The sequence below is a fragment of the Lissotriton vulgaris genome, chromosome 6, assembly GCF_964263255.1.
Source record: "Lissotriton vulgaris chromosome 6, aLisVul1.2, whole genome shotgun sequence".
NCBI classification, from domain to species: domain Eukaryota; kingdom Metazoa; phylum Chordata; class Amphibia; order Caudata; family Salamandridae; genus Lissotriton; species Lissotriton vulgaris.
This window is the reverse complement of record NC_141694.1, coordinates 1,623,893,305-1,624,037,483: the sequence shown is the minus strand read 5'-3', so window position 1 is coordinate 1,624,037,483 and position 144,179 is coordinate 1,623,893,305.

The window sequence follows — 144,179 nt, the reverse complement described above, 5'->3', positions numbered from 1 at the left end:
GCCATAAATATTACACTGCACATATATTTCTGTTACCTTTTTTTCCCCAGAAGTAAAAGTAAGGTGCTTTGACACATCACTTTCTTTCCTGCGAGATGGTATGTTATTATTATTATAAACATTTATAGAGCGCACTATAACCCTGCGGGCATCCTGGCACTATGAGAACTTTGTCTTACTCTTCATCCTCAAAAGGTTGTGAATGCTCATCTTGGATGGACAAGGTAGCTGCAGCAATTCTGTAAAAGCAGAGTATCACTGGTTCTCAAACCTCCTTATAGAGACTTCAGTGGAGAAGTTACTGGTTTTGGGTGTGGTTTTCCTTGTGCATAGGTGGAGTCCTAGTATATCCAATCAAAAGACAAGGCTCTCGAATCCGGTCTGTAAATTTGCAGATTTGCAAAACTCATGGATCTGTTCCAATCGTGATCGAGATTAAAAGTCATAGAGTAGTAGTCGGTCTATGTTTAGAGAGACGCGAAGGTATCGCAGTAGCCCCCAAAAAAATCTTTTTTTACATTTAAAAAAACTTCATAGACTTTACATTAAGTACATATTTGATTTTTATGTTTTTAAACTTATATAAAGTATTTTTATAAAAAAGAACATCTACAGTTCAAAAAAACTAGATTAAAAATCTAAATAAATTGTATTATGCTTAGTATTAAAAATCAACCCTAGAAATTAACTAAAAAGTTAAACATTAGAGTGACATAATACTATATAAATGGAATTAAAAAAACATAGAAATTCATTTAAAAACATAAGTTACAGGGATACTATATTTTGGAAATAGAATTAAAAATCCATTGAAATACCCATGTCTGGTTGCGGTACTTTGGCAACATGATTGTAATTCTTTTGATGTTTTCTTGCCGCTATCATCTCTGTTATGATTAATAAATAAAATATGATTTGAAATCAAAAAAAAAAAAAATCCATTGAAATGTACTGAAAAAACAAAGGTTACAGGGATGTTATAGTTAGGATCAGATTACACTCATACAAAACCAGTGAAATTCAGCAGTTATAATTATCTGAGCTAACTAAAACGTACGCCCGCACTGCTTATGACCTTGCATATTACATTACTCATGATATGGTCAGTGATATCACTGATGGTATCGCTGATGACACTGATGCCTAGGATAGGTATATCCTTATTTCAATATCCAAGCATTGCTTTACATGTTGCGAGGCTACATTTTTCAAAAATAAATTAAAGCAGCTAAATGCAATTCCCATCACCTGCATAGTGCGCAGCATTCAGGGACTTTTTCCATGTGGCATACAGATCGAAAGCCGGGTCACATTCAAAACTACAGCCCCAGTAGTCAGAGTTGATCCAACACACCCGTCATCATACAGAAGAGCAATCATATCAAATGCCCAAATGGACAAAAAAAAACAAGAGCAAAAAGCAGTGTAAAAAGTACCTAATACACATATAAAACTATAGATCTATTTTTAAAGAATGTTCAAGGGCCTGACAATATCCCTACGAAGAAGTGTAAGCAAATCTTTTTCTGAGAACATTATCCCATACAGGTGTACAAACAAATGTGTATTTAAAAATCATCAAAAAAGATGTCAACTTTTAACTGAGCATGTAAAATGGCGGTGTTCTGTCCCCAGGGCCTATGTAACCACACAACACCTCCAGGGTTGAAATTATCAAAAAAGGTGCCCATTCCCTGGGGCTGAAAACATAAGTAAATGGAGAGAGAGGCCACGTGACCCCCTTCCCTGAGCCATTAATTACCCGGGGGACCTCATTCCCCAGGGCCGATTCAGAATCTTTGTCCCGGGGAACCCACCAACGGGACATAGAAGGTTCCGCTGCCCAAAGTGGCGTGGGCAGAGAAACCTGTGCTTGCTTTTGCTTGACAGGAGTATTTTCAAGTCACTCGACAAACAAGAGCAAATGCCGAGACTGGTCCCACTAGGCGAGAACTTCGGAAATATAAGTAGTTCACACTGTATGCAGGGAGCTGACTGAGGCCACGGGGGCCTTGTGGCTCCCTCGTAGACCCCAACAAGAGCATTGGGGGTGCCCTGGGTAGGCGCAAAGGCACCCACCTTTTACTGTGGAGGGTCATGGGGTTGGGGTCCCCTGGGCCGAAATCGGTTTAGAAAGGGGGGCTGTATGCTCCCTCCCCTAAGAATGAAGATATCTTCCAGGGGAGGTGTGCCACATGCACCTCTCATGAAAAAGGTTGCAGGCCCAAGGATGGGGCCTGGGGCCAAAATCGGATCGGAAGGGGGACCTTGTGCCCTATCCCCCTAAAAATGATGTATGGGGACTCAAGGGAGGGGGTTCGCACATGCCACTCTCCCATTTATTTAAAAGAGTGGGCCTGGGGGATTGGCCCCCCCCGGGTCGATAACGGCTCGGGAGGGGGGTCATGCGACCTCTTTCCCTTGGGGAAAATACACAATCCTGCCTGATGGATGGGGTTCCCATAGCCGTACAAGGCTTGGTGAGGGGAGTCATGCGACACCCTCCCCTTTAATTAACCCCCCCCCCCTCGGGGTGGGATCCCAGGGCCAGGGCCCAAGGCCAACCCACCACTATGCATGGCTGAAAGGGGTTGCATTAATGTATGATAGTTTAATATAAGTTTATATTAGAAAAAACTAGAAATTCACAGAAAAAACAAAGGTTAAAGTAATGCTATAGTTAGGTGTCGATAAAAGCAGCGATAATGTATCGCCCTTTCTTGATAATATGGCCCTAGGTTTTTAGCTACTTGTAAAACTCAAAAAGTAAAGAGGAGGCTCTGATGTGGAGGGAGAGGTTGTTCCATACTTAAGGGGAGAGATTGGCGAGGGCACGGCCACCCGTTGTTGCTTTACGGATTCCGGTTATGATTGATATGTCATATAGTGTACTCTGTATTTCATTTGCTTGATTGGCAGTAGATTTTTGTGTCAATGTTAACTCTTCTGGAACCTCATGCCGGGAACAATGGCCCTTATATGTCAATGTATTTCTCTTAGACTTAGTAAGGGTAAAATCCGTTCATACAGCAGGACCCGAAAGTCCCAATATCAGTCGTACAATCTGGCAAGTAATAACCGTTGGATTTGTTCATGAGGGTTTTAATGTGCAATTATCAAGAATTATGTGTTAGTATTCCATAGTGTGTTCTTTTCTTTTGTGTATATTCCTTTCTGTAACTATGCCTCACCATTCTTGTGATGTGTTTTGTCAATGCTCCTTTATTGAGGGGCTCCATGTTCTGGAAGTCTCAGCCACGATTTGCCTGATGAGGCTAATTTTCGATGAAACCAGTTTCACTGCACTCTGATTCTTTACTGAAGAATCAACTATATATCCAGAATACCATTTGCCTTCTAAGAGGTCTTAATTTGATTTGATCTAAATTTCACAGTGAAGGGCAAATCTATTTTTCTTCTTATTTTTGTGATCTGAAACCCATGCCTCCCTCTGGCAGAGCTAATGGATACTTTGCTTTTACTAAAAGGAAGCTCATGACAAGGAGGATGGCCTGTATACCTTTCATGGGGATTAAATGAAAGGGAGGAGACTTGAACTCCATGACCTGTGAAGTCAGCTAAATTGCTCGATCATGGACTGAGAATCGCATTTCAAGCTCTGCATACCATTAAAAGTGTATCATGGTGGGAACATTTTAAATTCAGAAAGATATCTCATAAAAGTTCTGTGAAGTTATATTAGGTCAAGATATAACTTGTTTCAAGGGATCTGATCAAATTAACATATGTGAAATGTTGGATTTGAGGCACAACATTTGATTAAACTTTTTCGCATGGGAACAACTTGACCAGTTTTCTATTCTGAAGTAATTTTTTTATTAAATCTTTGTTTAATCTTTATTTCTCCTTGTTACTTCCTTTTTCTATGTGTGCGGCATTAGCACACATGGATTAAGGAAAATGCCTCTCAGGATTGTTTTCGTACAGGAAAGTATTTTGGTGCCGGAAGGTGTCCCTTTCTGTACAAAACCAATACTGCTTACACTGCGGGTACCGTTGCCCATGGTGCATGGGTACCTGCGTTGGCACTAGGCAGCACATAGTGTGCCAGAGCTGGGTAATGACAGGAATACACTGTATATTGTTACATATGTCCTACCCTCTCCTTATCAGCCAGCTCAACGCAGCAATGTGATGTGTTGGGCTGCACTGTGTGATAATTTCATAAATATGCCCCCTAGCAACGAGGAGAAAGAATAATATTTCTCCTCATTACACCTCATCTCGGTAGGCATAGCAGTTTGACACATTCCCAGGTTTACCAGTGTTGGTAAATTCTGGAATGTGTCAAAATCCAAGGGTGGATGCGTGGGAACACCCACGCTCCACCCATGGAATGCCTTTCCTGGGCAGAGTAACGCAATGCAGCGATTTACGCTGCATTACTCTGGATGTATCAAGCCATGGAGGGCCATGCAAGGTGGTCTTGCGTGGCTGCATAAATCCAACTTGGGTTTTGTGTAGCCCTTGCTCCTCTTTATGTGGGGCACAGGGCAATGCAATACCTACATAAATATACCTCTAAGTTGCATGATTGAGTGTACAAAATGCGGTTTGGTTACTTTTTGCCAATAATGCTGAGAGCTAGGTGCTACCAAATGAGTGCATTGCCGGCAATAAGTTTGTTTGTGCAAATGGTGCTCGCTCTGCTATAAGGGCAGAAATATGGGACAACATCTGTTGTTTCTAGGCAATTAGCAGGTGGGATTTCACTATTACACTGTCTTTTACTTAAAAACAAACAAACAGGGGATAAATCTCCGAATTAGAGCTATTTGGGACACCTCTCCTTTGTGGCATTTATTTATTTCTTTCTGAGAGGTAACAGGTGAGTGATCGTTGAGTTATTTTCTTTGGCCACCGTCAGTTATCATAAGCCTCCCTTGTCTCCACTTCTACCTTTCTATAATTCATTGATTGGCAGAAGACATGGCATTAGTTCTAATGCTGAAGGAGCAAAGATACTTAGTGCTAATGTCAGCTCTTGCTCTGTATGACAACGGTAACCAGGGGGTTACTAGGAAAAGCTAAAAGCTTCAGGGACAATTATCGATAAGTATAAAAAATACGAAGCACAAGGATTATGAACCATTCCTTCTCCAACAGGCATATATATTTGTCTCTTCCGCAACTTGGTACCACGAGTGGCAAATAGGGGATTTTCTGAATTCTAAAAATAAGGTACTTAACAGATTATATCCTTGCCAGTAGCCATATTTAAGCGATAACCTAAGAATTATAAAGCACTTTAGGACAGACAGAGAAAATGGACATCACACATCACATCTACTTATCTGAACTGAGGCGAGTGCATACACTGTGCCATCAGAGAATTCAGAGTGCGCTGAGATCACCTGCTGGCATACAGGTGAAAACAACCATTGCGGATATAAACCAATAAGATAAAACCAGAAGCGCGACAGGATCCGGAGTAATAGAAGCAGATATACCCAGGGCCGGACTGGCCATAGCGGGCACCGGGCAATCCCCTGGTGCGCTGAACGGGTGGGGGGCAGTTTTGGGCCCCTGGGGGGCGTTTTTGTTACAGGGCCGTTTTTGTAGCATAGCTGCAAAATCGGCCCTGTACCAAAATCGGCCGAAAACCGGCACCGGCAAACTGCTTGGCGGCACCTCCGACCCCCCCCCCACCCCTCCCCCCTTCCCCGAATGGGGAGGGGGGCTGGCCGAGCACTTTACCAGGGCCGGTTGTGGTTCCCAGTCCGGGCCTGGATATACTAAGAGTACATACGTGGCCCACGTGCACAAATCTGAACCAATATAGGCAATTCAAACATATCTCTTTAAGTATCAAGGATTGGGAGGATTTGCACTATCCACCCCTTTTTAATATTTCAATAACGATCAGTGTAAGAAGGGCTCCACAAACAATGAAAGTATCTTATACAGAATGCTGCGTACCATGTTTACTGAGATTTCATGCAACACAGTGGAGCAAGGGAAGTTGCTCTGCTGTGTGAAAGGGAGAGAGCTGAACTATATTCACAAATATATGGAACACTTCAGATCTCTCCTAGTGCTGGCACACTTTTGGCTGCTTGAGCCAAAGCCGGTACTCTTGCACCATGGCACATGGGTGACTGTGTTACTGGTAGGATTGCTTTTTGTGCAGGAAGAGATGCTTCCTCGCACAAAAACAATCCTTAGAGGCACATTCCTTTATGTGTGCTGAAAAGTACAGCACGCATGGAAAGAGGGAATAAAGATGAGAAATCTCGTTACACCTCTCTCATATAGGTGCTCCATGGCTTAAACCAGGTTTAGTGACTTTAGTAAATCTGGGTTTACATCAAAATCCATAGGTGTATGCCCAGGAACACCCATGCTCCACCTATGGAACGCCTCCCTGATGTAAAGTATTATAAGTCATTGCTATGTGCTTCATTACTTTTCTTTTTTACTAAGCCGGGGTTTGCGTGACATAACAAATCCCAAAAAACATTTTGCATTGGGACTACATCTACAAAGTGATGCAACCTCAACGTAAATTGTTAGTAACTCTGGGCCCCAGTTTTTAACCCATGAGGTGCAGCAGACAAGACATTCACATCCTCCACAGTACTTCCCCTACGTGGAGAATATGAAGGTCTCACCCTCCTGGGGATCACAATGGAATCCTGGATCTGAATCCGAATCTGGAAGTACTTTTTCCGTTGGTGAAATTCCATCAGATACTGACTCTTCTTCCAGTGAATCTGAATAACATAGGCATGCCGCACATCAAGGCAGTCTTCATGTAGCCTTTACAAGCGTAACCTTTGCCGCTGAGAGACAGTGGCAGTCTAATCCAATCCAAAGTGCAAATAGGTAAAACATAGACCACAGGAAGAGCGCATTCTTGACAGCCCCTAATAGATACCTCCTTCCACTTGAGATGCTGGGTGTAAGGTCAATATTGCAATTTTCTTTCCCACTGTCTGCTTCTAGCTGTTTGTGGAAGATGTGTTAAGTGGGGAAATTAGGCAGTAAATCATGTTGCATGTCAAACAGTTTTTGGGGGAGCAAGTGGGCAATTTGACACCTCATTTAAGGGTACATCTGTGCCCTTCCATTCAGTTGGAAAGTTGAAAAATAGGGAATATTGCACAAATCATCAGTATAGCCTTACTGATCTTCTCTTATGGTCTGGTCAACACCCAGCTTCCAATCTGTTATGAGCAGAGATGGCTTTTTTATTTTGAATTTTTTGTTGGATTTTAATAATAACTTTGCAGTATTGCAATGGGACCCTCTGGGGCCATGGGAGATTGTTTAGAATTTGGCTTGTTGTGCAACATTGCTCATCCAAATTTCCCGAGATTTATACTGCAGGGAAAGATATACTGTTTGATGCGTCTTTGATCCTTTACAAAGGGTAGCTGCTGCTCAGGCAATAGATACCAAGTAAGACAGCACAGTATGGCATCAAGCTTGAGAGTGTATACTGTGAAGGTCTTCAGTATAAATCATATAGGTTTCCCTTCTACATCTGAAATTAGTGAAGGATTATGTAGGATTATGCTCAATTACTCTTTATGTGGATAATTCCACACAGGAGTGGAAGTGATCAGCATGTTGCACAATGTTGGCACTGTAGCTTGTAGTACAATTCGAGGTTGCTGTAGAATATCCTGCCAGGGCCCTGTTTTTAAATCTCTAAATAGTTAAATGCAGTGTGTTGCAAAGAACGTCTAGTTGTGAAATTCTGTGACAGGTATGAATTGCACATACTCACTGCAATTCATGATGAGACCATATCCCTGAACAATTATTTGGGGTGAATTTGAACCGGGTACAATAAGTAGGCTATCCACCTGCTCCATTTGGCAATGTGCAATGCACATATATTGTCTATCGTCACACTACCATGGGAATATATATGCCCTTTCTTGCCTTTGATTTGGCTGTTACTGTTAGCTTCACTCCGTTAGAAGCAATAGCCTGTACTTTATCTGTTGAAGAGGACATTGCAAGGCTGCAGGATTGACCCTTTGCAGACCTCCTTTCTGAAACAGAGAAGAGTAAACTATACTGCAGATGCTGGGCTTAGACTCTGTAAGCAGAGAGGCAGAAGAGTCGAACATATACTTTCCACAGTGCCCATTTCAGCCAAGCCAGTGCATTCCAATTTACAAATTCTGGGAAACTGACTGAAGTTGAGCAGTTAGTTTACAGCTTTTTAAATGGCTTGAAATAGCCATGCATGGATACATACCTTCCATTCCATATCAGTAGACTTGCCTATGCAGCCTTTTAAATCGTTCCCTATAAGTTGTAATCTCGTTCTAATAGTTATCACCCAAAGAATTACTACAATTTATACCAGATAGATACATGCCAGTCATACTTGGAACCTGCTTGCCACCTTCATCCTCCATCAAAACATGGTGGATGTTCCATCTACCGTGTTACACATGCATTGTAGTCAATGTATTGCTCTGAGCCTCAAACCCTAAGGTCCTCAGTCATTCTGTAAATGCGTTTTAGGGAACGTGGGAGAGTCTGCACCCGGATTTATACCACAGTTTTCATATGTAGTCATATTCAAACTCTCTGAGGTATGGGTCAACAGACATCCTCAAAGTTGCCACCCGGCAGTGGAAGAATTGGATTTAGTTTAGTGAGTGCACTAAGGTTGTAAGAAAGGCAAGTCCTCTTGAGCCTAAGGAGGCTGCCATGAGGAGGTGTCGGTAAAGGTTCCCCTGGCTACCGCACCATATTGCTCATGACTCGGACTGAGCGACATGAAGATATAGTCAAACCTTAGCCTAAACTTGTTTTCATAGTGATCTTGTGAAGATAGTAGGCAGATGATTAAGATAGGAGTGACACGGGGATCATTGCACATATTTTCATAGGACAAGCACACACCTCTCTAACCATGCATGCTAGTCCATCTCTCTAAATGTTCCGTGTTCATGGCACCTGTGAACTGTTCAAATTGCAGATAACACAAAAGGAAGTCAGTTTCCCAGTGCTGAACGAGAGGTTCTGACGATAAAGCATGCCTCAGTATGTGGGTGAGTCAACATTTCCACACAATTTTTAGCCATAGACAAGTGATTAAAGCAAAACAAAACAATCATGCGGGGAAATGCCAAGAGTACACTGCTAGTTTAATGTAATGTATTGATGTAAGTCTCACATTGCCTGTTAACTAGGATTATTACATCATTCATCCTTCTGGCATTTCTCCTGACTACGACTGTAGTGATAGGCATGTGTGTGCTTTCTCTGTAGGAAAGGAAATGTTTCACACTGTACCTGAATGAGGTCAATGGTAACTTCATGTTGGGTGTGTCGAAGCATTTGGGCCCGTGATCAGCTGGCACAGAGGGAAACCTACCAACACCATATATTTATGAAAAATACACACTCAGGGTTGTCTGTGGTGGTGTGCCTTTCATAGGCCTCTGTAGTTTTCCTCCCCAGATTGCCTACAAACATGAAACCTTGGCTAAAACCACAGATTTTCCTCACATTTCTGTAAGGAAGGATCTGGTATCTTTGTGATCCACGGAATGCCTACCATCCATCATGCCCACTCTTCTACCGCTTCTTGAAACCTCAAAAGTGAGAAAAATTAGCTACCACTTACAAAATAGCAAAAGAGTTGGTATAAGCAATTTTTTATTTCCTGTTCCTGAAAAGCAGCTGAGCAGAGGGTGATAGTGGCACAGCAAACCATTTGTTGATGTCATTCTTATGACACATATTTTCATGCACAGCACAATTTCCCATTTTATTCAGAAAGAAAACAAACCTTTGCTACATTTTGAATATTTTCTTGCTTCTCGCCAGGGGAATCCACAAACAATAAGAATTACCCGTGCGGGAAAAAAGGATGCAAAAATGTCTCATTTGTGCAAAACAAAGCTTTGAAGCCATACACACAAACAGCTCCAAACTTAACAATAAGTACCTTGAAGATGTAAATCAGCAAGGTACATAAACCTATATATACTTACCTTGTCAATGTTTTGATTGTTAATATTTTTTGTGATATTCTTGTACCACGTTATTAAAGTCTCAATAGGAGAATTTACAGACCATTTTTAATTATTCATCCTGTCTGCATAAATGAAGGCAACATATCTAAACAATATATATATATATATATATATATATATATATATATATATATATATATATGTTCAAATTAGTATTCACTTGCGAATTCAATCACTTATTCATTCAGAGAATTCTCTTAGGGATAATATTGCTGTTTAGGGTTCGACGTTAACACGTGTGATGCAAAGAAGATGGAACTAGCTAATATTCTTTATTTGTTAAAATACTTTAAAATACTTTAAACCTGTCAATAATGCATCATTAAAACCAAATGTGCATCCATCAGAACTGTGTTCTTGTCATCAATAAAATAATTGAAGTGATCTGTTAACTCAAGTCAAAATATATTCAATGCATTATCAATCTAAGTAAATCCTGCTCATTCTGCTGCAGAAGGCAGTAAAGTATCTATGTATATTTTCTCTTCTTTGTACATATTTAAAAAATATGTAATTATTACTAAGGCAGGAGTAAGAACATTTACTCCCCATGAAAGCTTTGAGACTCTGCCCGAGTATTTAGCTCTCATTTTATTGATCCTGCCTATAAAACTGTGAACGGATTTCTATGTTTCTCACACATCTTTCACAGTAAATGTAATCCCCTGTTGATTGTATGACAGAATATCATTTACAACAAGCATTGGCAAAACCAATAAGTTTTGCACATGGGCGCGATATTGGCTTTGGTAAATCGTGGGGTTAGCTAAAGGGGTGGTGGAGGGTTGGATAACGGGATGATTTTAAAAAGCTCTTCATATGACTTTTTAGGTCCAGATTGCAGACCCGTGGGGCTGGTTGGAAGCATGAGAAGAACCAGGGATGGGATGAGACAAAATAGGGAGAGGGTGGGCATAAGTTAAAAAGAAATATGGGGCGGATTAGAGGAGGGGGATAAGAAACAGGGAGAGAAGGGAGTGGAGAAAAAACAGGGCGGGAGTAGGGATACATTTGAAGTTTTATTTTAAAAAGAGCTTTGATACGTCCAGCATTGACCTCGTCATAGCTCAGAAATACTAATTGTAAATATATAGCACAGAGTATCCCTGAAGAGGCATTGAAGCACTTTATGGTGAGTAGTACATTACTCCAGAACCCAATGTTAGTTATAAATCAAGTGATTGCTATGATTAATAGTGTGCTCTTAAGAAATATTTGCATTGAGTTACTCCAGTTACTCTGTATTAGAATATATAATACCAGTTAGGTGCGTGTACATGAAGTACATGAAGTACATAAAGAATCCAGCCCTTGCTGACTCCACAAGATCAGGCAGAGAGGATAGATAGATGGATGGTTATAGTTGTTTTCCTCAGCAGCCCTCCAGTGTCCCCATCACAGACAGAGAGTGTGCACAACATTTCAATACACAAAATAATTTGAACCTCTACAGCCACGCCAGCCTTGTGTTGAAACCCTTAACGAGACACAACATAACATTACATGTGGAAATAAAATAAATACTATAAGCAAATTGAAAAAGTGAAAATTGCTAATATAAAATCTGTGATGGTCAGATGTAGGCACCTTTTTACTATTAAGATGCCAACTCACCCTCACTTCATCCCTGCACTCCTGCCTTCGTGACAGTCTTGCCACTGACCTGATGTCATTGTGCCACATGCTCTGCCTTTACAACTGCCCTAAATGTAACTGCAAGCAAACCCCTTTGATGACATCACCACCCCTTTGTCTTACCTCATTGTGCACTTATTAAATACTTAAAACTGTAAATATAAGAACAAGCAATTTAACATGTGTTCCAGATCCGCATGGATGATCCCTGACTGATAATTAAAGTAAAGAGAGAGGCCATGATAAAAATTAAATACAGGAAGTTTTCCATAAAGTTCTGTTTACATTTCCTGTCTGAGTCTTTGCAGAATTGAAAAAGCTAACAAAGGGCATGTATTTCTCTTTGAGAAAGATGACAACTGTTAGAAACTGGGTTTCTGGTTGGCATAGGTATGCACCTTGCCCAAGCAGAAGCCACAATCCTAGTCAGGGTAAGCTAGATACACACTAAAAGATAACCTGTGCTCACCCTTTGGTAGCTTGGCACAGAGCAGTCAGGTTTATCTAAAGAGGCAATGTGTAAAGTATTTTTTGCAACACACGCACACATTAAAACAATGAATGCACCACAAAAAGACTCCACACAGGTTTATAAAAATAGGTTATTATATTATAAACGAAACAAGACCAAAATAACAAAAACCCAATATACTAAGGTTAAGATATTGAATTTTAAAGTAATAAATGCAGTAAATCACTTAGAAGCAAGTAGAGCTAAAAGGTTATTTTAGGTGTTCCTGGACTGGGGCAGAGACAAAGTTCGAGGTGCAGGCTGGCTACAGGACCCATGCAGGCCCCAGTGAATAAAGTACCTTTCCTGGTCACAAGCAAAGTGATGGGTCTATCTTCTCCACGCAGTGAAGGCGATGTGTTGGTTCTGAAGTGAAGTGTCGGAGTCTAGAGGAGTTGAGCAATGCACTGTATTCTGACATGCAGTCGAGGGGAGGCGTTGATCTCACCAAGCTGCAGCAGCGGTGATACATTGTCCTATGCATTGATCCAATGTGATCCGCCGATTTTACTCCTTCAACCGGGTCAATACGCCGGTTTTGTTATATACAGACAGGCGATATGTCAAAATCCATTTTGCAAGTATCTGGGCCACTTCCAGTGAGCCAGGCACAGGGGCAAAGGTAGAGACTTTGATTTCACTGAGTCTCAAGCAAAAGGACGCAAGCCAACAAGTCCTTGGAGATTACTTGGAGGGAAGGCAGAGTCCAACTTTCCTTCAGCTGAGTCAGAGAGCAGCAGGCCGAAGAGCAACACAAGAGAAAAGCAGGCCTTCCAAGTATGCAGTCCAAAGATGAGCCCTTTATGCAGATATGGAGAAAAAAGGGTGTATATCATAGACAGCCATTTGATTAATTAGCCGATATATGAACAGAAAGTAAAGAAATTCATTGCTTATATAAACAAGTTGTTCTTGGTGTGATATAGAAATGTATGATTAATACATACGTCTTCCCCTTATGGATTAAAGACTGCGTGCAAACCAGTTGCATACACCCGACAGAACCACCCTTTTATCTTCAGTGTACTTACCCAGGTTCTGAGGGTTACTGGGTTACCCCATTATCATTAATGGCCTTTATGCAGCACAGCAGTCCTCCTGACAGAGGTTTAGTTTAAGGTTCAGAAGTGTCGGGTTTTAGAGGGTCGGAGACCCAGTACTTATACCAAAAAGTGCCTTTGATGTAGGGGGCGAATTCCAAACAGCCCTCTTAAGTGCACAGATTCCTCTTTCAGCTCGGTCTTGTCTGCCAGGCTATCTATGGGGGGTAAATAACCCATGTCAGGAACACTGATCAGTACGTGAGGAAATGTCCACTTTCTAAAAGTCAACGAAATGTTACGCGATGTTAGAATCAGCTTTTACTGCGGTATCACTGGGAGCAGCACCTAAGTCATTTTTAATCTTTGTACCAAAGAATATGGGGCACTTAATAGTAGGTGGTGGTAGTAAAGGAGTTAGCTTAGGGGCTGATCGTTGGATTATGTTAATTTGAGTTAACACTGACACTGTTTTTGCATTGGTGTAAATTGTGGTTTTGAGGGGTTGGAAAGGAAACGTCTAGCACAGATTTGTTTGACTGATGTATACTTTTAATATATTGATACCCCTGAAGAAGGTCATATGACTGAAATGCAGTGGGTGAAATTTGAACTTTATGGAGGATTCGATTTTTTTTACATGCCTGTGTTTAGGCCCGGATGGGCAATTCCTGTGCAATTAAAAAGCATGAAATAAAGAAACCTCGTACCTTTGACGTGATGCACTAAGGAAAGCAAAGTGATTTGAAATAAAATGGATGACATTTTGAAAAACATTTCTGATTACGTGAATAATTGGAATCACATATGTGTATAAGGCTGTGCAGCTCTTTGACTCGCAAACAGCGCGTCACATTTTGTTGATGAATTTACATGTGCACTTGAGATGGGGCACAATAAGAGTGCATACATGCCAAATTTGAGGAACACAAGTACAAATGAACAGAATATTCTAAAAAGTAGGGTGTGCTTCAGAATACCTGCATGATGGACACTTTCTAAAAGTGGCATTTATAAAATAGTCATGTTAAATCCAAGTTCACCAGTAAGGAGGATTTAGCATTACAATTCCAAACATATGGAACATGAAAAAGCTACTCCTCACTGAACAGGAGTTACAGCTTTAAAGCGTATTGAGGAATTCCAGTTGCTACCGATGAGAGGAGTAGGCCTCACAGTAGGGAAAACCAAAATAAGCTGTTTGTTATTACCAGGACATGCAAAACATACACAAACATGTCCTACCTTTTACTTATCTAGCACTCTGCCCTTAGGGCTACCTAGGGCCTCCCTTAGGGGTGACTTATATGTAATAAAAGGTGAGCTTAAGGTACAGCAAGTAGTTTTAAATTCCAAGTTGAAGTGACAGTAAACTGCACACCCAGGCACTATAGTGGCAGACCTGAGATAGGTTTGAAAGGCTACTTTTGTGGGTGGCACAATCAGTGATGCATGCAGCCTACTAGTAGCATTTAACTTACAAGCCGTGGGTATATGGTATACCACCTTACAAGGGACTAGCAAGTAAATTAAATAGGTCAATCAGGTATACACCAATTACACACATGTTTAGGGAAGAAGCATATGCACTTTAGCACTGATTATCAGTGGTAAAGTACTCAGAGTCCTAATCCCAACAAAAAGATTCGGCAAACATGGGGACAAAAAATAAAACGATTGGGGGAAGACCACTCTAAGGCTGTCAGTTGTAACAGCAACCCTATAATGAACTACCTTTCAAAGATCGTGGCTAACCATTGTGAAGACTTCTACTTCATACAAAATATATGAAAAGCACACAATCAAAGATGCTCTAAATATAGCAAGATAGCCTGGTGGGTTAAAGAAACTGCTAGAGAGACATATCATTGTCACACATCTGGTAGTCAATAGAAAGAGCAGCGTTTATTTGAGCAAAAGAATTGAGAGTTACAACTCTGTGAGGCACAACTCTCTCAGCATGGGCTATGATTAGTGGTCCTATACAGTCTCTGAGATAGGGAAACTCTGGTAACATAACTCAGTGTGCAGAGCTCTAGCTCTGGTGCTGCCCGGTGCAACAGTTTTTTTTGGTGCCCCGATGACCTTCTTCTAAATGAATTCCCTCACTACCACTCTCCAACAGTGTTCCTCATTTCTCCATAGCCTCTCATTTTTTTATAGTGCTACTCATAGTTCACTCACACTCAGTTCCTTTTTTTGGGGGGGGAGTTTTATATAGCACGAACTAGACCCAAAGTTATCAGAGTGCTGTACATGAGCACCAGTTGTGTTACAGACTGACACATTCATTTTCTTTTGTTAGGCATGGGAAGAGTAAGTGATTTGCCCAGAATCATAGGCTGTTGAGCGTCCCTGCCCGAGACTCGAACCTGGGGCATATTATCAAGACAGGCGATAGAATTATCGCCGCTTTAGCAGCAGAAAACTGCCGCTAAAACGGAGATAATGGGCTTGATAATATTCTCTATGGAATTGCTATTGAAGCCCATGTTAAATGTAAAGGACATCTAACATGGGCTTCAATTGGAATGCCATAGAGCATATTATCAAGCCCAATATCGCCATTTAAGCTACAGTTTTCTGCGACTAAAGCGGCGATAATTTTATCGCCTGTCATGATAATATGCCCCATGGTCCCTCTGCTTTGAGGTCAACCGCTCTAGCTGTTAGACCACATCCTTCACGCTTCTGTGATCTGCAAGGTACATGTTCTGTGCAGCAGGCACATTAACCCTCTGTGCTACTTTATAATGCCTAAAATTGCCACTAGACAAAATATTGATCTCTCACCAGTAGGAAAATTAATAGCCAGAGTTATCTTGACATTTTTATTTTTGCCTAAAAAACACTGGATGCACAAGGACATTACGTGCTTTTAAACCAAAAGCTATATTTTAAACACAGCGCCCCACCTACCAAAGTCAGCGCCTGGTGTGGCTGCATCCGACGCACCGCCCTAAAGCTGGCCCTATTAGTTTGGCAGTGCACCTGCTGTGAATACCTCCATGTAGCCCGAAGTCACTGTTCACATTTCACCTACTTGAATTATCTTTCTATATTTCCTGAAACAATAATTGAGCCACGGCTGCAGCTCTACTAGGATATTGCAAGACAATTGGGGAAAGATGTGCATTAATGCACATTCTTTGTGTTTTGATACTAGGTGATCCAAAAAGCAGAATGACTTCTTATGAGGTGAGGTAGATTGGTCTCAGCAGCACAAATCGTCCCCTTTTGATAAGCGATGTCCCATGAATTTCTGAAAGCTGACTATTCCATTCATGGACAGATGACACAGGACATGGGAAAGAAGAACTAAAGCGCAGAGATTATGGGCCCGATTTAGAACCCTTTTTTGCTGCCGCCAACGGGAGATCGGCGCTCCGCAAAAAAGACTCCAGGTATGTAGAAATCCTATTTTGCGAGTCACTGACTCACAAAATAGCATTTGCAAATCTTGTAATTAAGATGGGGCATCCCTTCCTAATAGAGAGTCCTCATGCCCTGTACTGTTGTTTTGCAACCGCATTTCCGGTCACAAAACACTCGTAGTTTACCACCTACTTCAGGTAGGTGGTAAACCACTCACAAACGGGAAGAAGTCCCCAGAGGACCCCTTCCCCTTTGCGCGTGTGTGAGTAAATATTTTTTAAGACCAGGCTATGGTCACAGGGACCACTGTCTGGCCTTAAAAAAATAAACTGAAAAGTTTCATTTATGTTTTTTAAATTCATCCCGTTTTCCTTTATGGAAAACAGACTGCATTTGAAAAAAAGACCTGCTTTATCTGAAAAGCAGTCCCCGAAATGGTGGTTGGCTGACTCCAGCAGGCCACCACCCTTAAGAGTGCTAGCCATTCCCAATGGGGTCACAAATTACACCTACCTCATGAATATTGATGAGACATGCAATTTGAGACCCCATTGGGAATCGCAAACAGTGTCTGAAACACTGTTGTACATTGCATTTTGCAAGTCGCAAAATGCAATTGTCGTACATCTGGCCCTATATCACTTCATCTCTAAGGGCTACAGTGGCATGGGCATCTTCTATCCAAACTGCTTCTTTTACCAATGAATTGTCTGTCCACATACTTTCTGTTCTTTGTCATGTTCTTGAATTTTATTTGTGTTATTTGAAATCGTGGTGCTGGAGCACCAAATATTACTTGAATTCCAGTGCAGGCAGCAGATGGCCAGTGCAGGGGCACTTTATCAAAGCTAATTAATCTGTACTTGGTCCATGCTCCATTGCAAGAAAAGGAAGTGACATGGTAAGTGCTGCTCAATTAGAAGGCAGCAAAAAAGAGTGATAATGATGCCAACTAATGGTAAGCTATATGCAGGTTCGTAGCCCAATACTGAACACAAGAATCTTGCAAGTGAGAGCGCATGCTCAAGTGCATGCTCTCACAGGCTGGCACAGCATGGACTGTCATTAGTGTCTTATGCTAATGACACCCAATTGGTTATCTATTTTTCTAAGAAATGCAAAAACAGCCTTGTTAAATTTAAGGGGGACATCCTGGCCATTTCTGATTGGATGACAGCAAACTGCTTGCAGTTAAATGCCAGCAAATCTGAAATACTACTATTTGAGAGAGACAGTAATTTGTTGTCTGAGCAATAGTGGCCAGATGAGCTGAAGCTTGCACCCCGCCCCAAGGAGGTAGTGAAAAACTTGGGAATGTGGATGGACAGAGGGCTCTCCTTTGAAACCCAAAAAAGGCGGTCGAGGGGATTTGTTTCGGGCTTTTGGACCAAAGCCCCTTTCTTGGTTTCTTTGACTCACAAACTCATCAGACTATCCGTGCTATGATCCAGCCTGGACTACGGCAATTCGCAATACCTAAGCGCTAATAAATCTGGTATTTAGCGCCTTCAAAGCAGGGGCGTAACTAAGGCCCCCGCAGCCCACGCAGTGCGGGGGGGGGGGCCTCGAGGTCCAGGGGCCCCCCTCAGCTAATTCCATACTGGCTCAGAATATATCAGCAGTGTCACCGCACGAATCCGCTGGACACAGTCTCCGATGCAGAGGAAACATTTAAATAATGATAATAGCCTGCCGCCCATGCACTGCAAAGGCTGGCTCTGTGCACAGGCATCAGGCCATTAATAATACAGGCCCTCGACCTCAGAGACAGAGGCTGAGATCACGCAGCTGCACGGCAGCACGTTAACATTTGGTGCGCAATCAGTGCGCCATCACGCAGGGTGGGTGGGGCAGAGTGGGTCATGAGTACAGTGTACACTGTACGTGCGATAGCACCAGCAGTCTGTGCCTGCCTCCATGGACATACAGAAGCCTGCAAGAAACTAGGGTGCTCATTAGCATGGTGGACGGACCTGCGTCCATCCGCCACCCCAGAGTAGGAGGCACCGTCCGCAGGGGCAGCGGCGGTCCCTCCGTGCAGATTAGGATGTGACTGCCACCCTGGCGGTCACATCCTCAATATTTAACATTGCGGCGGGTGCTGCTTGAAGCAGCACCCGCCGCAAGGTTAAATATGTATGCATCACATTTGCATGCACAAAGCGGCAGGCACCGCGCGGTGCTGCTGCTTCGTGCACGCGAATGCAGGGGGGGTACCCCCCATGTGTACCCCTCACCCCCCGTCACCCTGGGAGCCCGCAACGGGCCCCCAAAGATATCTCTGTATGCCTTTCCATGGTGGAGAAGCCGCCGCGGAAAGGCATCAGTGTTCCCCCATCCTAATATGGCTGGCGGTGTCTGTTAGACACCGCCTCCAAATTAGAGCTTTTTCGCCGCAGTCATAAGGCGACCATGGCGGAAAAGTGGCGGACGGTCTTCCTGACCCCCCCAGCCATCCTAATCTGGCGGGGGGGTCGTTGAAGTCTCCGCAGTGGTTTTTCCGCATCCTCTGGCCCGGCGGACACTTCCGCCGGCCCGGAGGATGCGGAAAAAACACAATCCTAATGAGGGCCTAAGTTAGGTACGTGTTTTTTAATGTGGGGATGGAGCTGTTTGACTTTACGAACCATATTCAGTAAAGAAATATAAGCAAAAACAGCAGTCAGGAACTGTTCAGCCATATCTGCCAAGGTTTCAGAATACTGTCTGACATTTTCATAATTTCAATAGAATTATGAGTGACATTTCAACGAGCATGAGTGACACTTTCTTGGGAACAAATCAAGTAATGAAGATGAGGGAAACATACAAATGTCAGAAATTAGACCCATTTGAGCAACTAGAAACTGTAAGTGTATTTTAAACTTGTGCAAAGGACTGCTGGCTGACTCATAATTACAATGACATTATGAAAATGTTACACATAGCAACCTGAAACCTTGCAGCTATGGGCAGGCTGGCTTGAACCCTCACCTGGGAGAATGGCTGACCAAGAGTTACTGAACGTCTTTGCCTCACTTATCATTAATGCTTCAGTACTTCTAAAACATAGGTAATTTGTGGAGTATACTCAGAATGATGAATACTGGACCAAATGTCCCAACCTCACCTATCCTGGGCCATAGTTCAAGATGCTGACTGCAATGTGTTGTTGTTGCAATTCCGTATAGGCCTTGATATGAGGGTGTGAGGTACCAATAGGTCATTTGTCTTTGTTAATTAAAACAAGCACATTCCTGTGCAGTGTACAGAGGCAATGATTGATTGTTGGATATACATTTAAACATGTCCAGGCTAGTTCCCAGCCCAGAGTGGAGGCAGTGTTCACCCTTTTATGTCCCTCTCTTTTCCCACCATTATCCCGCTCCCGATGATGGATTTTGACACTAACCTGGCCGGTGAGTGACGGATTTTGATAACTGGAGTCCTCTTATTGTGCCCCGCTTTAGTGTACACATTTCGTGCTAACGCTTGCTTAGGCAGACCATAGACCCATGGCCTCTGCAGAACTTGGGGGCTATCGCTGGAGATCTGCGAGCGGCTGTTGCAAATGTTCGTGGTCTGCAGGAAATATGGGTCTGGGAGGTGACTGACGGTAGTTCTATCCCCCTTCCAACAGCTGGGTAAGGCCACCCCAGGACCCATGCGAGGGAGAAAAGGATTTTGCAGAGGTGGGAGAGAAGGGAGACTCTGAAGAGTACACGGTCCGGGGAGTGTCGCCCATGGTAAAAAGCGGTCACCATTGTGCTGTCTTTGCTGCAACTCCAACTGGGCAGGCCTGTGGAGGTAAGGAGAGGCTGCCCCCCCTCTCCCCTTACCTTGTCACAAAGCAGCCCTCAGCCCTGCATTATTTTCAGGTTGAATTAGCGCTATTGAACTATTTAAGATGTGCTAGTGAGCCAACACCGCACAGCAGGATATTGGAACTGTTAGACTTTAAGGTACTCACTCACAGAGGCGGGCTCGGCTTGATGTGCATGATAATTAATAACTGTGTTTGCATACAGCCTATTCACAGACATGCATGTCTGACCTTTAAATCGTAAGTTCGATTCAATCAAGACAGGCTCCACCCTTTAACCGTCTAGCACTGATAGCAGAGTATTGCATTAATTTTAAAACGCAGAAGGCGAGTATTCTCTTTATGTTCTGCTGCAGCCCTGACTTTACGTGCATGGCTGAATTCAACTCTGGTTAGACTTGCTGCGTGCAGAGCTGCTGTCTATAACTGAAGCACCCCTAAAAGTAAATTACATTAGGAAGACAAGAACAAATAGCTGCTTGACACTTCACTTACTATGTCAGCTGCGAGCACGGTCATTAAAGATACAGGCCTGCTCTGCGACATTTGCCCTGGTACAGTCCCGGGCAGCCGGGCGGCCCAGACCAGATTGGACACTCCACTCCGAATCTCGTGGCATTGGCAGAACTGGCTGCACTGGACTGTAGGCAGCAGCTGAGCAGTCATGCTGATGCATCACCATGACCAAATCATTACGCCGACCCGGCACGTGTGGCAAGCTGAAGGGGAAGGCCCAAAGTGCGCAGGCTGCCAAAGAACGGAAATTGTACCGCACAGGCGCGCCCGCCCACAGCGTCTATGGTGATTGGGCAAATTAAAACTCATGAGGTGACCTCAGTAAATGCGCGGTATTGGGTGAAACATTGTAGCCAGCAGTGAGATAAGCCAGCCCCCACGCCTGCCGTAAGAGCTGAGCCATCCCCCAAGCTAAGAGCTTTGGCAGTCAGTGGAGGTGCGGAATAGCAGTGTTACTGCAGATAGCTGAGGTGCTATAAATGCGTGACAATGCATTTCAGTGGGGTGATGAGGACCACCACACTGAAATGCGTTAGTCTAACGTCTGATGCGTGATACTTGGCAGGGCTGTTCAGCTGGAAGTCAAGCCTTGACAGTGAGTCTGCAGGTGATTGTGAAAAAGCTGCATCACCTTGGCTTCTAAAGCTATGCATTCTCCGTCTTCCTCTCAATGACTTCTCAATGCAGGAGTATTTTTTTATTTTTATAAACTCTGTGCTTCTATCTTTCAAATTAGGTCTGCACCAAAGAAATAAAGTTAGTGGTGCAATGCGAAATTAAACTATGCATGTGAGAATAATAGGTACGATCCTGCACAAAGCAATCGTACTTGATGTGAGAGTGTAGTGCGTGTGGAATTTAGCTATTTCAGAGGGGCTTGCTCTTAGACATCAGCTAATTCATTGCCCTCATTTGCATGCAGAAATATACGCCAAGCACCGCACCAATGATTAAGGACCAGAGACATCTTAAGGATTTTGGGGTCCTCTGTTCACAGCAGCTTTGAATTTTTGATTCAATATCAGGGCTTTCATGCCACGGGCAGTGTACAGGCACACTGGTTCAAATTCTAAATGTTATTCAGGGATCGTGATGTGTGTTTTCAATACTGATACACAGCCGCAGCTCACTAATATTACTGCAAATAATCCGTGTGACGTCCTCCCATTTCTCCTCTGTGAGGACCTAGTGTGATCTAAAAGAAATTATTTTTTATGGATTTTGCATAAAACATCCCATGCAAAATGTGTGTAATAGACTCTCATACGTTTCCTAGTTCAGATCATGTAGGTGTACCATGACATAGGCCTGTCTCACGGAATGCGATCTTGTTGGACCAGAAGAGGCACCCAAGTGTTACCCTAATAGTGGAAGAAGGCTACCGCCTTCACCAGGAGTTAAGCAGCAACTGGTGGATGGTGACAGCATCCTGTGTAGTGATCAGTAGTAGTGAACTGGTTCTTTTTGCCCTGTGTCACTGCAGTGAGGCCTACAGGCTCACTCAGTTTTTTAAAAGCTCAGCTGCTGTGTGCTTGACTCACCCTTGGCCAACTTCAGGTAGATGTGCTGTGCTGTGCAGGAGTAGTGATTGTGCTAGATGTCTATGTGCCTTGGAAAGGCACAGCACATGGATCTTTGTATGCAGATGCTTGCTGTACTTGTTATTGTTTAAAACGTCACTGTGGCATATTTACACCTTCATGCACAAACCAAAGGGCCATAGTTTGATTAATCCGGTTTGATTTTTGTATTTCGCTGTGCATGTTATTGTTTGACCAATCGCTTTGAAATATTTGCGCCTTCATGCACAAACCAAAGGGGGAATTGTTTGACCAACCTGGCTTCATTTCTGCATACTGCTGGACTTGTTTTTATCATCATGGACTTTGAAAGTGGTTTCACCTTGATGCAAGAAGAAAGATTGTTTTACAAAACACACTTTGATTGTGTATATTACTTGATTGCTGATTGTTTTATTATGCACTTTGGTAGTATTTGCATGTTTTGCTTTGCTTCATCGGCTACAGATAGTCTAGATTCTGTCAGTAGGTTCTTGCGGATATGGTTTGGTTTACAACCAGATGTGTTATTTGTGGTGATGTTTGCACTTGTCTATAATATGTGGACCTTAAATCATGTACTTAGCATTGTTAACACTACAGAAATCATAAATACAGACATCTGCATCAATGTTCTGAAGCATCCAATCAGTTTCCATCTTCAGCCTTGTTTACCTGCCTGCATTTGTCATGCTAACTAATAAGCCATGATGGTAGAAATTGAAATTGATTCCTCAGTTCATTTTAAATACTATTGAGTGGTTATTATCATACACACTCCCTGGCAGACGCAAGTGTGTGTCATGCAGATAATTCACACCAGTTTATTACTCTTGGAGCTGGCAGGTTATTGAGTTATATCTTGTGTACTACTCATGAATATTGTTAGTTGAGTCAGTGAACTTGCAGGGTTGGGATTGTCTTTCAAAGTTCCAAGTTATTTTCCATCCATGTCAATGCTAATCCAGACCCTATGTAGTGGTTCGTTGTTCTTCAGCGATGCGCAGTTCCTATCCTGAGGCAATTGGTCAGCTCCTTTGCATTGTTCTGATTGCTGTCTCAGAAAAAAAATCTGCTCTTGACAATAATGTTACTAATGGCGTAACTAATATGTAAAGAGTTTTTCTCACTTTCTCATTCAAACTTTGAGCTAGGCAATATAAAGGCATTTCATTAAATGTTGGAGGTTTCACTTAAAAATATACCAGATTTTTTGGCAGTGGGGCAAAGTAGTAAGTCGTGGGTAATGGGGGCCCCCTCCATATACTTTGCAGGGGGGCCCACTCAGGTTTCGTTACGCCACTGCTTCAAAGGGTACAAAACTCAGTGGCACACACTCTTTTGCTCTCCCTAAATCTTGCTCAGTGTCAAAGCTCTCACCTAAGCTACACTGGTTGGCTGTGGATAAAAGAATTTGAGACGTTGTGCTTTGCCCCCAACATTCTGACCCAGCAGGCGCCCCCTGTCCTAGCGGATATGCTAGTGCTGTATTTTCCGAGACGCACCCTGCATCAGCGGATCATTTTTTAGCCTGTTCCCTGGAGTACTACGAGCAAGACCCGAGGGACACTACTTTAAGGTTTTTGCATCTGGACTCTGGAACTCCCTCTCTGTGCATCAGTTAGAGGTATTCAGACTATCTAACCTGCCGAAAGGCCATAAAAACCTGGTTATTCCCAGTCTAACCTCTCTCCCTCTGCTTGTCTTTCTGCAATCGTGTACCTGGGTAGCGCTGGGACGCCCTGTCGCCGGGGCAGCCATGCGCTGTAATAATGCTTTAACTTTAACACAAGGAGAGAGAGAGGGAGAGGGAGAGAGGGAGAGAGGGAGGGAGAGAGAGAGAGAGAGAGAGAGAGAGAGATATGAGTGGTTTGGACATTTTTACTAAGGCTGATTTTGCATGACCTGATAGTGTCGAATAGATCACAAGATCATTCTCTAGATGCTTGGCAATACTGCATTACTACTAGAATAATAATTCGCCATACCTATACATCTAAAATTATACAAACATGTGCTCACTCCCACACACACACACACACCCACACTTACTGCACATTTCAGTTGCTTTCCATCATATGTTTCTTTAAGATTCACGAAGTAGATGATTCACAAAAAGAATGTTAATGCCACAGGTGTACTGACAACCTGTTTCTTAACAAAGAGGTCCCAGACCAAAGGCTTTTTGTTTGAGTGAGTGTACTTTAGTCTAGGTATTCAGACATAAGCCGGGCCTTTGTCATGAAGATGCAGCTACTTGAAGATAAACCTCGGTGAATAAAATGCAGCAAGCCTTAGGAATGTGCATGGAATTCTACATGCAATGACAACCGTTTTCTGAAATTATCTGTGTCTTAGAACACGCTTTGGTGTCATTTACTCATGAATGACCAGGAGTAAGACTGTTAACTCATAAAAAGGTTTTGTGATGCACAACGTTATTTTCCATGAGTAGGCATGCCTTTTTTTCTGAAAAAAGAAGAGTACGATTGGCCCAAAATCGATTAATTCCTGCTCGACTGCAAGCACAGTATTATAAGACTTGTTTCTTCCTCATTATGGCCCTTTTGAGATCGTTAAATGGGGGATTGGTAGAGGAACATACTGCCCTCCATGTGCATTTCACGGAGCAGATGTCGTTCGTATTTTTGCTTCTTTTAGGGTACTTACAATCATGAAACAAGAAATTACTTAATTCCTCAGGGAGGTTTTGGATTTGGAATGTACTCTTTCTCCTGCCACAATCTTGCTAGAAGGTAAATATTGCTGGGCGAGGTTTAATTTGTATCGCCGTGGCCGTCCTGAGGCTGTGTACCTTCGCAGCACGGGGGTTCAGCAGTGGATGTCCCGGCTTATGGAGGTGTATAACTTAGAGAAAGCTGTCTAAGCAAAAAAGGGGTTCACCCCCTGCATAAAGGCTTAAGAATCTGGGCACCTCTTACAGAAGGATCACAACAGATTGGCCCACTAATAGATTGCTGCTACTGCACAGGGCACTTTAGGGTAATATGGTGGGGCTTTTTCTCTTCCTTTTTTTTCCATAGGGCAAACGTTCACTGCTTTTTCCTGTTTTCCAGTTGGGAAGGTTTTATTGACTATATATAATGTATTGCACTGTATAAGAGTCTAATCCGGCTTTTTTCTCTCTGTGGGCCAGATGTTGGTGGCCCATTACCGGTCGGTAAACCCAAATTCTGTAAATTTCAAGTTTACCGACCGGTATTGAGGCATTTGCTATGTAGGGGAGATTCGGTAAATACCGAATCGGTATTGAATCGGTATTTACATATTCTGGGGCAGATTTATGTTAACTGGCGCATCCCGAGGGATGCGCCAGTTAACATGCGCCATAGTGCGCTACAGCTGCGCCACCCATGGTGCGCCGCATTTATAATGCGGCGCACCATGGTGCAAAAACGGCACAGATGCGTGACGCATCTGTGCCGGAAATGTGTCGCATTGCTGGAGTTGCGTCGCAAGCGCGACGCAGCTCCAGCAAGGCTCGGGGGTGCTCCATTTTAACAATGCTGCGTCAAGACCTACGCCTGCTTCAAGCAGGCGCAGGCTTTTGACGCAGCATTGGCTTAAAAGTGACTGAGTGAAATCTCATAGATTTCACCCAGCCACTTTTGCGAGGCGCACCTGCCCCGGAACGCCCACCCTGCGCCGGAATGCCCACAAGCGGCGCAGGGCTTTACAACGTGACGCATCTGCCTAGATGCGTCACGTTGTAAATCGTTCGTAGGGATGCGCCACGTTTACGCCACCTTGCGTGACGCAACAGCAGCGTAAACGTGGCGCAAGGGCCTCATAAATCTGCCCCTCTGTATTTACCGAATCATCATTTACCAATTCGGTATTTACCGAATCGGTAAATGACATGTAGGAAGCACTTTGAAGAGTGCTTCTGTGCTTTCAGGATTCGTTATTTACCACCAACTATTAGTTGGTGGTAAATAACGAATACCTCTGTAAATGCAAATCTGTGCATTTACACCAGTGCCATGTGGCAGACATTCATGCCCTTAGGGCATGTATGTGTGCCACATGTGCACACAAGCACTATTCAGAGGTGCAACAGGGTGTCAATGTGACACCCTGCCATCCTTGACTCTTTCCTTATTTTACCAAATCGGTATTTACCGATTCGGTAATTCAAACTCATTCCTATTGGCCTTCATGCCCATAGGAATGAATGTGAATTACCGAATCGGTAAATACCGATTCGGTAAATACCGAATCTTAACGATTCGGTAATACTTACTGAATTTTTCCCCACATAGCATTTACCGATTCTAGAATACCGAATCGGTAAAATTCAGTATTTTAGAATCGGTAAATGTACTTTACCTATGTCTAGCCCTTTGTCTTTTATGAATAAAATATAGATTTGTAACTGTGATATCACACTTACTCATTTTGGTATTCGCAGAAGGCACTTACTCATCAATGAGTAAGTGCCCTCTGTGAATACCAAAATGAGTAAGTGCCTTTTGTGAAAACCAAAATTGTAGTAAGTTTAGGACTTTGTCCTAAGTTAGTTCTGTGAATCAGGGCCATTGTATATATTTGTCCAGGTGCTCTAGAAATCCCTTCCTCGCCACTGTATTGAAATATTGGTTTGTTGGCGTGTTTTCCATGAACAATTTTCACATCATTTTTTATATTAAGGCATCATTTAAAGGAGGGAAGTAAAGGAGGATCTGCCAGGCTCTGTCTACACCTCCTATGACGGGTCTGCTGTTTTAGGAATTGCCTCCTTCCTGAAGGTCTTCTCGGCGTTGGGACAGCAATGGAGAAGGACTCCCGCTAATAGAACTGTAGGCCACATCTACAGAGGCAGGTCTGCTACAACATCTGGTAGAATTCGCCTTGTGGAATTTTGCTCTAGAAAGTGTAGTGTACTTCCAAGGAAAGGTGAATTTTGTGTCTCTTACGTGTTGGGATATACCCAGCATTTCAGAGAGTCGAAATATGTGGAAAACAACAAAATACCCCCATTGAGGGGTACCCATCTAGTGTCACTTTTTGAAGTGGAATTTCCGCCTTCAAGCATAGGCATTAGTGGAATTTCTATTAATATTTCTCAGAAAGTTTGAAGGAGATTTATCTGCCAAGCAAAACTCCAAATCAAGACGTAAATATAAGAGCAGACAGTAAGTCTAAACCATTGGGAAGATTAATGAATGGCCTTCTTGTGGATCAGTGCCTCCCCAACATTTACCATAAATACCCCTTTGGGAAAATGCACTACTCGGGCACCGTGGCGTAACACAAAATCAAGAAGCCGCCTTCAGAATGTGAGGAGGGTCCAGAGTCTCCTATATTGTACATATATCCATTGGTCTTGGGCTGAATAGGGCTTCACTTGAAGGTTTGGGGGCTCCTGGAGGGTTGCCCCTCCCCGTGTGGCAGGGGCTCTCAGTGCCAGCGTTACACCCCTGCACCGGCCTTCACTAGTAATAGAAATGTTGTGAAAAGTCCTCAAGCCTGCTCATATAGATCTATAATTGCAAATCCCAACTACAAATTGGAAGTTTCTTGAAACGACCCTCATGAGCATAGACATCTTTTTGTCTTGTACAAATGTGATGTTTAAAAGCTTGCAGAGACTATGAGAGGAACAGCAGTGCTGCAGCTGTGAACTGCAGACTATGTTAAAAACATTGCTCACGAGACCCTGTCAATGAATCAGAGTGATGGCTTAATCAAGAAAGTATTATTGTCATATCGTTGAAGTCAGATGTGCATACATGTCAGTAAGTGTTCAGAGATTCCTGTGGAGATTGCCAGAGGTACAAATGGGTAAATCAATAGACCTTAGGCTAATTTTTCAAACAAACTGAACAGCATTCCTTCCTACTTGCAAAAGTTATTAAAGCTGTAGTTAAGAGGTTGGGTGTTTCAGTCATGCAAAAAACCTTCAATGTCTTGGAGCCGCAGGCCAGTTGTAACAAAACTGATGTCATAATTGTGTTATATATATTTGACGGCTGTATGACAAAATATTGTTCACAAAAATATATTGCCAAAATATCAACAAACATGAAGTTTACATATTTGTATGTAAAATGCTAAACTATTGTGCCATCATAACATATCATTTATTTAAAATATGCAAATACTAAATAATATGATTACAAATTAATTGTAAACATTAATACACATTAAATATATGACAATAGATATCTCTCTCTCTCTATATATATGAATATATATACACACTTTAAAAAATATAAAACAATAAGAAATAAAAACAATTATAATAAACACATTAATAATATCCTCAAAATTACAATTAGCAAGCATACATATTAAAGTATATCAAACATAATTAAATAAGGCAAATCAATATACAATAGATCTGATTATTATTGCATTCATAATGTATAAATACAAAAAAATTAAAGAATATAGGGGCATATTACCAAGCAATAGCGATAATTATCGCTATTGCTTGGTTAGCGTGAAATATTTACAGCTGAGCTGCGGCGATTTTTACCGCAAATAAACCTTGGTATTACCAAGGTTTATCGCAAATGCGATAAAAATCGCCGCAATGCATGAATATCGCTGAAAAGTCAGCGATATTCATGCATTACCGAGCAAATGCTCTTAGCCATGTTATCCACCTCCCATTGGATAACATGGCTAAGAACTGCTCAGGGCAGGTGTTAGCTTTTGGAGATATTCGCGCTTAGCGCGAATATCCCCAAAAGTTGGTAATAGGAGATAGCGATGTTAGCGACTGTTTTCAGTCGCTAACATCTTGGCACGCCCACTTTGCATGTCATTAGTGATAAATATCACTGACATGCAAAGTGGGGCCCAAGATGGTCGCTATCTCCTACTAGCTGTCGCTAACTGGTGTTAACGACAGCTAGGTAATAGGGAGATAATTTTATCTCCGCTTTCTTGGCTTTTAAAGCCAAAAAAGAGGAGATAAACCCCCTTGATAATATGCCCCATATACATTAGCAAAACTGTGTGTATGAAAACTAGCTTTTTGCAGGTTTCTCCCAACTTTTTGCCCGCATTTGGACTATTAGCTGCTGGGTTTTCGACTCTGAGAGTCCACTGAGGCCTGCTAACAAGACTTCAGTGCTAGTGTTCTAATCCCTAACAAAAAATATGTCGAATTGGCAATACCCAATAATCAAGGATTTACTTACTTATAAGTCCCAATAATATTGTACCGACGGCACTGAGGGCATGTAAGGCAGAGTGTCCACAAAGGGCTGCAGTACTAATTGTGCTTCCCTAAGAGTGACAAAGGACAAAATGGCTTCCAGCCTGCCACTGCAGACCAGAAGAGCAGTGTGTACACTGCAATTTTGAATTCAGCATTAAAACCAATAGAAAAGTCACCACATTACTTCCTAAACAGAGGTAGCTCCAGTCCCGCTTCTATCTGAGGAGGGTGAAAGACTTGTGGAAAGACAAGGACCCATTACTTGACATGAAATTTATGTGTTGAATGAATTTGATTGAATGTCTCATAAGGAACCAGACTGTTCCTTCTTTTTAGCCCTGATGAAATCAGAGGCTAATTTGCCATGCGACAAAACATGTGTTGGCTTTGTAAAATGCATTACCAGTGTATTTATATTGATGTACAGAAACTAAAGTGTCAAGAAAATAATTTTTAAGTTCGAATTAAAGACTACGGACACATCACAACTCTGTGGTGGATGTCTAATTCTTCTTGAACTTTGAGTGTTCATGACAATTGTTTTGTATTATTTTAACTCATGGGCTGTCGGTTATATTTGGGGTTACCTTTTAGCCAAACCTTGTTCTTGAGCACCATTAATTTGCAACTTTCCTTTCACCTTACCCCGGATTAGTTTAGTGAGCCATCTGCTTTTGGCCTGGCTACCGTGTTCCCTCAATTTGCAACTTTTGTACCACTCTAAGTGTGACAAAGGAAAAAATGGCTCCCAGTCTGCCACTGCAGACTGGAGAGGCAGCGTGTACACTGCTAGTTCGAATTTGGCATTAAAACTAATAGAAAATCTACCACATCACTTAACTATATATGTAAGTCTCCCTTAAGGAAGACCTATAGAGTCCAACAGCAAGGAGCTGTATTCTGTTAAATTGGACATATATTTTCATATTTCTTAACAGCAAAAGTTGTCATTTTGCTGTGGATAAAGTTAGTCACCCCATTGGCTAGTACAGGGTTTCCCGGTTGGCACTGCAACCCGGTTAACTCCTGAATGGGACTACCTAACTGTGTCACGTAAGCTAACAAATTAATGGTGACATTAAATGCGACTTATTGGTCAATTCGACATGTATGTCACTTTTAAAGATTGGCAACTGTAGATAGTTGCCTTTTTTGTGCTCAATTAGTCCAGTAGCTTCACGGATGCTTTAGCACACAGACAAAGTTCTGCCTGCCCAAGGAGTCATGTAAAAGACTCACATGGTCAAGAGCAAAGGCTGTTACTGCGGAGAGTGTTGTCACCTCCTCCCACAGGATGGCCACTCAGAAGGATTAGCCAAAAGGCAAGCTTCAAAGGTGAAGCCACCTTTGGAAGGGAAGCTGTACGGGCACCCCTGAGCAGGATGCCTTTAGTTCCTGTTGACAAAGTGGAGACAGGGTTGAAGAGGGAAAACTCGTCCCAAAACGAGTTCTCCCATGGGCGTGTAGCCCTCTGGTGTCCACACCCCTATGGTGGACTGCCGAACACCTCACGACGAAAGAAGGGTTGTGCCATCTTGAAAAGGGCTACAATATGGCAATCTGGGATAGCCAGATGCCACTCATCACAGGAACTGCATCTCTTGGTAGAAGGGTAATTAGTAGCTCATTAGCTAGTGATCACGTGGTTCCCTTGAGGCACTTTCCTAGGTTAAAGAAGGTACCATGTCACCATGCACATTAGTACTCTTTGGACTTGGACTTGCCATAGCCAACACCAATGACAAAGGTCACACAGCAGCTCTCATCCTCCTAGACCTCTCATCAGACTTCAACGCTGTCGCCCACAGCACACTCGCCACTAGCCACTAGATTCCACGATACTGGCATCCAGGAACTGCCTTAGACTTTTCTCTCAGGCAAAACACAAAGAATAAGTCTCCCACCCTTCCTCTCCGAACCTACAGAGATCAGCTGCGGGGTACCCCAAGAATCCTCCCTCAGCCCCACACTCTTCAACGTCTACATGGCCCCCCTCGCAACCATCTTCAGGAAACACAAACTCAACATATTCTGATATGCGAGGACACCCAGCTCATCCTCTCCCTCACCAAGGAACCCAACATCACCAGGCACAGTTTCTAAGAAGGTAGGAAGGATGCTGCAACCTGGATGAGCAGAAGCTGCCTGAAGCTCAACTCTGAAAAAGTCCTCATCCTCGGCTCCACCCCTCCGCATGGAAAAACACCTGGTGGCTCCATGCCCTCGGAAACCAACCCACCCCTATGGACCACGTTTGCAACCTCGGCATCATACTCGACTCTTCACTCACCATGAACAGCCAGATCAATGACATGCCTTCCACATGCTTCTACACCCTCCACATACTCCGCAAGGCCTTTAAATGGATCCCCTCCCCCGACTCCAGGAAGACCATCACCCATGCACTCATCACCATCAAACTGGACTACAGAAAAGCACTCTATGCTGGAATCAACAAAACACTCCTCCACAAACTCCAGACCGTCCACAACGCCGCAGCCAGACTCGTGCTCGACATCCCACGACATGACCACATCACCCAAAACCTCTGCGACCTCCACTGGCTCCCTGTGGAAAAAAGAATAACCTTCAAACTGCTCACCCACGCCTACAAAGCCCTCCGCAACACCGGACCCCAATACCTCAACGAAAGAATCTCCTTCCACGCCCCCAAGAGAAAACTGTGCTCTGCCGACCTAGCCCTGGCCACGATCCCCAAAATCAACTTGGCCCGGGCGGGTGGCAGATGCTTCTCCTACATGGCAGGCGAGACCTAGAAGGAACCCCCCCCTCCGCATCAGACGAAGCCCGACACTGGACCTGCTCTTCTGATGACCACAGTGCTGCTTGAACCAGTCCCCCAGCACCTTGAGACCCTCACGGGTGAGTAGTGCACTTCGAAAACCCTGACTAATTGCTTGATTGATTGATTGCTGTAGTTTTGCTATTTGCAATGGTGTTTATTAAGTGTACAAGTAAAGTTGTTTTTATTTTTTGCCTAACCCTTAGGCTTATTTATAATTTGGTGGAAGAAAACAACACACTTCTGTCATGAGCTGAAACAGAAACTCTAAAACCAACCTTCCTCTTTATTTTATAAAAACTAGATGCATGAGTGGCTGACCATGAGGATTATATGGAAGCTCAAATAATTCAGTGGGCACTAGAAAATTGGTTAAATATAACAGATTGACTTCTTGCAACCTTTTCTTTTTGCCAGAGAAGATCTGGTTTATTCCAGCCATACAGTGAACATGTTTCGCAAACAGATCATACTTTTTTGCAATTAAAATCTTCTCCATCTTAGGTTATGTTTTCTTTGCCACGGATAATTGATCATACTTTGAGGACACTGACATCAAGTGGTGGATCGAAAGTGATAGGATAGGAGCTATTGATAGCCAGGAAATTAATCCATACTGTACATATTCTCTGGATATTTGGAATAGAAGAAGGCCAATAATCCCTCCTTTTTCTCAGGTTTAAAGGCTTGAAAAAGATGTATCATTCCTCTATGTTATGATCAAAGACATTTTACACAAAAAAACATTTAATCAGTTTGAAAAAGTGGTGGGCCCCATAACCAAATGATTTCTGATTTTACATGGTGCCCACTGCCAGCTCTGAGGTAATAATACCTATTCACAACCAGCAAGGAACATGAAAAACAATAGAGGACAGTAAAATAAGAAGAGAAATAGAAGGAAAGGAGGAGGCAGGCGTGGGGTCAAAAGAACTGGTGTATAAGATGCCAAAGGGTGATGGAGATCCCTGTAGACTGCCGAGTGGAGATTCAGCAGCATATCATTGACCATCTATATGCTGTGCTGACCCTGAATTGACAGGAGGCCTCACAGATAGAGGATTTTGTTTAAGAGTGGGGAATGGGCAACCGCCGTAATGAACAGTGCAGTGGAAATTACAATACATTTGAAACTGAAACCTTTCCTGAATATGGAAAAGATTAATGGCTATATTCAGACAAAAACACCTGATGTGAATTTTAGCAAACTGGATTTGTTTTATTAAGCACAGATCTGTTTTAAAAGAGATATTGAGTGAATGATCTCAATCATGTTTATGGGCTCAACTAACAGATTCAAATGATATAATACTAGAAGAGGAGAACTTGACCAACTCGGAGAGGAGGCTCTAAAGGGAGCTTTTTATTTGCTAGTACCAAAGCCACTTAAAGATTATAATGCCAACAAATGGCTACCACAGATGACTCCATAATTACATTAGAACCAACATTGTTGTCATAAAAGTCACCTCGGGGATGGCTACGGAGTGCCACGCCTCCGTGTAGCCACAGGTGCCCTACAATCCCGCCCCCCCCTCAGTAATGGCGGCAGCTACCTGGAGCTGAATCCAGCCGAGCGTATGTCTGAATGCAGAGGGACTGGTGCAGTGCTTTCTCGGCAGTGATCAACACGCTGTAGCTGGCGGTGGTCTCTGGAGCAGGATTGCTGGCTCTGGCTCCAGCAGTTCAGATGGCAGGCTCTGACCTCAGTGCCGCATTCGACACGGTGGACCACCGTGTACTGCTCCACCGCCTGACCAAGGCAGGAGTTGTGGGAGCCGCACATGCTTGGATCAAATCCTTCCTCACGGGACGCTCATTTCAGGTGTGGGACGGTAACTCCCGATCAGACCCCCTCCCGCTCACGCGTGGTGTGCCCCAGGGGTCCTCGCTCAGTCCCACCCTGTTTAATGTCTATATGGCCCCGCTGGAGGACGTGGTTACCCGCTATGGGATAAAAATAGTCAATTATGCCGACGACACACAACTCGTCGTCTCCCTGTCCCAGTTGGACAAGAACCCTGAAATCTTACTTAACTGCCTGCAAGACATACATACCTGGATGTGTGAATCCGCGCTGAAACTGAACGGGACAAAAACAGAAATCATGCTGCTGGGCAACAAATGGTCTTCTGTCCCTCCCTCAGCCTGGCCAGACTCCTTCAGTGATATCCCCACGCTCAAGACTGAAATTAAAACACTGGGCTTCTGGTTGGAGCAGGACCTTTCCTTGAAGACCCAGGCAGTTAAAACCGCGGGCACATGCTTTGGTCTTCTCCGCTCAATCCGGAAGATCCTCCCCCTCCTGCCCCCCCTGTCCAGGAAACTTCTGGTGCAAGGGCTCATATTATCACGCCTGGACTACGGCAACGCCGCATACCTCGGTGCTCCTGAAACCACCCTGACCAAACTTCAGCGCGTACAAAATGCCGCGGCGAGACTTATTCTCAAACTTCCCCCCAGAGCCCACACCACACCGGTCCTCAAATCTCTGCACTGGCTGCCGGTCCGCCAGCGAGTGGAGTTTAAGGCCTTGTGCATCACGCACAAACTCATTAATGGGGTTGGACCTGCCACCCTCAAAGATATGATCACACCTTACAAAGCCCACAGAAACCTCCGCTCGGACAACGAACATCTGGCCACAGTCCCAAGATTCAAGAAGGCGCGCACCGGTGGACGCCGCTTCTCGGTCAAGGCCTCCTCCACATGGAACGCTCTCCCTCGTCTGCTGCGTCTCGAACCTAGCCACACGGTGTTCCGCAAAAGACTCAAAACCCTCCTCTTCCCCAAATAGTTCCTGGTCCTCGCCTGTCCTGGATTTTACAGTATTATAGCGCAGGGATGCCTCCAGGTCACCAGGCGCTTTACAAATCTCAAAATAATAATAATAATAATGTCTTTTGGATGTGACGCTGGTTTTGGCGGGGGAGCCCGAGGAGACGAGGAGATCAGCCGAGGAGTCCGCGGGCAGGCAGGCAGGATAGTTGGATCCCTGCCTAGCCTTCACCTGCTTCCTTGGCGACCCCCTAAAATGCAGGAAAAGCCTCGAAATAGAAGTACATTGCATGGTGAAGTCAAGAAGGACTTGAACGGAACCCTGAATCAGAAGTAAGAGTTCTAGTTGACAAAGGAGGCGAGGTGAGGAGGAAAGGGGGGAAGGAGGAAAGAAGGAAAGGAGGACTGAGGATTGAAGATTCATTTTGGGGAAAAAAGGGAAAAACACATTCTGGAGGGATAAGCTGCCCAAAATGTATTAATACGCATTTTGCTGCATAAAAAAGAGTGAAGTGTGGTGGGAGAAGGAGAAAGGAGAAAGGCGAAAGGAAGTGAAATGGGTAAGCCGTAGAAGGACGATAATGCTGTCAGTAAGCTCAATAAAGTAGAGATTGCAGCCCACCTTAAAACAAAAATTCGCCAGGCTTTGGCAAAGAAAGCTGCACTTAGGGCTGCTAAGGAAAAGGGGGGGGGAGCAATTCTGCCTCTCCTGTTCTTGATACCACCATGGAGTGCTCAGAAGATGAGCGTCCTCCCGCCTGTGTCCCTTCAGTACCCTTGCAATGCGGGGGCTTGTTTTAGCAGAGTCAGAGATCGTCCAGGACCAGGCTAAGGCAATATCAAAACTATCAGAAGTGGCAGTGGCCGCTGTATCAACAAGTCCGGCGTAAGATGGTTTAAGAAAAGATGTAAAAGAAATGAAAAAATTCCCATTGTTCATAAAGAGAACTACCCTGAAATCTTTACATCTGCCACTCTCCTCTCTGACTTCAGAATCTGTCTCAAAGCCAACCAATGCTCCATCATGAATGTAGAAGCAGAAGAAGGAGGAGAAGTGGCTCCAACTGGAAGTAGAGAGCCTATTGACTCGGGGGCAACACAACAAACTTCCAAAATGAGCTGTTCGGGGATTTTGCAACAGCAATTGACCAAATTTCATTACAAGTGCAAGCTCAAATAGAAGTTCAAGCTTTGTCAGCATCCCGTGCACTTCCAACTTTCTTGAGCTCAGTAGGGAATGAAGAATTAAGGATAGATCCCTCTTCTTTTCAGGATGTACTCAATAAAAGCTGTGAGATCGCAATCGAAACTTCGGAAAATTCAGTGTGAATACAGCCTCATCTATCATCCACTGCTACAGCTACAATTTCAAGTATAAGCATAAGAGAAGGAGTATCTAAGATTCCATCGGTACTCTTGACTCCTTTTGTTCAGATAGATCCTAAGGAGGGAGGCTTGAGTATGGACACTGGTATTTTGTCTACTAATGCTAGTCAAAGTTCATAGACCAATGTGACGTATCAGATAGACATTAGAGACATGCTGAACCTAATCTTAGAGGAAATACGAGAAATGAAAAATGCACAACAAATAGAGACTGCTGCCCTGCATCTGAGATTGGGAAAAATTTAAGAAACAATGGCTGGGTTCCCGAATAGACTACAGGAGGCTGAAGCAAGAATCTCGGTACTGGACGATCAAATAACTGTGGTTATGGAAGAAGTTAAGGAGACGGCAAAAAAGAGGAATTTTCTTGAGGCCAAATTGGAGGAACTTGAGAATCACTCTTGCAGGTCAAACCTCAGGATCGTAGGAGTTCCTGAAGGAATAGAAGGTACCCAACCTAACCAGTGGGTGAACTCCTTCATCAAGCAGACTGTACTTCCGGAATTCGAGGGCGACCTTACAATTACAAGAGTTCATCGAGTGCCTGCTCAACGTTTCCCCAACTCTACCTTTCCTAGAACCATCTTGCTGAACTTTGCAGATTTTAGGATCAAGGAAAGAATTCTTTCAAAGGCATTTCAGCAGAGACAATTCCCGGTGACGGAGACTAGTAAATGCCGTATTTTCTCGGATATGACTGCCGCTGCTGCCCGCAGGAGAAAGGAGTTTGTCAAGATCCGGCATCTATTTAAGGCTCACGGTGCACAAGCATCAATTGCACAGCAGTCAAAGCTCAGAGTACTAGTGAAAGGATTTTTAAAAAATGTTTTCAGCACTAGAAGAAGCACAGATCCTTCTGAACGATATCTCAACAGGGGCTAATAGTTGAATAATCATATGGGGGCAGATAGAGATGTTATAAATGGCAATATTTTTTTCTCTAAACAGACTAGTGTGTTCTGAGCACACCGAGTTTTTCAAAACTTAAACGTGTTAAACTAATTTTTTTGATCTGTGTGCTGCACCTAATAGAGTATACCCAGATACTCAAGGTTAAACAATGAAAATATGGCTGGTCAACACAACTGTTAACTCAGGCTTAGCTGCGCACAACTTAAGTAAGTTTTAATGATCTAGCACTTTTTTCTCTTTTCACTAATACAATTTATTCATGTTGATTCACAATGAATACCATCAAAAACAATGAACTGCGATTTTTTCAAATTTACATTCATAAGAACATTTTTGCAAAAATACAACAATCAATACATAAAGAAAACAGTCAACCCTGGTTTAAGTTGTCTATCGCCCAATGCATTTCGGGACAACTGGGAGGCCCCTTCGTCAGGGGAAACACTGCAAATGAAACATAATATACAAGCACATAAGTGTATTTTTTAACAGCAGTTACATTCTACATAAAAATGTTTTTGTTAGACAATCCTTCACCAAGAAAACCACCCTGAGTGTAATCAGTGACAAAATAAAAATAATGATCATATGAACACTCACACCAAAAATAGAGGGCCACTCCCTCTATATATTCATGATGTTTCTTCCAAAAACCGTAAACGAAATTCCGTATCCTACAACGGTGACGCATGTATAAATTACACTGCTCAGATTTATAAACCAAGTGCATTGCGATACAACTCAATGTATTCTACTTAATTCATACCTGTTGGCTTTCAGACAACGAGAAGCGATCATCCAGTGCTACTCCCAACTTTTTGTACAGCTCCTGACTCCCCGATCCTGCCAGGTGTTAAAGAATAACACCGGTCACTAACAGTCAAACGATGCATGCGACAAAATCCAAGAAGTGCCCTAGTTACTAAACTCTTACCTCCTACACAGCTACGCTGTCTCCTGCAATAAAGCTCGCTCTTCCTCTTTACTTCGTTATCGGCAATACAGTAACGCGCAACGGTGAATCAAACACGTCCGGATTTAACCAAACTTACGAGCCTCCCTATTGGTTCCACACCCGATACGTCAACCTATCAGGCCAACCCTTGCTATGTCCTCTCACTACACGATGTTTCAACGAGAATAACTTTATCAACCATATGATGTAAACACAAGCATTCATGATCATTATTATTATTTTCTCACTGATTACACTCAGGGTGGTTTTCTTGGTGAAGGATTGTCTAACAAAATTTTTTTTTATGTAGAATGTTACTGCTGTAAAAAAATACACTCATGTGCCTGTATATTATGTTTCATTTGCAGTGTTGCCCCTGACAAAGGGACCTCCCAGTTGTCCCGAAATGCATTGGGCGATAGACAACTTAAACCAGGGTTGACTGTTTTCTTTATGTATTGATTGTTGTATTTTTGCAAAAATGTTCTTATGAATGTAAATTTGAAAAAATCGCAGTTCATTGTTTTTGATGGTATTCATTGTGAATCAACATGAATAAATTGAATTAGTGAAAATAGAAAAAAGTGATAGATCATTAAAACTTACTTAAGTTGTGCACAGCTAAGCCTGAGTTAACAGTTGTGTTGACCAGCCATATTTTCAATATTTTTTTCTCTACCTATGCAGATTTGATACAGGATGGAACAGATGTCCTTTAGATAGATTGGGAAGCACAGCCTTGCGGGAATGTTAATTTGGATTATTTTTTGTTTAGGTAGATCTAATTTTGTGATGAGGAATCAACTGTTAGATTTACATTTGCTACATTTGCTAAATATGCTAGATTTTCATTGGTTAAAATATGTGCTTTCTCTATTCTTAAATATAGGCTGAGTGGATCAGGTAGCTAACTTGATTAACGGTGATAAGCTTATTGGGGACTCTGGGATCAGTGGGGACACTGAGGGTGTAATTTCATGATACCCAGTAGGCTAGTTGGGAGGGCCGGAATGTGGATAGCGTGGTCGCTAGGGGTTTTTTCACATTCTGGACAAAAAGAAGTATGGCGCTCTTATAAGATGGTTGTCCTCTTTAAATCCCCAAGTCTTGTTTTTACAGGAGACACATCTGAAATCTAACTCTACGAAACATTTTCTACCCAAAATATTTTCTAAAGTATTTTTTGCATCTTCAGGTCTGGCAGTAAGAGGGGTAGCAATTTACTTCTCAAACAAACTTCCCTAGGCATTCTTAGAGGTTCATAGGGATATACATGGGAGGTGGATAAGGGTAGTAGCTAAGCTGCAGGGAAAAACATTAAATTTTATAAATTACTATGGACCAATTCCAGATGATATAGGACCCTTGACAGAGATTTATGATTTATTGGTAGGAGTTTCTGGGCAGGTGATATTAGGTGGGTATTTTAACTTTATACAGGATATTAATAAAGATACATCGAACAGAAATAGAAAATAATTAAAACCAAATACAAAAAGAATATTGGAAGCTATTATACAAGTGTATCAATTAGTAGATTCATGGAGAGAATTGAATGAAGATAAGGAATTGTATACTTGTTACTCGTGCCGGTTTCGGATGGCTTCGCAAATAGATTTTTTTCTTAATTCCAGATCCCTTCAACTTCAAGATGCCAGTATAGTTGGCAATCCCTTTTCAGATCACGCATATGCTGGGATGGAAATTATACTTGGGGGAGAAAGTAGGGAATGCCCTAGGTGGCAGCTAGATCGGCTTCTTCTGCAAAATGAGGAGAGGGTAGAGGGATTCAGAGAATGGATTCAAGAATACTTCTAGATTAATGAAAACACTGCCACTCCATTCTCTGTGTGGGGAGGGTTTAAAGTCACAATTAAAGGGTTGACCCAAAGGTACTGGGACCTGGTTATTAAGTAGTACAGAGAAAGGGGTCCCAGACTAAATAGAATTTATATACACAGGAGAATTTCCAAACTTTAGATACATATTACCCGTACCCTGAGTTCAAAGAGGAATGTTATTTATTCACATCCTCTTAAACGTACATTTCATGTGCAATGCATAATAAACATTTATATTAGTGCCCATGAAAAAGGAAAAAGAGTGGAAGGGTCGTGGGAAAGAAGGTTTGTGAGGGTAAGGTAGTGAGTGGACAGTCGTAGAATTTGCATGTGATATATCAACAGTCCGTAAGTTTAAATCACAAGGGTGCTGTAATTAGTCACCCGATACATGGGTTCAATCACATTCCATCTTATCCTATTTGTTTAGTAACACAGTAGTAATACATTGTTGTAAGCTGGGTAGCCGACTGAGCCGCTGGATGATCTTCCTTGCGATTGAATCAGCAACCCTGCAGGGATCACCGAGTTTTACCCTTCATACACTGCCACTGACAGACAGTGATTAGGTATTACCCCACGCTCACCTCTAAGAGGAGCCTGCCAGCCCTTTCAGAACTCCCCCCATTTTTTTGTGCCCCTCCTCACTTCACGTCCTGATGAAGACCCCACTGTAAGGTGCAAATAACCTACACACAACAGGGGTCGAAACGTCGACTGTTACACCTACGCCCTACCCAGCTTACAACGATGTATTACTACTGTGTTACTAAACAAATGGGATAGGATGGAATGTGATTGAACCTATGTATCGGGTGACTAATTACAGCACCCTTGTGATTTAAACTTGCGGACTGTTATATCACATGCAACTTCTACGACTGTCCACTCACTACCTTACCCTCACAAACCTTCTTTCCCACGACCCTTCCTCCCTTTTTCCTTTTTCATGGGCACTAATATAAATGTTTATTATGCATTGCACATGAAATGTACGTTTAAGAGGATGTGAATAAATAACTTTCCTCTCTGAACTCATGGGGAGGGTTTAAGGCAGCAGCCCGAGGGCGGTAAATAGCTTATACGGCGGGTCAGACCCGTGCCCGAAAGGTCCAATTGTAATTAGAAGTTGATCAGGATTAAGCTTTTACACTCCAGTTCCTCCAAAATAAATATGAACAGACAAGAGCCGCGTTGAAGGATTTTTTTTATCTTAGAAGAAGTTTGTAACTCGCAATTATTTCAGCAGAGGGTCTATGAGGAGAGCTAGCTAATTGGCAAACTCTTGGTGAATTCTACCAGAAAGAAGCAAGAGTCAGCTGTAAAATTGAAAATCTTGGATCCTCTATCCGGTTTAGAAGTAGTTGACAGTAGCACAATCTCTCAAACCTTCATGGACCATTTTCACTGGTTGTATTCTACTGAATATTTAGTGGAGGATGAGTTAATTAAGGAATATTTTATAAATATGAATATCCCAAAACTTTTGGAGAATCAGATTGGTGAATTGGAAAAGGAAGTGGAGACTTGTGAAATTTTAGCAGCTATTAAAACAACACCGGGGCAAAAGCCTGCGGACAGGATGGTTTCCCCATTGAGTTTTTAAAAGTTTTTGCAAAATAACTTTTTACTCCTTTGCGAAATGTATTTAATTTTGTTAGAGAGGGGAGAACGGTTCCGGTGGCTTTTAAAGAAGCAATAATCGTTTCTTTTGTTAAGATGGATAAAAATCCGGAGGACGTGAACTTATATAGGCCCATCAGTCTTTTGAATTCTGATTATAAACTTCTGATGAAAGTATGGGCAGAACATTTGTTACCGGCTGCCCAGGAAGTCATACATAAAGATCAAACAGGCTTCATAGCGGGTAGATCAATGGCTGCTAATACCCAGTTCCTAATACATGCCCTAGATTATATTAACACAAATTGTATTCCGGCTAGCACTGTAATGGTCGACGTGGAAAAAGCTTTCGATCTAGTGAATTGGAGCACCTTGTTTGCCACCCTTGGAAGGTTTGGGTTTCCTGCACAAGTAGTGGATATGCTGTGGAATATCTATCTGGGTGCTACAGCTAAGATTATTATTAATGCGAACGGTGCGGGAACCATTAAAATAAACCATTGCACCAGACGGGGGGCCCACTTTCGCCCCTACTTTTTACTTTTGTTATTGAACCTTTGGTTTTAAAGATATGAAATAATGCTGCTATCCAATCCCCAATTCCTGACATGGCCAAACTTAAGTTATTTGTGGATGACATCATTTTGTACCCGACTCCAGAAAGGGAGAATTTTGAAACAGTCCTGTAGGAATTTTCTGAGTTTGAAAAAATAAGCGGGTACAAAATTAATGCACAAAAAACTGAGGTTCTAGCCCTTAATGCTGATCTGAATTCTTTTCCACCTTGTTTGAAATTTCAAGTGACCAAAACTGACTCGATATGATATCTCGGGATATATGTATCTGCACAGTTTAATCACCTATTTGAGTTAAACTATTTGAGGATGAAGAGTAAGATTAAGAAGTTACTGGAACAATGGACATTACTCCCCTTATCGATAGTGGGTCGAATATCACTAATTAAAATGTCCATATTACCGCTGCTAGTCTTCCTATTCTCTAATATCCCAATAAAAATAAACCAGTCATATTTTTGGGAAATAGATACCTTATTTAGACAATTCATTTGAGGCAAGAAAGCTCCATGGGTCAAACTAAATATCTTGCAATTGCCTATATAGGCAGGGGGTTTGGCCCTGCCGCATTTAAGAACATATTATGAAGCTGCCTTTTTAGAGCTGGTGTCGGGTGTGATAGGATCAAATTTTGCTAGAGACAGCTTTTTTATAGATAAAATGACACATGAAATTGGATCACTAACCCCAGTATTTTTAAAAAACTTCCCAAAAAAACACGTTACAAAACATTAAAAGATAATCTTTTTAGACTTCAGTCCTTTTATAAAAAGACGAGCTCGTCGGGTCTCCAGTACTTAAAAATAAGAGAATGCGCTAGTCTTGGTCTCCAGCTACAATTGAGACACATAACTATTTGGGAAGGTTGTGGATTGTCTGAGCTAAGGCATTTTATATTACAAAACAGACCGATCTGCTGGCAAGAGGTATTGCCAAGGGCAGAGAGCCTTCAGAAGCCGACCTTTCTTGAATATCTACGAATTGTTTCCTTTCTAAAAAATACTAGTGGTATGCTGAATTCCCCCTACCCCTTGGTGACTGCTCTTTATGTGGCTAAAATAAGAGAGGTAGGAAATTGGTATAGGCTGTTGCACAAACCAGGACAAGCCCCTGTGCTAAATATTCATTTGGAGAAAATAAATCGGGAAACCGAATGTGAGCTGTCCAGGAAGGAGTGGGAGTCTGTTTGCCTCCTGGGAAGTAAATCATTAAGTGCTGCAAATTATAAAAGGATGGCCTTTTTATCCCGATGGCTCTCCTACCTAACTCCGGCTACCTTAAGTAAAAAATTCCCGGGATTGAAAACAAATGCTTCAGATGTCAAGCTGAGGGGCAAGGTGGGTGGCACCACACCTTTTTTACCTGTCCAGGCCCAAAGATTTTCTGGGAGACAGTTTTTTTAGATATCAAGCAAGCAATCGAGAAAAGAATTCCGATCGAGGCTGAAACTGCCCTATTCAGAATTTGTAAAGAGGGAATAAGGCAATCTGATTCCGAAACAACTTTTATATTCATTTCAAGCTCAGCAGCCCGATCCCTGATTTTACAAAATTGGAGATCTAGGGAAGCTCCTTCCCATCTGAAATGGTTCAATAAAATGAAAAGGACTCGAAAATTTGTAGAAGCCTACGCCAGGAGGTTAGGAGCTACTAAAAGATTTGAAAATAATTTGAAGTTTTTTAATGAGTTGGAAAATATCAAAGAGAGATCATAATACTGGAAGAATTTACCAATTATAGCAGCTCTTTTCTTTTTTCAGGAGACATTTACATTTTCAGGTGATTGTCTTAAAGGCGTATTAGCGGGAATGTATTGTTAAGAACACACTAGCACTTGCACTTTATTGATATTGCACTTTAGGCCTAGCAGGGTTTCTTGATATTATTGTTATGTAATTTGGTTAAACTGTATTTTGCACTTTGTCTTATGAATAGTCATAGGATTAGCTGCTTTAACTCTTTATAAATTGGCACTTTGCACTTTCAAGGCCGAATGATCATAAGTTTTGCTCGGTGAATAACTATAGGACTATTGGCTATAGCTTTTTACAGATCTGCACTTGGCACTTTATAGGATGAATTATTGTAGTCAGTCTTTGCACTTTAGGCGTATTTGGAAATTTTTCTCTTGTATTACTGCTATGTCTAAAGCGTAACATCTTCACTTTGCAGGTTGTCTTCTAAATGATCATGAGATTAACTGCTTGTGTCAAAAGCTGTCATATTGTTATTGTTATTGTTTTTAAGTATATAACCTATCATGAACCATATGCTCTGCTCAAATAAATATATATATTTTTTTTAAAGTCAACTCCACATGTAATTCCTTGTGTGATGAACCACAAGTTCGAACGGGATATTCCATGAAATCGGACCCTGAAAGGGACTCAAAAATAATTAAAATGCCATGGTATAATTCCTCCAGGTTGAAACGGAATGAACATCTCTTTATTTCTGGTGTTAAAACCAAATTAATCTTGGACATTGGTTTTAGACTATTGGAAACTGAAGCAACAATGTGCAACCTAAGCGCTTCATACTGCTCCAAGCACAGGATTAAGGACTCAACTCAGATGCAGCAATAGAAAGGTTTAATAAATGTGGCTAATTGAATCTTTATTCTAAATATTGCTCCTGAATCATATTATTTGCCCGTGTTCACATTTTAAGGGACAAAATATGGATTCACTTGATTTCCCTAGATTAATAAAAATGAGACAAGAGGTCTTCTCAGCAATTATCGTGGAAAAGTCTCATGACAACAAGAGTGTATTATATTGAGGCCATTTATACTACAGGTGATGAAATAGAAAAGCACTTTCAGCATTTGGGGGTCTGGTTCGGTAAGAACCTTAAGTTTGAAGACCATATAAATAAAGTCACTGGAGTCTGCTTTTTTACCTTAAAAACTGTGCGCAGGTTTTCCCCCTATTACCGAAAGAAGCTAAAGAGACTGTCATTCGGGCACTGGTACTCTCTCGGTTAGATTACGCTAATGGACTGTTCTCTGGCCTTCCGGCTTACCTGATTCATCGCCTTCAGGTTATTCAGAACGCCGCCGCCAGACTTCTGTTCAATGTCCCAAGGCGTTCCAGTGCCCGACCTCTTCTCCGCGCGTTGCACTGGCTCCCTGTTGCCCACAGGATTTTGTTTAAAATCCTAGTGCTGGCGTATCGGGCCATCCATCACACTGGTCCTGTCTACTTGAGAAATAGGTTCTCCCTGTACATTCCCAATCGCCCTTTGCGCTCGGCCAATCTGTGCCAAATGGTTGTCCCCAAATTCAAATATTGCAGACTTGGCGGTCAATCGATTTCAGTGAGAGCAGCGAAATCTTGGAATACTTTACCTCTCTATCTAAAAACTGCACCGACTCTCTGCTCCTTTAAGAAGAATCTAAAAACCCATCTTTTTAATATTATAGCCTAAACCTCCCCTCTCCCTGTAATCCTAGATATTTATGCCCACCTAGTCTGCTCTGCCTTCAACGCGCCAGGATACTATTTTTTTAGTAATAGAGCGCGATATAAAAGCCTTTAATAATAATAATAATAATAATAATAATAATGTAGATAGAACAGTCAAAATACTTACAGATGCCAGTTACAACAAAACTTCAGAAAATCTAAAATTTGTTTCCTGAATGTGATTTTCCTAGGACAAGTTATCCAGGGCCACAAAGGTAATTACACCTGAGAGTTTAGAAAACATTTTCTCCAATGTCAAGCGGTAATCCCAAAATATCTATCAGTGATTTCATTAAATAATTACTAAACTGTGTTTTATGCAGACGGGTCGGCACAACCTTCAGTGGGCACAAAACTGCTGTTTGTCCAGAGTTGAAAGGAATATTTGAGGACATAGCATTTAAATTAAAAAAATGCATTTGTGAAACGCTTAGGAGACTCAACTGCACAAATTGGAGAGCTGACTGCAAAAACAAATCCTTACATTACCACATTAAATCTTACTGACTCTACACGTTGTGTCTAGGGTTACAATGTATATTTAACACATTGGTAAACCAGTGATTGCAAGGATTCATCAGGGAAGATAAAAAAAAAAAAACAGCTCTTGGTACAGATAGTTGCTTTTAAAAGACAGCTTCTGTTAGTGGATATACAATACATGCTAACCAACCAAAGAGACAAAAAACACTGAGAAGGTAATTCTAAGGCAGACCAAGCTGTGAAATCTGTAGCAAAGACAAACAAAGTAGATGCTATGACCAGGTCACAAGCCAAAATCAACCCGGAAATAAACTCAGAGATCCATCATCTCACCATAGACTAGATCCTTCTACAGTTAAAAGACTTCTTAGGACAGGATGGGCTTCCTTAAGATAAGATACTTGGGGGCATATTATCAAGGGGGTTTATCTCCACTTTTTTGGCTTTAAAAGCCAAGAAAGCAGAGATACAATTATCTCCCTATTACCTAGCTGTTGCTAACACCAGGAGATAGCGACCATCTTGGGCCCCGCTTTGCATGTCAGTGATATTTATCACTAATGACATGCAAAGTGGGCGTGCCAAGATGTTAGCGACTGGAAACAGTCGCTAACATCGCTATCTCCTATTACCAACTTTTGGAGATATTTGCGCTAAGCGCGAATATCTCCAAAAGCTAACACCTGCCCCTGAGCAGTTCTTAGCCATGTTATCCAATGGTAGGTGGATAACATGGCTAAGAGCATTAGCTCGGTAATGCATGAATATCGCTGACTTTTCAGCAATATTCATGCATTTCGGCCGATTTTTATCGCTTAGGAGATAAACCTTGATAATACAAAGGTTCCTAAGTGATAAAAATCGCCGCAGCTCGGCGATAAAAATATTGCCACTAAGCCAAGATAGCGATAATTATCGCTAGTTGTTGGTAATATGCCCCTTGGATATTAAGATATACCAAATAAGTGAGCTGGATAGGATTGATCAGAGTAGCCAATAGGGGGATGTTTATTTTATGTAGGGGTTTCATCAACTTTATGGCAACTACATTAGTGTTATTGGCGGCAATTGCTACAGAAGATGAGAAGACTGTATGCACTGCAGTGCAAGAACTGCCAGGTAATAACTAGCCCACTACAAAAGCCTCCAAATAAAGTAGCTTAATAATTTGAGATAATTTAAATTGATCACTTTGGTACACTACCACCAATAATTGGATATCAATACTTACTTGTAGCAGAAGTGTTCTGTAGTCTCTTTATATAGGTGTGGCCTCAATGCCAAACCCCCTGCTTATGGAGTCATAAAATACCTGCTGTGCCTATGAACAATGGATGGGTGGAGTGCGTACCTTTCACTTGGCTTGGGGTCAGCTTTAACTTCTAAAGTAATTAACAGAGGCACTTACTGAACTACGAGTCCACTTTAAATTCTCCTACTTCCGCAGGCAACATTTAAAATGATTGGTACCAGGAAGCAACATCAAGCTTGAAATGCTTTGATACTGTAGGTCTTAGGTGACACACTGGCTAGTGTAACCAGGCGCTGTATAAGCTCAGTTATTGTTATTATTATTATTATTATTATTAATAACCTCATAGGAGCGTTGAACGTTCAGCGCCCAGTGCTGAACGTTCGAAGAACGAATGCTGGCCGTCGGCCAACAGTCGTGCGCAGCACTGGCAAGGTAGTGCTCGCGACGACCGTTGGCCGACGGCAGCATTTAAGGGGTTTTTATTATTATTATTATTATTATTATTATTATTAATAATATAAAATGGTGCATCATAGCTAAATTACCAGTATGGAACAAGGGCAGCTTTGAATAAAAGGTTGAGGCATGTATTTCTAAACTGTTCACCTTACGAGATCTTATTTTGCTTGAGAATGTAGAATCTTCTTCAATTGAAGGTAAACTTATCATGAACAATAATGTCTTGATCTGGTACACGTTTTGTAGCAAACCTGTCAAAATGTGAGTGTACCACAAGCTGCAGCTCCTTACATGCCTGCTGCTATTGGCACGTTACTTAGGGCAAGTGAGACAGTGGGTGAAAAGGTGAGAGAAACAGAAGAGTTTGGAACAGTCTATTAAGAAACCATACAAGACAGAACAATTGAAGGAACAAAAACTGTGATATTACCAAAACTATCCAGAACATATAAGAGAGAGGTGTTAATCAACTTGATGAGGCCTTAACACCTGGCCCATCATGATGTGCAGTTTTTTACTGCTGTTAATAAGAAAACACTACAAGCTGCCCTTCGTTTGGAGATCTATACTAAAGAAATGCAACCAGGCCCATGTACAAATTAACAAGCCGGAAACACTGTGGTGGTTGAGAAAGATAAAGAACATAATGCAAACTTTGTAGCAGTACCAGCTGTATACTCAGGTACAATTGTGTCAAAAAATATTGAAGATTTGATTAATCAATGCAGATGAAACTACCCAGCCTCTGGCACAGAACTGTCGAAGTGAGACACATTTGTTTAAATAAACCAAGTGCAGAGGACACCTAGGCCCTTTCTGGGGTACAGAGGCACCATTCTGTGCTCCAGCAAGGAACCGAAGTTTGCTTTGATTTTTCGTTTGGCTAAGAAATAAATCCAAGGAGCATCACAAACCAGCACAAAGTGTGGATATAGTATCTATTTTCCAGTGAAAAGTAGCCTGAAAAAAACTCAAGTAGATCTTGGTGTAACTTTCTGGACCTTTAAATCAAGGGGGAGTGCATGGGCATTCTAAAGCTATCACCCATGGTTTTTCAGACACAGAGCTCTATCTGCTAACAATGGTACACAAAGCTTGGCACCATACAAGAAAACCTCCTCCATGTATAATATGGGGTAGGTTTTAAATGTCTATGCATGGAATTTTATTGGCAAGGTATCCTTCCAGTACAGACCCAATGTTAGACATCAAGCATACACATTTGCAATATGGTGCAAAGATATTTATATGGCACTAGGCACATGCAATGACAACAGCGGCACCATCTATGTTAGGTATGGCCCTACTCTGTGTTTTCTCCCTTGTACAATGCAGTGCTATAACTTTGTTTGCTGTGATGCGGTACTTGACTTTCGAATAAATCTGCCCCTCAGTTATTTGCCCCCACAGGGAGCCAGATGCCATTTGGATTTGTTCTTTGCCTAAGAAAAAATCGAGAAGCATGTGGCTTCCTTCTGGGTTATGTGCCCCAACAAGGAGCCAGATGCAGTTTGAATTGTTTTAGCCTAAGCAAAATAAAAAATAATGTCTAACTTCTTTTGGGGCACATGAACACAATTCTGGGCCTGTTCCAATGCTTTGGTTTGCCTTTGGTAAATAATTTAGATATGGATGTTTATTTGTCAACTAGAGCCTTAGATGAATAGACAGATAGCGGATATTGACAAGGAAATGGTGCAGTACAGCGCTGCAAACAATTTAGCAGTGCCGAGTCATTTAAAGAATCCAGGGATCTGCCGTATTTACAATTTCCTGTGTTTTGCATGGCACTGGTGCTAAAAAATGCTACCTCACGCCAACACAGACACCCTCGCGCCATTTTGCAAGGGTGCCTGAATTGCAGGATGACATTTAGATAAACACTATCAAATTCAGAAGACAGGACAAGAAAAAGGCCAAATGAGAATATTTACCTGTGCAGAGGTCCACCAGCCGTCCACCAGCCGTGAGGGAAACGGCCGCACCGGGGGAGTCCACAACGCCGTGAGGGGAACGGCAGGCAGGACTACAGCCCCCAGGTGCCCCGGCGGCGCACACCTGACGCCACCAACACCGCGCCCGGAGGCGCTTGAAAAGGAAGGAGCGCCGAGCGCTCAGGGGGGAAATATTTACCTGTGCAGAGGTCCACCAGCCGTCCACCAGCCGTGAGGGAAACGGCCGCACCGGGGGAGTCCACAACGCCGTGAGGGGAATGGCAGGCAGGACTACAGCCCCCAGGTGCCCAGGCGGCGCACACCTGACGCCACCAACACCGCGCCCGGAGGCGCTTGAAAAGGAAGGAGCGCCGAGCGCTCAGGGGGGAAATATTTACCTGTGCAGAGGTCCACCAGCCGTCCACCAGCCGTGAGGGAAACGGCCGCACTGGGGGAGTCCACAACGCCGTGAGGGGAACGGCAGGCAGGACTACAGCCCCCAGGTGCACCGGCGGCGCACACCTGACGCCACCAACACCGCGCCCGGAGGCGCTTGAAAAGGAAGGACGTGGCGGAGCCCGGGCAGAGGGCGGGCCGTCTGTGGCCGTCTAGGGACGACGAGGGACGGGTCGGGCCACCCCCCTAATTTTCCACTTGTGAGTACATCTAAGCGGTATATAGTGACACTTTTTACTGACTCTTATTTTAAACATTCTCTGTTGACTGTCTCCTGATCTACCGCCATCATGTCCATACAATCAACCCTACCTGATAACTATCTGCTGAAGGTAGTCAACAGAATAAATTCGGACAGGAGGAAATCTCTTGGGAAAAGTAATAGTAATATGGAAGTCTCCCCTCTAATCGAGCCACAAGTCATTAATATTATGGATACCAATTCGCTTACTGTAATTGATACATCAACTGTGGACACGAACAGTTCACCCGTAGTAACCAATGAGGTTATCAGTAATGGGACCATAGCGGACAACGATCTGAGCGATACTTGTGTAGGCACTCCCCAACAGTCACTGAGGGGCACAAGATTAATGAGAGCTTGTAGGAAAACAGTACCTAAAAGGGGAAACTATCATTCAGGTAGAAAACACAAAAAGGATTTAACCCATAAGGATATACCAGAAGATATAGGGACATTAATTAAAGATAGCTGTGTCTCTATCGATCCTGACCAATTAGACTTGCTGATGGGTTCTATTGATAAGAAACTTAAAATGATTATCGATCCACTGCTTGTCAAAATTGAGGGCCTGTGTGGGGAAGTTTTAAGATTAAGGGACGCAGTTGACCAACAAACTGCTACTTTGGATAAAACTGTATTAAGGTCCAAAGACATAACTGTGCCAACTGCACCAATTGTGGTCTCAACTCAGGAAAGGGCCCCACCAGGAAATATAAATAGCCCCCCTGCTGTAGTTAATATTGGGATACAATCACGCAAAGAACGACCTGCTTTGACTACCTCTGCTGTGCAGGATAAGGGCAGACCGTCTCAGCAGCAGAGAGCTGGGTCTTCAAGTCAATCAAGCCAAGGACAGGTTACCTCAATTCAGGATGTTAGAGTACTACCTATGTCAAATGGGGAACGGTCTGGCAATAAACCAGCCGCGTTAACAATTACAGCGACAGCAGCCGCTACAGGGGGAACTAGTAAGGGTGCAGTTAGAGCAAGTAAGCGCCCTGTAGACCTCCCACCCGAATGTGTACCATTTGTTGTAGTTTTAACGAATGTCCCACCTACTACACAGGCCCTTAATTCCGAAGAGTCGGCAGATTCACTTAAAAACAAAGCTATATTTTGGCTTAGTCGACACTGTGGTTATCCAGTTGGCTACTCTGATCAGATTATTTCTGTCAGAAGAGTCAACTGGATAGGTAATACCAGTAAAACATGTGGTGGTGACTGCGTGATTATAAATTTTAAACATCCGCAACATGTTGCGACGGTCCTCCTTAGAGCGGCCTCAATCACGCAGTCTGAGACAGATGTTGTTGCAAGGCCATTGGGATATTTCTACAACCATTTAAACAGGTTACACTCAGTCAATAGTCGGGAAGGTCTTTCTAACAATAATAATTACCATACTAATGTAAACAGACCAGGACCACAAACCCTCTGTTTTCCCCATCAGGATGGTTGTTTTGTTTCGCCAATGCATATGATGAATTTGCCCCATGGCGGGAATAGATTTTTAGCTCATGCATCTAATTTCCCATCAGCAAGTGATAGTTTAATGTCACCCGTTAATGGGATGTTTTATCAAGTCCCAATTCAGAATAGGTTCCAGTCATTGAGTTTCCTGGACCAAAATGATTGACATAAGAGTAACTTAGCCCGGGTGATGGAAAATGCGGGAGAGTTACAAAAGTCCTTAACTGAAGAGATTAATACTGTGAACATTGATTGTATGATAACTGGGGGCGTTGAGGAGCACTCAGAGTTTAATATAGAGCATTTTAATGTAAATAATATCGTGTCCGTATCTATTGATGAGATGCCAAATGTCACCCCAGCAAGGGTCAAGACAACATGTCATATTGCTAGCTGGAACATTGCTGGTTTGATGGCCAAAGAGGTTATGCTGGGCTGGAAAGATTTCACTGGTTTATTTGATATTATTTGTTTACAGGAAACATGGTGTAAAGAATATAAGGGGAGCGATGGCCTCACCACATGGGAGACCTAAAGGAGGTCTGCTAGTTATGATTTCAGTGAAGTTGCCTGTATTAGTTAAAAAGTATGTAAAAGTGGGGGTTCATTCTCAAATCCTCTGGCTTGCGCAAGGTGAATGTAGAAATGTTTTGCTGATTAATTTCTACAATAATATATTTGACGGCACTAGGCACACAGTGATAAATGACTTACATAAAGTAGTGTGTAACCTTGTAGAGAATTTTAATGGTGTTTTCGAATTTATTTTTGTGGGGGATTTTAACGTTTCCATTTGCCCCTTATCATCCCAGAATCTATGTGGTGTATATAATCATTCAGGGGAAGCTGAAGCTCATTTTCCTCACCATCAATATGGTGAGACCCTGAATAACTTTTTGTTAGATTATAACATGGAAATCTTGGAAAATACAAAAAATGATTTGGGAGAAAGTGTCCCAACATTCACAGGGAGGGGGGCCAATACGGTTATCGATTTTATATGCATGTCTACCAACCTAACCCAAATGTGTTCTGATGTCAAGGTGGTTGACGTAATGCTGAGTGATCATAATTGCTTAACCATCGAAGTTAAGCTCTGGTATACTACCACCTCCCCCAACACGGGTACAATTGTTAATATTGAACCACATAGAATTAATGGAGTTAGGCTGAGGTGGAAGGGAGACAATGCAGATGAAACATCTGACTCCATTATTATTAGTTGTATAACGGAAATCTCGGCAATTCTTGAACAGGAGAAACCAGATATTGCCAATATCGACCACTTTGACAGAATTAATTATAATATCAGGAAAAAGTTCACTAAAGAGGAGGGACACGTAAATAGACAAAATAGGGGTTGGTTTGACCATGCATGTTCAAATGCCCGGAGAGATCTTAAAAAAGCTTTATCTGCCAAACCACGAGATAAGTGTTTAGTGATCCAACTAAGGCAGGACTTTAAATTGGTCCTCAAACGGCGAAAGTCTGAGTTGCAGCAGGTAGCTTGGGACAACCTAAGCCAAGCAGCAGAACAAAGGAACTGCAACTTATTTTGGTCCACTGTAAACAGCCCCTTCCTCAAAGATGAGGAGGCCCCAGTGTTAACATCTAATGTGAGCATAGACTCATGGATCCAACATTTCTCGATCATATTTGATTCTGGCAATAGTAACGCCATTGTAGGAAAAAGTTGGCCCATAGTTGCTCTAGATATAACAGTAGAGGAAGTTATGGTTAGCATAAGAACTAGTAAGGGAGGTAAGGCCCAAGGACCCGATGGGGTTCCTATAGATGTCTATAGGACCACCCCGGAGATTTGGGGCCCCCTATTAGCTAAAATTTTTAATGCAGCAGTATGCTCCAAAATACCATCTACTTGGGCAGAATCCATTATAATCCCTATATACAAGAAAGGAGAGCGGGACAAAGCAAAAAATTACCGACCAATATCCCTACTGGATTCTTCAGTAAAAATTATGAGCCGTGTTCTTTTAGCCAGACTAGAGGAATGGGCAGAGTCGAATGAGATTTTAACTAATAGTCAGTTTGGGTTTAGAAAGGGGCGTGGAACTATAGAGCAGTGCTTAAATCTACAGCTTCTGGTTGGGAAGTATACCCAGGCAAAAAATGGGTCCCTGTATTTATGCTTCGCCGACTTAAGCAGTGCCTTTGATATGGTTGACCACGCCCTACTCTGGGCTAAACTGCTTGATATGGGAGCTCCAGACAGTATAGTGTATTTTCTAGCTCGCCTGTATGAAAAACTTAGTTCCAGTGTATGATTTGGGCCTAATGGGGAATGCACTAATAAGTTTAGGATAGGGAGAGGAATCAGGCAGGGGTGTGTTTTAGCACCCCTACTGTTCACCCTCTTCATTAATGAGGTGGATGCTGTCTTACAAACAGTATCGGCCGACACCCCAAGAGTCAAAGGTCTTGACATCCCTGTGTTGCTCTATGCGGACGACGCAGTGTTGTTGTCTAGGACCCCCCTGGGCCTTCAACGGTTGATGGACAGGTTTGTCCTGTTCATCAAAGACAGGAAACTTGTGATCAATAGGTCTAAGACCTATGTGATGGAATGTTCAGGACGAGCCTCGACTAAAATGAAAGTTAACTCCCGTTATTTTATAGAAGGAGAACAGGTCTTAAAAGTAGACCATTTTTGCTATCTGGGGATCAATTTCTCAAAAAATGGTAGCTGGGACATTGAACACAGAGCGGTTAAAACTAAGATGATCAGAAGTGCCAATGGGGTTTTCGTTTTCGCAAAGAAATTGGGAAATAGACGTATAGCAGATATGCTAAAAATATATCAATCGAAATGCCTATCTGCGGCCCTTTACGGGGCAGGAGTCTGGGGTGTGACACATGCTGGGAGCCTTCAGATAGAGGAGAACAACTTCTTGAAAAGGCTCCTTTGTCTACCCAAATCTACATCTAATACCCTGGTCCACAAGGAAACGGGGATGCACTTCCTGAACGATTTAATCATGCTAAGACCCTTATTGTTGTGGCGATCTGTTTGGTTAAATGAAGGCACCTCATTAAATAGAGCTATTATTGAGGATTGCCTCACCTTGGACCAGCACTTAAGGATCCCCTGGCTTAAATATAATATCGAAAATTTTCAAAATGTTTTTGGATATAATGTGATCATTGATCGGTGTTGTGTATCTGATAACTCCAAATCAAATATGAAAATCATGTTTTTGAATTACTGTAAAGAGAGGCGTGCCCTAGAAGATTTAAAACTCTCTTCTTGTAAATTGTACAATGGCCTGAATGAGTATAGTGGACTTCACCCTTATCTGACTCAGGTGTCTAGAGTCTCACATCAGTTTGTTCTCACTAGATTAAGGATGGGAACAGCTCATCATCTGGTCGCGTGCCCTGATGTAAAAACACGCCCGGTGGGACCATGTCCATGTGATTGTAAGATCGAACAGAGTACTACGCACTTTCTTTTTTCTTGTCCCTTGTACAGTGAATTACGGAAAATTTATTTAAAACCTATTTTGAAAAGATTTGGAGTAAGAACAATCACTGAATCCATGAAATTGCTTTTTAATATGCACCATCCAGACATTTGCTTTTTTACAGCTACTTTCCTACTCAAGGCTATTGGTGCTAGGAAAAGTATGTATTTTTAAGTTTGGTTTTAACTATTTATTCCATCTCACATTGGATAATTATTGTAATATGTGTATTCTTTTCATGTTTTGTATCTTTTAATAATGAAATGTTTGTTATGTAACTGTTGTGCTTTTATGGACATGTTTTTATGCTCCGAATAAAGCTCTATGAAATGAAATGAGTTATACACTCCAGGTAAATTTGAAAAAAAATTCCAGCATCGATAGTGGGTGAAAAAGTATGGTTCCTTTTTATGAATGTGTATTTGAATTCTGATCCTGAATCTCACAGGTAACTTAACTTTTGAGTGTAAGTCACTACTGAAAAAATAGTAGAAGGCCAGCACCATAAATGGCCAACCACTGGCATTACAACATATTTCCATAGAAAATATTGGAGGGGAAAAAAGAAAAACCCACAGGAAATAATGTTAAAATAAATTACATTATTTTAAATATTTAAACATACAACTCAATTTTAAAATAGTAGATGATTTCTGCTTAAATATAACATATTTGTATACCCTATTTTAAATTACAAAATGAATGTAACAACAAACAATCAAAAAAGTGTAAATTTCTAAAGAGTGGACATTTTAGAATCAGGCTTGATTTACAAAGATAACTTACACTTTTGAGTAATTCGCACTTTGAGTAAGTTTAGTACTTTTTGCTTATTCACAAAATCTGAGAGTAGGTTACTACAAAGAAAATAAACTGTAGTAAGTCCAGCACCACACATGACAAACCACAGGTACTGCAACATTCTCCCAAATAGGTAGGAAATTAACACCCCTTAGGGTATATTGTTAAATTGAGTTATTTAGAACGGTTACAAATGTATAATTTAATGTTTAAAATACATAGAAATCTTACATAATTATAAAAACATTTGAAACCCTTATTTTGAATCCAAAAATGAATGCAACAATGTTTTTCTTAAAATATAACTGAAGTAAGTTTAAACAACTATATCCATCTCTTTTTAATAATTATTAATCCACATTAAAAACATTTTTTTTTTCTTTAGGTGGTGTTGGGACGGAAAGTCCCTCACATGGTTATGGATGAGTATCACTGCCCGGAGTGCCCCAACTATTGTGCTATCTGGATCAATGGAGGGAATTTGGCTCATGAGCAAACACAAATTATGCATTTGCGCTATGACCTATGCCTGTCTCATGGAGTGTTGTCTGGGAAGGGCACCCAAAGCTCTACCCTCAAGTGGTGTAAGGCGACTGCCTTCAATGGAAGTTAAGTAGCACAAATGGCATGGTGGCAAAATACTGTGTTTTTAGTGACAATTTATGTGAACAAACCTTTTTACCTGTGTCACTGGAGAGATGCCTCTTTGCCCACTCTTGTAAAGTTCCATTGCTGTGTGCCACATAACACCATTTGTCTGCATTGGACTTGATGCAGCACTGGTATGTATGTGTGCCTGTGGGAGGGTACAGTATATCAGAAATAGTGTCCATGGTTGTGTGTGCATGCTGGGACACATGTGCCTACGAGAAGGCACATTGCATCTGAAAACTGCGCTATGGTTGCATAGGCACGCTGGGACACATGTGTGCCTGCCAGAAGGTACAGTGCGGTACAAAAGGGGGTGGTGATGGACAGAGCATCTGAATCAATTAAACACTCACACCCAGTCAAAAGATCGGGGTTTAATCCATCACCGTTCTTTAGCCCACTCTGCCACCCCAGTTCAGACATGGCTATATGCAAATCAGTCTGACCCTGTGCCTCATGGGAACAGTCCAGCCCGAACTGCCAAGCCATGTCTTCCCTGGACTGGAAACAAGCTTCCGAGGACCGGTTTCTGGCATTCCAGCCGTCTTCAGCCCAGCTTGCTTGAATCCAGTGGCAAAGTATGTCTGAACTGGGGTGGCAGAGTGGGCTAAGGAACGGTGATGGATTAAACCCAGATCTTTTGACTGGGTGTGAGTGTTTGATTGATTCAGATGCTACGTCCATCACCACCCCCTTTTGTACCTCAGAAGGTACAGTGCATCAGAAAATAATGTGCATGGTTGCGTGTGCGCACGGTTTAACATGTGCGCCTCTGAGAAAGTACAGTGCATCAGGAGATAATGTGTACACATTGAACTATACAGTGTTGTGTGAGGAGGCTGGAATGTTTGGATGGTACTGCAAAGGTACATAACGTGTTTGTGTGCGCATTGGTGTGTTTTTGTGCTTGCAATGGCTACAACACATTGTAAGAGGCCCAGGGCTGGCTGAAGGAGCAGGGAGAGGTAGATGGTTTCCCAAAGAGATGTGTGGACTGCTTTGGACTGCTGAATTCCTGAGAGCTGGGTGGGACACACATTGGAGTAAGAAAGAGCAAGGCTCTTGATTCTGAAAGGAGATCACTGGTCAAAGGGGCCTGAGCAGAAGATGGGGTTGAGAAGAGGAATATTAAGAGCAGGGCTGGGGCCCTTCAGTAACCTAAGAGCTCAACAGAGGATTGGACACTTCAAAATGGGCAACCCCGAGAACACAAACTTTAAAGCCAGAAAAAAAAGAGTATAAAAAGAGGAATTTGAGACTCCCACAATGACAAACTAACTGAAGCTGTACTTCAGTGTGGAGAAGCTCAGCACAAGCTATGATTGTTGTGACCAGGACTGAAGACCAAGGGTCTGCCAGTCACCCATGCTGGGTGAGGGGACATCATCCAAAAGAATCAAGAACTCTCACCTGGAGCACCAGTTTCTGCCGGACTCAAAACCAATGGGCGCTGTGCAGTGTGTGAGATTCTGTTCCATTGACAACAGCATACTGATTGGGTTGTCTGCCCGTGTGTGCATATCCCAGGTCGGGGAAGTGTAGACTGAACCACTGCACCCATTGAGCAAATAGCTTGTGTGAATTGTGTGACCCTCGGATGCCAGGAGGAAGCTACTGCTGAGATATAGGGTCACCGCTCTGGTGCCAAACTGCCACAAAAAGAGGGCTATTGCCCTAGGTAGTGCTGGGAACCGAAAAGGGCTGTCTTACTATTGATGCTACTATGTGATTCCTGTGTGCCAGGAGGAGATTGTGGAGAAGACTAAGGGCCATGGTCCTGTGTGTTCTGTGAAGACCCTGCAGTCATGAGGGGGCCATATTCCGGGAAGAGGGCCATCGCTCTAGGACAGTGTGCAATAATTGTATCCTAGCTGGTTGTGATTTGCAAAGCTGGAACCAAGTTCCACTTGCTTGAGTCCAGGAGCAGCTAGCATCCCCCCCCGAACAAAGAAGAAGATTTAAGATTTACCACTGGATCAAAGGAGCACTATGGACTTCTGTCATCAAAGCCCCAGATTCCAATTTTCTGCTCACTGCCTGGCCGGGGATGCACACCCAGACACCCTAGACCACCATCCTAGTGAGTGAAGGTAAGACTGATACTGGGTCATCAGCCCTGGGTGTGCTTGCTCTAAGTGACATGCTCAGGCACGGGGGACATGTGGACTCTTTCTAAAAGCCCTCATAGAGCTTCCAAGACTTGAACTCATTACCAAGGCCTACATTGCATGCAGCCAAATGTGCATGGGGAATTGCGATCATACATAGATGGAGAATTCGGACTGGAAACCTGTCCTGGATAACGCTAGCAGGCCTACTTTAAGAAGACTATGTAAATTATATGCAGTGCGTTGTAACTGGTGAACATAAAAGCAAGTATTTAAGTAAATCATTATTTATTGGCGTCACTGGGCATATTTTTAAAATTCTGAGTCTCCTTACAGCAACCTCTCCCCTAAGAAGCCTTGGACTGGTCGACTTCGACTACCACTGAGAGTCTGGTGCTGAAGGGGTAATTGGCCCATTTGCAGAGTTCATAGTAGACTGGGCCATGGGACATCTGGAGTAAAAGGCCTCAACCACCAAGGTTAGGCCCAGTAGCTTCTTCTTGCCCTGTGACCCACTGATGGGTGTTCTGACAGTGGGATTATATTTTTATTTATACTTCAGAAAAATAATTTGAATACATTTTCATTAATTAGTAATTTCAAAATTAAATTAACAGTGCTGTAAAACATAATTTTGTTCTACATTTAAAATAAATGAATATACATTAATAAAAGGAATTTTATTAACAGAAACATATTTGTAATATTTATTTTTGAGTTAAATATATACTTTTTTATTTTTCCCTATGCTTTACAATGTGGAGCTCTCTGCTCTGACTACAGAGTCTCCCTAAGATAAAGTATAGGAAACATTGGTTTAGTAGCAACTTACACTTGGATTTTGCAAATAAGCAAAAAGTAGTAATCTTACTCAAAAGTGTATTACCATATGTCAATTACGTTATAAATTATGTAATGTATAAATTCTTATATAGCGCACGGCTGCCCCAGCGAAGGGGCGTCCCGGCGCTCATCAAGAAGGAGGAAGAAGACAGACGCAGTAATTGAACAGTAAGGAACAATATAGCACCGCAATCAACAGAAGAGATGTGTTTTAATTGTTTTTCTGAAGGCCAGGAGGTCATTCAGTCCACGTATCTGGGGCGGTAAGGCGTTCCAGAGTTTTGCGGCCATATATCGGAAGGAACGTCCTCCCATCTGGGCACGCTTAATTCGAGGAACTGTTGCCAGGTTCTGACCTTCCGATCTGAGGGTTCAGCGAGGAGTGTACTTGGTCAGAAGGGGGCAAAGCATAGGAGGGGACAAACTTTTCAGGATTTTAAAAGCAAGGCATAGGGTCTTGAATTGAATCCTCCTCTCCACCGGGAGCAAGTGGAGTTTGGAGAGGGTGCTGGCCACTGACTGGGACTGGGAATTAGAATGATCAACAAACTTAGGTTGCGACTTAGAAACTTTAGGCCTGATTCACAAAGGTATCTTAAACTGTCTGTTTAAAGTTGCCCTGGTCTATGAAGACTATTCATGTTTCATGCATCCTTGTCAAAACCCTGTCCTGCAAAAACATGCATTGCTCCAAATTTGGCAGCAATTCCAATTAATGCTGAGAAGAGTGTTAGGTTCATGAGGTCCTCAATGCACCAGTTGTTGGGAGACAGAAGCAGCTTTAGTGGACTGGAAGGTGGTTGGCCCAAAGAGAAAAAATGGGAGCCAGCTTCCAAACTTCCTGTGACTCACTTATTACAATATTCACCCAAATAAACTAGGATCTCAGCAGCTGGGACGTGGCCCCTTGGATGGACACTGTCAGAATACTATGTGAATGCGCTTACCCTGCAGGCAGGTTTTGGCATACCTTGGGATGTGTCTAGGGTAATGAGCAGTCCCCTCCCACTCAAACACACCAAACTGGTTCAGTGGCAAGACCCCCCTTCTCCTCCACAGAGACTTAAGCCAGGAGGGCTAAATGTATCTTTGTAGTGCTAAAGACACTTTTGTGGTCTGACACCACGTGATGACCTTTGACTACCATCATTTTAATTGACTTTGGTGTTTTACTTTACCCTAGCATGAATGTACATCGTCCTGCATATGCCTTTTATCTCTTGAAAGTTTCTTTCTTGTAATCTTGCAGTATTATAGTGTGGGTGCTGTCACAGCCTTGCCAAGAACAGAATGTTTGGGATGTGCAATTGAAAGTATGAGAGAGAGAGGTATGGAATGTACTTTTTGGTCTCGAAGTGCAGAGTTATGAGCAGTGGTGCTCAAATGTGCATTATGTTGTACATTGAGAGATGAAGTATGTGATAATATAGGCAGTGGTGCATAAATGTGCATTGTGTTGTACATTGGGAAGTATTATGAAGTACTTACTATTGGCTTTGACATGGCCTCATGTCATCCTGAATTCTGACTCTGCCTTGCTTGAGCTTTTCTGCTCACTCTGACAGGCCCCCCTGAGTGTTTGCAAGTCTTTTGGGTTAATCAAATTCAAGGTTCTTTTGTGAGAGATTGTTTAATGTACCCTGGAAGGCTTTCGTAAGCTTTGTTAAGATAAAGGCTGGAACATATGAGAATGTTGAGGAAACGTGGGAACTCCTTTTGCCCTGGAATGCTTGCATGGAAGGTGGCCAATTCCAGTAAGTTTCCTTGGTGCAGAGAGAAAGAGTCTCGAACCGTCTAGTGTGTTTTGAGACTATAAAGCACTTGTGGAGTAGACGTTCAGTCACAAGACAAACTGAATTTGAGTCCCGGTCTAGAGTCTATTGCATGGCTGTTAACAGGCTCTTCCAGCTTCTGTTCGCAAGGAAGTCGAGTGAACGATCTGGTGATGTGATTTGTTTCTGACTAGTGCCATTGTGATGCGTAGTCCTAGTGGTTGTGGTCATTTGAGGTGTTTTCTTTGTGATGTGTGAGTGAGTCAGAGTGCGCATCCAAAGTAATCATATGATGTATTTAGTATATATATCTTTCCAATTTCTTGCAGGACGTCCAGTATTATTTTCTGCTTGTTTATTCATTACTCATGTTCATGCATTTAACTGTTACATTTGCCAAGTGTCTTATTATTGCTTGCATAGAAATATATATATATCTCTCTCTCTCTCTCTCTCTCTCTCTCATATATATATATATATATATATATATATATATATATATATATATATATATATATATATATATATATATATATATATATATATATATATATATATATATATATATATATATATTCCAACGTAACCCAGTTTAGGAAAATAAATAAATCCACTGGTGCCGTGGCCACATTTCATGAACGGTTTTATTTTTGGCTTTCGGGTAGACCCGACGCGTTTCGCAGTTACCTCACTGCTTTGTCAAGGGTGATTCAATAAAGTGCAACACACACATTTAAAGGTGCAGGGTTCAAACCTAATAAACATAGTAAAAATACTTCCGTTTTTAGTGTCAAGCAAAGTAAACATACTTAGTTTCCCTTGTTGCCCGTTGATACATTGTAGCTATTCATTAGCTATGGTTCTTCCAACATGTCTCGCCCAAGTGGGCTGGTGTAATACTGTTGTTGATAACACATCAAAGAAAAATTATAACATGCAAATAATACATTTCGACATTAAAGCTGCCGTGGTTTTCAAAATAGTCTCTTAGTAATGTAGCTCAAGTGAGCTAATACACCGTTCAGGGCAAATCATCTTTGGAAATGACGTCTTTTGTCTGCAAAGAAACAAATGGAAAACTGACTTTAAAACTAGTTTGAACCCATGGTGTCCAAAACATACAAAGTTTCAAACTTTAAAATCAAACAAAGATATGCAGCAAGAACGAGGTAAGGATACAGAACATGATTCATCTCAGGTGTATAGAAATCTCATTATCCACATTCAGACCATAAGGAATCACGGTGTTGTCTTTGACTCAAGTTTTCTTAATTCAAGTGTGCGATTCCCTCCTCTCTCCCTCAGGGGTATTGTGTCTAGCACACAGAATTTAAGCATATTGGGATTTTGGTTGTGTTTTTCAAAAAAGTGTTGAGCAACCGGGTATTGCCTATCATTCATAGTGATTGCCCGCATATGCTCCAAGATGCGCATTTTTGCCTTTTTGATCGTACTGCCTATATAAAATAGGTCGCAAGGGCATCTTAGAGCATAAATGGCAAATTCTATTTCACAGGATAGGTGTTTCCATATTTGAAATGCAGCAAGGTCTTTGTTTAGTTTCACAGTTTTACAGTTCTGGCTAAAACGACAAGCTTTACACTTAGAACATGTAAAGAATCCTTGTACTGGGTTTCTTTTCTTGGTTTCTCTAATCTCACTTGTCATCAGTATATCCTTCAATGATTTATTTTGTCTGAACGTTATAGATGGTTGATCAGACAGGTTTTCTTTCAAATCTCCATCAGTTCTAAGAACCTCCCAGAACTTTCTCAAACTCCTACGTACCTCCCATGCCTGATTATGGTATGTAGTGATGAATCTCATCTTATTGTCACTTGTCAGTTCCTTCCCTTTGTGAATGAGCAGATCCTCTCTTTTCACTAAGGCAACTTTGTCAACACCAGTTTGAATAGTTACAGAGCTATATCCCGTCTCTCTAAATCTAGATAGCATCACTTGTTGTTCTGCTTCAAAATCCCCGGAAGAGCTGCAATTGCGTTTAGCACGCAGCAATTCCCCATAGGGGATGCTATTGATAAGATTTCTCGGGTGGCAGCTCTGAGCTAGCATTAAACTGTTGCCAGCTGTCTTTTTTCTGTACAATTTACTACAAATCGTGTTGTTGACAATAGTGAGTTCTAAATCAAGAAATTCAATTTTCTTCCTGCTCATTTCACAAGTAAATTGCAAATTACAATTGTTTTGATTCAGTTTGATAACAAACTCTTCTGCCTGTTGTTGCTCACCATCCCAGATGCAGAATACATCGTCAATGTACCTTACCCAGAGGACGACATGATCTTGGTACTGATCGATCTTCCGGGCAACCTGCTCCTCCCACCAGCCGAGGTAAAGACCTGCAAAGCTGGGGGCGAAGCAGGTTCCCATTGCCGTCCCCTGGGTCTGTTTGTACAAAACTTTATTGAAAATGAAGAAGTTATTCTTCAAACACAGTGCGATCATTTCAAGCACCATGTCTGAATGTAACAGAAACGATAGTGACCTTTCTCTTAGAAAGTATCTGCATGCATCTACACCAGCCGCCTGAGGGATGCTGGTGTAGAGACTGCACACATCCAGACTCATAAGAAGATAACTCTCCTTCCATTCGATTCCGTTGATTTTTTTCAAAAAATCTCCCGTGTCTTTGACATATGCCGGTAGACCTTGTACGTACGGTTGAAGGAAATAATCTACGTACTTCGATACATTCTCCAATGCACTACCCCTTGAAGATACTATAGGTCTCCCTGGTGGTATAGTGGCATGTTTATGGATTTTCGGCAAGAGATACAGAATTGGGATTTTGGGGTCTTTACATTGCAAAAACAGATATTCATTTTGTTCTAAAATACCATCATCCCTCCAACTCATCAATTTTTTAGACACTTCATCAATGGTGTTATCATATTCTTTTCTAGTAGCTACATTGTATTTAGTACAATCTGATAGTTGCTTCAAACCTTCATCCAAATACATTTGTAACGGCCAGACAACCACATTTCCCCCCTTGTCCGCCTTTTTGATTACTATGTCTCTGCGATCTAAAGCTTAGACGGCTTGAGTCCAGATTCATAATAGATTTGCAGAGTAAACATCCCAATGGCCTTAATATGCATGAAGAGCTATCGGTTCATTTGGGATAAGTAATCTGCACATGTCGCTATGTCTGGATATCCTTGACAATTATGTACATCTTATGTTGGCTTATCATACTGTATTCTCCTTTTTTGTATCTTCCTATGTTTTGATTAATTGTGATGAATTCTGGTAATTATGTATTGTAACTTATGAAATGATAGAAGTGTTCTAACATCCAACTTAATTTTGAATACCTCCGTTCAGGTGATATATCCATGCCCATTCGGGGCGAGATCTGGGTATTTACCAATGTAATTTTGATTAATGGTGCGCTTATGACACTACAGAATAAGTAATCGTGCTTTATTTTTAGACCATTCATGCACCTTTGGAGTTCAGCTAAGGGAATTCAATATGACATTATTGTGGTTGACAATGTTATATATGTTGCATAGTGTCTAGTATTATATTTGTTGCACCTTGTAATTGGATAAAGCAGGCCTGTTCGGTGATGTGCCCAACCAGGGCTAAATACTTGTGAGAGAGAAAGTCGGACTATTGCTGCCCATCATGGGCAGAATTATTAGTGTAGTATCTTTACGTTATTATTTGTGGGGGCATGTAACATTTGGGTATTTTACCAACAGTTACAAATGTTTAACTGGATATACGGTTAAATTTATATTGACATACACCATCTTAAGATGGCGGACCCTCCCGACAACAATTGTATAGTCCTACTTTGTTCTCTATTTTCAATGTGGATGCATGACATCTTTTAAATGAGTCGAGCGTCTCCGCTCTTTGCATATCTTGACGAAGTCCTACGGCGAAACGCGTCGTATGCTGTAAGTTCCTGAATAAAATCTTATTGTGGAACTACCCCCTGTGTGTGCTGCTTTCCTTACGGACAGATTGTCCGTGGATGTTTGGAGCCGTCATATATATATATACATACACATTTGAACACTATTTATTTGCCATCTGGGAAAGCCTTTCTGTTAGAGGTTATTGCATAAATAAAAGCCCATGCCTCAACCCCTTTTCTAGGTGTTGTTGAGTTTTATGTCTCCTGCTGTCTCGAGTTTGGGCCATAGTGAGGGAGTTGTATTTTGAGGGCGAGGCAAGACAATCTTGAGATCAAAAGACACCACTTGTCCAGGCTTTTCCTATCACCAAATTATAAAAATAAAGGTCAACCTCTGGGCCTCTTTGAAGTTAATTATGTACCTAGACACTCCTTTACTGCCCTTCCTGGGTTAAGCTGTGTCACATACCCCACCCAAGCCATCCTGCCAGGCACTAGTCAGTGTTTCTGCTTTGAGAACCGCATTTCACACCTCATCAAACATAGCACTGACAGGCTTTTCAAAGCCAGGCTAATGTTGATTAGATGGCTAGTGCTGCAGGCAGGGGCAGTATGGCATTCTAAAAGTGCAATTTTCTGTAAAGTATTAAAACTCCAACTTCATCATTTTGATTTTTAATAAATATCAAAAAGAGTGTTGGAATGGTTTACATGCTTATTCTAAACCAAAGTTACAGGATTAGTATTTGAAGTATACTTTATCTCGTCTTTCAGAAAAAGCCACATCAACTAGGCAGAGAAAATATCTTTTGGGGCCAGTTGCTGCCAACCTTGCCAGCCTCACTTTCAAAATTAAACACCCTTCATTATGGGCTCAAAGGTCTACTGAGGGGTGACTTACCTAATACTTAAAAGCAAGTTTCCTACCTGTCAAAAAGGTTTATTTTTGGCAGGACTGTCTGCATATTCAAAGCTGAAGCAACCAGGCTACTCAAGTAGGCCTAACGCCATGTTTTCCTTGCCAGCCTTACCATACACTTGGGGCTCATACGAAAGTTAAATGTTCTATTTGGGGATTAACCATTTTTATCAAGTCTTAAGAGTTGGAGCACCTGCACTGGGGCCTAGACAGAAGTGCCCTGGTGCAAAAGCTTAAAAGAACAACTTTATTAGGTAGATGGTGATAATGCAAAAAGAGGCATTTTCTAATATGCATATTGTGAATGCAAGCTTCAGATGTACAGGGCACAATCAAAAAATGTCCAGCAAGACCTTCTCCTCAAAGATGCAGAACGTAATGGATGAAAAGAAAGTTTTAGGATTTCCTTTGTGCCCTATCAGGTGAAATGCTTTCTGTTGTGGCAAATGAAGATATAAAGTAGATGATAGCCAGGTAATTAATCCAAGTAAGATGTTTATTAGTTGGTTTCAATAAGATAAGTATTAGGTCCCACCAGGAGCTTGATGGATGTTGCTCAGCCCTCACTCACCAATTGACATTCTCCACACACACCAGGCACACACACGTTCCATTCACTCTGACATCACGCACACCAACATTCCACGCAGACATCTCACTCATTCTGGCTGAGCAACCTAACAGGAGATAAATCTAGTTACAACATATCTCCTTTTCTTCACAGGAATTAAACAGAATTGCTTGCAATATAAAGCAATAAAAATGTTGAAAGATACAGAAGCAATAAAGCGGACAGTTCATATTAGAAAAGAAAAGAAGAATAAGTAAAGCAAAGAAACAATGTAAAAGGATAAACCATAGAACACATCCCCTTCCCTTGGGGAATTTTGAGAGAAAAAGAAGCACAGGAAAAAATAAACAACTTTTGACATTAATAGATACACCCTGAAAAATCCTATAGTAACATAAAACATACGCCATGAATAAAGAAATATACTAACGCATCTTAACAACAGAGCTTTCTCAAAAGCTAAACTAACACATCTGAGTAAACGAATATACGAACGCATCTAAAATCCTTGCTTGCTAAACAAGCCATTTAAAATTAATCTAACACGCCTTACAACCTGCGCCATTTAATAATTAATCTTACGCGTCTTACTACCTGCGCCATTTAATAATTAATCTAACGCGTCTTACTACCTGCGCCATATAATACTTAGTCTAACGCGTCTTACTACTCGCGCTTTAACAATAATACTAATGCGTCCTACTAGTTGCGCTTTAATAATCAATGTAATGCGTCTTACTAATTGCGCTTTAATAATCAATGTAATGCGTCTTACTAGTTGTGCTTTAATAATCAATGTAATGCGTCTTACTATTAGCGCACTTCTAAACAAAATTTAACCTACAAGTTACACTAACGCGTCTTACACCACGCGCACTTACAGTTACAAGGCCAATACTACCCCATAAATACTTAACTCTCCACCACTCCAAAGACACCAAAATGACGTCACTTATCACTAACCAGCTACAATACTCTAAATTACACACAGGGAACTCTTCACCCCACAACACACACCCACAGGAACACTAGACAACATTATATTGACCAGCAATAAAATGTTATCAACAGTCTCGTGGTCTGATGAGCGGTCTCTCACCCGAGGTCTTCAAAGAAGTAGAGAAGTCTGTCCTTAATCTGCCGGTATCTGTCACAATCCAAAGACTATAGAATCCATTGACAAGCCTGCTGAGAAACATACCCTCCATCGATAATAACATCTTCTCCAGATCGACTTGCCCGTGCACATGGTATAATTGTGGCAGATGTAAACAAAACAGTACCTTTTCCTGTAGTGTCCCAGTCGAAGCACGAAGCATTTGACACTTTAAAACTCTCACATCACGTTCATGTTGACACTGCTCACTTATAGTGCTATCACTTCCTTGCTGTCTCCCAGAAAAGCGCTGCAGCTCTGCTCCACAATGCAGGCGTAAACTGAACGGTGTAACCTCCATGGCCCCGACTTCAAAATACAAAACGTAGCGTTTCCAAAACACTATTGACGAACTATGCGTGGTTTCAAACAGCTGCACCAGACCCAGAAAATGGAGGCACGCAGTTTACTTTGTGCCGGGTGGCTACCAGCATATTGATGCTTCAGTGTCACTTCAACCTCCCACGACGTCATAAGGAGAGAGTTCTTCGCGGTATACACACGGTAAGTTCCATGCTACATTGCTCGTGCACTTCTTTTAAAACATAAGCATGACAGTTGAAAATGTTTGAGCATTGCGCAGTGAAAATAAAATGATTCAAGTAATTTAAAACCAGAATGAAATACCCCAACACAGGAACGTGTGCAGCTTCTTTTAAAATGACACTTTTAAACAAAATTACTTAGTCATGCTTTTGCCTTACGATCATATGCCAAAATATATTTTCTTAAAATAAAAACTGTGCTCGGAATGGCTCAAAAAATTAAATAACATTTCTCCAATCATGCTCCGTGTTATCTGCTTTCAAAACAAAGAAACATGAAGTGGTTTGCCAGCGCTGTGCTCTAATCTCTCTCTCCACGGGGTCAGAAGCAGTAGAGCACGACTTGGTTAACGTGTGCAACTGCTGAAAGAAATGTCTTTATGCACAACAAAACGTAAAGCTCACCAAGGATGCCAATATTTCCATAACAAACATCTCAAATCAGTCTCATGTTTCAAAGGGTGTCCAATTCAGAGCGCTCGATTTAAATGTCTCAAAAACAGTAGTTCAGAAGTCAAACTCTCATGCCACATAATACAGTACACTATCTGTTAATGTTAAACTTAAACTTGCACTTTTAAATCTTTGGGCGACCGATTTCGAGGTCACTGGTGGGGTGTCCTAGTGCCAGTAAGCTTAAACACGCATACATAGAGAGTTTTTTACCTTTTAAATCTTCCTTTTCTGTTCATTTCTCTTGAGTTTTCTTAAATGTTCGTTCTCTGTTCTGTTCTCTTAGATTTTCTTTTTTTTTTATAAGATCAACACTCTTTTCTCCGTCCAGTTTCAAAAGTTCCAGTTTCTTTACTTCTTTATCAACCTTGCACGCTGTACGTTTCTGATACTTCTCCAAAACGTCGCCAAAATGTTGTGGTAAATGAAGATATAAAGTAGATGGTAGCCAGGTAATTATTCCAAGTAAGATGTTTATTAGTTGGTTTCAATAAGATAAGTATTATGGTCCCACCAGGAGCTTGATGGATGTTGCTCAGCCCTCACTCACCAACTGACATTCTCCACACACACCAAGCACACCAGCACGTTCCATTCACTCTGACATCACTCACACCAACATTCCACGCAGACATCTCACTCATTCTGGCAGAGCAACCTAAAAGGAGATCAATCTAGTTACAACATATTCCCTGCCAAACCTTTATTTAAATAGCCATATCTTAACTCATAGTCATAAAGCAGGGTACCTTGTAGAAAGGCTGTTTTGTCCATCATGGAAGAATACTTTTAAAACGGCATTCATCTTATTTGGCCTCCAGGTCAAATCCCTGAGAAAAACGTTAAGTACATTTAAAAGATTCTCTCAGTGTCCTTTTGCATAATATCAGAAGTCATTTGACATTCAGAGCTATTCAATAGAACTTTAAGTGTGAAAACAGAAGACGGTACTTAAAGACTTGGGGGCATATTATCAAGGGGGCCGATAGAGAATTATCGCCGCTTTAGCAGCCGTTTTCGGCCGCTAAGCAGCAATAATTCTATCACCCTATTAGCAAGCTGTCGCTAACAGCAGTTAGCGACAGTTTGTAGACGATAGCGAGTGGTTTGGGACCCACTTTGCATGTCACCGATATTTATCGCTAATGACATGCAAAGTGGGCGTACCCAACCTGTTAGCGACTGAAAGCAGTTGCTAACATTGCTATCGCCTATTACCAACACAGGCGTAGCGATGGAAATAATCACGCTAAGCGCGAATATCTCCAAAAAGTAACGCCTGCTCAGACCAGTTCTTAGCCATTATATCCAATGGGAGGTGGATATAATGGCTAAGACCCTGTTAGCAAAAATGCATGAATATCGCTGTATTCTCAGCGATATTCAACGCATTTTGCCGCTATCGCCGGGAATTTTATCGCTTTTGAGATAAACGTTGCTAATAGCACGTTATCTCAGCGATAAAATCTGGTAATGCGCGGCGATAAAAAAATTGCCGCTAAGCCTACGTAGCGATAAATATCGCTATTTGTTGGTAATATGCCCCTTGATTGGGCTATACTTTGCTGTCCTGGTAGTATGAAATCTGCTGCAAATCTAAAAGTAGTACTCATTTGAAAACTATCCAACAGCAATATACACATGGCTAGGTCACTGTTGATAAAATTACAGCCTGTCGTAAATAAAAGATTGCCAACTTTAAGTGCATTACTGGCAATAATCCATATTGCAGGAAACAATACTGCCAAAAAAGATGGAATTCACTGCTCAAATTGAGATCAGCGCTGAGTTACTCTCAAATGAGTAGAAATAACCAGCTCCTGTTATGTACCACATTAACTATATATTTTTTACCACCCAAAGGTATTTACCTACAGCAATATTTACCCAGTCAACAAGTTTAGGGGCTAATTTTGGCAGAGCGTTAATTACAACAGTGCTATGATTTATCACCCACAGAGAGTCTTACTTGATAGGGACATATGGCCATATACCAATGCGCACTGTAGCTAGCCATCAGGTTTATAGTAATTATCTTTAGATTAGAAATTTTGAATGTATTCAGTCCGATTCATAATAAACATACTTTATACCTCAATGTGTTGATGGCTAACTGCCAAAATCAGATTTCAGAAGCTGTGAATGGACTATCCCCTAATTACCTCGCTTACAGTTTTGTTAGATTTTCAAACTCCCTTCTGTCTGAATCTTTACTTGCCTAAGCATAAACCTTCAGCCACATTCAAATCTCCATGATTGACATTGTTAGAAATTGGGTTTCTGGGTTTCTGGTTGGCAGAGGTCCCCGTTCAAGCAGAAACTACAATCCTTGCAGGGTAAGTCACCACACACCCTAAGTTATCATGTGCTCACCCTCTGGTAGCTTAGCATAAAGCAGTCAGACTTAACTTAAGAGTCAATGTGTAAAGTATCTTTGCAACACTCGGTAATACAGTGAAAACACCACCTAACGACTCCACAAAGGTTGGAAAAATTATTAATATCTATATGAACAAAACAAGATCAAAACGACAGAAGTCTAATAAGTACAACTGGAGTTATGCACAAAAATTAAATGAAATTGTAGAGCTTAAAAATGTTTAAAGCACCAACTGAGGCTATATAGTCTCGCAAGACCAGACTAAGGGCCATATGTATGAAGAATCTGATTTGCGATTCGGAATCTGCGATTTTTACCGAATCGCAGATTCAGAATCGCAAATCGGAATGTATCAAGACATTCGCTAATATTTAGCGATTCGGCCAAAATCGCTAAATATTAGCTAGGAAATCAATAGTGATTCCTTAAAGTCAAAATCTCGCAAAATAGCGATTTATTCGGCTGAGAAATCGCAACTTTGTGATTTTCCACTGGGAAAACAAAATCGCAAAATTTCGATTTTCTAGAATCATCCAATCGCAATCCTGATGTAGTTTGATGACATCACCATACAGGAAGTGACTGATTACCCATGGTGCTTCAGCATACATTGTGAGGGAGAGTGAGAGTGAGGATTGCTACTGAGGAGCCATGGCTGAGAGTGGGAAGAAGGATTTGCCTACAACCCAGCAGGAGCAGCAAGAAGGTGAAACATCCAGGAAGAGAAAGCTTAAGGTCTCAGAAGCAGAACTGGAAACTTTAATAACAGAGATGGTTCCAAACCATGATTTGCTATTTGGGAGGAGCTCACACAGGGTGCCTGAAGCCAGAAAGTGACGCAATCTGGGAAGGCATACAGGCAAAAGTAAATGCCGTTGGAGTGACACACAGGAGTGTTGAAGTGCTGCGCAAGCGCTGGTACGACCTGCACCAGCGCTCCAAATAAAAACTGGCAGCCAGGCTGGAGCAGTCTCAACTCACCGATGGGGGAACCTCTGATTTGCCTGAATCCACACCGCTGGAGGAACTGGTGAAGGGCACACTGGCTCCAGAGAGTGTTGCGGGCCTGTCCGTGCTAGACAGCTCAGACCAACCAGCTGCAAGACCAGGTAAGAAGCATGCCTTTCCACCCCAACCCCCCCCTCACCCCCCTGCAACAACCTAGGGATTAGGAGAGCCACATGTCACGCTGGAGCAAGTACACAGGCAGTCACAGCAATGCATTGTGGGAGATGTAGTCAGAATCGACAGAAATGTTTGAAGTAGCATCCATCTCATGCAATTTCACATGTGCAGGTCAGGAAAGGGGAATGACCAAAGTAAAGTAAGGGAAAACTGAAATAATTTATTTTTCACATCATACTTTAGCAAACAAAAAATAATTATGTGTGCTGTTCTATCCACAGCACCTGCGCCTCATAAGCCCACAGGCAGTGGAAGAGACACAGGGCCCCAAGCCTCTGGAGATGCTAGCCCGGTTCATGACACAGATGGGGAGGACAGTCCTGGCATTCCAACAAGGGGACACAGGAGGAGGATGGTCAGGCCATTACCAGTCCTGGAGGACGAAGATGATGAGAACAATTCCATTGTGCAGTCTGATGCCCCAGGTTCCCAGCAGCAGGAGTCAAGGCCACAACATAGCCTGGGTCCACAGGTCACAGGCAGGCGTAGACCCCGCACGGCCCACAGCTCCACTGATCCACAGGAGGAATCGGTTTTTGCTGGGCTGGAAATGCACATGCTCCAAGTACACCGCATACAGGCAAAACATATGAAGGGAATTCAGTGTGAGATGAGGGCAGGGTTCAGGGGTGTGCGAGAGGAAATCAGGGGCATACGTCAAGAATTCAGGGGTGCAATGCAAGAGCTAACTGCTGAGTTACCAGAAGAACGCGCAGCCAGGCGCAAAGAGCTAGCCCGCATGGACCGCTACACGTGGGCAATAAACCGCCTGGCCTCCTCTACAAATATACTGTCCAGGCGTACCATAGAAACCCAGCGGGAGTTCTCTCACGGCATTCAGTACATTGCCACAGTTGTCGTGCAGTCCACTTCTGCCCTGGATGACCTGCTAGCCCTACGCACCGCAGGACCTGGAGTGCTGACTCCTAGTGAGGAGGACTCCCAGTCTGTGCAGAGCTCCATCACCCCACCACCCACTGTTGAGAGGCGCAGTAGTGGCAGAAGCAACAGGCCTGCTACACACCAGTAGGATGTGCAGCCAAATTGCAATGACTAATAAGGGCAAAATATGGCCCACAACAGAGTTGATCGTGCAGTCATTCCAGTCCAATTGTTGCACTGTGATTTCAACATGTGCATCACATTGAGAGTATTTGCAGTTGCCAATTTGAATGTGTGATATTGTTGCTGTTGCAATTAAAACACATTTGCTAAGATAGACGTTGTCACTGTGTCATTATTACTCACCTAGAAGTAGTTGCGCATGATCTCATCACGCCTCTGTCGCCCAGCTGCAGCACCAGCTACGCCAGCTTCCATGCCTACAGGTCCAGGCCCCTCCACGTCAGAGGACTCAGACTCACTCAACTCCATTGGTGTCCCTTTCCTGGTAGTGATGTTGTGCAGCATGGCACAAGCTACAACAATTTTGCAGCAGGTTTCGGGGCTGTATTGGAGTGCTCCTCCACTTTTATGAATGCACCTGAATCTGCTCTTCAAAATGCCAAATGTTCTCTCGATGGTGCCTCTTGTTGAAATGTGTTCCCGGTTGTAGCGCCGCTCCCCAGCAGTAGCAGGATTGAGGTACGGTGTCAGGATGAAATCCCGGACTGCATAAGCACTGTCACCTGTGATTGGAAATGTTAACAGTTAGTCACTGTAATGCACATGCTAGTCAGTGGAAATGCGGCCTATGTCTGTGAGCATTTACCTAGTAGGTATCCCTTGCCAAAATCACCTCTTGAGAGTCTACGGTATAGCCCACTGTGACGGAGGATAAAGCCATCATGTGTGCTTCCCGGATACTTTGCCACTATATCTGTGATGATGTTTTTAGCATCACACACCACCTGTATGTTTAGTGAGTGGTAGCATTTCCTGTTCCTGAATACGTACTCGATGTTTGAGGGGGGGGATATGGCAACATGTGTCCCATCGATGCATCCTATGACGTGGGGGAATTGGGCAATGTTGTAAAACTCCTGCTTGGTGTGTGCTAGTTCCTGTGGGGTGCTGGGGAAGTGTATGTGGTGTTGCATCCTATCTGTCAAGACATTAAAGAAGCGCGACAGGGCACTTTGTGACACCCCCTCCTGCTGAGGCTATGACCCCCTGAAAACTACCTGAGGCCAGCAGGTGTAGTGAACACAGGACCTGGATGTATGTGGGTATGGCTTGTGTCCTGCGGGTGGGGTGTTCTAGGTAGGGTCTGAGTTCCTCCATTAAATCAAGTATGCTCTCTTCCTCCAGTCTGTAGTGGGTGTAGATGTCCTCCTCAGTGCGCTGGAAGATGGTGGTGCACCCACGGAAAATCCTCTCCTGCCTCCTCATCCTCTGCGCCACAGCTCTCAGTCTTCGCCTCCTCACTATCATGTAGAGCCCCTACATTGTGGAAAGGAAGTGTTGCATTATGGGATTCCTAATATACTTTGCACCTATTTACCACCTGCTCCCACTTGGTGATAATTGCGAATCCCTAAAGTGCGATTTTCATTAATTCGCAATTTGCGAATGTTTGATACATATCATTGCGAATTCCTTAATTGCGATTTCTAGATTTGCAATTTTCGCTAAGCGGTTTCATCGCAAATTTGGGAATCGCAATGGTATTCGCAGTTTTCGGGTTCTCGTAGTTTTTGGGACTCGCTAAATAGCGATTCTTTATTTTGATACATCGGAAATTGCTATTTTTCTGTCGCAAACGCTATTTTTTACCGATTCGCATCGTTTGCGACAGAAAAATAGCTTCATACATATGGCCCTAAATCCAAAAGATATCTCTCTCTTTCTCTCTCTCTCTCTCTCTCTCTCCCCATATATATATATATATTACTACTAAATATGTAACTGTGACTTTAAAAAATGTGGAATTTTGCACTGGTCACATGACCACCCATACTATATATGTCACCTCCTACTCTCCTTGCATGACATGTGATCAAGCCCCGGCTGAGGCGAAACGCGTCATGACGACTGGTGGGCTGTTTATTCACGAATAAATGCACTGAAAATTGGAACGCGCTTACTTGGTGGCTTTATTCCCTTTTCCATGTTTGCTTCGTATGCTGTGGTTGAACGTTGGAAACTCGAAGGAATACTTTGTGCCTGGTGGCCTCCAAGGCACGAATAGAGCCCCTCCTCCAAAAGTGGCGAGAAGCGGCAGGAAGCAGAAGGTTCTGTAACCCGGAACCGGACATCGTACTCCGGTGTGGAGGATGCCGCGAGAAGCCCCTGCGAGCCAGCACACGCCCGAATTCATTGAAGGAGCCGAGTGTCTGAACGAGATTGGGACACGCCGGCAACCGAGTCAAGGTAGGGCTGCGTATGATTGTCGCAGTGAGGAGTGCGCAAGGTATCACTCTCAGGAACTGTCCATTTGAGAGTTGTGATCCAATCCAATTCAGTGCGGACCAACTAGCCTAATTCACCATGTCGGCTGCCGTGATAAGGAGTAGGGAGCAGGCAGCCGAATCGGTATTTGTCACCCCGGCTGGGGGGGCAACAGCATCGACATCTGCAAATGCCAATACGGGTAACATTAACCCAAATGCACGAGATCTCTTCCGGAAAATTGAAAAGTTATCTAAAAAAGAAATGTCCAAGTGGTGGGAAAACAAATCCCTCTCGATGTATTTGGAGGTCGGACGAGTTCCACGCGGCCTCCGGATAACACTCGCACCCAGCTATGAAACGCCTGATCCCCGCATGCTAGAAGAGTGGGCTACAACGAACTTGGAGTCATCGGCAAAATTGATGGCTATCCTAATCAAATACGCGGAAAGTGATAGGATCAAAATTCAGGCTGAAATAGAAAACGTTGAAGCTGAACTGATAACTTTGGGAGAAGATGAGACAATAATTAAAAAAATGAGAGAGGAGATGGAAGTACGACTGAACAAAGAGGAGGAAATAATAAAAAAACGAAAAGCTTTCAAATTCGAGAGGGATAGGCTTGATTATTTAAATGGACATATTTTTACATTTGCTCGGAGGTTCGAAAAAACTAAGAACCAGCAGAAAACCACCAATGAAACTACAACAACTATGAGGGGAGCTGCAAGCTCGGCTTCCTCAGTTAGCTTGAGCTCGACAGAAGGCAGCGATATGGATCAAAGGAGCACTCCATTGGGGTTTACAGCACTCACGCCGGCCCAGGAAGTAAGCCGCCTGTGCGAGGCTCGACGAGACACATTAAGGCCAAGAGTCAAATTCTCACAAACAAGCAATATTCAAACCGAAAACGCCTTGAGCGGCGCCGCTGTCACAAAATCAACTGGCGCCAACAGAACAAAGCCAAAGAAATGGAACAAGAAACGGGGACAACAATAGGGGCCCCCTCTGTGATTAATTTGACTAATACCCCTTTGACTGCCAATGAAACGAAAATACTAAGCCTAGGCCTCTCATTTTGCCCACCGAGAAACTTTGATTATGCGGGCACACGTATGGATACTTACCGCTTTGTAAGAAAGCTGAAACTGACAAAGCATTTTCGCCTGCAGCCCCGTCGAAAAGATGTGGAACCCATCGCAGCAAGTCCCTCTCTTCTAACACCCTCCTTTGATGAAATTTGGGCATTACAAAATGAAGTACAAACCTTGGCTGACAATGAGATTTCTGGAACAACCAAGATGACACCCTTCAAACCCAAATCAACATTTAATCCTGTCTCTCTTCATGACAACTTGGACATTTACCAAGAACTTATTGTAGAAGATCTCAAGAAACTATATACCAAAACCAACAAAAAGAGCCAAGTCATTGCACGCCAAAACCAACGCTACAACATACTGATCAAAAAACTTAAATCAGATGAGAAATTAGTAGTGAAGCAGGCGGATAAGGGTGGGAATATTGTTCTGTGGAAACGTGAACAATATATTGCAGAAGCAGAAAAACAACTGGGAGACAAAGCCTGCTATCGCAAATCTAACATTGTGACAATCAAACTGGCTTGGAAAAACTTGAATGAGAAACTTATGGCCTGGTGAAGCAGTGGATTAATAACAATGGATGAATTTAAATTCCTTAAAACAGATTTCCCAGTCATTCCTACGTTTTATCTGCTACCAAAAGTTCATAAGGACCCACTTAATCCTCCTGGGAGACCCATTATCTCTGCGATTGGTAGCTCCACAGAAAATGTGTCACGCTATATAGATTTCTTTTTACAAGAATGGGTCAAGGGTTTGGACTCATATATCAGAGATACAACTGATTTTATTTGTAAATTGTCCCAACTGGAATGGAAAAGTGAGTACCTGTTGATGACATTAGATATCTGCTCCCTGTACACCTCGATTAGACACTCAGATGGCTTAAAAGCGGCACAATTCTATCTTGACAAGCGCCCTCCACAACATGTACACCATACTAGAATGCTCATGGGAATGCTGCTCATCTGCCTAGAGCAGAATTTCTTCACATTTGATGGCCAGGCTTACCAGCAGTTAAGGGGTGTTGCCATGGGATCCTGCTTCTCCCCCAGCTTTGCGTGTCTTCACATGGGGCTGTGGGAGGAGCAGGTTCTCATGGGGCAGCACAGAACCATTGCTGAGCAACACATTGTACTATATCTGAGATACATCGACGATCTCTTCCTGATATGGAGGGGTTCGCATGACAGTGCCAGGGCCTTTATTGAAAATTTAAATGTGAATGAATTGAATTTACAATTTACTTCAACCATAAGTGGCGTATCTGTGAACTTTCTAGATGTTGAAGTATACGTTGAGCACGGACATATTCAGACAAAACTGCACAGAAAATTAACAGCAGGCAATACCGTGCTACACGCATCTAGTCACCACCTCTGCCACCTCATTCGTAGCATCCCCTATGGGGAAATGCTACGCCTCAAGCGGATCTGTAGCACAGAAAAGGAGTGCACCCTTGCGCAAAATCTTAGCAAGAAACGGTTCCTAGAGAGGGGATATGGTAACAAAATTATTGATGAAGCAATCAAGAAAACTGCTAAATTCACAAGACAGCAAACACTAGAGCACCAACCAGCTTCAATTAAAGAGAAGGGAGAAACACAATGCAGGGCAATCATTACCTATAGTCAACAGCACGCTGAAATTCGCAAAATATTCACAAAAAATTGGAACTTGGTACAGGGGGATCCTGTTATAGGCGGGTTGGTACAAGGGAGACCTGAAATAACCTTCAGAAAATCGCCCTCACTAGGCAGTGCCCTGGTAAGTAACACTCTTGAGGTCCCGAAAAAGTGGTGGGAAAGAATTACAGGCTTCAAAAAATGTCAAACATGCAAAGCCTGTAAACATGCAATTAATAAAACCCACTACCAGAGCCCCTTTCAGGACAAGCCAACAGCCATCAAACAGAAATTAGGATGTAAAACTGAATTCGTAGTCTACATTTTGTTATGTCCATGTGGTCTGCTGTATGTCGGCAGCACTCGGCTGCCGGCACACAAACGCATCCTGCAACACCTAAGAGCCATCACAGGGAAGGACCAATCCTATCCAGTTGCTAGACATTTCGAGAGCTCACATAACAGCAATCCAGACCTATTACAATACTATCTGGTAGACTCAGTCCTGCCCCTTAAAAGAGGAGGGGACAGAGATGGCAAGTTGCGCCTTCTGGAAACACGCTATATATTGGAGCTTAATAGCAAACAACCGGGAGGGCTCAACAGTAGTGAAGATCTTTATACTTGTCTGTGATACAATACACAAAGACCACTACTAGTTGTGACGATTAGATGCATATTAAACATATACCGATTCGGCAGCCTGAAATCTTAATTTTCTTCAATTATGATTCTTATTGTTTATAGCACTATCACTTTAACATATACTTTCTTAAATACAACCCTTTAGGAGTTTACATACATTGTGCAATATTCACACAACAATCTATAGATGATTTTTAAACATTGTTTACCCACTTTGGGTATGATGGTGAATCACAGTACAGCACATACATTCCATTTTTGAATCCCTGATAATTGTGCAAAACTAACAAAATAATGAATTCCATATTGATTTTTAGACAAATAATGCAATTGTTTTGAAATGAAATGGTTTTTATGATGGTTTTCCTTTTCTAATTTTTTAAGGAAATTTATAATATTTATACTGTGTACATATATTAATTTTGTACAATGACATGTGTATATATATATATTTATGCTTTTTTAGAGAATGATTTTTTCTAAACATAAGTTATATTGTACTGTATTTAGCTGCTTGCGTATTTGCACATCTACATATTTCTCACACTGTCATTTTAGTGTGGGGAACAGGGATTTTTCTATATATGGAAATAGGGCACTATGCCCAGTATTACTACTAAATATGTAACTGTGACTTTAAAAAATGTGGTATTTTGCACTGGTCACATGACCACCCATACTATATATGTCACCTCCTACTCTCCTTGCATGACATGTGATCAAGCCTCGGCTGAGGCGAAACGCGTCATGACGACTGGTGGGCTGTTTATTCACGAATAAATGCACTGAAAATTGGAACGCGCTTACTTGGTGGCTTTATTCCCTTTTCCATGTTTGCTTCGTATGCTGTGGTCGAACGTTGGAAACTCGAAGGAATATATATATATATATATATATATATATATATATATATCTATATATATATATTAATACCACACCAAACTTCACCATCCAAGAAGGCGCTGACTCCGTGTATCTTAGTTCAAGGGTTTTATTTCATATCAACTTCTGCTCAGACGCGTTTCGGCGGCAACCTCCGCCTTGCTCACTAACATCTGACTAAACAAAATGACGCTTTTATACATGTTTAAACTCTCACATGTGTCATAATGGTCATTCTTAATTGGCATTCATTAGTTTCCATAGTAATCACATGTTACACCCCATCAATTGTACATGTTCACTCGTTATTAGGCATTTTAAAATACATTTCTTTGTTTCTTATTTTGTTTGCATAGGCACACATTAGATATATATTCATATTCCTGAATGGTACAGTTTCAACATTCTGTCTTTTATATATCACATTGATTGGTATTTAAATAATACTGGCGGGAGAAAGGCTCCGTTTTAGGTGCTTACTTGCATGTTTAGCGGTGTCATGGTAACACTGGCCTATCATTGAGGAGGTGTGTTCCCCTGAGGCCCCTGATTGGTAACCCGGACCATGTCAAGTCTCAAATGGGCTCTGCCGTTTCAGACATCGGTTTGTTTGTCTGATTGGCAGGGGCAGAACAAGTTCGCAGGTGACAGAAGGCGCTCGTGAATCGAGTGAGTAATGAACTGTTCGTTGCGTGTCAGTCTGCCCGGGGTTTTTTACTGCTACTGTGAAAACCTCTAATTGCGCTATTGAGCCTTTGTTCTACGTGTATGGGACAGCTGTTTCTCTCGATTACAGATCACAGCGTCCCGAGTGTCTTGCAAGCCAGCATTTACAGTTTTCCCGCTTTTGGAAAATTTGCCGTTTTGCGCTAGTGCGCGTTATTTCTCCCACTCAATGGTAATTCCTCTTAAGAATGGAGTTGCCTGCGTGCCATATGTGCCATTCGGGAGTGGTTTGGTGCCAACTAGTCAAGGGTTTTACTATGACTATGTGATGAGATAAGTGAATATTTTCATATTATCGCGTGTGCTGTTTACCAATGTTAAAGGGTACTTGGGAAAGAGGAATCGGACGCTGCTTTAGATGTGTACATTTAAGGCTTCATCTGCATTGAGCCCTACAGGGATTTTGGAATTAAGTAAGATTATGTATCGTGATTCCAAACGACGCAATGCAAGTTTGCGATTGCCTCCCCTCAGATTTTTTGGGACATTATCCAGTACGCAGTAAGTTAAGCCTTTTGCATCTCCACCATGTACTTCGTGGATATGTATACTACCAAAGATTCTCCCATATGAAGAAACGTACAACGACATGCCAGGAGTTGCTGTGCTTCAAGAATTTAATCAGCAGCAAAAAACAAACAACGCGTTTCACCTCACGGCTTGTTCACGTTTGTTGTGAACTAAAAACAATAGTCCTTTTACATTCTCCATGAATAATATAAAAAAGGACTTCCTGTGCACACCCCCAAGTGAAATAAGTGCAGCGGACATATTGGAAAAGAAATTTTGACGATGTAAATAAGTCCATTACTAGAAAATGATACTTCTAATCATACTGTGGCAACAATTCACAACATCTGTCGTACTCCAATGTTATGACTGTTAGAATAACATATAAAATGCACTTTCTGCATAAACATTATCTCATAGTGTTATGGAGAGAACCAAACATATTATGCTCGATGTCACCTTAGCTCTATTCAGTTCATGGAGCCTAGCAATGTATTTATATTATCAACCATTTTCTTACCATCCTGCCCAAGTGGGCGTTGATACAATAAGAATACAATACAATAAAATAAAAAAAAATGAAATAACAAGTCAGACTAGTTGGTATTGCCGAGATAAGCAAAGCAAATAGGTACTATAAAAAGGTGATATCTCTTCATTTCTTTGAAATTAAGCCCGAGTAGGCATAAAGTATTTTCACTATCCAATACGTAAATGCATGATTACACACAAATTGAGTTTATAATTACAACAACATGGGATCTCGTCCCAAGAAGTCCCAAAATGTTAGCATGATAGGCTCTTATCATCAAAGAGTTTTTGGCATGGATGTTATATGGTTGGTTATAGTCTCAATCTCTCTTATTTTTACCGTGGTTGATAAGTATCTCCCGTGCCACGTGACCTCATTAGTTTAACGGACTTTCTTGTTTATTACTGTTCCACTGTCCCAAAGTGCAAAATCAATTCTGTGAATTAAAACATAAGTATACAGTTTAAAAAAGACGACTTTAAGTGAGACAGCTGCTCAATTTAAGAATCATTCTACAAATATTCATTTTTCAAGCGTAAGAAATCAATAATCATTTTTCATTTTTCATTTTTCATTTTTCAAGATGCACAGAAAGCTCTTCATGATTATTCAAACCCTGAGGGAACTTGCATTCAAAATCTATAATGAATCTGGGTTCCATTTTCCGGAGGCATGTTGTTCTATTCCCCCCACGTATCCCCAGATCCACCTTGTCTAATACTACCATTCTTAGCAGGTTTTCATTTTGAAAGTGATGTTCGAAAAAATGTCTGGCCACAGGATATTTGCATTGTTGTTTTTAATGGCTCTGAGGTGTTGTAACACTCTTTCCTTTGCTTTCAGAGTGGTGCTTCCTATATACCACTTATTGCAAGGGCAAATAAGTAAGAATACACAGTACATGGTATTGCATGTCATAGTTTTCTGTATAGTAAAGACTTTTCCCGTATTGGGTACAATTACTTCATTACAATTAATGCTGTTACGACATGCCTTGCATGACCTACAACACCTGAAGCCAGGTATATCTTTGGGTTTGGTAGTGCTGGTTACAGAGTTTGGACTGAGCTCGTCTCTCAGGGATTTACTTTTTCTGAAAGTAATTTCTGGTTTGTGGTTCAAATGAGGTTTCAGGTGTTGATCAGTTAACAGCACATGCCAGTGCTTGTTAAGGATCCTTCTTACTTCAGTTGCCTGGCCTGAAAAAGTTGTGATGAATCTGATGTTGGATTCCATATTACTATCTTTGTTGGTATCCAGAAGATCCTTCCTGTCTTTAGTGTTTGCTCTAGCAACAGCCCCTTGTATGGTTTTGGTTTTATATCCACGTTCTTTGAAACATTTGATCATTGTCTCTTTCTAATTCAAACGCTTCTTTTGTACTACAATTACGTTTAGCACGTAGCAGTTCCCCATAGGGGATGCTGTCTATGAGATTTCTTGGATGTGCGCTTCTTGCATTCAGGAGACTGTTGCCAGCTGTGGCCTTTCTGTAGAGACTAGTAGTCATCATAGTCCCTTGTATCTCGATAGTAACATCTAAGAACTCAATCTTAGATCTGTGTATATGTTCAGTAAATCTAAGATTTAGTGTGTTGTTGTTAAGCTGGCACACAAATCTATTTACCGATTCCTCATTGCCGTCCCAGATCAGAAAGATGTCGTCGATATACCTAAGCCACAGGACAACCTGTTTGTTAAATTCGGCGACCTCGTTGGACACCTGCTCCTCCCACCAACCCATGAAAAGGTTGGCATAACTGGGGGCGAAGCAGGTGCCCATCGCCGTGCCCTGTGACTGTGGGTATACCAACTCATCAAAGATTAAAAAATTGTGATGTAGACAGAACTCAATCAACTCTAGCAACATACCAGAATGTTCCAAGGGACTATGATGACTACTAGTCTCTACAGAGATGCAATTTACAGCAAGAAAATGGAAGCACAGCAAAAAGAAAATACAATTTCATTTGAAATTAAGATTGAAAGCAATACAAACCAAGAAAAAGAAGAACTAGACTTTATGGATGAATCAGAAGACCAAGAATTATTAAAATGTGATGAAGAATGTGAATGTGATTCTTGGAATGAAAAGGAGGACATTCCTGATGATTTAATGTTACAAATTCTTAGATTTTGAAAAATCAGAACAATAAATTTAAATTCTAAAAGTTAAAATTGTTTGAGACATTATTCTTTTTAATATGAAAATTATGAAATAGTACCCAAAAAGATAAAATATAAACTGAGACTTAAAATATACTGTGCAACTTTTTTGTGTTACATAGTAAGTTTGCTCATAGTTACTTCCTTTCTCCCACTATATTATCTCCAATGTGTATTTAACATCTCTTTATCATCTCCTGCCTCCATGTTCTTTCTGCTTTCCTCACAGACTATGCTATGAATTCCATATACCACAATAACTTCTGAAACAACATGCAAGATATCTACAAAGGAAACGGTGTATATTTATTTTTAGACTCTGCATTGGTACCTACATGTTGGTACTTAAATAAAAAAATTAAAAAAAATACAACAAAAAGAACAATCAATAAACATACAATATTTGAACATTCTTTCATTCTTTTTTCCATATATTACGCTCCCCGGACCGCTTCCTGGTGCGCGTACCGGGCGCTCCCCCCGCAAAAAAAACAATAATAAATTTATTTATTTTTTGCCCCGCTGGGCCCTTTTAAAGTCCCCTCATCAAACTTAGGGGGTCAGGGAGGATGTACTCTGCCCCCTTATGCTCATTTCCCCCTTTGTTTTTGCCACCTCTTGTGTCTCGATCCTACCGAGACACAAGATGGCGGCCGCTCCGGACTGTTTAGAATGTTGACAGTCACCGGGGAGCCAATCCGCTTCTCCTCGCGAAGTTCCGTTACGCGTCAGGTTCGCGAACCGGGGCGCTAACCGGGACGCTGTCACAGATATATATATTTTTTTAAACGTTAATTTCTCAAAATCCACTGGAGCACATATATTGAGACATAGCAAAGGCACGTCGGGTAAACCATATCTACAATTTTGCCAAGTTTCGTGTAAATCCATTCAGCCGTTCGAGCTAAAAGTGATTCCAACCGCCCTATGGAAAAATGAATGGGAAAAACGCGTTTTGGGACCCCCCTTTTTTCTCGGCCCCCCCTTGACGAAACCCCCCCCCCAAATTTTCAGGGGCTGCTCAGAAACAAAATGTGCCATTTTCCTGAAAATTTCAGCCAATTCCGTCCACAAACGCCAAAGTTATTCGACATAGAATTTTCAGAAATCCCATAGGAAAAAAAATCCTAACTATATATACCTACTGGCGACCGCCACTAGGTAATATATATATAGGTGGTGTGTGAACAAGACTACATCGTTAGTCGAAACGTTGCATTTTTTGGAAGGCACAAGAACTAAATAAAACATCTTGCCTGGAAAGCGTGGGGTCAGTCTCTTCTCTCGCCACTGTGCAGTGGAGGTTAGAAGATTTGTGCTGATATATATATATATATATATATATATATATATATATATGTATATCCCATTCAACTTTCATTTTCATTTATGTGTTTAGATTTTTCTGTTACCTCCAATGTGAAAGCGACACAGGCACATTCTGGAGATGAGGCAGATTATTATCAGAGTTTGTTGCATTAGTATTTGCAAACCCCTGACAGTTTGCCAGTGTCACGCCACACTGGCATGAGGTTTGTTTTCAGTCTGCTGTAGGTCATGGAACAAGCCATTACTGAGACCCAAGATGATTTAAAGATTTGCAGTGAGCTGGTTTATTATGTAAATCATCTAAATCAATTTTCCCATCACTCTGGAGAAATGAATAATGCCTTTCTGGCTCACACTTCAGCAAATCTGGGTGTGATCCCACCAGCTCCTGCTATATTGTGTAATATTGTTTTGGTGGTAATGTCTCCCCAATATTTTCAAACATTCCTAGCACAGTAATGCTTGCATTTCTTGTCTCGACCCACACAGTTTGCATTAGACTTGACGAAGACTGCTTCCATCCTGTCATACTCGACAAAAGGATTGTTTCATCTAGGCCACACCATTGATATTGAACCACAGTGATAATGAACAGTTTAAAGCTGCCTTCGGATGAATAAAAATTGCTCAGATTACGCATGCAGGATTGTTGTCCCTACAACAGGAACCTAAATATATGAAATTGCATACATTAGACAACTAAAGGTGAAAACAGGGTGGATGGATAAAGCCTCTGCATCCACATTTTATCACGAACTGAGAGATGACTTAAAGGATTTGCTTGCATTAGTAGTAATCATCCAATTACTGCTAACACTCTGAATGATTTGGTGCTTCAAACTGATCATCAACAAAAAGAACAAAGATTAAAAACGAAAAACCCTGCCTCATCAATAGAGACCCAGTGCTCCCTTGGAGCCTCCTTATGTGATGAGCCCCAAAGAAGCGATGCAAATCAGAAATGCACATGACTCTTTTAATGGAAGAGAAAGAGAAAGACCAGGACTTTCATGTAATCTAGGCAACTCAGTTTTAGGGAAATGCATAAGCTCTGTCTTAAGTTGCAGACCCTGACAGGGAGAAAATGGAATTCAAGTGTCTGAAAAGTCATGCACATCTCCTATTGTGGGTTACTTTGGCAACTCCAATGGGGCCATAAGAGTGCATGGTCCGGGTATTTACTGGAGCAGTGACCTGCCTCATTGAAAATTAAAATTGCTCACCTCATCATAAATCAGCTCGAAAGAAGGAGAAACCAGAGCCTTATGAGGTGACTGATGGTATTTTCATTACCTTAGGAGAAATTTATAAAGAAACTGAAGATTTAATCATGGTTATGGAGTCAGACATTGTGAGTCCATTGGCGTCTTAGATACTCCTAGTTTACACATTTTGTTAGGCACATCATGGTTGCGACAACACAATCCACTTGGTGGACTGGCAAACCTCTGAATATTATAAAGAGTACTGATTTACCAGCTGCATTGCTATTCTAACTCATCCCTTTTTGGGTGTCACATTGTTGAGTTCTTTGGAAAGTGATTTAAATACTCCTGAGGCTAACAGGTTTAGTGGAAGGGGTGCATAAACCCTGCCACCCACTAGAGAATGTGATTGCGCCACAGATCTAATGCTAGATGCAAAAATATTACCTGGTCAAATCTATCCTTTGGCCATAAAAGAGGGTGAACATCTTCATATGAGAACCTGGAAAAAGGTTTTATTAGACATTCTACATCACTTGTCAGAGCACCTATCTTTTTTCCCTGGAGTGAATGGAGATCTGAGAACTTGTTTTGATTACAGAGAATCAAACACTATTGCAGTAAATACCAGGTACCAATTACCCTTCATCTCTATACTCTACGCTCAGTGAAAATCTTCACTGAACTGGCTCTCAGAGGAGCATATAATCATATTCGAATTAAAGCAGTCATACAGTTTCCACTTTTTCAGTAGGAAATGTTTGTTAGCTGGACAACCTTGGGATGGCGCCAGGCTGTTTACATGCAATCCCTCAGGATATGTTGGCTTACGGACCTGCTAGCTCACAGTGCCACCATAATTTCCCCTAAATCTGGCAAGCTAACATATGGTTTGGGCACCCTCAGAACATGACAACACTGACTCCCCGAGGAATTGTGGTAACAGATCTAGAACCTTTCCGATCAGTTACTTTGGCTCACTCACAAAGGTACACAAGAAATATACAAAGGAGCGTTTTCAATATTCATTGAACCATTGTGATTCTTGTATAAAATGTATATCAATGAGTGAAAGTGGGTGGAAACATCTTAGAGCCCCTCGATTTCCCATGTTTAAAGATGGGAATGATTGTGGATGAAGTTCCGAAATTTGGGAAACTATTACCATCTAGATTATTAAATCAATTTGTCAGTAGGGGCTCCCAGAGTTCTGTGTTGCACTTGATTATATCAATTGCTATTATGTCAAGTCCAGGTCCTTTTGTTCAGGGCAGACGTTGATCGCTTCCTTGACTTAGTCAATTCTTAATGTCGACCTGAAAACTGGAGATTCTTTACATTCCGGGCTGAAGTCGAAGGACGTATCTCCTTTGCTCTATACAGAGCTGAGAAGTTGTTGACCCATAGAGTGGCAGTGACATGACAACTAATTAGGGAGAGTAAGTAGGGAGGCTTGGTTGGGGGCTGACTCTTGAGTTTTTCAATCCTGCTACCGTTACCATGTGCTCCTAGCTGGCTTCATTGACTGTCAGCTTCCTTTGCTTAGGGTTTCCTTATAAAAACCTACAAGCAGATGTGACCACAGAAAGGAACCCTGGGACGTCCCATTAAAGTGGCGCTCAGCTGTCGATTTGCCCTAGTGGATTTTGGAGTTGAACCATTCAAGGTGGACACGGACCTCCCTTATGGGCCTCTTGAGAGCATGCTTGCTTGATTAGGGTGCCTAGTATTGTAGGAAGGATGCTAAATCATTGATAAGTAAGCTATCCAGAAATGCTTGGTATAGCCTCTGATAAAGTCTGAAGCCTCCGTTGATTGGAGTGGGTTGTAGGAGGGATTTACTAGGGGCCGTGAGTTTAAGCAAACACAAAATTAAGAAAGACTAACAAAGAGTTATGATCACCAAAAAAGTTGCCAGCAACTACCCATTAACAATACTCTCAATCACACTTCTTGGTACAAAAATGTAGCCAATGGGGGGAGCATATATCTCTACCCAACAGGTTGGTTGGTCATGCAGTGCCTCTGCATCATATTCCATTGCATTCATCAGACCAAAATTGTCCAGATACCCATCTACTCTGAGGCTCTGTTATCACTACACTTACATTTGTTTGTATAAATCGCTTGAGTTTGGGTTATGGCATCAGCACTAATCTTAGTTTTACAGTCCCTATTCCCCTCTCAATATTACTTATGTTAAATACTGGTCTGAGCGGATCGTGGCCACCAAATTAGATGGCCAGTTAATCAGATGAGTAAAGTTCGGGATTAGCTGATTAGAAAAATAGTTGTTATAAAAATTGATTGTGAAATGAAATATATATCCTTAATATAATAATCCTCTGAGGATGGATACATATTTGCGTGGGGGCCCCTGGCAGGGATTTGGTGGCCTCCAGCTCTGTTCCACTTCCAAACACCCTGACCCCCCCTCTTCCCTGGCATCCGCGCTCCGCCCCGCCCGGACCCCCTCTTCCGGGGCACCCCGACCTACGCTCCCTGCCCAGGGCCACCATGAGCCTAGAGCCGCCCCTGATAGAATTTATAAAGAACGCTAATGCCCAAAGGCATCTAAGTGCTGACAGACAATAAATGATAGTTAAACCTAAAACTAAAGAATAGAAAGGCAAGTTTTAAGGCATTTCCTGAATGATAGAAGACTGGTGAATTTCTTCAGCTGCTGTGGTAGAGAATTCCAACACTTAGCTGTACCAAAGACAAATGTTTCTTCCCCAATGGGCTTGTTTGAATATTGGGATGGATAGATTGAATGATGAAGATGATTGCAGGGGCCTGGAGGGAACATAACAGATAAACTTTCTATTTAGATAATCTGGACTGTTTCATGCAAGGTTTTAGAGGCGATACACAAGGCTTTAATGTCAATGTGTTTATGAACAGGTAGCCAATGGAGTTGGGCTAAAGCCTGAGATGCTGATTGGTGCTTGGGAATCCCCATTTACATGCATTCAGCAGCGTTTTGTAGGACTTGTAATTTGTTTAATAGTCTCTGCTGGATATTAATGTATAGGGCATTGCAATAGTCCAGTTTCACAAGCACGAGGGTAGTGACATAGTTTCTGCAAATCTTGCGGGATGAAAGGAAAGACCTTTCTCAAGATCTTCAATAAAAAGAAAGAGGAGGAGGTCACAGCATTTATATGCTTGTCAAATGCTATTTGTGATCAAACACTATTCCCAAATCTTTTACTTTGGAGACCAGAATTGGTAAAGCACCTAATTCTGATGGCCACCAATCAATGGACCAAAAGAATATACAATGACTATCAGGAGTAGTTCAGTTTTACCGGAGTTCAGCTTTAGGCAATTGTTAGCTATCCAGTGACGAATATGCTGCATGCATCTATGAAAGCGCAGCCGAGACCACCAGGTTTCCAGTATGCCGACCACAATCTAGGTGCCGTCTGTACAGCTTACCACCAAAAGGCCAATTTTTAATTAAAGTGGCTAAGGTTGTAACATAAAGATTAGAAAGGGTAGGGCTCAGGAAAGAGTGCTGAGGTACCCCACATTGGAGAGAGAAAGAAGTGGATATATAGCCATCTATGGCCATGAATTGTTCTCTATCGGATAAACATGATTTGGGCAAAGCGAGAGCTGCACCACTGATGCCCAGAGAGTAGAGATGGTCAATCAATACAGCATGATTGACCTATCAAAAGTATACAAGAGGTCCAGCAGGATCAAGGCTGCATTACTGCCATTGTCAAGGATAGTTCTCAGTTCTTCAAATGCCACAATCAATGCTGATTTGGTGCTGTTTAGTGCCTTCCCCATAATCTTGTCCAGAAAAAGAAGATGGAAAATTGTCCGATAGTTAGTCGGATCTGGTAAGGTACCTAATTCTGATGGTCACCAATCAGGGGACCAACAGAAAATATGATTACCCATCAGGAGTACTTCAGTTTTACCAGATTTCAGCTTTAGGCAATTGTTAGCCATCCAGTGACTAATCTGCTACATGCAGCTGTGAAATTTGGCAGCAGAGTCCTCCAGGTATCCGGTACGGGGACCACAATTTGGGTGTCATCTGCATAGCTTAGAACAAACAGGCCCAACTTTTTAATTAAATTGGCTGAGGGTGTAACATAAAGATTAGAAAGGGTAGGAGTCATGAAAGAGCCCTAGGGACCCCACATAGGAGAGAGAAAGAAGTGAATGTATAGCCATCCATGGACATGAATTATTCTCTATCGGATCAAAATGATTTTGGCAAAGCAAGAGCTGCACCACTAATGGCCAGACAGTAGAGACGGTCAATCAATACAGCATGATTGACCAATCAAAAGCATCTGAAAGGTCCTGCAGGATCAAGGCTTTATTACTGCCATTGTCTAGGGTAGTTCTCCGTTCTTCAGAGGCCACAATCAATGCTGATTCGGTGCTGTTGTTTAGTGCCTTCTCCATAATTCTGGCCAAAAAGGGAAGATGGGAAATTGGCCGGTAGTTGTTAGGATCCAAGGGATTAAGGTTGGATTATACTGCCCCCTAAGTAAAATATTTTGGAATGCAGAGCTCCATGAGTCCACAAGCTCAACCCTAACATTCTAATATTACAAGAGGGCTTTATCCAGAGTGATAGTCCCCCCTTTGCTCCTGCTGCGGATGGTGTAGCAGGAACCAAGAGACTGGGGAAGCCCTCAAATGTGACCTGAGTAAGTTCCCATGTCACCTGAAACAAATAAATGTCATAGCTGTGATTAGGGCAATCCAATACAGTATGCGTAGTCTCAATTTTAGCCCCCCCACCCACATTTTTCTGCTACATATTAGATAGCTTGACTGTGATATACTTGGATGATGTTCTTATTTTTTCACAAATCTTGGACGAACATCAATAGCAAATGAAGTTTTTTTTTGCAGACTGTGTGATCATTCTTTATAAGCTATACTCAATGCGTCCATTTTTGCGACCATATGGGTATGTTCTAGGTTTTATCTTGTCTCAACATATTCTCAGCATGGACCCTCAAAAGGTCTCAGCCAGGCTGGGTGTCCAGTTCCTTGCACCATAAAAGAGGCGCAAAGGTTTTTTGTATTTGGCAGGGGAAATATTTTTTTACAAGCAGGCAGGGGTCCCTTGGACCACTGCCTGCCCTAAAAATTAAAAAGAAATCTTTTCATTTGTTTCTTTTATTCCCATCCCATTTCCCTTTATGGAAATTGGGCTGCATTTGAAAAAAAAAGCTGCTAAACCAGCTTACCTATAGTGAGTCCTTCAGGGGCAGAATCATAGCATGTGCTACTAGAGGACTTCCATCCTCACCAGACATAATTTGTGAAGAGTTTTAAGTTTAAGTGTATTTTAGGCATACCTCCCTCAAACTCTCTATCATAGGTGTAAAGCAACGATATTCAGTCCTCTTCTATGCACTATGTACCTAGAAGTGTCTGTCATAGGTCTCTTCTCTCCTGGATGACCACAGTGCACTTTAACAATGATATTAGGGAGTCATAGGCCTAAAACCAAACAGTTAGATCCACCTAATTTCACTATGTAAGAGAGAATGTACGTAGCACTTTTTAGGTCACAAATAGCTCGATTTGTACAATCCATTCATTTGCGACCGCAAAAAAACATTTTTTATGTAAAAAGCTCTATTTTGCGATTCTGTAACCTATTACCGAATCGCAGAATGGGTTTGCGATTCAGTGTTAAGAAAGGCTGTGTTAAGGGCATCCCTTCCTAATAGCGACTCGCGTAGTATGTGTGAATAGTTTGCAACCAAAATGCTGTCGCTAAACATTTGCATTTTACCACCAACTTCAAGTAGGTGGTAACCTATTTGCTAACAGGAAGGGGTCCCTAAGGAACCCCTTCTCCTTTTTTGAATGTTTGTAAAATTGTTTTTAACCCCTTCCATGCTCATGGCAAAGTCAGCTCGCCATGCAGTACACGAGCTGACCTTGTCATGAACAATGGTAAATCTGATTCTTAGGCACAGGAGGGGAATTCCCTTAGCACTGATTTGGTTAAGAGCAGGTAGTGGTCCCACGGACCACTTCCTAATGTTAAAAAATGAAAAGGAAAAGTTTTCATTTTTCTTTTTGAACCACATCCTGTTTTCCTTTAAGGGCTGTCTTTATTTAAAACATGGTGGTCTGCTGACCCCAGCAGGCCACTATTCCTGTGATTTTAGTGATTCCCAAAGGTTTTCAAACCAAGACCTATATCACAAATATTAATGAGATAGGTCTATTTGAGACCCACTGGGAATCTCTAAATGTGTGAAACGCATTTGTCCATAGCTGTTTGCAATTACCAAAGAGCGAATCACAAAATTTTGCCATTAGGTATTCACAAACCCAAAGCTATGTACATCTGGTCCTAGGAGTTCAAATGGGTCTTCTCAAAGTTTGCCTTTCAGTGTCTTAACTGTTGGTATTTCCAATATTGGGAAAGTGGTAGGTGGTACTTGAGACACAGGTAATTGAAACATATTAAATAGTGAACACAAACCAGTTCACCTAGTGTTACATGCCAGAGCAGGCCCACAATGACATTTAAATGTGTCTCTCTCTACCATCCATCCAGCATTTTTAGGTTTCGACCTGGCGAGGGCACGCAGTGCCCCGCCCAGATCGAAAACTTTTGTCAACAGTATGGATGTTCGGACCGCCTCTGTTTCCCATTGGCTAGCTCCATAAATGGACGCTAGCCATTGGGAGACAGAGGCTGTCAATCACGCTTTCCCGTGAAAATGCGATTCGGGGGCGTTTCTGTGTCTTTTTTTAAGTACCGCCCTCTCCTCTTCCCATTGGCTGGAATTTTACCTTCCAGCCAATGGGAAGGGGAGAGCGCGAAAAACACGCCCCGAATCTGCTGGCCGGGATACCCCGTGACGTCATTCCCGGGCCGCGCTGTGATTGGCTGCCGGCCTGGAACATGACTTGTTTGTTTGTTCTCTCCTTTATGAGGTAAGTTGTGCCCCCTCCTGCCTGCTGTCCGTGTCTTTTTCACCCCTCTCCCGCCCGCTGTCCATGTCTATTTCACCCCCCTCCCGCCCGCTGTCCGTGTGTTTGCCCCCCTCCCTTCTTTATATGCAAGCATGCATAATCCCGCAGGCAGGACGTAACCATAAAGCGATAATCCACACGAGCAGGCGGCAGCAAGGGATGCCGCAATCTGTCACCCCCTGGTGCCGCGAGAGGTAACGGACCGGTCGGTGGGTCCGTGCGCACACACAATGCCGAGGATGGAGACCCCCGTGCCTCCCTGAGGACCCCGAAGCTGTGTGCGCGAGGCCTCGGCTACTCCCTTCAGGATTTTATCCCTCCGCTCGTGAAGCAGCAACCCTCTTCAGTGGCAGGGCGGAATCCTACCCCTCACACCCAGTCTGGTCCGATGCACCACCCGGAGCCATGCAGGCACAAAACGCCCCCTACCTTTGGCGCCCTTACCGTCTCCCATCCCCACTGTTCCGTTATTTGCGCCCTGCCGCCACCCCCCCCAGCCCAAACCCACGTGAATTTCACCAGGACTGCGCCTGACATTCTAAGCATCCCTCGTTTACTGTATCGTTCCCCCTTCATAGCAAAGTGACACTTGTTTTTTGTTCGCTCCGCTAGGAGCCCCCAAATGGCCAGCAAGAGGCGACATCGCCCTCTTACTCGAATGACGCTACCTGTCCATGTAGCCGCGCTACGCCCTCTGCCAGCAGCCCATGCATACCCATCCGTCCCTTGGGACTGCACTCACCGTCTAGCCTTCGAGCCTTCAAGCCTTTTACTCCTATAAGTGCACACCAACCACCCCCTCCCCCCGTGCACCCCTTCACACTTAATGCACTTTTGGCTGCTCACAATTTTTACGACCTAGCATATTCCGTCCGCCCACAATTGTCACTATTACCTTTACTACCTCATGCATTTTTTGCTTGCTCACGATTTTTTTCCCACCTCATGTATATTGCTTGCTCTCAATTGTCACCACCACCTTATGCAACGTCACGTATGCCTTCGCAATCTGCTCTTTTGCAATGTTCCTCACTATGTTTCACCCCTGCCCCCTTCGTGAAGCGCCCTGACAGCCCCGGGCAAAGTCCACGCCACACAAAAAATGCACAAACAAACAAACAAATAAACCCCTGATTTTCGTCCACGCTCCGTCATTCCAATCAGGCCTCCCGCATATCGTTCCTCTGACCCCCGCAGTCCGGGACCCTGCCGCCGCCCGCCCTGCGCCCTTCCACCTTTTGTCATCTCCCGAGCCCTCCCTTCGGAAACAGAGCCCCCACTGCTTCGAGAGCTGCCCAGCCCCCCCTCCCCCCCCCAGACAAATGCGCACTTCTCATCACACCTTCATTTATTCATTTATCCATCTATGCGACCCTATATAGCGCGAACCCCACCCGAAGGTGCCAGAGCGCCCCACACAGGACCCACTTTCAAGCAGAAGGACTGACGGTCACAAGCGGAAAACAAATTTGCAACTTTTGACTTACACAAGAACCAGTTGAAAAACATACGGACTTGCAAACCTGACACCCTCTGTGTCTCGCATGCCCAACCGGCAGTTACCCTACGCCAGAGGTCTTCAAACTTTTGGATGCCGAGACCCCTCTGTCAACATTTTCAGGTGTAAGGACCCCCTCATGACAAAAAATTCCAAACCTGTTGGCAGAATCTGCATATTCATCAAACTCCAGCTCTGGTCCAGGCAGTACAACAAGTTTTGGTCCCAGAGCAGGAGTGGGCAAAAAGCCTGGATTCATGGCTCTGCCAGTGCCGCAGGTTAACAAACAGTTTCCTAAGACTACATATTTAAGGGCAGATTTACGTTACCTGGCGCATCCCTGGAAATCAGCAGGGATGCGCCAAGAAACATGCGACACGCAATAACATTGTTGCGCCACAACTGATGCGCCACATTTACAATGCGGCATGCCATGGCGCAAGGATAGGCAGATGCGTGTTGCATCTGGCGGCTTCAGGTTGGAGCAGTGCCTGAGTTGTGTCGTGGGCGCGACGCAACTCCAGCACTGTGCCAACCGGCCTATCTTCCACATGGTGCGTCACACCTTACGCCTGCTTCAAGCAGGCACAAGGTTTTGACGCAGCGGGGTCGAAAATGTGACTGAGTGAAATCTTGTAGATTTCACTAAGGCACTTTTCCAAGGCATTCCTGCGGCGGAACGCCCACCCTGCGGCGGTACACTCACATGAAACCTGACACAGGTTACATGTGGCACAGGTCTTTACAACGTGATGTAGCTCCCTAGATGTGTCACGTTGTAAATCCCCCGCAGCATGGCGCTTGCTTTACTCCGCCGCTGCGTCACAGAAGTGACGTAATGGCGGCGCAAAAGTGGCGTAAGGTGCTTGTAAATCTGCCCCTCAGTGCTTTCATTTTTTTACATCTCCAGCACATCCACAGGACCAAATTCTCACGAGTTGGAGTGCTGAGATGCAATGGGACTTCTATATAATGTTTTTATAAGATACATTTTTCTTATAATAGAAATTGGCAAAAGTGAAAAACATTTTGGGGCAGATTTACAAGCCCCTTGCGCCACTTTAAGTCACTTTTAACATGGGAAAAGTGACGCAAAAAGTGGTGCAAGTGGCTTGTAAATCCGCCCCTTGGTGTACAGAAAAAACCCTTTTAACATGTATGAATGTTTTTTCTGTTCTTAGTTAATTTCATTTGTTGTTGAACTGTGACATTCTTCCCTTCCTGTAGTTTTATTCACAGCTGCACTTGATAGAACTTTAAATGTAAGGAATAGGCAGAGTGGGGACCCAGGGGGTACTGGAACCAGAAAAAACCCAAAGTCTTGGTAACCTGTTTACAAAGGCATGTAAATATGCAAATGGTCTTTAACGACCTGTCAAAAACTGGGTGCGCCGGAGATAAGACTCCAGACACTGCCCAGCCGATCCCACAGCAGCTGGAGCTGCACTGAAGCAGCCCGGGCTGAGACAAAGACAGGAGCAGGGGGGCTGAAGCCCTTGGGCCTGGGCAGAGTGGCTGTGAAGGCGCGACCCCCTTTCCATCGCTCCAGGGCCCCCCTGTGGGTCGCGCCCCACAGTTTGAAGACCCCTGCCCTACGCCCACCTGGCCTGCATCCCCAACCACCCCCTTCTTGTCCTTGAGCCCCCCGCCCTGGGCGAAACTGTACCCACCCGCCCCGTGGCAGAGCACCCTCCTACCCCTGCCTCCCCCTGACAACGAACCCTCCGCGCCGTTAAATATGTCCTTCCTCTTATTGCTGAGGGCCACTGTCTGCGCGGCACTCCCACGATCTAGCCCCGTGTCGGCAGTTCTGCCCACAAGCCCCCGCCCGCCCCCCACTGAACAACCAACTCCCCTGCCCACTGTCCGGCCAAGCCACCTCCTGCTCCCGACACCAACCATGCACCCACGACGCGCCTCTGGCACAAGTCCCGAGGGCTCGCCTATCCCACGGCTCACGCCTACCCACATGTGCTCGGCCTCACCCCCTCTGCTGTCCCTGTTGTTGCCTGAGCACCCTGGCAACCCTGCCCCATTCGGACGCGCGCCCCTGCCTGGCCGGACACCACTTAGACCTTCTTATGAGCGGTGCCTTAGTTACTATCTGTGCCTAATTCCTGCCGTATACCTTTCGTGCCTATTCGCCACGGGTGCCAATCAAAACATCTGCTGATGCTACACATGCTTAGCACTTCTTAATTCCGCTCCCTTTGCATTGGAGGCCTATTCTCTGAATGGCACCTAACTGTACGTCTCTCGCCCGCGCTCATCATCCTAACTCCCCACATTCTTTCTCCTGGACGGCCGCAAACCCAATTCATCCCTCCTTAACCCTGCCATCAGACCCCCATTATGCCTCCTCGCTTGGCGCCCCTTATCGCTATCCTAGTATGTACGTCTTTGCGCCTCCCATAGTCCCTCCGCACCTTCCTTACCTACCCTCCCGTTCTTTTATTTTAGAGTTGACCTTGCCCTCTTCTTGCATACCCCTCCCAATCCCTTGAAACCGCACTCAAGGTCTAGACGTAGCCCCCCCCCTGACTTTCGTCAACCGATCCGTCTATCCAACCCACTCCTCAGCATTCCTTCCCTTGACCCCCGCAGTCCCGGACCCCACCGCCACCCGCCCTGCGCCCCTCCACCTCTTGTCGCCTCCCGAGACCTCCCTTCCAAAGAAGGGCCCCCACTGCTTCGAGAGCTCCCCCTTGCCGACGAATGAGTACTTATCATCCTACCTCCAGCAAACCTGACACCCTCCGTGTCTCGCATGCCCAACCGGCATTTACATTTCCCCCACCCGCCCTGTGGCAGAGCACACCCCTACTCCCGGTCCTCCCTGACATCGAGCCCTCCGTGCTGTTCTCTATTCCCTTCCCCTCATTGTTGAGGGCCACTGCACCCCGCGACCTCACCCCGTGCTGGCAGTTCTGCCCTCACCCGCCCCCCACCAAGCCTCCCTCCCCACTGTCCTGCCAAGCCACCCTCCTGATCCCAACCCCGCACCCCCTGCCTCCCCTGCGCCCCCAACACTTTACAGCAGGCACCCTTTCCCGGGCGCCACTTACTGCGTACATGGCCCGAGGCCTGCTACTCCCATTCTTCACACCTACTCTCATTCGCTCGGTCTCACCCCCACTGCTGTTATTATTGATGCCTGAGCACCATGGCACCCGGCGCACGCCCCTGTCCCACACGACGCCCATTAGACCATATCTGTGTGCGAATCCTTTTGACACCATTACTTGGTACTCCGCGATGGCCTTGCCCGCGCGCGGCACGAGCCACTCGGACAGCACCCCATTCCAGCCACAAAGAGCCTTGCATTTGCCCAACCAGAAACCAACCCCCTGCATAGCCCAGGCCTGACCCCCGCCCGCTCTTAACATTTCACTTGCATTGCACCCTCTACCCCCTCTTCTTGCACCTCGCTCCCGGCCACCGCCGCCCAGCCCCCCCTGCTGCCCAGTGCCCTTCTCCCGCCCATTCTCTCCTGGCGTCTCAGGCCCACCCCTCCCCCCACCTCACCTCGCACTATGTCGACTCCGCACCTCTTCTCCTGCCAAAATTCCCCGGGGAAAGAGGGCCTTGTGCCCGGTGCCCACCCTTAAATAGCCCTTATCTCCCTAACAAATTCCTACCTTAAATTTATGGCTGAGCTGGCCCAGCCCCAATGCTTGGTGGGCCCGCTCTTTCTCTTTCCCTGCCTTTGCTCCCAGTGTTGCCAGATTTTTTAAGCATTCTCTAGCCCAAAGCCAACCAAAAAGTAGCCCAATGTAGCCCAATATTGCTACTTTAAGGAAGAAGGAGCAGGGACAGCGTCAAGCAGGCGGTGAATGCATAGGAATTGATGTTGCAGCAGGCTGCCAAGTAAATCTTTGTCTAGTAAAGCGCTTTAACATACTACTTTGATGGAGCGCTGGATATATATTTATAATCTGGCAACTAGCACAAACCAAAATTTTACCGCACAACCAGAAAACAATAGCCAAATTGTGAGTGATCTAGCCCAATCTGGCAACACTGTTTGCTCCCCTTATCTCCAGCCAATCATTGGGTGCGCGGGCTCTGCCTCCCAGGGGTGGCCTCCACTGAGACCCCCGGTCCAGCCACTGTCCCCCTCCCCCTGGGGAGTGGGGGGGCCGAACCAAGGGACAGAGGAGGCGGGAGCAGAAGGAGGGTCTACAGGGGCGTGCAAACCATAACAATAAAACACCCAGCTGGCCACCTCCTCATACTTCCCCTCGCTGGCTGCTGCCCCAGCGTAAAGGATGCGGCAGGCAGCGCGCGAGAGCCGGCCATTCAACCCGCTCTAATGGCAATGCGGTGTGTGTGTACGAGCGGCGGATCCACGGGCTTCCCCCGGGTCCTAGAGCGCACCCGTTCGCTGCCTGGTCTGAACCAGGCTCAGCTGACAGCTAATACAATTATCACAACCTGTCAGCTGGGATTGGCTGTCCGCCTGCCAGCCTCGTTGGCAAACGGCGGCCGCAGTCCAAGGGAAAAGGCTACGCCCGCAGTCAACATTAGCTCAATTGAATTGCCTCTGAAATACTGTTTACTGTTGACAAAAAAATGTTTATTATGCCCCCTCCCGCCCGCTGTCCGTGTCTTTCTTTTCGCCCCCTCCCGCCCGCTGAATTTCCCACTGAATTTCAAGGAGCGTGATGCTATACTGCGCATTTCTCGTCAGAAGGGTATCATAAACTACTAGGGAAATGTTCTGTCTTTTTATCCCGATTTTATGGCCACAGTCCAGGCGGCGCGGAAAGAATTTCAAGGTGTCAAAAAACTACGAATGAAAGAACAAATTCCCTATGCAATGCTTTACCCTGCTCGCCCTCATATAAACACAGATGAAAATGTAAAGATATTCGCAACCCCAAAACAAGCTATGGATTTCGCCAAACCTCTGAGACGGAAAAAGCAATCTTCTATCACTACCTCAGATGTTGAAGATTGATATACATACTAGTTCTATGCACCTCGCCCACTCGGCTACAGGCGTGGCCACATTTGCCTGAAAACATGTTACTTATCTGTATTATTGTGTTGGGTGGCGAGGTCGGCAGACCCGACTGGTGCTTGAATACGATGCAATGGCTAGTCTCACAAACGAGCTTCTGTTCATTTTTATTTGTCTATAATGTCACCTGTATTTTCCATTGTGTTCGTGTCTTTGTTTTCGCCTGTACCTCTGGTGATGCAAAGGAGGAGTGTACTAACATGGGTAGCACTACACAAGAACATGGGAAATGACAAACTAATAGTAACTTCCAATCTAAGAAATGTGTTTGTAATTGGTGATTCTTGTTAATTAAGACCATCTTTAGTTTGTAGGTTTCGTTTGGGTGGAAGTCTTAAAGCAGCACATGCGGTTTATGTGCGGCGAACTGGTTGCACCTATTCAATGGACAGTTTTTCACCCACGGCCAGTTGTTGCTGGACACTTACAAAACAGTGGTATCCAGTCTGATTCATATTTATGATAGAGTTGCTCGGAGCTGTCTAAAACTGCCTTACCTTTTGTGCTTTTTGCTTTCTAATGTAAGAAGTTGATTCGGTGTTCGGATGTGTGGGCAGTGCAAAATGTTTTGTTTGTTCGTTTTTTCCCCTCAAAGCACATTTCTGTAACGGGGAGGCTAGTGTTGGTAGCAGGTTTAAGGGAAATTCTGGTGCTCAGAAAATGCACGACAGGACCTTTTAGTATCAGTTTTCAAATGACTTGAAAACATAGCGTCTGAATTTGTCCTCACTTTTTTTTTACTCCAGAGGCTGCCTCCCCCAGTGCGAGTGTTGCCCGCTTCCCTCGCTGCTGTGCTGTGTTTTCATCCTCCTTTGAAGCAGGTCTCTCTGGGGATTTCTCGGGTGACTGTCTTTTGGCCAGTCTTAGATGGTAAAGCTATTGGAACTTGTGCATTCTGTTTTTATTCACGTTTAACATGCCTGTTTTTCAGATCTCCTGGTCCCCTCGTTGTTTTCCGAGTCTTACTGAAATGTTATTTTTACGTGCAGCACTTAGACGCGTTTGTAATCAAACCAGACTTTCAAAATTCTCATGCGTGGGCATTTTCTTGCCTTACTTGTATGGAATTGTATACAGAAACGTGCAAGAAACTGGTATGAATTTAAAGGCCCGGTGTCCCTTATTCTGGCGTTTTTGAAGTGTGCACTGCCAAGGTTTAATACTATGTGCTGCCCTGTGTTCTCACCGTAGCACGAGCCTCGGGTGTAAACAGGCGGTCACAGGAGGAAGAAATACTGCTGGGTAGGTGCTCCGGACTCCTTTAAATAGAAATGAATCTCCCCCAACCCTGGTGTCCGGTGTAAATACGTTCTCTTAAAGTGCCTGGTAGGTTCACGAGATTCATGTGGATGAACCAAAACTTGGGGATACATGTAACATGGTATGAAAAAATGTATCGTGATATTCTGTCAATGCAAGTAGGAGGGCGGAGGTGGTACTGTTTATCAAGTAATGAGCATGGGCGGGGGGTTTTTAGGTTTCGCCTGTGTGTGTGTGTGACTGCTCCTGGGTGTGTGTGTGTGACTGCTCCTGGGTGTGTGTGTGTGACTGCTCCTGGGTGTGTGTGTGTGTGACTGCTCCTGGGTGTGTGTGTGTGTGACTGCTCCTGGGGGTGTGTGTGTGTGACTGCTCCTGGGTGTGTGTGTATGTGACTGCTCCAGAGTATGTGCGTGTATATGTGACTGCTCCAGTGTGTGTGCGTGTGTGACTGCTCCAGTGTGTGTGTGTGTGTGACTGCTCCAGTGTGTGTGTGTGTGTGACTGCTCCAGTGTGTGTGTGTGTGTGTGTGTGACTGCTCCAGTGTGTGTGTGTGTGTGTGTGACTGCTCCAGTGTGTGTGTGTTTGTGTGACTGCTCCAGTGTGTGTGTGTGTGTGGGGGGGGGGGCTTTGAGTGTGGCTGGCTCTGGGTGTGTGGGGATGGGTCTGTGTATGTGTGTGTGGTAGTAATTGCTGTCTGCTGAGGTCGTCCGTAATGTACAATAGTTCTCACATTTGCGAGAGGTTAAACTATTGGCAATGTAAACTTCTCCAAAGGCGAAACCGTTGCATTGTAAATGCTTGTTCCACATTGGTACCCGTCTATGCGTGCATTTTTGTATTCAGAGTCATTTCTGGGTTACGGCCCATCAGTCAGACAGTGTGTAAGAAAACAGACCTGTTTGCAGATCTCCCACACTTTTTGCCCCCATTTGGAATATTAGATGCTGGTTTTGGACTCAAACAGTGCACTGGAGCCTGCTAAACAGGCCCTAGTGACAGTGCTCTTTCCCCAAAACTAACGTGTGAATTGGTAATCCCAAATGGCAAGGACTTTACTCCCCTAATAAGTCCCTACTATATGGTACCAAGGGCAAGGGTGTTAAAGCGGTCCCCAGGGCTGGCAGCTTGGTTTGTGCCACGCTGAGTGACCCAAATTAACTACTCACAGCAGGTCTGCCATTGTAGACTGCAAGAGCAGTACAAATTGCTCGACCTAGACTTCCTCTCACCATGTGTGGCAAAGGTAATGCACTGTCTATATGCCAGTCACCCCTAAAGAAGGCTACCTTAAGCCCAAGAGGCATGGTGCATAATATTAAAGGTGTGGACTTGCACGTGCAAGTTTATATGACCATATAGTGTCCTTTACCATTAAAGAACAGTATAAGAGATAGATGGTCCATAGGATACCATTGTCTGGTGCCCAGGCAACCTGAGTGTTGGCGGCTCCATTATGGTACCTCCTAAATATGTCATGTTGGTTTCAAACAATGTGCCTTCATACCCCTGACACATATCGTGCTCCAGGAGCGATGTGGCATGCACCCAGGTGACTACCTTAGAGGTTGCTCAACTTGTTGCCCCAGCTCTCCTGTTCTCTGGCTGACAGCCCGCTCTTGTTACCTCTAAGATAGGCTCTAAATTGTTTTAAAATTGTTGTTTTACGTGTATTTCACTCTGCTGATCTTAATAGCACTACTCACTTGGCCTCACTGGACTTGGTCCAAAAGCACTTTGCACAGCTGCCCTCGCGCTGCCACCGGACGCCCAAATCCACCTCAGCGCCATTGCCGGCGTGCCGATAGGCCACGCCCCCTTGGAGGCCACGCCCCCTCCCCTAATACAGGTACATAACCGCTGATTGCAAGCGCCGCCTGTCAGAACCTTCACTACTCCTGAGGCGGAAGCCGGGAGATAGGCTCTAAATTGTTTTAAAATTGTTGTTTTACGTGTATTTCACTCTGCTGATCTTAATAGCACTACTCACTTGGCCTCACTGGACTTGGTCCAAAAGCACTTTGCACAGCTGCCCTCGCGCTGCCACCGGACGCCCAAATCCACCTCAGCGCCATTGCCGGCGTGCCGATAGGCCACGCCCCCTTGGAGGCCACGCCCCCTCCCCTAATACAGGTACATAACCGCTGATTGCAAGCGCCGCCTGTCAGAACCTTCACTACTCCTGAGGCGGAAGCCGGGAGATAGGCTCTAAATTGTTTTAAAATTGTTGTTTTACGTGTATTTCACTCTGCTGATCTTAATAGCACTACTCACTTGGCCTCACTGGACTTGGTCCAAAAGCACTTTGCACAGCTGCCCTCGCGCTGCCACCGGACGCCCAAATCCACCTCAGCGCCATTGCCGGCGTGCCGATAGGCCACGCCCCCTTGGAGGCCACGCCCCCTCCCCTAATACAGGTACATAACCGCTGATTGCAAACGCCGCCTGTCAGAACCTTCACTACTCCTGAGGCGGAAGCCGGGAGATAGGCTCTAAATTGTTTTAAAATTGTTGTTTTACGTGTATTTCACTCTGCTGATCTTAATAGCACTACTCACTTGGCCTCACTGGACTTGGTCCAAAAGCACTTTGCACAGCTGCCCTCGCGCTGCCACCGGACGCCCAAATCCACCTCAGCGCCATTGCCGGCGTGCCGATAGGCCACGCCCCCTTGGAGGCCACGCCCCCTCCCCTAATACAGGTACATAACCGCTGATTGCAAGCGCCGCCTGTCAGAACCTTCACTACTCCTGAGGCGGAAGCCGGGAGATAGGCTCTAAATTGTTTTAAAATTGTTGTTTTACGTGTATTTCACTCTGCTGATCTTAATAGCACTACTCACTTGGCCTCACTGGACTTGGTCCAAAAGCACTTTGCACAGCTGCCCTCGCGCTGCCACCGGACGCCCAAATCCACCTCAGCGCCATTGCCGGCGTGCCGATAGGCCACGCCCCCTTGGAGGCCACGCCCCCTCCCCTATCAGCGGAGCCCAGGCACGATAACTTTCCCTGATCGCCATTGCCGGCGAGGCAAGAGGCCACGCCCACTTCGAGGACACGCCCCCCGCCCCCATTCTGGCTAGAAATTATGTGCATCCATCGTACGCGCAGCGGACGGGCGCAGCGGGCGCGCCGTTTGCGCGCCGAAGGCGCGCCTAAGGCAAGCCCGTCTTCGCCCGTCCTCGCCAAGACCTCGCCTCTCGCCAGACCCCCTGCTCAATCTCTATACGTATACGATAACAACCTACTCTGGTCACTTAACCCCGGCACCAGATGTCACAATCTAGAAGGATGTATGGGTCAAACAGCTCTTCAATGTAAAAGCTGCAATCTGACTATACCCGAGCCACGGCCAATCAGCCGCAAAACGACCAGTAGGAGCCAAGCTTTGCTCACCATCTCTCAGCTCAACGTCAGATCCCTGGTCAAACATCATGCGGAGGTAAGAACGCTCTTATTAGATGAAAACCCAGACATTATGTTTCTCTGTGAAACCTGGCTAAAAGACGACATAACTAGCATCCCTAATTTAGCACTACCGGACGGGTTCTCTATGACCACCATCAATAGGGACTCGAGAGGAGGTGGTATCGCCGCCATTTATAGATCTTCCTTCACCTGTTCCTTCCAATCAGAAAGCATCACGGGCAGTGAATGCGCACGCTTTAAAATATCTACAAGCCCTCACTTCTCCCTTTCAGGCCTGTTTATCTATAGACCCCCGGGACCTTCTTTGAAATTCATAGAAGAGCTCCTGGAGACATCCCATGCACTGATCACGAGCTCGGCCAATTTTACTATCCTAGGGGATCTTAATCTCCACCTTGACGACACCGGTGATGCTAATATCCGCAACTTCTTAGCGGACTTAGCAGCCTTGCAGCTGACCCCTCTTGTTCTAACTCCCACCCATATAGCTGGTCATCTTCTCGACCCTGTGTTCACTAATATCCCAACAGCCACAGCTGAGGATCCCAAACCTATGGCCTGGACCGACCATTCGCTGGTCACGTTCTCTGTCCCGAGTATTTCCCCTCCCGAAACAAAGGCACCCACCGCGTGCCTAAAACGGCCCTGGCATAAACTCCAACATCTTAACCTTGCTGACAGCCTAGGTGAACTTAACCTGGAGGGCATCAACGACATTGAAACGTCGTGTGTGGCCTTCCAGGACTGGCTCACCAAGGGACTGGATGCTGCAATACCGGCCAAGTGGACCAAAGGTCGTAACACCCCCTCCAACCCTTGGTATAATGTGAACCTGAAAACATTGAGGAAAGCATGCAAAAAAGCAGAACGTCACTGGAGGAAGGACTACAAGCGGGAGGAAAAAAACGCATACCTGATCCTGCTTAAAGCATATCATAAAGCCATTCGCTTGGCTCGCGCAGCCTTTTTCGCCAACGAGATTAAAACAAGCCCCAACCCCACGAAAACAATCTTTAAAATCGTCCAAAAACTGCAACATCGAGACAAGCCGGCCTCTCACATCACTTCCACTCAACAATGTGAAGAGCTAGCCACCTTCTTCACTGAAAAAGTGAAGAAGATTTATGATTCCTTCACTCACGACCTGCCAGAGGACTTGAACTCTCCTAACGTCACCTATGAAGGCTCTAAGCTCTCCTGCCTCCCAGCCATCTCGCGTGAGGAAATAACTACAATATGCAAAAAGGTAAAATCCGGCGCCCCCGCAGATCCCATGAAGCCAGCTTACTTTCAGGGAGCCCTGGAATTCTTTCTTCCACCTCTAACCTCACTCCTCAATCTCTCCTTCGCAACTGCAACGGTACCCATCTGCTGGAAGCAGGCCTGGGTTACACCCATTATAAAGAAGCCCACTCTAGACCCCTCCAAGCCGGAGAACTACCGGCCGGTCTCACTGTTACCTTGGGTGGCGAAATTAGCGGAGGCCCACGCGAACAAAGTGCTGAATGACCATATGGCGAAGAATAACATCCTGGATCCTTCCCAACATGGGTTCAGACCGGGTCACAGCACGGAGTCCGCTCTCCTCACCTCCACAGAACACCTACGGAAAATCATGGACACTGGCAAAAGTGCCGCGCTGATACTGCTAGATCTCAGCGCGGCCTTTGACACGGTCTCCCATGCCATTCTACTCAAACGACTGGAAAACGCAGGGATCATAGACTCAGCACTAGAATGGTTCCGTTCGTTTCTCACGAACAGATCCTTCCAGGTATCGGCCCCCCCCTTCATTTCCCAACCCCAAGATATAGGCCAAGGAGTCCCGCAGGGCTCTGCCCTCAGCCCATCCCTTTTTAATCTTTACATGCAACCTCTGGCGGAAGTTGCTAAAAAATGGGACCTCACAATGGTATCGTACGCCGACGACACTCAGCTGGTCATCAGCCTTAATGAGGCTCCCTCTCCCGATGCCACTAGATTCAGGAATGGACTGACCGCCGTCGCCAACTGGATGACAGCCAATTGCCTTCAACTTAATGGAGGTAAAACTGAGGTGTTGCTCATGGGCAAAAATTCCAACAGCTGGAGCAACCTTTGGTGGCCCCACTCATTGGGCCCAGCCCCCCCGCCTAAAAATCTGGCAAAAAACCTGGGAGTCTGGCTGGACTCGACACTCAGCTTCCAGGCTCACACAAAAAAAGTTGCCGCGACCTGCATTGGACTACTGAGAAGCCTTCATCCCATCTTAGGCTTCTTCGACTCCAAAATGAGACAACTCATCGTACAATCGACCATCTTGTCCAGGCTGGACTACGCGAGTGTCCTGCTACTAGGAGCTAACAAAGCGGAGATCAAGAGATTCCAACGAATTCAGAATTCCGCCGCCAGGGCTATAGTAGGTCTGCCGAGAAGGTGCTCCGCGAGAGCCACCATCCAACGACTACACTGGCTACCGGTAGAAGCCCGTATCCAATTCAAGGCCCTCATCTTTGCCTATAAAATTCTGAGTGCTGAGGGACCAGAGCTCCTTCGCCCGTTGCTAACGCCCTATAATCCCCAACGCAACCTCCGCTCCAAAGGGCAACACCTAGTACTGGTCCCCCACACGAAGTACTGTCGCATAGGAGGACGCTCCTTCAGATTGCTAGGGGCCAAACTATGGAACTCCCTCCCCCTCCACATCCGCTGCATTGACAACCTACTGGCTTTCCGCAAAGCTATCAAAACTCTTCTCTTCCCCCCCATGTAGGTTCTCTCCCTTCTCTTTTCTCCCAGCTGGTTATGATGGTTCTAGCGCCGGGACGCCCCGTTGCCAGGGCAGCTGTTGCGCTTTACAAAACTGCTAACATAACATAACATAAGACAGAATTCTGGCTTCCTGCCAGGCAGTGTGATCACTCCCAGGAGTCAGGAACAAAGGCCTGGGAAGGAAGGAGGTCACATCTTCTCCCTCCCAGGAACGCTAGTGAAGTGGCACTATAAGGCGGTGAGCTTCAAATGCTGCACTAACTACGATATTCATCCAGGCTGTCTCTCAGAGGAGTGAACAACTTTCCTGCTGTCCCAGGCGCATTTGCACCTGGACACACAGGAAAGGTAGGTAGTCAGGAGGGGTACACCCCCAGAAGGCTAACCACACATATAGAGTGAGCTGCCTGCTTTGTAACCTACTGAAGACTACTGCCATTTTAAGAAAGTGGTGGAAATAGTGGGTTCTGGGTAGAAAAGGTGACCAATACCCCAGATATGATCACCTCAGGGGTGGAATAGCTGTGGGGAATAGCAGCCCATTGGCTACTTGCTCCTATTCCTCTAACTACCCTAAATCTAGGATTTAAAGGACACCACTGACACCAAAACCTCAGTTCTGAACATCTGCATAGAAGAAAACAAAGAAGGGACCCGTATCGGCGACAACAGAACTTGCACCAAAGTAAAAGAGTGCATTCTGTCTCTACAGCAATACTCCTGGAACTGTCTCATTGAGACTCGTCCTAGGCTATCTCAGTACCCCCAGACATAGGGACCCCTTTTGAAGCCTGAAGCCCCCTCAGATTCTCCTGCACCGTGGCACTAGTCCCCTGCAAACTGAAGGTAAAACAATGCTCCAGATCCTAAGACTCATTAGCCATTTGCCCCTCTGAAGGATTGCCCAAATCCAGATTGAGAAGTGCATTGTAGGAACTGTAGTCCTGCCTTGAAGTTACAGGTAGCTACCATGTTCCTGTTGAGGTAACTTTCTGCTCCACTTACCGCCGCCAAGGCTTGTTGATTGCCAGTCCGGCAACTGGACCCTGCATACAACACTGCACCTAGATGGGACTCTATCTGATGTTTATACAACATCAGCAGTGGCCAGTTGTTGTATGTTCGCATCTTTTTACCCACAGCGCTGGGTCAGCTGTAAATCAGCTCTCCGGCAACTCGCGCTCACCCCAAGTACAGCCAAGGCAACTCTGCACCCGGGATCCATGGGCCAGGTAAAATTGAAATTACTATCATGGCTTGGTTCTGGAGCCCACATCACCTTTACCCTGCAAGGGTTCAACGCAACTCGACCTGCAAGTGACCGATTGCCACTGGTGGTTTTTCCCATTGACAGCAGTAATAAAGTTTCACTATATTATTTTGCACTGGTTTTATATTGCTTTAAAAATCTATAACTGTGTATATACGTATTTTATTTTGGTTTTTTTGGTGTCTCAATTAAGATACAATCTGCTTTATTTATATTAATTGTTGTCACATTTCTTTCGAATCGTGTCAATTACTTATCATCCATGTGGTTACTCTGAAATGCTTAACACCTGTTAATCTAGTAAAGCCTGGGCAACAAATGGTTGGCGTTCAGCCCTCTAGGAAGGAATCATATATAACAACTACCTCTTGCCTTATAAAAAAGAAGAGACCTACCAGATAGCCCATATCAACTACACAGACTCTTTCTGAATGCCCGGTCCATTCTCAAACCCGCTTTAGAACTATGGAGCCTTTTAGACTTTGAAAAACCGGACGTCTGTTTCATAACTGAGTCATGGCTCCATGACCAGGCACCTCCCGACATAGCGACTGCCTTTCCATCTCAATATCAGCTAACTAGATTTGAAAGAGTGGTGGGAAGAGGAGGGGGGATAGCAGTGGCCACTGAGGGAAAATTAGACATCCTCATGCTAGACTCCTTCACTACGGACAAAGCAGAAATACCTATTTTCAAAATCACAACCTAATCGTCGGAAGCATGGACAGGGGCTCTAGTCTACAGACCCCCAGGTCAAAAACCCAATTTTGTAAACATTCTCCTTGAATTTAGTGCATCCTATGTTCTAGCCGCTAATAACTTCATTCTCATAGGGGATTTCAACTATTGTGTGAATTTAGTACAGGACCCTGACACCGACCAATTGATAACCTCACTGCAGACATTAGGGCTGGTGCAGTTGGTAGCAGGTCCCATCCATCAGGCAGCTTATACTTTGGATGTACTGTTCACTAACACAACTAATTTCACAGTTTAACAACCTCATCCTCTACTTTGGTCGGATCATTATCTGCTAAAATTTGACATTCATATGGATGCCCCTGAATTTCGGCTGGACAATGACTGCGCCTAATTAGACTCTGGCGTAAAGTGACCGCTAAAGCGTTCTCCACCTCTTTAGTATTAAATCTTTTCATTGAAAAGTAGGCTCTTCACAAAGCAGAAAATTTCCATGGTACAAAGCATAAACAATGTTGCCAAGGTTTTTAGCGGAACAATCAGAACCCATCCACATAGGAAGCCCACACGGCCCATAAGGCTCCTGATATACTTGGTACCGCTGCTGGGCCAGGCCCACTATCCAAAGAGCCAAAACAAGAAACAACCCCACTCCCAACCCCCCCTTTCCCAAACCACCCCCCTGCCTACCCACCCCCCACCCCCGTTCCAGGTCCAGAGTCCCACACCATCCATACATCCAATCATACCAATCTGAATTAGGCATCAGTTTGCGATAAGCGAGGCAACCGCAGGTATCGGGGGCATGTCACCTCCCTGAATTATGTGGCCAACAAAGACAAGAAGGGCTTCCGCAACTCCGTGTACTTAGCCCCTTCCCCCGCTTTAACCAAGGATAGTTTTTCCATACCCAGGACTGACCAGAGACGACACAACCAGCCCTGAGAAGTAGGGATATGTGAGGTGCACCACAAAGCCAGTATGTTCTGAATGGCAGAGCCCAGTGCTATTGCAATTAGTCAGCCCCTGTTGCTCTCAAAGGGAAGTTGATAGCATTGGGGAGCCCTAAAAGAACATAGGCCGGGAATCTCAGGATGTCTGTGTCGAAGTGTGCAGCTATCTCATCGAGGAAATTCTTCCAGTAACCCTGAATGTGTCAATGTGCCCCTCTCCCCGCAGCCCCGCCAGCAGGATGCGTCTCTGGTGTGATCCATCTCATGCAACCGTTCAGGCGTGTAATACCAGTACGTCACCAGCTTAGTGAAAGTGTCTGTCCACCCCATGTGATAAGAAGAGTGTCGGGCACGGTAGCAGATGTCCTTCCATTCCTTATTGCTTAGGCCCCGTCCCAGCTCTCTCTCCTACCGCAACCTCCCCGCGTTATAGACATAGGAATACTGATCCAATAACATACGACATAGGTCCGAAATGAGCCGTATGTCCGCTGTCCGTGTAATGAGCCAGTACTCATACCGGCAGAGCTTCCGGTCTGCCCCCTCCCGGACCTGGCGATTGAGTGCCCAATGATGCACCTCTAAATAACGGATTCGCTCTGTTTCCTGCAGACTACAGTCCCGTCGCAAGCACTCGAAGGGTGTTACCCCCTCTCCGGAGTAGAGGTGAAATAAAGTTCTGCAGCCAGCAGGGCGCCAATGAGCGAAATCCCGGACATCTCTACCTGGTCCAAAGTCCGGGTTCTCCAACAGGGGTGTGAGCGGAGATGGAAACATCGTTAAGTCGTGCCGGATGCTAGTCTGATCGCACACCTCAACTGGGACTCTTGTAATATAAGAAGCATACAAGTTAGGGGGCCGGTGCTGTCTATGGAGGAAGGGGTCTTCCTGCAGCGGGCGGCCTGCCACCGCCTGATCCTGGAAAAGCCAGTGCCTTTCCAACTCCCATTTACTCCATTCTACCAGGGTCCGAAGTTGAGGCGCCTGGTAGTAGAGCAGCAAGTCAGGCAGCCCCTGTCCACCCTTCTCAGGGGGGAGCATCGCCAGCCGCAGCTCCATCCTGGGCCGCCTCCCATTCCAGATAAACTGCGCAGGTTCTGACTGAGTTTGGTGGATCCAGCCCTCTGGGGGGGCGAAGCGGAATGGCTCGGAAGATATACAAGATCTGGGGAAGGATGGTCATCTTCACAGCGGCCACCGGCCCCAGCCAGGAAAGTGGCAGATGTCGCCAGCGCCCCAGTTCTGTGCAAAGGGTTTGGCAGAGGTTGGCGTAGTTGATACGCACCGTAACATGCAAAGTCGCCGCCAGCTGTATCCCCAAATTTTGAGCCGCCTCTAGTGACCAGCGGAAGGGGAAGTGCTCTTCCAAGGAGGCACGAGTCTGCTTCTCCAGGGAAAGGTCAAGAGCCAGCGATTTTGCCATATTAACTTTAAAGCCTGATGCCCCCGCGAACGCATCTAAGATCTCAACTCTGGCTGGCAGGGAATCCCCGGGGGTGGCCAATGAGAGGAGGACGTCGTCAGCACATAAGCTGGTTGTATATACGTACGCCCCAAATTTGATCCCCTTCACTCTCGGGTCTATCCGCAAAGCCTGCGCTCGTGGTTCCAAATACAGCGCAAAGAGTAGAGGGGAAAGCGGGCACCCCTGCCGGGTCCCGCGCTCTATGGGAAAGCGAGGCGATGAACACCCGTTAACGCTCACCGTCGCCATTGGGAAAGTGTAACAATTCAAAACCCACATGCGAAATTTGACTCCCAATCCCGCTTTTATCAGCACTTGTTCCAGATACGGTCAAACGCCTTCTCGGCGTCAATCGCCAGCATCATGTACTCTCCTGGCAAACTCGTGGCCTGTTCAACCAAGTGTAGCGCTCGTTTAGTATTGTTGGCAGTCTGTCGCTCGGGAATAAAACCTGCCTGGTCTGGGTCGACCAATCCCTGCATGAGCAGTGCCAGCCGTGCCGCGAGGATACTGGTGTAAAGTTTAAGGTCCACGTTAAGTAGGGATATGGGCCGGTAGGCTCCGCACTGTGCCAGGTCCTTCCCTGGCTTAGGGATGACAAATATAGAGGCGTCCATTAGATCTCTTGGGATAGTTCCGGGACCGGAGAACAAATTAAAAAGAGCGGTCAACAACGGGGCTATCTGGGGACAAAAGGTTTTGTAAAAAATGCGGTAAAACCGTCCAGGCCAGGTGCCTTAGACAATTTGAGGCGTGAGATCGCTGATATCACCTCCTCTGGATGGATCGCACCGTCCAGCAACTCCGACTGATCTGCCGACAAGGTCGGAAGAGCGACAGACTCTAAAAAGGCCACACCATCCGCGAGGTCAAGCCGGGCCCCGGCATATAGGGAGGTGTAAAAATTGCTAAAATCTATCGCTATGTCCCCGTCCTCGGTCATTCTACACCCCTCCTGTGTGATTATCTCCTGCACCATGTGCCGCTGTTGCAATTCTCTAAGTGCTCGCCCTGTCAGGTGCCCGCACCTGTCCCCCCCGTGTAATACATGTGCCGCACCCTCAGGTCTGCATATTCAGCCCAGTCCTGGTCTAAAGCCGCCAGTTGCTGACACGCCAGGCGCAGTTGCCACCAAACCCAAGGAGCCCCTGTCCGCTGATGTATCCATTCCAATTTGCGGGTTTGGGACGTTAGCTCCTCTCTCTTGCGCGCCCGTTCTACATTTTCCGCTGCCGAAAGCGCTATAAACTCACCCGGCAGACCCCTCTTGAGAGCCGCCCAGTGTGTTGCTGGTGAAGTCTCTGCAGGCTGATTGTGTGCTAGATAGTCTGTTATGGCCCCTTTGATTATGTCCACCACCTCCTTCCGATGAAGTAGTGTATCGCGCAGTCTCCAGCAGCGCGCAGTGCGGGTGAGTGGTGGGAAGGAAAACACTACAGAGAGCTGCGCATGGTCTGAAAGTGCCTCTGCCCTTATTTTTACCTGAGACGCCAGCGCCGTGAGTGAAGTAGAAGCCAATAGGTAGTCTAGTTGCGCCTAGATCATGTGGGTGTTGGAATAGTATGTGTAGTCCCTGACTCCTGGATGAAAGCTTCACCAAAGGTCAATCATCCCCAGCTCTTTCAGTCTGCATCGCCCACCCTCCGAAAGGGTGCCTGATTGCGAGGAGCGCTGGCCCGACCTATCCAGAAGGGTATCAAAGATCAAGTTGAAGTCACCCCCAACTAAGATATGTCTATCGGGCGATGCGGCTGCCTCGCTGAGCGCTTGGTGAAAAACCTTCTCCTGCCCCTCATTAGGTGCGTAGACTGAGCTGACTGTGAAGGTGTCGTCTCCAGCGAGAACCTGTAAGAAAGCAATCTCCCTTTAATTTAGCTCCCTTCTGTAGGACCTTACCCTTAAAATGTTTGGCTACCAGTATTGCAACCCCTGCTGTCTTCTTGGGGGCAGAGGAAAAAAATTGTGTCTGAAAATGGCGTGATTTCAGCCTATGACAATCTTTGGGCAAAAGATGTGTCTCCTGGAGAAGGCAGATATCCGCTTTCGAATTCTCCAGGAGCGACAAGACCGCCCAGCACTTTACGGGATTGTTAAGGCCCCGCACATTCAATGTGAGGAGGTGCAGTTCAGTCGCCGGCATAGGTAACCATCAACCCCCCACGCTCCGCAACACCTTTCACTGCCATACCCGTGGTCTGCCCCACCCCCTGCAACAGACCGAGCCACCATCGCCTGCCCCACCAATGCCCACTGCTAGCCTCCTGGGACTCCACACTGTCACACACATCCAACCATACTCGGACCTGGAACCCCCCCCCACCCCAGCAATGCTACCCCTGAAAACTTGCTTCATCCCCTGGACCCTGACTCCCACCACCCACCCTGGACCCCCCTAAACCCAACCCTGAACCCCCAAACGTTCAGCATAGTCTCGACCCAGTCACTACCTTGTTCAGGCCCGTAGTTGAATTTAGCAGAGGGATGCGTGCCACTGGCGACCCCAGCGGCCACCACCCAACCCCCATCGGACCTGTATGGTGATGGTGCAAAAAGGAGAAAGACCCCCCCCTTTGATGGAACTCTTCAGCCCGATGTTGCTGTGTCCTTGGACACCTCTTGGATGGCCGTCGCCTGTTCCTGTGCCATCGTCGTCGGGTCCGGCCTGAGTGACACCCTGGGCGAGCATCTGCGTCTCACTCGCTGCCATCCATCTCCTGAGGAACGGGGTGACCTCTCCTGCGAGGGACCTCCCGCTTCGTCATCTCTCTTCAGATTCTCGGCTAGTTCAATGCCCAACAAAGCACATGTGTCCCTTAATGACCTGAGCTGTTGCAAGGCTCCATTCCATTTGAAGACCAGCCGGAAGGGGTGGCCCCAAGAATAAGGAATCCCCTTGTCATGCAGGAATGTAGTGGCAATTTTGAAGGCCTTCCTCTTTTGTAAGGTGATGGCTGAGAGGTCTTGAAATACCGCTACCGGGTGTCCTTGGTATCGGAGAGGCTGTTTCAGGCGTGCCTCCTTCATGATGCGTTCCTTTAAAGGCAAGTCAGGCAGGAACGCTAGGATATCCTTGGGGGAGCGGGCACCCTGCGTGCCAGGCCTACCCTGTGCGCCCTGTCGATGCGGATTTCAAAGTCCTCTCCTTCCCCAAGGACATCCCTAAATAGACCCTGTAGAAAGAGGGTAATACTATTCCCCTCCACTTTGGATGGCACACCGCGGACTCTTATGTTATTTCTTCAGAAACGGTTTTCAAGGACCTCCGCGTGTTTCCTGCAGATCCACCTGTTGCTCCTGGAGGCGTATAACTTCCTGCCGTAAGTGTTCCACCTCCTCACTTCTGGCCTGGTCCGCATCCTCCACCGTGACCACTCATTCCCCCAAGCCATACACCTCACGGCGGAGCTCGCAGTATTCCCTGGCTCTGCAGCCTGGGGCTCAATTTTCGCGCCCCCGCGGTCGGCTCCGCATCTGACCGCGAGCGCCCACTCCACCGCTTATCTTGTCTCCTGGGGCAGCCGTCCAGCGCTCTCGGCTGGCAACCTTACTACGGGCCCACATAGCCCCGCGTTCTCCGCTCCCACTGGCCGCAGGGAGCTAGCGCTGTTCTCCTTGGGGCCGGGCTGCCCAAGCTCTGCGGTGTATGACCAGGACTCGCTCCGCAGAGGGCAGAGCGTCACGCCGAGTCAACTGTAGCGGCTCTCCCTGCTCAAGCGAGTCGGGCTACGTGGCTCTCAATGTCCGGACCCCGGGGGTCGTTGTCGGGGGGTGTAAGTGCTAATATTGTGTCAAAACGGGGGCCCGGGCCGGGAGCCTCAAAGACTCACGTCCGCCACGATCACCATCTTGGCCACGTCCCTTCTCCACCTATTTAAATGCTGAAGCCATAATACATCCAGATACAATAGATCAAGCAACTGCAGCCTTTGAAGAGGCCATTATACTGGCCTTGAACACAGTAGCACCCAGGTCAAAAGTCAAGGCAAAGCATCTCCATGGTTTACATCAGCACTAAAAACTGAGAAATCTTCCTGCAGTACTGCCGAACTACACTGGAGGCAAACCAAAACTACTGAAGACCAAATTAGATATAAACAAATTTTCATCGTCTCTACTTAAACAATAGTAAGCAGGCCAAAAAGTCCTACTTAACAGCGAGAATTATTAATGCTACCAACTCCAGTAAAGAGTTATATACAATTCTGAAGGAGTTCACTACCCCTCAGGCAATCCAGGGCACCCTTCCCCCCCACACAGGAATGGGTCAATAGAGTATACTCCTTTTTCGATGATAAAGTCAAAACTATCTACAGCTCCTTTCCCCAAGACAATGTAAATAATATTTACTCACCTTCAGCAGCGAATAGATAACCACTGTTGCCATTGCTGGCCGAATTTAAAACTGTGACCTGCAAACATGTATCTGAAGCCATTGCAAAGATCAAATCAGGCTCTCCAGCAGATCTTCTACCCCCTCGCTTTTTTACGCAATTAGCACCCCTGTTGACAACAAAGTTAACAGAGATTTTAAATATGTCACTAGATCATGCAAGGGTGCCCAAAAGATGGAAAACTGCTCAAGTCAGACCTATTCTGAAAAAGCCAACATAATATCCCAGTGAACCTGGCAATTACCGCCCCATCTCGTAACTGCCTTATTTCGGGAAGGCACTCGAATCCTTGGTAAATAATCAACTTACTGCCCATTTAGAAATTCATGGACTTCTTGACCCATCGTAATCAGGATTCGGGTCGGCACACAGTACATAAATGGCAGTAGTAGAGATGGTTGATAACATCAGGCTGGCTTTGGATAAAAGAGAATCAGCTTTGCTGGTTCTCTTGGACCTGTCTGCCGCCTTCAACACCATCTCCCATGACATCTTAGAACAACAGCTCTGGGAGATGGAAGTCCGAGGGAAAGCTCTGGACTGGTTTAAAAACTATTTAAAGGATCGTTTCACCACGGTACATAAATGTACCCTGGCCTAATGCAGCAGACCAGTAAGTATTGGAGTTCCCCAGGCGTCAATCCTGAGCCCTATGCTCTTCAATATTTATGTAACACCTTTGGCCAGGATAATTAGATCCTATGGGTTTGAGGTCGTGTCATATGCTGATGACACCCAGCTGCTGATCGCCTTGGTCCTGACCCTACAGATACAAAAATCCGGTTCAAAAAGTGTCTGACCCACATTAACAAATGGATGGACAGTAACAAATTACAGCTCAACTGCAGTAAAACCGAGATCATTCTGTTCGGCAGGGCTGAGGAGTATTGGTCTAGCAGCTGGTGACCTCAGTCATTTGGCCCATGCCTGTCCCCTAAACAAGTAGTCTGCAACCTTGGAATAACAATTGGCAAAAAGCTATCCATGAAAAATCATGTCAATCGTGTGCTAGGCACTTGTTACGGGATTCTGCAGAAGCTACGTAAAATCCTTAAATGGCTACTCATTGAAGCCAGGAAGCCTCTGGTCCAGGGCTTAATTGTAAGCCGCATGGACTATGGGAATGCCCTACTAGCCTCCCTAAATGAAGACCTCTTTTTCAAGCTACAAATTCTGCAGAATACTGCAGCGAGACTGATCTTAAATTTACCTGCAAGATCTCCCTCAGTCCCAAGTCTGAGATCCCTTCACTGGCTTCTAGTCAGGAAGAGAGGTCACTTTAAAATCCTGTGCCTAACTCATAAAAGTATCCATGGCACCGGGCCTGGTTATCTAGTGAAACAACTTTAAAGATATCAACCGGAAAGAACATTAAGATTCAGCTCAAAATCTCTTCTCATCCCACTGCGTGTCCTCACCATACGCAATGGGCGTCAATCTTTTTCTTTTCTCACCCCCCATCTCTGGAACAAGCTGCCGTTTCATCTTACTTCAATTGCGGATAACCAGCGCCTTAGCAAACAATTGAAAACTTGGTTGTTTGACCAGAAATAATGCTCGTTGGTATGACCCCCAGTCTCTGGAATCTCAGTAAGCGCCATGAGACCGACCGGTGACATGTGTGCTATACAAGTTTCTCTGACTTGACTGCTCTTTGCTGCACGACCAGGACAGAGCTAAGGATTTAATAATGCGAATCAAAGGACCATCTTTAGGGTTTGTAGTTGTATTACATAACATGCATGCATACATGCCTAACCAGCCTCACCACATAATACAACACCTTCCTATATTGGTTTTAGAGCGGTTGGGATCCTGAACCTGTGTTTCGCTGTACCACTTGTTCATAAGTGATTTTGTTTGCACGAGAAATCCACTAAATTGACTTTAGACTAAAAAATATGTCTTCAGACTTTTTTTTTAACATTGGAAGTCTAGGTCCCTGTGTAGACCCCCATTCCAACAGTACATTTAAAAGGCTTAGATGAGATAGGAAACGGTTTAAATGTTTTTCACATTTTTTTAAAAAAAGGTCCCAACTTCCAAGTAAAACGTTAGGCACAATGGAGGCTGGCAAGGTTTTTGACTAGTTAATCATCCTAGCCCTGATGATCAGTGATCTGAAGGTTAGGTGCAAAGCAAGGGGCATTAGCTATCGAGTTACAGCTAAAAAGGAGGAGCTTGAAAAAACCCTCAACTCCTATGAGAAGGAGAGATTAGAGATGGAGGGCTATTCCTCAGATGAAGCCCTTGAAGGGGGGATGCTGCCCTAGCCTAAAGTGATAATGATGGGGAAGAAGATGAAGACCTCAACTCTCCACCCTTTGCCAGACTCCATTCACCAGTGGGAAGTGACAAGAGTCCCTCTAGCAGACACTGCCCCCACCAATGTTAAGGTGGTAGGAACCCTAGAGGAAGATCTTGACCTACTCTCCCTTGAGGAGAAAAAGCTTGAATTTGAGGAATAAAGACAACCCCGTCAGGAAAGAAGGGTTAAGATGGGCTTGAAGCACAAAGATGGTGGCAGCAATAGGAACAGGGAGGCAAAGGATTCCTTTGACCTCAAGATCCCCAAAGGGATAGTCCCCCAGTATAATGGTAGTGATGACATTGATAAGTGGTTTGTAGCCTTTGAGAGGGTCTGAAAAATTAGGAGGATAGGTCATCAAAACTGAGGCTGTCTACTTTGGGAGTTATTCTCAGTAAAGGGCAGAGATAGACTGCTGAGCCTTAATGAGGAAGTGGTTGAGTTCTATCAGCATATGAAGGAGACACACATAGCAGGGTTTGGACTCATCACAAAATAGCATAGACTGAAGTTTAGGGACACCCATAAAAGGCAAAACCAGACATGGGTAAACGTTGTGGACTCTTTAGAGAGAGCACTAAAAGGCTGGATAAAAGGCAACGAGGTGGACCCAAATGATGGGCTGTATAATTTAATTATGAAGGGGCTCATTTATCCAATTGTAGCTGTGACAAGTTACACCAGCATCTGGTGGAATCGGAGCTAGACAGGAAGGCTAATGAATGGGTATGGAAAAGTGTACCCAAAAACACCCATGGAGGCGACCTCAGAAAGAGGGGGTTAATTCCCCAAAAAGCAAAGGAGGGAGGTGGTAAGCTCACCAAAGAGACTCCCCCAGGACCCCATAATCCTAAAAAGGAGGTGAGCAAAGGTCAGCTTAATTCTGGCAAACAGAGTAAGGGGGACTGTCACGCCTGCCGTCAGTAGCATAGAACCAAGAAAGCCACTAACCTCAAAGGTCTGCCAGCAGGGACGAAGGCACGTAGAGAGCCCCCTCTCCCTGGGCGCAACCCCAGGCAGAGGACTACAATCACTACTGCGCAGGAGAGCACTCCGGGGAAAAAGAGAAGTGGATAAAACAATAACCGCTGCAGTTTCAGCTGGGTTTTCCTGACTACGCCTGGTAGGGAGGGCAGCCTAGCGTTAGACAAGATCCCTCGTGGGAAAACTGCACAGAAAGGGAACAACAAGAAAACAAGTATTAGGCAGAGGGACTAGAAAACCACTCATACTGCATACCCCAGGGTGCCCAAGAACCCATCACTCACTTAACAGAACCGCAATTATTCCGGAGAGCGTAGAACCAAGGAACTGGATTCCTTCATAGGGAACACACTGTTTCGTGGGAGAAGGGATCTCTTGTACAAATGGTCTCTGTAGGAAAACGAGACGCTGTTCAGTTCACAGCGCGTCCGTGAAGGCATGTGGAATCCTGGCGAGCGGTGCGAGGCACAGCATAGTTCACCTAAATAACTCACAGCCTCCGAAATAGCTGTTACTTCACAGCGAGTGAGTGCCCAAACGGAAACCAAGGTAAAGTAGCCCAAAGTCTAAAAGGCTACTATTGCAACGATAAAGTCTCAATCACGGGAATAGCATGTCCGCGCCGAACTCCCACAACACACCTAAATACCTGAGAAGGCATCAGTGCCCAAAAGACAGCTCGGGTCGACTTCGCGGTGAAACACCGGCCCACCTGTCGTCACAATAAATACTTCGAGTGGCCAGGAATCAGCAAGGCTCTTATTTTGACACAGCTTCAGACTCGGAAGAAACAGGGATAGCAAGCGCTCGACCTCCAGGGTGGAACACCATCCGCTTAGCGCTGCAAACTCACGAAATCCAGGAAGTTTGTCAAGCCCAGTTTCAAGGAAGGAGAGAGGCTTTATAGCTGTTGGTTTGTCAGGCGGCGGCCGACCCGGTTAGCAGGTCGATATCCCTTAGGCTTATGGGACCTGTAGTTTTTTGTGTATGTCTCTACCCTCAGTGGCACCCTGTTCCCTGCTGGTTCCACCATGCACACACGACCAAGGGAAGAGAAAGCAGAAGACCCACAACCCCACAACCCCACACCCCCGTTCCTAGTTCAGGATCGCAACAGGGACCCAGGGTTTAGACAAATTCTTAGATAACATGCTGTGCTTTGACTGCCAACAGATAGGGCACCACAGAGGGTATTGTTAGCACTGGGCTATTCAGTGAAGCAATTGGGGAGTATACCTAAGATGAGTTGTTCCTATTGCTTTTACTTTTAACTGGGATAAGGATCAATATGGTAGGCTGGTGATCCCTGAGGGTAGCAGTAAGCACTTCCACTCCATTTAGGTGAATTAGATCCCTGCCACTGGCCCTAGAGATGCAGGAGCAAGTCATATCATAGTGGTTGACAGCCAGGTTAGTTTCCCCAGGTCGGTATACACCAGGGGAGACAAGAAGAGGTAGGGTAGACCCCGGGGATGTCACATTCAGACCTGTAGCCTTAGTGCCCTAGAGAGAGAGGGTATATTTAGCTGGCATAAGGTGGCAGTCAATCCTGACCTCTGCATAGATTGATCCCAGAAGGGTCAGTCACCCAGAGCTCCGCCCAAACCAAGATCCTGAGGGCCCTGTCCCTAAAGTTAGGAGATTTAGGCCCCAATGGAATGGGAAAAAGAGTAAGAAAAGGAAAGGAAAGGGAAGGGAAGCCAATCTTAACTAGAGATCCAGTAAGCCAAGGGCAGTCTACCTCAGTAAGGGAGAACCCCAAAGTTGGCATTGGTAAGGACGCCCCAGGCCCCAAAGACGTCCTGAAAAGTCAGACAACTGTTCAGAATCAGGGTGACCCCCTGAACTGACAGATGGAAGAGTGGATGAAGGATGTCTGCCACAGGAGGTAGTAGCCCCCCACTCTGAACAGCAAGTGAAGTTATAAGACCCCATCGTTTCCCCTAATGTAGCTTATTCGCCTGTCAGTGGGGAGCTCAGGTGCGACTTTGGATACTGACAGCTGTCAGTAGCCTCTGCTGGCCTTCATGGTAGAACTGTACTTGGCATGGGAGGCAGACCCCATAGCCAAACGTAAGTTATTCCCCCAACCCTGCTGGCCATGATGGGGTTACTCAAGTGTTGGGTAAACTAGATGTTGCCCTGGCAAAGATAGGGTTAGAAGAGTTGGGCACATCAATACTTAAAGTAAAAGGAGAAGAAAGTAAAAACACTGTTACAGCTGAAGTCCAGTTTAGATTAGGTCATGTTACTGATGAGATGAGTTAACTGCCCAGTGGGAGTAACAATGACAGGAGGATGTGAGGCAGAGTAGGGCGTGCAATAGTTTACAATTAACAAAGAAGGGAGGTAGAGTACAAAAGTAGGATTCCTACTCCACGGGCACTGATAAATAAACAAGAAGAATCCTACTATCAGTGTGCATCACAGGGAGGGGTAACACTCAGTGTTGTGTAAAATACCCCTGTTAGACCTGACATCATTGGCTTGAGTCTCTCCTCCATTTTTTCTGTTTGCCTCTACTGTTTTACGATGTTTTGCTGGTATATGCTTTGGGCGCCGTGTCACTGCTGATCAGTGCCATAGCGCAAGTGCTCCCGATGTTAAATTGATGTGTCTATTGTATCCATGTTTGGCTTATTTGGTTTACTATCAGTCCCTCGTCTAGTGCACCCAGAGTGCCGGGGCTTGTAAACGCAAATGCCGCTCGTGGGCTTGCAGCACGTGTTGTGCCACCCACAGGAGCGGCCTCGTAAAAGAATGTCTACGGGTCGGTCATTGCGAGACCCCCGTGCAGTCTTGTACTGTCACGCAGGCTGCGCAAGTATACCTACTTGCCAGCCCTCCAAACCTTCCCTTGGCTTCATGTTAGTCGCCCCTATGGTAGGCCTTCGGGCAGGGCGCATTGAAAGTCTGAGGTAGGACACGCCTGACCAAGTTGGCATGTCCTGATAGTGAATTACCGCCATCTTGGTCCTTCACTATTGCGAGGTAGCCTGCTCTCCATTGATTAGAATGGGCCGCCGGGATTATTAGTACTATGATCCTCGCTGGCTCGGAGAGCATGGTGCAATGTCGAGTTTGGTATCCCTGAACTCGGGGTTTAATTACGCATCCGTTGGTGTGGATGGTTTTTGGACTCTGGGTTCGAAAATGGCACTTTTAGAAAGTGTCTATTTTCTTGCCTAACCATATCTGGTTTCTGCTGGTCTTGCGTGTGTGTGACAGGAGCTGGGTGGCTCCACAGGTCTGGATGAGTCAGTATGGGATGAGTGGGACATTTACGTTGAGAGTAGGGGGAGAGTAGTTGTTGATAGCCTGCCTTGCCTGATACAATGCTGGCTCCACCCCCTGCTAAGCGACTGATGGCTCTGTGCCTGCCATGGACGATCCTAGCCCCACCTCCTGCCAGGAGGGCGATAGCTCTGCTCCTGCCCGTATCAATGCTGGCTCCACCTCCTGCGGGGCGTCTGAGGACTCAGCCCGGCTCAATGAAAGGGCCAGGTGCTACTGCCTAGCTCCACCCACCACAGACCCAGGATGTTGGGAAATCCCCGGCATAGACAGAGGGATCAAAGACGAAAAGGGGTATAAGAGAAGGACCTGGAGTTCTGGACTTTTTGGTTCCGTCCAGAGGTGTCAGGGTACAACACCCAAAGACCCCGGAGTTCCACCTGCCTTGGTGCACAAATGAACAGAAACACGGGCTTCTCGATGGTGGCGTCAAAGACCAAAGGTTTATTACTGCAGGGACACAGAAGTCACAGAATCTACACACGGGCAGAAACTAGGAGCCTGTTCGATTTGTACAAAGTGGGTTGCTCCTTATATACTAAAAATTGTGCTCTAGGCAAATATTTCACATGTCGGTACATTCCCAAACCTTTGTGTCTCTAAACAATAAATATTTGGCGTTACACAGGAATTGTCGATAATATCTGATACCAAACATCACGAAGAGGGGTTCCCACTAGTTCATCACAATCCCCTGTCAATATTGCATTCAGGACCCGGACCGCCTCATCGTAAAGTTCGTTACCTCCCCCTAATAAAGGCCCAGAAGGAAAGGAGCAGAGCCAGGTGCAGAAGATAGAAAAGCGGGATAAGAGATGTTTGTAGGTTGTAAATGGGCAAGGCTACCGGCTTCGGCCGCCTAATCATGATCAGGTACAATGGACAGGAAAACCAGTTCAGGTGGGCTGGCCTCGGGCAGAGGAGGCAGCCTTTGTCGAGTCATGCAACTTCAGCGTGATCTGGTTTAAGGTGCACGTGTCCTGTAAGAGGTGAATCTCCGGCTAAGGCTACGTGTCCTTAATCAAAGTGGAGTAAATGAAATGATCAGAGGCTATTGCATATGTGAGGGCAAGGAACCACAATATGGCGGCCACGATCTAAGATGGATGCCGTGGGTATATCAGAAATATGTCAATGGAAGGAGTGCTCTTGCTCGTAGCGTAGCGAAAACACTAGGATATACTAAATGGATCATTTGCGGTTCACTGATACCAATACTATGTATTTCCGACAAACTTGAAAACACGGGTTCAAGTCGTCACGGAGTCGTCACGGAACCTCAGACCCTCCTTTTGCCCTTACATAGGCAATTACTCAATCTATGTCTGAATCCAGTTCTATGTTCATCAGGTCAGTGACATGCTGTTGTATCATCATCCTTTCTCGTGTCTTTTCTCCAAACGCAGGTGGTTTTCTGAGACAAGTCGTAGCACAAAGACTACACAGAGCAGGACCACACTGGATAATCAGACAACATGAGAATAGGAATACTAAGATGACACCAATGACCATTAGAACCTTCCATCCCCACGCTGAGATCAGAGTCCAAAACCACTCCATGAAGGACCAGTTTCCCTTGTCTACATGAATGGAGTCCGAAATCTTGTGCAACTTAGAGATCGCCTCGTAAACTGTTGGAGCATTATTAGGAATAAAGACACAGCAGCTCGATTGGATCATTCTGCATACCCCACCTCGATCTGCAAGTATAACATCTAGAACCATACGGTTCTGCAATGTCATGAGTCTATCCGCCTGAAGCTCAGCTGTCAGATTGCTAAGGGCACCAGCAGTTTCAGTAATAGTAGATTCAACTACCCGTGTTAGCTGACGTATGTTTCTACTATTGGCCATAGGCCCCCAGAACGGAAGGAAGCCTTTGAAGAAGTCTCCAGCTTCCTGACCAGCGGTATCTTCCTTACTGAAAACACCTCTAGCTACTCTTGTTCTGTGGTAATCCGGTAAAGCAGTGTATGTCGGAGGCAACAATCGAGCAATATAGCATGAACCTGAGAAGTCAGCAGGCAACCATGTATAAGCTCTGTCTAGACAGATGAAATAGGTACCCCTAGCAGTAAGGAAGGCAGGGGAAGAGTTAGCCGGAAACACATAAGTCTCTACGCACTCACTCCTCCCTAGCTGAGCTCTCGGATTTCTCCCATTACCTTGCAAACAGACCTGACCTCGGTGAGGTACGACCCAGATTGGAGTTGAGCTTTTACGCTTGCTTTCTCCTAAACTAAGGCGATACTCTGAAGTATTCCAACTTAAATATACTCGTAATTCGTCTCTAGGGTATGATGGAGTATTATTGACGTCCTTGACCATGTCAATAATTCCCTGGACTAAAGCTTTGTTGGCAGAGTTATATTTAGTGGAGCGTGGTGGACGTGGAGGATAGGTCTCAAGGGCATAAGCAAAGATGGTTTGGAAGGCCTGAAATGATCCATTATAGCTGTAAGGCAAAACCAAATATGGAATACCTTTATCCATAGTGTGAGGTATCAAGCCACACACCCAGCAGTCTGTAGTGTTAACTACCAGTTGGTGTTGGTGCAAGAGCTGTACAAAAGTGTTATTAATGAATTCTGAGCGTCGAGCTTGCTCATGTTCAGGAAACGAGTGAAAAGAGTGTATAGAAGAAACAGTAGAAATAGCTGGATCAAGGGGAGGCACTGTAGAAACTGGCACAAAAATCAAATTTATGCTAAAGACAATTCCACCCACCAATGTTGCTAAAACAATCAAAAATGTAACGGCACATTGCATCAAGAAACATTTGCTGTGAAAAATTCTATTAAGTTTGTTTCTGCGAACATAAATCACATTCTTTCGTTGCAGCGCAGGAAGTTCCATCTTCTACAATCCGCTCGCGACCACTGATGATGTGTACGTAGATGAAAATGCCTCTGTCAGCCCTGGGAGTTCCCAGTACTAACAGAAAGATCGACCTTGTGTCAGACCCCTGCAAATTCAAACTAGGCACACAGCCACGACCCTACGGCTACCCAGACGGCAAGGCAATTTTAAAAACAATAAACAATAGCAAACTTCCTGGCTGAAGGCAAAAGTTCAAAATATATATAAATATATCAAAATCACAGTATGCAGTTGCCTGCTTTATTAGTCCTTTTTGCGTTTTCTCAAATTGTATTTCTGTTTCGCAGGTATCGTCTGATCGGAAAATAGTGTATCATTAGCAGCTGTTGCAGAGTTTAAGTTCGCAGATAGCAAAGTTTCTTCTGATGCTGGAGACAAATGTTCAATGTTCAAAGTAGTCTTTTCAAGAGGAGAGTCACGTTTCAAAGTGTCAGAAATCAAATCGGCATCGCTGAAAGGGACAAATTTTGGAGTTGTTTCAGCTTCGGAGGCACCAATTCCCTTCTTCACCCAGTCGTCGTAGGGCAGCGGCAGTGGAACACGCTTTACGTGAGAAGCGTGGATCCAGTGCTTGCGACCAGCAACACGTACAGCTGTCCTCGTCGCCAGCAGGATTTGGAAGGGGCCGATGTAGCGAGGCTGAAGATTCTTTGTCCTCGCGAAGTTCCGGACCACCACGTGGTCGCCGGGTTTCAGCTGATGCCCTGGACTCTCCGGAGGTTTTGGCAAAGCATCAAAGACCTGTTGATGAATAAGACTTAATTTAGCAGTCAAGTCATAAAGGTAGTCTATCAACATAGGATATTCAATGGAGCAGAATTGTTTAGGCCTTGGCACACCCCAGACATTTGCCGGGCGGCCAAATACAATCTCATATGGAGAAAGCCCTATTCTAGAATGCACTGTTGCTCTCGTTGATAACAAGGCCAAAGGAAGTGCGTCTGGCCAAGCCAAACCTGTGGATGCTTGTATCTTGGCTATCTTAAGCTTCAGAGTGCCATTGTAACCCTCGACTAAACCAGCAGATTGGGGATGGTTCGCACTATGAAATTTTTGTTTCAATCCTAGACCAGCACACACACTCTGCATAACTTTCCCTATAAACTCACTTCCGTTATCTGACCATACAATCCGTGGCATTCCAAACCTAGGGAAATATTCTTTGAGAAGAATTTTGGCAGTTGATAGGGCAGTGTTGTCCTTTAGTGGGTATGCTTCTATCCACCTGGAAAAAGCACAAACTACCACCAGGACGTACTTTAAATTGTTGCAGCGTTCCATGTGAATGAAGTCTAACTGTATTACTTCAAAGGGGCAGGAAGGAGGAGCAAAATGACCAGCTGGAGTTGGAGTTCCCTTGCCAGGATTATGCATCAAGCACACCATACAATTTTTCACCACTCTCTCTGCACACTTACTGATTCCCTCATTCTTCCAGACCGGAGCCAACATCTTACAGATTCCTTTAGAACTTATGTGCGCCACTCCATGCGCCATCGTCACTACTGCAAGCACATATGCATCAGGCAACATCCAACGCTGCTGTTCTGTCAAATCGATCCAACATCCATTCGAGTCCAACTTGCCCGTACTTTCTCTCCATACACGTTTCTCTTCCTCAGTCGCTTCTTTCTGAATCTCTTTCACACTTTCCATTGTGTCCTCACACATTCCAGACTCAGCAATCCATCTTGCAGACGTAGCAACGTACATTCTACTCATCATGTCTCTAGCTGTCTGTTTAGCGGTTTCATCAGCAAAGGCATTTCCCCGACCAACATCATCCGTGATTGCTTTATGAGCACTGCACTTCACAATCGCAACTTCAGTCGGCAAGGTTAGAGATTCCAACAAGTCGTTAACTAGCTGACCATGTTGAATCTTAGTCCCATGGGACGTAATGAAACCCCTTTCTCTCCACAACCGGCCAAAACTATGGGCCACGCCAAATGCGTACTGACTATCTGTAAACACATTCACTCTCTTTCCCTCAGCTAAAACACACGCTCTCGTAAGAGCTATTAACTCTGCAGCTTGGGCAGAATTCTGATTCACTCTTGCAGTCTCCACAATCGTCTTCAAAGTCGTTACCGCATAGGCAGCAGTCACATCACCATTCTCCAATTTAAAACATGACCCGTCCACATACAGCGTACCATCCGGATCGGATAGGGGAGTATCCCTCAAGTCGATACGACCTTTTGTCTCTTCCTCCGTTTTGAAATAACAGTCATGTGGCTCCGAATCACTCGACTCTTGATCAGTCGGCAACAATGTTGCTGGGTTCAATACATTGCATCTTTTGATCTGAATATGACTTGCTAATAATGTCAGCTCGTAACCAGATAATCTCGCACTAGTAAGGTGTTGTGTCTTTGTTCGGTTCATGAGTGTATCCACTGCATGAGGAACCATGACCACTAGCATATTGTTCATCACCAAACCAGCAGATTGTCGAATGGAAGCTGCAGCTGCCGCTGTAGCCCTCAAACAACTAGGCAATGCTCTAGCTACCGGATCTAATGTTGATGAGAAATACGCACAAGGGCGTTGTTTATCACCAAACTTCTGTGTCAGGACACTCAACGCGCAACCTTCTCTTTCGTGAACGTAGAGCGTGAATGGCTTGCTGTAATCAGGTGTACCCAATACAGGAGCTGAACACAATGCTTTTCGTAATTCAGTAAAACTCTCTTGACATTCATCAGACCATGGCACCGGACTCGGAACATTTTTCCCAGTCAAAGCTACCAATGGCTTCGCTAAAAGTGAAAAATTTGGGATCCATTGCCTACAGTAAGAGGTAATACCTAGAAAGGCACGTACTTCCCTCTGTGTGCGTGGAACACTCATCTGCGTAATTGCTTTTATTCTTTCTGGGGTCAACTTCCTTCCCTCCTTTGATAAGAGGTGACCTAGGTAGGTTACTTCTTGGCAGCAGTATTGCATTTTGGAAGGAGACACCTTATGATTCAAATTGGACAAATGATGCATTAACGAAATCGTAGCTGTTTTGCAAGTTTCCTTGTCATCGGCAGCCACTAAAAGATCGTCTACGTACTGAACTAGGGCAGAACCTGGAGGAAGGACAAAAGAATCTAGCTGACTTTTTAAAGCTTGACTATAAATGGATGGACTCTCACAATAGCCTTGTGGAGCGCGTTTAAATCTGAAACTGCGACCTCCTAGACAGAAGCCAAAAATATCCCTACTTTCTTCAGCTATCGGAATGCTGAAAAAGGCATTCTTCAGGTCTATAACTGAAAACCACGTAGCTGTGGCAGGTATCAATGTTAACAAGGCAGTAATGTCTGGCACTACAGGAAACTGTGGAATTACAATCTTATTAACTTCTCTAAGGTCTATGACAAACCTATAGACTGGAGGCTTTGTAGGATCAGTTCGTTTCAAGATCGGTAATACAGGACTATTACAAACATTTCCTCGCGTTTCTTCAACCACACCTTTCTTAATCAAATCTTGCACAATCAATAAAAGTGCACGCTCACCTTCACTCGATATTTTATACTGGGGAATTCTTGGAAATTTCACATTTGCTTTCAAAGTCACTACATACGGTGGAATTTCTAGGAGACCTACATCATTAGGACCAGTCGCCCAAAGAGAATCAGGGAGTGAACGGAGCTCCGGCGGGAGTGCGTCCATTGACAAGTACATCGGAGAGGTGAGTCTTTTACCCAAAGTAAGCTGTACTCCTTCCGGAGAACAGTACAATGTCGCATATAGTCGCTTTAACAAATCTAAACCAAGCAGATTTTCATTACAACCTGTCGTCAAAATCAAGGGTGCTTTCAAATGACACGGTCCAACAGAAATAGACAAAGGACCAGATATCGGGTTGTACACAGGGGCGCCTGAAAAACCTACGGAAACATTTGTTGAGCCAGACAAAGGTGCGCCAGGGAGTTTCGCATGCATTATAGAACTTTTCGCGGCACCAGTATCCAACAGAAACGGTTCGACTACACCTGATGTTGCTACTGCGACATAAGGCCCACTCTGATCCACTGGAACTGATACTACTCCCTCTCTCTGTCCATGGCTGTCCTAGTACCCATTTTGTTGAAATCCCTCTTCAACTTCACAATAATCCTCAACAAGATATTGCTGAGATCTATTTTGTTGAACAGATTGTCCATTTCGTTGATCAAAGTGATTGGATGGACGATCATTAGTTTGTGGAGGCATAGCACCTCGTCCTCGTCCTCTAGAATTCTGTACAAAACCACCACGACCTCTCTGAGCTGCTGCCGCATTATTTTGCGCTAAAATCTGACAATCATTTTTATAGTGACCCTCTTTCTTACAGTACGCACACTGATTCCACTGGTATTGAGGCCTGGTCGAATTATAATCTGTCTTTTGATACGAATTCTGTTGCATATTAGTCTGATTCGTGCGAGGCGGATACGCCTGCTGTAAAAGAACTTTAGTTTTTAAATCTTTCGTTTTCTTCTCTGATTTTTCCTTTTCCTCTTTATCCCTATTTTCATAGTACTGTGCAGTCGCAAGTATTTGCGCAGTTGTGGAAACAGCCCACGCACTCTCTGAATCTTTTAATTTATTGCATAATTCAGGTAACAAATTATGCACAAATTTATCGACAAACAATCTCTGTCCTCCTTCAGTGCTCATATCCTGACCACTATGATCCACAAAAGTCTCTTCGAACCTCGTGAAGAAGTCCGAGACACTTTCGTCTTTCTTTTGCCTACATGCTGACAACTTGTCCCAATTAACACGCAATGCTGGCATCAGAGTCTTCATTAAATCTATTATTCTACCTGGCAGATTAGCGATCAAAGGTTCGGGTTTCGCACCACCTATTTGTTGACCATCTGCTGCAGTGATAGCTGCCCAATCACCACCTAAAGCAGCCTGATGATCCTCTCTACGAATTTTAGCCCACACTGGTTGCGGAACTACGTTACCAAACAACATATCAATGTCGGCTAAGTTCATTATACAAGCCTCAACTGTCTGTGTCAATTCCTTGTAATATCCGGCTGGATTCTTACGCGGATCTGGCAAGGCCTGTTTCACTGCTAACACTTCTGCTCGCTTCCATGGAATGTGTATCCACACTCGTTGGAACTGTGCTGGAGCACCTGCAATACCAGCATTATCATCACGTGGCACTGCTTCGCGCCAGATTGGAGGAACTTCCCTCATAGGATATTGGCGACTTGGCTTCACTTTACCTTTCTCTAAATCTCTCGGAGAACGAAGAGATGGATCATTCCTAAAACTCAAAATGAGTTCCATCGCTTCCTTTATATTATCGCCCACTATCATTCCAGCAGCAAACTCCTTTTGAACCCTAATTAAATCTTCCAAATCTGATTCGACATCGTCTTCTTCTATTTCCTCACGCAACAACGAGCACATCTCGTCAAAGACGTATCGCTGTGTTGGCTCTCCCCATTGCATAAATGTGTCTAACACATCTCTCGTACTATATCTTCTACCCTTCGAAATCCATCTGAGAGCCGTGGAGTCTAAAACTCCCCGTTCCTCAGTACTAGGAAGCTGACTCCGTCTCTGTACAGAGTCAGGAGTAGGAGTCTTAATTAAGGATTTATATAAAGGAGACAGAATATTAGTAACAGAATCAGTGATTCTTCGACGAACAGAAAGTGGAGTTAGTACACTCGCAGACATAGAGAATGCAGTAGAGGTAGGAATAGATGACGAAACAGTAGGAGTATCGAGGAAAATAGCTTCTGGAGCAGTAGGTACAGAGGTAGGTATAAGAGCGGGCAGTGTAGGAAGAGGAGGAGCTGTAGGAACATTTACATTCACCACAGGAAGTACAGGAACTTGATTCTGAGGGACAAGAACACCAGGTTGTCCAGCAACCGGCAATTGAACATTCGGTATAAGTTGGGCCGCAGCACCTTGTGCGTACGGTGGAGGCGAACGTAATAGATAAGACAGCAGAGGATCGTTTTCGGAATCCTCCAGTATCTTAGCCATTTTCGATGGCAAGGCAGGATAGCACTTGTCAATCGCTAAGTTATGCTCTCTAATGGCTACATCTATGGCCTTTTCACACTCGTTAGCCTGCAACTGTTTAGTCGCTTGCTCTAGAGTTAACTCTTCTAGTTCTTTCTGTTCTTTCTTCAACCTTTTCATTTCTCTCTGTTTAGATTCTTTCCGCCAATAACGAAAAGAGTCAAACATTGCCGGCCGGGCTTTCTTCCTAAACAATTTCGCTTCTAAATTGTCGAGAATCTCTTGCTCAAAACTACCATGCAGTGGCCAACTAAGGACACCATCCTTCTTACAATAACGGACCCATATCTCATTATAAGTTATAGGACCCACACCATACTTACAATATAAATCATATAGGGGAGTCCCAATCGGAGGAACCAGACAAGAGTCCTCCAATCGCGAGTCACTGTTGCAACTAAAACAAGACAACATTTTCCGACTTACCATTTTCAGTCTGGAACACAAAACAAACAAAACACGGAACAAATATGTGCACTCGAACCAAGAACTTAGGCCTACCAAAACGAACTGATGTATCGATACCCAAAACTGAACCAAATAGATTATCGTAACTAGAACAACCAATGATAATCTAACAAAACCAAACTAAACCAAGAACCGATCAAGGATTTTTAACAATCCTCACAAAGTAACCAGCTAGCTATCACTAAATACTTAACTGAGGCACTGAAGACGTCACCAAGGAGAGACCCGTCACGTTTCGCCGTACTAAGGACTGCACCACTTCGGGTCCAAGACAGGGCGACGGTCAAGGCAACGGCCCACTGCAGCCGTCCTGAACGGGAACCCTCGTGGAAGAGAACTTCAGGGCCACTTTTGCGATATGCCGGGATCGATGAAGTGGGGCGCCTCCCTCAGGAATCTTCGCACGAAGCTTCTCGAACTCTTCAGGCTTTTGGACCGGTACCGAATGACGTCGCCCCACGTTGGGCGCCAATTGGAGTTCTGGACTTTTTGGTTCCGTCCAGAGGTGTCAGGGTACAACACCCAAAGACCCCGGAGTTCCACCTGCCTTGGTGCACAAATGAACAGAAACACGGGCTTCTCGATGGTGGCGTCAAAGACCAAAGGTTTATTACTGCAGGGACACAGAAGTCACAGAATCTACACACGGGCAGAAACTAGGAGCCTGTTCGATTTGTACAAAGTGGGTTGCTCCTTATATACTAAAAATTGTGCTCTAGGCAAATATTTCACATGTCGGTACATTCCCAAACCTTTGTGTCTCTAAACAATAAATATTTGGCGTTACACAGGAATTGTCGATAATATCTGATACCAAACATCACGAAGAGGGGTTCCCACTAGTTCATCACAATCCCCTGTCAATATTGCATTCAGGACCCGGACCGCCTCATCGTAAAGTTCGTTACCTCCCCCTAATAAAGGCCCAGAAGGAAAGGAGCAGAGCCAGGTGCAGAAGATAGAAAAGCGGGATAAGAGATGTTTGTAGGTTGTAAATGGGCAAGGCTACCGGCTTCGGCCGCCTAATCATGATCAGGTACAATGGACAGGAAAACCAGTTCAGGTGGGCTGGCCTCGGGCAGAGGAGGCAGCCTTTGTCGAGTCATGCAACTTCAGCGTGATCTGGTTTAAGGTGCACGTGTCCTGTAAGAGGTGAATCTCCGGCTAAGGCTACGTGTCCTTAATCAAAGTGGAGTAAATGAAATGATCAGAGGCTATTGCATATGTGAGGGCAAGGAACCACAATATGGCGGCCACGATCTAAGATGGATGCCGTGGGTATATCAGAAATATGTCAATGGAAGGAGTGCTCTTGCTCGTAGCGTAGCGAAAACACTAGGATATACTAAATGGATCATTTGCGGTTCACTGATACCAATACTATGTATTTCCGACAAACTTGAAAACACGGGTTCAAGTCGTCACGGAGTCGTCACGGAACCTCAGACCCCTGAACTAGGAAATCAGATCACTTCTGACAAGGAACCCTGTAACCAAGGACAAGAGGCCTGCTGATCTAAGGACTGCCTACCCCTTCTGCCAGTGTGCTGTTGTTGGGGGAATCCTGCAGTGCTTCTTTATTTTTGCCAAGGAACCAGGAAAGAGGAACTGTGTGTGTACTCTCACGCTTGCTAAGAAAATCTCCAAGGACTGGAAGAGTGCCAGTCTCCTGCTGAAGTCACAGGGCTAAAGGACTTCATCTGCTTAAAGTGCTATTTTGCTGGAACCGTGAATCCAGCACCTCTGAAAGAGTCAGCAATCACGACAACCGAACGCTAGGCCCGACCGACGCCAGCAGCAACGCCAGTGAGTGGGAGTACGGCTCTAGCTCCAGAGGACCTCGTGTCTGCACCGCTGCTGATCGCATCACCTGTGTGCCCTTCGACGCCGTGAGCGCTGCTCACTCTGTGCAACCGCATCATCATCGACGACGCCTGCTGAGGCCTGATCGACACCGAAGACGCGACGCCGGATTGCTCGACGCCGCTGATTATCGTGTGCTTCACTTTCCTAAGGTACTGTGTTGTTGGGGGTCCGTGTGACTCCAGGCTTGACGTAGCGCTCCTCGCGGTCGACGCCGAACCTTTGGATTAACTTTGCCTCGACGTCGTGTAACTCCTGTGTGGGTTACCCTGTTGCTAAGAACTGTATTGCCAAGAAGAAGATTTGCTTGATACTAAAGACTTTTGTACTAAAGAAGAAACTACCTTTGAACTATCCTTTTTCCTTCCCGAACGTATTTATTCCGATTGTGTACAGTTTTGCCGTTATTTGGTCTTGTGCTAAGCCTTATATAAAAATACTTATTTTTATAATACTACTGTGTCGTGTCCATTTGTAGTGTATTCACTGTATTACTGTTTGTGGTCATAATTGCTTAACGCACAGCCTCTGAGATAAGCCTGTTCTGCTCTGCCAAGCTACCAAGGGGGTGAGCAGGGGTTATCGAAGGGTGTGATCCCCTTGCCCTGACTAGAAAAGGAGTGTCCCTATTTGTCAGAAGTGCATACCTCTGCCAACTAGAGACAGCCGGTTCTAACATTGGTGGGTCAGCGGTGAGGATTTGGACTTTGCATTTATGACCCATGTACAGTGATTAGTGTGCGCTACATAGTGAAAGCAGACCATAGCGCAGTCACAATCTGATTCGGAGGGATCCTATTTTTGTTCTCCGCTTTCCTGAAGCTTGATTTTTTTTGAACACTGCCAGTTGTAACCATGAGTGACAACGGAGTCACTGCCCCTGCTATCGTTGTTGTGGAGGAGTTCGAGAGGAGTAAGCTAAAAAGATACAAGAAAGATGAGCTGAAACACTTTTGCGACCAGTTTAAAGTTCCTACCACTGGCCTCTCGAGAAAAGATGATTTTCGTAAAGCATTGCAGGCCTGGTGGGAGTCCAGAAATCCCTCTGATGTGGTGGTGGTACCCACAGAGAAAGGGGATGAGGAGGTGCCAGTGAATGGACCTATGCCCTCTCCCGGAAGCAGTGTTTCCTCCAAAGGTCTTTCCCCTGAAGAAAGAGAAGAAAGGGCGAAAGAGCGAGCTTACAACATGGAGATGGCAAGGCTAAAGATAAATGGGCAGTTGGAGTTAGAAAATGCAAGAGGTAGAAGGGAAGCTGATTTGGAGATCAAAAAGCTAGAGTTTGAACGAGAGAAGTTAGCTTTGGAGCGTGAAGCCAGGTTGAGGGAGCTGGATATCCAAGCTAAAAAGTTAGAGTTGAATCCCTCTGGTGGCAGCATTCCATCCGAGCCTGCAGAAAGTAAGTTTTACTTCCCGAAAGATGTGATCAAAGATTACAATAAGAATGAAGATATTGGTCAATGGTTTAAAGCATATGAGTTAGCATTGTTGGCCCACCAGGTCCCTGAGAAGAATTGGGGAGCGGGGTTGTGGGGTCGCTTTGTGAATGAGGGAAGAGATACCCTGTTAGACATGCCTGTGGCGGATAGGATGTCGTATGCTCATATGAAAGATGCTTTAATGTTGCGATATGGCTTAACCCCCGAGAAGTACAGACAAGCTTTTAGAGAATGTAAGAAGTTGCCTGGTACGACGTGGGTTGAATATGTGTCTTATTTTTGCACAGCCATGGATGGTTGGGTAAAGGGCAGCAAAGTGGAAAGTTATGAAGCTCTTTATGATTTGTTTGCTTGGGAGCACTTGTCTAATAACTGTTTTCCAGAGCTGCGCCAGCACCTGCTTGATAGCAAGATATCTAACCCTAGAAAACTTGCTGAGGAGGCGGACCGCTGGGTCAGTACCAGGGTCCACAAGGGTCCAGTGGGAGACTCAGCCAAAGGTGGGCAGGGTCCCCAGCAGAAGAGTGGGGGGGACAAGTGAAAACAGAAGGAGTCTCAGAAAGGGCCCCAAAGTAATCCCCCAGGGAACCAAGGGAAAGGTTCCCAGCCTCCCCCTGAGAAGAAGCCAGGGGCCCCGACGGGTAAACCTGTTCATAGGGGCCCCCTAACCTGCTACACTTGTGGGCAGGTGGGACACCGGTATTACGATCCCCAGTGTCCCATGAAGAAATCGAATGCACCGCCGAGTGCACCCCCCCGTCAGTTGGCGAGTGTAGCCTTGGGAGGGGAGAAGATGGTTGTCCATGGTGGGAGGGGTCCCGCAGAAATTTCCCTGGTCTCGCTAGGAGACATGCAAATGGTCCCTCCACCCCCTCTGCCTAGTAACACTAGTAAATATAGGCAGTGGGTGACCATTAATGGCCATAGAGTGGAAGCTCTCAGAGACACCGGAGCGAGTGTGACAGCTGTCAAGTGTCACTTGGTGTCTAGAGAGCAGGTGGTTCCCCACGCATTCTACCCTGTGATAGCTGCCGACAACTCCGAGAAAGAGTGTGAGGTGGCTCAGGTTTCCTTTGAATGGGGGGGGAGTTTCAGGTACTCTTCAAGTTGCTGTGAGGCCCGCCATGCCTGTCGATTTTCTCCTGGGCAATGATTTGGAAGACTCCCCTTGGGCTAAGGTGGAGAGGGAGGCGCACTTGAAAATGTTGGGCGTGCCAGAGTGGGTGTGTGCAACCACTCGATCCATGACAGCGAGTAAGGGTGTTGATGGGGTCCCGGAGCCTGAAAGTACGGCCCAGGACCCAGCTGTGAAGAGAAGAGGCAGGAGGCGCGGGAAACCGGCCCCCGTAGTTCCCGTGGTCCAGGAGGAGGTAGACCCCGAGGGGGATGCCCTGGAGCCCACAGGGGAACAAATTGCCGAACTGGGAGATCTGCCCGAGCTGACCCATTGGCAGCAGGATGGTGGTCCCTCCAGGGAGGAATTCTGTGCGGAACAGAAAGTGTGCCCTTCTCTTGTGGGCATGAGGCAGCAGGCCTCAGCCCAATCCTCAGGTGATCAGTCAGGGTCACATTTTGTGTACTGGGAGAACGACCTCCTGTATAGCGAGCCTAAGGCTGCTGAGCCTGGGTCAGCCCGTGTGCTGGTGGTACCCCAGCGCTTCAGAGCCTTCCTACTGGGTTTGGCTCATGACGTACCGTTAGCTGGACATCTGGGGCAGGACAAGACCTATGACAGGCTTGTCACCCATTTTTATTGGCCTCAGATGCGTAGGGATGTAGACATCCATTGCAAGACTTGTCGCACTTGCCAGGCAAGTGGGAAAAGCGGAAGGAAGCAGAAGGCTCCCCTCCAACCTTTTCCAGTGGTCAGCACCCCCTTTGACCGGGTGGGTATTGACATTGTTGGGCCCCTGGACCCCAAGACAGCCCTGGGCAACAGGTTCATCCTGGTCTTGGTGGACCATGCCACGAGGTACCCGGAAGCCATCCCTCTCAGAACAGTGACGGCCCCCGTGGTGGGACGGGCACTGATGGGTGTTTTCTCCCGGATGGGGTTCCCCAGAGAGGTGGTGTCGGACCGAGGCACCAACTTCATTTCGAACTATATGAAGTCTCTATGGAAGGAGTGTGGGGTAACCTACAAGTTCACCACTCCTTACCATCCTCAAGGAAATGGGCTGGTTGAGAGATTCAACCGGACCCTGAAAGGCATGATTATGGGTCTTGAAGAACCAATGAGGCGGAAATGGGACGTCCTCTTGCCATGCCTGTTGTTTGCTTACCGTGAGGTGCCGCAGAAGTCTCTAGGGTTCAGCCCCTTTGAGCTCTTATACGGTCACCCGGTAAGAGGACCTTTGAGTCTGGTCAAAGAAGGCTGGGAGCAATCTTCCAGGAAACCTCCCCAGGATGTATACAGCCACATGCTGGCCTTTCGGAACCAGACTCGGCGCTTCAGAGAACTTGCTCAGGCAAATCTGGAGGCCAGCCAGGAGGAGATGAAGCGTTGGTACGACCGGAATGCCACTCTGGTAGAGCTTCAGCCTGGTCAGGAAGTGTGGGTCATGTCCCCTGTGGAACCTTGTGCGCTCAAGGACAGGTGGACTGGACCGTTTAAGGTTGTGGAGAAGAAGAGCGATGTCACCTACTTGGTGGACTTGAAATCTCCCAGGAACCCCTTGCGGGTCCTGCATATCAACCGTTTGAAGCCCCACTTAGAAAGGTCCGAAGTGGGCATGCTCCTAGCTACAGATGATGGAACGGAGGAGGAGAGTGAGCCTCTTCCTGACCTCCTGTGTGCTAAAGAGCAAGATGGGTCGGTGGATGGTGTGGTCCTCTCTGTCACACTGACCCTTGAGCAGAAACAGGATTGTCGCCAACTGTTGGGACAATTCCCGGATCTGTTTTCCTTGGTTCCGGGTGTCACGCATTGGTGTGTCCATGACGTTGACACCGGAGACAGCCCTCCTGTAAAGCACAAGGCTTACAGGGTGACTGACAAGGTCAGAGCGTACATTAAGGAGGAGGTCTCCAAAATGTTCGCGTTAGGGGTGATTGAGTCCTCTAGCAGTCCTTGGGCCAGCCCAGTGGTCTTGGTCCCGAAGGCTGCAGCGCCTGGTGCTTCACCGGAACTCCGGTTCTGCGTGGATTACCGAGGGCTCAATTCGGTCACGAAGACTGACGCGCACCCCATCCCCAGAGCTGATGAGCTCATCGATCGGTTGGGGGCTGCCCGGTACCTTAGTACGTTTGATTTAATGTCTGGGTACTGGCAGATCGCCTTGACTGATGGGGCAAAGGAGAGGTCAGCATTCTCCACACCAGATGGGCTATACCAGTTCCGGGTGATGCCCTTTGGGATGAAGAATGCCCCTGCCACCTTCCAGAGGTTGGTCAACCAGGTCTTGGCTGGACTGGAAGATTTCAGTGCCGCCTACCTGGACGACATCGCAGTGTTCAGCGCCAGCTGGGAGGAACACTTGCGCCACCTCCAGGAAGTGTTGTTGGCCCTGCGCGGAGCAGGCCTCACAATCAAAGCCAGTAAGTGCCAGATTGGGCAGGGTTCTGTGGTGTACTTGGGGCACCAAGTAGGGAGCGGTAAGGTTGCCCCCCTGCAACCCAAGATTGATACCATCCTGGCTTGGGCGCCGCCCAAAACCCAAACGCAGGTGAGAGCCTTCCTAGGACTCACGGGTTACTACAGGAGGTTTGTCAAGGATTACGGTAACATCGTGCACCCCTTGACGTCGCTGACTTCCAGGAAGCAGCCACGAAACGTGATCTGGACTGATGCCTGTCAAACGGCCTTTGACACCCTGAAAACTGCAATGTGCACAGCACCTATACTCCAGGCACCCGACTATTCGAAAGAATTCATTGTTCAGACGGACGCTTCAGAGCATGGCGTGGGGGCTGTTCTAGCTCAGGTGAATGAAGAGGGCCGAGACTTGCCTGTAGCCTTCATCAGTAGGAGGTTACTTCCCAGGGAAACGAGGTGGAGTGCGATAGAGAGAGAAGCATTTGCTGTGGTCTGGGCGCTGAAGAAGCTAAGACCCTACCTGTTTGGGACTCACTTCCGGGTTCAGACAGACCACAGGCCCCTCAGATGGTTGATGCAGATGAGGGGTGAGAATCCGAAACTGTTGAGGTGGTCCATTTCTCTACAGGGGATGGACTTTACGGTGGAACACCGCCCTGGTACAGATCACGCCAATGCTGACGGTCTGTCCAGATTTTTCCGCCTTAGTGAAGAGAACTCCCTAGGTCAAGGGTAGTTCTCCCCACATTTCAGCTGGAGGGGACACGTGTTAGACCTGACATCATTGGCTTGAGTCTCTCCTCCATTTTTTCTGTTTGCCTCTACTGTTTTACGATGTTTTGCTGGTATATGCTTTGGGCGCCGTGTCACTGCTGATCAGTGCCATAGCGCAAGTGCTCCCGATGTTAAATTGATGTGTCTATTGTATCCATGTTTGGCTTATTTGGTTTACTATCAGTCCCTCGTCTAGTGCACCCAGAGTGCCGGGGCTTGTAAACGCAAATGCCGCTCGTGGGCTTGCAGCACGTGTTGTGCCACCCATAGGAGCGGCCTCGTAAAAGAATGTCTACGGGTCGGTCATTGCGAGACCCCCGTGCAGTCTTGTACTGTCACGCAGGCTGCGCAAGTATACCTACTTGCCAGCCCTCCAAACCTTCCCTTGGCTTCATGTTAGTCTCCCCTATGGTAGGCCTTCGGACAGGGCGCATTGTAAGTCTGAGGTAGGACACGCCTGACCAAGTTGGCATGTCCTGATAGTGAATTACCGCCATCTTGGTCCTTCACTATTGCGAGGTAGCCTGCTCTCCATTGATTAGAATGGGCCGCCGGGATTATTAGTACTATGATCCTCGCTGGCTCGGAGAGCATGGTGCAATGTCAAGTTTGGTATCCCTGAACTCGGGGTTTAATTACGCATCCGTTGGTGTGGATGGTTTTTGGACTCTGGGTTCGAAAATGGCACTTTTAGAAAGTGTCTATTTTCTTGCCTAACCATATCTGGTTTCTGCTGGTCTTGCGTGTGTGTGACAGGAGCTGGGTGGCTCCACAGGTCTGGATGAGTCAGTATGGGATGAGTGGGACATTTACGTTGAGAGTAGGGGGAGAGTAGTTGTTGATAGCCTGCCTTGCCTGATACAATGCTGGCTCCACCCCCTGCTAAGCGACTGATGGCTCTGTGCCTGCCATGGACGATCCTAGCCCCACCTCCTGCCAGGAGGGCGATAGCTCTGCTCCTGCCCGTATCAATGCTGGCTCCACCTCCTGCGGGGCGTCTGAGGACTCAGCCCGGCTCAATGAATAGGCCAGGTGCTACTGCCTAGCTCCACCCACCACAGACCCAGGATGTTGGGAAATCCCCGGCATAGACAAAGGGATCAAAGACGAAAAGGGGTATAAGAGAAGGACCCCTGAACTAGGAAATCAGATCACTTCTGACAAGGAACCCTGTAACCAAGGACAAGAGGCCTGCTGATCTAAGGACTGCCTACCCCTTCTGCCAGTGTGCTGTTGTTGGGGGAATCCTGCAGTGCTTCTTTATTTTTGCCAAGGAACCAGGAGAGAGGAACTGTGTGTGTACTCTCACGCTTGCTAAGAAAATCTCCAAGGACTGGAAGAGTGCCAGTCTCCTGCTGAAGTCACAGGGCTAAAGGACTTCATTTGCTTAAAGTGCTATTTTGCTGGAATCGTGAATCCAGCACCTCTGAAAGAGTCAGCAATCACGACAACCGAACGCTAGGCCCGACCGACGCCAGCAGCAACGCCAGTGAGTGGGAGTACGGCTCTAGCTCCAGAGGACCTCGTGTCTGCACCGCTGCTGATCGCATCACCTGTATGCCCATCGACGCCGTGAGCGCTGCTCACTCTGTGCAACCGCATCATCATCGACGACGCCTGCAGAGGCCTGATCGACACCGAAGACGCGACGCCGGATTGCTCGACGCCGCTGATCATCGTGTGCTTCACTTTCCTAAGGTACTGTGTTGTTGGGGGTCCGTGTGACTCCAGGCTTGACGTAGCGCTCCTTGCGGTCGAGTCCGAACCTTTGGATTAACTTTGCCTCGACGTCGTGTAACTCCCGTGTGGGTTACCCTGTTGCTAAGAACTGTATTGCCAAGAAGAAGATTTGCTTGATACTAAAGACTTTTGTGCTAAAGAAGAAACTACCTTTGAACTATCATTTTTCCTTCCCGAACGTATTTATTCCGATTGTGTACAGTTTTGCCGTTATTTGGTCTTGTGCTAAGCCTTATATAAAAATACTTATTTTTATAATACTACTGTGTCGTGTCCATTTGTAGTGTATTCACTGTATTACTGTATGTGGTCATAATTGCTTAACGCACAGCCTCTGAGATAAGCCTGTTCTGCTCTGCCAAGCTACCAAGGGGGTGAGCAGGGGTTATCGAAGGGTGTGATCCCCTTGCCCTGACTAGAAAAGGAGTGTCCCTATTTGTCAGAAGTGCATACCTCTGCCAACTAGAGACAGCCGGTTCTAACAACCCCTCACACACCAACAGGCCCCTTGGTGTCATGCTTCATCATCGGGGTCTTCGCATCCCGCTAAGGGGATGCGGCACGCTGCGACCTGCGACTACGCGGGAGCGTTGACAAGTTGGACTATGTGTGGTGTGTGTTGAGTGCGGGTGAAGGGATTTATGTGAGTGAAGGGTGTGGTGAAAAGTTAAAAAGTACCTGGCTAGTGGGTGGTGTGAAAAAAACTTTATTTCGAACCCCTAGCTGGTGCTATTAAAAAGGTGTGCAAAAAGAGCGAGGTTTTATTGTCTTAATTACAGAACCTGTATAACAGCGAGCTTGTTATAAAACCAGCAGACAAAGGGGGAGCCATAGTGTTGCAAACCCTTGAGGCATATGACAAAGAGTGCCAACGTCTACTATCGGATGAACGGAACTACAAAGTATTGGAGAGAGATCCAACGGAAAGACTTCGGACCCGGATCGGCGGCATGGTTGAGGAAGGCCTAGCCCATGACTGGCTCAGTAAAAAGGAAGCGGATTTCCTACAACAACCCACTCCGAAAATACCATACTTCTACTGTATCCCGAAGATACATAAGAACATCGAAAATCCACCTGTAAGACCCATTGTTTCAGGGATTGGGTCGATTTTGGAGCCTCTATCGAAGTTCTCAGATGCATTCCTAAGACCAATGGTACAAGCAACAAGCACATACCTGAAGGACACCAAATCAGTCCTACAACTCTTGGAAGAAAAGGCATTTGATCCAGCTGCACAGCTCCTTGTAAGCCTCGACGTGGAGAGCTTATATACGAGCCTGCCTCATGAAGAGACTCTACAGATCATAGAGGAAGTGCTCTTCAGCAATGCATGGAAGTATCAGACACCAAGGAACTTGGTCCTTGAATGTATCACCATGGCTTTGAAAGACAACTTCTTCAAGTACAAAGAGACACTATACCTACAGACCCATGGAACGAGCATGGGTAGTACTTTTGCCCCAAGTCTAGCGGGACTATACGTCCACCATTTGGAGGAACACAAAATCCTACATGAAAGTAACCCATACCGTTCCCAGATTGACACCTGGAAACGGTACATAGATGATATTTTCATCATTTGGAACGGGGATGTCACCAGCGCCACGAATTTCGTGGCCTGGTTAAACAACCAGAATGCGTACCTGAAGTTTTTCCAGCACCATTTCAAACACATCAATCGTTTTCTTGGATTTGAATATTTACACTGAGGATGGAAGGCTAAAAAGCACCACCCACTTCAAACCCACCTCCAGGAACTGTCTGTTGCGCTACGACAGTTTTCATCCCAGACACCTAAGGGAGAATCTGCCGTATGGTCAATTTTTAAGACTCCGAAGGAACTGTACAGAACTGAACGAATTCAACAAACAGGCAAAAGACTTGAAATCTAAACTTATACAAAGACAATATCCTGTCAAAACCATCGACAAAGCGATGAAACGCGCAAAAAACAATCACAGGGAGGCACTCATAGAGAATAACTCACAAGATAAAGAAACAAACAAAAGACCAATCTGTGTGACAACTTA